Source organism: Equus quagga, chromosome 14 (genome assembly GCF_021613505.1).
Source record: "Equus quagga isolate Etosha38 chromosome 14, UCLA_HA_Equagga_1.0, whole genome shotgun sequence".
Lineage (NCBI taxonomy): Eukaryota > Metazoa > Chordata > Mammalia > Perissodactyla > Equidae > Equus > Equus quagga.
Window position 1 is genome coordinate 77,816,142 of NC_060280.1, and position 144,179 is coordinate 77,960,320.

Sequence of the window (144,179 nt, forward strand, 5' to 3'; positions counted from 1 at the left end):
CCTGTTGTTCCTAACCTTCATATGCTACTAACGTCCATCCCCACTGGAAGCAAATTCTTTATGGTAATTGATTTTACATAGCGCATCCTTTAGCACTCGAGTGGACGAAGCTCGTCAATACCTTTTTGCCTTCACTTGGGAAGGAAAAAAATTCACCTGGAAAGTAATGCCTCAGGGTTTTACTGAGAGCCCTCCTTATTTCTCACAAATCCTCAAGGCTGAGCTGGCTGATATAAAGCTCCCTAGGGCTTCTATTTTGTTGCCATATGTGGAAGATTTGATTCTTTCCTCCTTCTCCTGTCTCCCCAGAGGAAGACGGCAACCACTTGCTAAAGCTTTTAACCGTAAAGGGACATAAAGTCACTGAGGAGAAACTGCAGTTTGCCCAAACTCAAGTTCGGTATTTAGGGCATCCGATATCAGAACAAGGGCTACAGCAAGACCCAGATGAGCTTCATGGTGTCCTAAGTTTCCCAAAACCCAAAACTAAGTGTCAATTGCAGACTTTTCTTGAACTTGTTGCTTACAGCTGAAAATGGATTGCAAATTTCTATTATGGCCAAACCTCTGTATGTTTTATTAAAGAACAACAACCCCAACCTGATTTTATGGGAAGAACTGAATGACATAGCCTTTAAGATCTTAAGGGAAAGTTAGATGAGCCCACCTGCCCTTGGACATCTCAATTAACAGATTCCCTTTTGCCATTTGTATATAAAAAGGAAAGAAATGCCCTTGGGGTACTCACCCCAAAACATGGGAAACACCATCCACGTATAGGGTATTATAACCAACATCTGGACCCTGTAGCACAGGAATACCCCTCTTGTCTTAGAGCCGTTACTGACACTGCCCTTTTGGTTAAGGCCACTGAGAAAAGCATTGTGGGGTCCTCTTTAGCCATTTTTATACCTTATGCAGTAGAAGCCCTCCTGAATTCTCATGATACTCATCGTGTTTCAGCCAGCTGCTTCACCTCTTACGAAATCCTTTGGTCCACTACTCCTCATATAATTTGTTTACACTGTAATGACCTTAACCCTGCCACTCTTTCTCCCTCCATTCCTGATAAAGCCCCTCATGACTGCTTCATGCTGGTGGATGACCTCCCGACTCGTCATGATGACCTACATGAAACCCCTCTGGGTAATGCTGACTTCTCATCGTTCACTGATGCTTCTTATTTAAAAGGTGACCATGGCAATTATTTTGCTGGGTATGCTATTGCAGTTCCTTTTGATATTGTTGAGGCAGCACCTTTACTCATGGCTACTTCAGCCCAACTTTCACTTCTGGCTACTTTGGCCCCATATGCTCTTACATGGGGTTGTACTTTAGCCAAGGGAAAAACTGCCAACATTTATACTGATAGTAGATCTGCCTTCAGAGTAGCTCATGATTTTGGAATGTTGTTTAAGCAATGTGGCTTCCTTACTTCCAGTGGAAATAAAATTAAAAATGGCCCCTATGTTCAGAAATTATTGGATGCTATACTTTTACCTTCTACTTTAGCTATTATTAAGATCCCAGAGCATTCTAAACTTGACTTTCTGGAAGCAGAGGGAAATCACCTTGCTGACACTTCTGCAAGGAATACTACCCTGACAGGAACCAACAGCAGCTAAATCTCTGTCATGGTCCAAAGGGATATTTCCCTAAATGATAACTTAGAAAAACTGGCAAGAAAAGCCAAACAGTTGGCCTTCGAAAAAGAAAAGCAAGAGTGGAAATTCAACAATTGTTGGTTTGACAAAAAGAGAAAGCTCTAGTTTGGACCGAATAACAATCCCATCCTGCCAGAGACTCTAAAATTCCCACTCCAAACCACTATATACACATTTAACCATTGGTCTACTGACAAAATGATGCATTCATGAATCAATATTGGTGGGGAAATATTAACAAGGCTGCAAAAAATGCCTACCTCACTTGTCACACTTGTCCAAGATACAATCCAGGGGATCCTGTTCTTACTGCTCCCGGCCATGTTAAACTGCCTACTGGACCATTCAAGTTTTGGCAAGTGGGTTTCATAAAACTTCCCCCATCTCATGGATGTAAATATGTTTTAGTTGTGGTCTGAATGTTTTCTCACTGCACTGAAGCCTTCCCTTGCAGACAGGTTGCTGCCTCTTCTGTGACTAAAGTCTTTTTGGAAAGGATTATCCCATCCGGGGAACTCCTTTCAAACTTCATAGTGATTGAGGAACCCGTTCTACTGGTCAGGCACTTGGACAACTCTGCATTCTTGGGCTGGTTTTACAACGCTTTCCCTGCGCTTACCCTCCTCAATCCTCTGGTATAGTCAAATGCACTACTGACATTATTAAGACTCAATTGGCAAAATTTGTAGATACCCTACAAACACCTTGGCCAAAAGCATTGCCACTGGTCCTTCTAAATCTCAGATCCACCCCCTTTGGAACTCATAAACTCTCACCTTTGAGATAGTCACAGGACACCCAATACCCTTGGCTCCTATCTTTTTTTTAAAAAAAATCAGTTTAGCATTTTATTTTATTTTAAAAATCGGCACCTGAGCTAAGCTAACATCTATTACCAATCTTCTTTTTTTTCTTCTTCTCCCCAAAGCGCCTCCAGTACATGGTTGCATATTCTAGCTGTAGGTCCTTCTGGCTCTGCCATGTGGGACGCTTCCTCAGCATGGCTTGATGAGTAGTACTAGGTCAGGTACTAGCACCCGTGATCCAAACCAGTGAAACCCTAGGCCACCGAAGCGGAGTGTGAGAACTTAACCACTTGGCCATGAGGTGAGCCCCAGCTCCTGCTTTTTTTTTTTTTTTTTTTTTGACCTGAAACTGATACAAGGAGATAAACTCCAATATTGTAAAGGCCTATTTGCTTTTATTAAAAACACTCATATTTTGGTAGAGCAGTCTTCCACAGTGTGCTCCAGGAAGACGAAGACCTTAAGCATCACACTTTGCGACCTGGAGATTTCATCTGCTGGAAAGGACACCTCCAGAAGGACTCTGTTCAGCCTTGCTGGGAAGGCCCCTGTGAGGTGCTGTTAACTAACCCTTGTGCCACCACAGTCCGGGGAAGGGACTGGTGGATTCAGGCGATATACTTGAAGACAACGTTAAACCCTGACTGGACCTGCACATCATCTGGTGACCTGAAAGTAAACATTTCCTGGAATTAAAATAGACGACATCTGATGAGACAGCTTTTCCAAGATGTTCAGGCCAGGCCTGTTGGAATTTTGTCTGCTCAACCTGTGATGATGCCGTAACACTCCAGATGATCTTGAATGCTTATGATCTTGATAACGTATGAACCTTAGAAAAGAGAAATGCCTGAGAGTTCTCCCTTCTACCCTTCCTTGTTACTCAAATGTGACCTCAATAGATTTCCAGTCTGTTCACTTTCCCCCCAATGTGGGACACAACGCCCAGGAAAGGTCCTTCCTGGCCTCAAGGGACAAAAGGCCAATGAAACCAGAAAAACCTGACTCTTAATCAGTGATGCTTTCAGAGAAGGAGCTTGGTGAAAAAGAGAAAATGTGAAAATTAATAATTAAAAGCTTCATTTTAAATGGAGTTGGGAGGCTGGAAGGGGAGGTCTCATTCCCTACGATGATTCTAGAGCCCAACAGGATGAGGGGAGACTTCCTCTTCCTGCCAACAACAGCCTAGCCAACGAGAAACCGTCACAACTCGGCCAGTGAAAAGTCACTATACTTCCAACTCTCAGTCCCGCCGACGGACTCTTTGTTCAGAACAGCCCTCCCAACATGCTTTCCCTTCTGTGAGTTTCTTCTCTCCTTGTTGACAGGGACTTGCATGTGGCTCACCGTGATTGCAGACCCTGAATTGCAGTTCTTTGTTGATCTCTAATAAACCTCTTTTTTTCTAGAGAAATAACTGTCTATTTGTTTAAGTTCAACAGTATGTGTTGGCGACTATTATTATTATTACAGACAAGTACATCACGTGCTATATAGGCACAGAGGAAAGAGCAGATGACTCTCTCTGGGGAGGCTGGGAAGATTTTGTGGAGGAGGTGACATTTGAGTTGAGCCTTGATCTAGTTGTTTGCCAGGCAGTAATAGGACAGGAGTGGGTGTGGGAGAGTGTAACCTGTGCAGAGAGAGTATCACACACATGGACAAGGACTCTTGAAAGAGGATGGGGTGAATGGAAAAGCAACAGTAGACTGATTATTTGTAGGCTCCTTAAACACATTTTTTTCTTTCAAAGATGCAATAAAGGAAGAAATTACCAACTTACATGGAGAAAATATATTCTTATTGTGTTTTGTTCTGATATTGTCCTGAAAGCACTGAGTGCATGTGTATATGTGGAAAGTGGCCTCTATAAGTTGATGAAGCTGGTTTTATATATACCAGAGTATATAGAAATGCCTATGTGCATACACTTGTTGATTTCCACGCACAGACAATTGTCTTTTGTGGCTGGTTTGGAAATCATCCTGCTCCTGGTCTTGCAAAATCCAAACTTGAATTGACTATAGTGATCCTAGGCTTCTGGACCACAGACATAACATAATCCAACAAGCTCATTTTATAGCCAATAGGCCTGAGGCCCAGAGAGTGACTTGCTTAGGGTTACTGCAGTGCCTAGTTTGTTGGGAGGACCAGAATGAGAATTTGGGTGTTATTATAGTCTGAGCTGTATATCCCCAAAATTCGTATATTGAAGTCCTAGCCCCCAGTACCTCAAAATGTGGCCATATTTGAAGATAGGGTCTTTAAAGAGGTAATAAATTTAAAATGAGGTCATCAGGGTGGGCCCTAGTCCAATCTGACCGATGTCTTTACATGAAGAGGAGATTAGACATGGACACCTACAGAAGGAAGACCACGTGAAAACATAGGGGGAAGATGGACATCTCTAAGCCAAGTAGAGAGGTCTCAGAAGAAATCAACATGCTGACACCTTGGTCTTGGACTTCCAGCCTCCAGAGTTGTGAGAAAATAAGTTTCTGTTGCTTGAGTCATCCAGCCTGTGGTAGGTACTGGCAGCAGCCCTGGCGAAATAATACAGGTGTCCCAACTGCAGCAGGTCAGTAGCTGCGGCTGTGACGCCAGGCAGGCGTTCTCTGCAGGTCTGCAGCTGCGGAGGGAAGGCCTAGGCCTGCGCTTGGCACAGGGCGAGGCCTCTGACACCAGGGCGCTTCTCCAGCCCTGGACTACCCTTGGAATGAATATTATCCCGAGCCATGCCTACACAACTTACCACCTCACCCAAGGAATTCATTTCCATCCACAAGACTCAGAAGAAGTTTCACCAAGTCAGCTCAATGAAAATTTGATATGAATCTAATTTTGTAATTGATAATGATGATGATAATTTAATTTGTATACAGTGACTATCAATAAATATTACTGGTTAATTTGAATGTCTTAACTATCTTGATGGTAGTCTTATTGTGGACAAGGACTATAATAAAGGACTCATTTTGGTATTCTTTACTGTTGATAAAAAAAATCCTTGTTAGATAGTGAGAAGACAAATTATTAACAATAATCCAAACAAACAGTGCCCCAGTTCTGGCACCAGCACAAGGTCATTTAATCTGGGCTTCTTAGAAACACGCCTTCCGACTCCCCGTTGACATACTGCCATCTGGTGGAGCGGGGCCTGCGGCTCCACTTTCACAGTCTGATGGTGCCTGTGTCTTGACATATGTTTGTTCCCGCTTCCTGCTGATTTTCCTGACAGCTGTCCAAATTCAGGGACGAGAATCACACAGGCCCAGGTCTTTGCAAAATACTGCAGGAAGTAGAAATTGTCTTTGATTTCCTCCTGCTTTGCTTTTCAATGATGCCAGCAGCCTGGCATTCCCCCTCCGCTGGATGAAATCTTGACTTCCATTCACCAAATTAATGTCTTTCTCCGTCCCCCCGATTTTTTCATTTGCGTAGAACTGACAGTTTATAAATTACTTCTGAAACCGCTATCTCATTTGACTCTTGAGCAACTTTTGGGGGTAGGCTAGTCTAGAATATTAACCTCATTCAATGAAAGTTTGAGTATTGGTTGTGCTCATGCTGTGGGCTAGGGATACAAAAATGGAGAGACCAGGGCCAACGTAATCACAGGGTGCAGAAGGCCTGGGGCTAGGAGTCCACGATAGTTTCAGGGGCCCATGAAACTGCTTTAATTTCTCTTAAAATCATAAGAAAAAAATGAACTTTTAGGTGGAAAAGATGTTTTATTCTAAAACTAACATATTCATCTTTATACCAATGTAAATTTTTAACATAATTTTGAAATCTTTAAAATGTAATTTTTAGTATTTTTAAGGAGGAAGAAGTCCACAAAGGTGAAACTGCCTAAGACCCATGACAATCATAATACAGCCTGGAAAAGACAGGAATAAAATTAGATAATCAGTTATGCAAATAAAAGTAATATGAGTAGGGGGATTTTAGTTTGTATCTAAATGGGATTGAAACCTGTTTGACTGAACGCATCAGGAAAGCCAGAAGATGATTTGTATGTGGATGTAGGAAAGTCCTGGGAGGGAACCGGAGCTATGGCTAGTGCTGGGGTTCAAATGTGCTGAGCATCTGGTAAACTGGTTTTAAGGCCAAACAGAACTTCAGTACTCCAGGGGTAGCATGCAGGGGAGTTATAAGGGGTTTCCTGGGAGGGAAATCATCCTGAGAAAGAAGAAAACAGCCACAATGTTCTTGACTCCACAAGAAAATCCCACTCACCCTCATGAGCGGAGAAATTATTTCTAGGCTGCCCGTCACTTGGATTTATCGCCTGCCCAGCTCTGTGGAGAGCATTAGAGTGACCAGTTTATTTGTGAGCACTTGAGCAAGCCGTCAGAATCTCAGAAGCCCTTCGCGTAGGGGAGGCCTCGTAGAGCAGGGCTGCCACCCTGGAGGCTGTGAAGTGGCATCTCATCATGGTTCAACTTCCGCTTCCCTGATGACCACTGAAGTGGAGCACCTCTTCCTGTGCTTTTGTTGTTTGTGTATCTTCCTTGGAGAAATGTCCAGTCAGATCCTTTGCCAAGGCTTTTTATTTTCTATTTTTGCTTCAGCTTCATTGGAGGTGTAACTGACCCGTAAAGCTGTAAGATATTTAAAGAGTACACCATGGTGATTTAATATTTGTACATACTGTGAAGAGATTTTTCCCTATCTAGCTAATTAACACATCCATCACCTCACATATCTATCTGTCTATATATTTTTGATGAGAACATTTAGGTTCTACTCTGCTAGAAAGTTTCAGGTATACAATATAGTGTTAACAATTATACTCATCATGTCATACATTAGATCCTCAGGACTTATTCATCCAATAGCTGAAAGTTTGTACGCTTTGACCAACCTCTCCCAATTTCCCCAACCTCCCAGGCCCTGGCAACCACCTTTTACTCTCTGTTTCTATAAATTTGACATTTATTTTTAGATTCCACATATGAATGATACCATGCAGAATTTGTCTTTCTCTGTCTGGCTTACTTCACTTAGTACAATGCCCTCAAGGTCCATATATATTGTCACAAACAACAGGATTTCCTGCTTTCTCCTGGCTGAATAAAATTCCATTGTGTGTATATATATATTACGTACATCTACATATGTATATAATATCTTCTTTATCCATTCTTCCATTGATGGACACTAAGGATGTTTCCATGTCTTGGCTATTATGAATGATGCTGCAATGAACATGGGACTGCAAATATCTCTTCAATACCCTGTTTTCATTTGCTTTGTATATATACCAAGAAGTAGAATTGCTTGATCATATGGTAGTTCTTTTTTTTGGTGAGGAATTCTCCTGTATTTTTGTCTGTGGGACACCACCACAGCAGGACTTAATGTGTATAGGTCTGTGCCCAGGACCCAAACCCACAAACCCTGGGCCACCAAAGTGGAACACACGAACTTAACCACTGCACCACCAGGCTCGCCTTGGTAGTTCTATTTTTAATATTTTGGGGAACCTCCATACTGTTCTCTATAGTGACTGCACCAATTTACACTCGCACCAACAGTGCACAAGAGTTTCTTTTTCTCCACATCCCGTCAACACTTGTTATGCTTGTCTTTTTGATGATAGCCGTTCTAAAAGATGTGAAGTGAAATCTCATTGTGGTTTTGATTTGCATTTCCTTTATGGTTATTGACGTTGAGAACCTTTTCATTGGCTTCTCTGGTAAAATGTCCAGTTCCTCCACCCGTTTTTAAATAGAATTGTTTGTATTTTTGCTATTGAATTATGCATGTTTTTATATATTTTGCATATTAACCCCTTATCAGATGTATGATTTGCAAAAATTTTCTACCATTCCATGGGTCGCCTTTTCATTTTGTTGATGGTTTCTTTGTTGTGCAGAGCTTTTTTGTTGACGTAGTCCCATTTGTTTATTTTTGCTTTCACTGTCAACTCCGAACATCATTGACAAAACTGATGTCGAGGAGCTTACAACCTACATTTTCTTCTAGGAGTTTTATGGTTTGGGATCTTATGTTCAAGTCTTCAATCCATTTTGAGTTGATTTTTGTCTATAGTGTAAGATAGGGGTCTAGTTTCATTCTTTTGCATGAGGCTGTCCAGTTTTCCCAACATCATTTATTGAAGATATTATCCTTTCCCCATTGTGTATTCTTGGCTCCTGTGTCATAAATTAATTGACCATATATGTATGGGTTTATTTCTGGGCTCTCTATTCTGTTCCATTTATCTGTGTGTCTATTTTTATACCAATACCATACTGTTTTGATTACTATAACTTTGAAATCAGGAATTGTGATGTCTCTAGCTTTGTTCTTCCTCAAGATTGCTTTATCTCTTTGGGGTCTTTTGTGGTTCTATCCAAATTTTAGGATTATTTTCTATTTCTGTAATAAATGCCATTGGAATTTAGATAGAGATTGCATTGACCCTGTAGATTGCTTTGGGTAGTATAGGCATTTTCTTTTCATAAATATGCAATTTAATTTGATGTTTTCAGGGGAAACAGGCATTAAACTGTAAGCTTATAAAATATGGATACCTAAAAAATTATAAAAGTATAAATATCCCCTTAGAAAATTTTAGTGATGGGTATTTTAAGAATATTAATTCTTCTGATCCATGAGCACAGACTATATTTCCATTTATTTGTGTCTTCTTCAATTTCTTTCATGGATGTCTTATAGTTTTCAATGTAAAGATCTTTAAACTCTGTTAAATTTATTCCTAGGTATCTTATACTTTTTGATGTAATTGTAAATGGGACTGTTATTTTAATTTCTCTTTCCGATAGTTCATTTTAGTATATAGAAATGCAACTAATTTTTATATATTGATTTTGTATCCTGAAACTTTACTGTATTTGTTTTTTAGTTCTAACAGTTTTTCTGGTGGAGTTCTTAGGGTTTTCTATATATAAGATCATGTCATCTGCAAACAAAGATAAATTTACTTTATTCTTTTGGATATGGATGCCTTAATTTCTTTTTCTTGCCTAATTGCTCTTGCTTGGACTTCCACTACTATGTTGAATAAAAGTGCAAGTGTGGACCTCCTTGTCTTCTTCCTGACCTTAGAGAAAATGCTTTCAGCTTTTCACCATTCAATATGATGTTAGCTCCAGGCTTGTCAGATTTGGCCTTTATTATGTTGAGGTATGTTCCCTCCATACCCAGTTTGTTGAGAGTTTTTTAGCATGAATGTATGTTGAATTTTGTCAAATATTTTTTCTAAATTATTGAGACAACCCTCAATCATTTCTATCCTTCATTTTTGAAATGTGATGTGTCACATGGATTGATTTGCAGATGTTAAACTATTCTTGCATCCCTGAAATAAATTCCATTTGATCATGATATAATCCTTTTAATGTGCTGTTGTAATCAGTTGTTAATATTTTGTTGAGGATTTTGCATCTATGTTCGTTAGCGATGTTGGCCTTTAATTTTCTTTTCTTGTAGTATTCTTGTCTGATTTTGCTATCAGGGTAATGCTGAACTTGTAAAATGAGTTTGGAAGTGTTCCCTCCTCTCTTATTTCTTGAAATAATTTCAGAAAGATTGACATTAATTCTTCTTTAAATGTTTGCTAAAATTTACCAGTAAAACCATCTGGCCTTGGACTCTTGTTTGTCAGGAGGCTTTTGATTACTGATTCAATCTCCTTACTAGTAATTGATCTGTTCAGATTTTCTATTTCTTCATGATTCAGTCTTGTTAGATTGTATGTTTCTAAGAATGTATTCCTTTATTAATTTAATTTAAAAGAAATGGATACATTCTTAGAATCATACAACCTTCCAAAACTGGACCAAGAAGAAGTAGAGGATTTGAATAAACCAATCACCAGTAAGATCGAAACAGTAATCAAAAACCTCCCCCCCAAAAAAACTCCAGGACCAGATGGCTTCCCTGGTGAATTCTACTAAACATTAAAAGAAGACTTAATGTCTATGTTTCTCAAACTCTTCCAAAATATTAAAGAGGAAGAGAGGCTTCCCAACTCATTCTATGAAGCCAACATTATCCTGATACCAAAACCAGACAAGGACAACACAAAAAAAGAAAATTACAACCCAATATCACTGATGAACATCAATGCAAAAATCCTCAACAAAATACTAGCAAATTGAATACAATGCATTAAAAAGATCATACATCATGATCAAGTGGGTTTCAATCCAGGGATGCAGGGATGGTTCAAGATCCACAAATCAATCAATGTGATACACCACACTAACAAAATGAAGAATCAAAATCACATGATCATCTCAGTAGATGCAGAGAAAGCATTTGACAAGATACAGCATCCATTTATGATAAAAACTCTAAATAAAATGGGTATAGAAGAAAAATACCTCAACATAATAAAAGCCATATATGACAAACCCACAGCTAATATTATTCTCAGTGGAGAAAAACTGAAAGCTATCCCTCTATTAACAGGAACCAGACAAGGATGCCCACTTTCACCATTCTTGTTTAACATAGTATTGGAAGTCCTAGCCAGAGCAATCAGGCAGGAAAAGGAAATAAGTGGGATCCAAACTGGAAAACAAGAAGTGAAACTGTCACTGTTTGCAGATGACATGATTTAATATACAGAAAACCCTAAAGATTCCACTAAAAACTTTTAGAACTAACAATTGAATATAGTCAAGTCACAGGATACAAAATCAACATACATATATCAGTTGCATTTCTATACACTAACAACGAAGTAGCAGAAATATAAATTAAGAATACAATCCCGTTTACAATTGCAACAAAAAGAATAAAATACCTAGGAATAAACTTAACCAAAGCACTGAAAGATCTGTACACCAAAAACTGTAAAACGTTGTTGAAATAAATTAAAGAAGACACAAAGAAATGGAAAGATATTCCATGCTCTTGGATTGGAAGAATTAACATAGTTTAAATTTCCATAATTCTTAGAGCAATCCATAGATTCAATGCAATCCCTATCAGAGCTCCAACAACACTTTTCCCAGAAATAGAACAAAGAATCCTAAAATTTATATGGAACAACAAAAGACCCTGAATAGCCAAAGGAATCCTGAGGAAAAAGAACGAAGCTGGAGGTATCGCACTCCCTGATTTCAAAATATACTACACAGCTGTAGTAACCAAAACAGCATGGTACTGGCACAAAAACAGACGCACAGATCAATGGAACAGAATTGAGAGCCCAGAAACAAACCCATACATATATGAACAGCTAATATTCGACAAGGGAGCCAAGAGCATACAATGGAGAAAGGAGAGTCTCTTCAATAAATCGTATTGGGAAAACTGGACAGCCAGATGCAAAAGAATGAAAGCAGACCATTATCTTACACCATGCACAAAAACCAACTAAAAATGGATTAAAGATTTCAATGTAAGACCTGAAACCATGAAACTGGTAGAAGAAAACGTAAGCAGTATGTTCTTCAACATGGGTATTAGCAGCATATTTTCAAGTACCATGCCTGACCGGGCAAGGGAAACAATAGAAAAAATAAACAAATGGGACTACATCAAACTAAAAGTCTTCTGCACAGCAAAGGAAAGCATCAACAAAACAAAAAGACAATCTAACAATTGGGAGAAGATGTTTGCAACCCATATATCAGATAAGAGATTAATATCCAAATATACAAAGAACTCCTACAGCTCAGCAACAAAAAGCCTACAACCCAATTAAAAAATGGGCAAAAGATCTGAACAGACATTTCTCCAAAGAAGATATGTAGATGGCCAACAGGCACATGAAAAGATGCTCAACATCATTAGCTATCAGGGAAATGCAAATCAAAACCACAATGAGGTATCACCTCACTCTGGTCAGAATGGGTATAATTCACAAGTAAACAAGTGTTGGAGAGGATGTAGACAGAAGGGAACCCTCGTACACTGCTGGTGGGAGTGCAAACTGGTGCAGCCACTGTGGAAAGCAGTATGGAGAGTCCTCAGAGAATTAAGAATGGATCTACCATATGATCTAGCTATTCCACTGCTCGTTATTTATCCAAAGAACTTGAAACACAAATGCATAAAGATATATGCACCCCTATGTTCATCACAGCCTTATTTGCAATAGCCAAGACTTGGAAGCAACCTAGGGTGAAGAAGGTGTGATATATATACACAATGGAATCCTACTCAGCCATAAGAAACTATGAAATCCAGCCATTTGTGACAGCATGGATGGACCTTGAGGGTGATATACTAAGTGAAATAAGTCAGAGGGAGAAAGTCAAATACCATATGATCTCACTCATAAGTAGAAGATAAAAACAATGACAAACAAACACCGTAGAAACAGAGATTGGATTGGTGATTACCAGAGGGGAACAGGGGAGGGAGGAGGGTGAAAGGGGTGATGAGGCACGTGTGTGTGGTGATGGATGGTAATTAGTCTTTGGGTGGGGAACACGATGTCATCCAAACAGAATTCAAAATATATTATGATGTCCACCTGAAAGTTATAATCCAATGTTACCGCAAAAAAAATTAATTAATAAAGAATGTATCCATTTCTTTTAGGTTGTCCAGTTTGTGGCTGTAGTCTTTTATGATCCTTTGTATTTATGTGGTACCAGTTACAATGTCTCCTCTTTCATTTCTAATATTATTTATTTGAATCCTCTCTTTTTTTTCTCTTGGTGAGTCTAACTAAAGGTTTGTCTGTTCTGTTTATCTTTTCAAAGAACCAGTTCTTAATTTCATTGATCTTTTCTATCATCTTTTCAGTCTCTATTTAATTTCTTTCCATTCTGATGTTTATTTCCTTCCCTCTACTAACTTCAGGATTAGTTGGGTTTTTTTAATTCCATTGAGGTGTAAAGTTAAGATATTTATTTGAGATCTTTGTTTTTCTTAATGTAGGCATTTATTGCTATAAATTTCCCTCTTAGAACTACTTTTCCTGCATCACATAAGTTTGGGTATGCTGTATTTCCAATTTCATTTGTCTCAAGATAGTTTTGATTTCTTCTTTGAACCCTTCTTTGAACAACCCGTTGGTTGTTTAGTAGCAAGCTGTTTAATCTCCACATATTTGTGAATTTCCTAGTTTTCTTCTTGTAATTGATTTCTAGTTTCATGTCACTGTGGTCAGAAAATATGCTTGACATGATTTCAGTCTTCTTAAATTTATTAAGACCTGTTTTGTGGTCTAACATATGATCTATCCTGGAGAATGTTCCATGTGTGCTTGGGAAGAATACACATTCTGCTGCTCTTTCGTGGAATATTCTGTAAGTATCTGTTAAGTCCATCTGGTCTGACATGTGAAGTCCACTGTTTCCTTACTTATTTACCATGTGGATAATCTATCCATTCTTGAAACTGGGGTATTGAAGTCCCCAACTATTGCTGCATTGCTGTCTATTTCTCCCTTCAGGTCTGTTAATATTTGCTTTATATATTTCCATCCTCCTATTTTTGGTACATTAATATTTACAAATGTTGTATTCTCTTGTTGGGTTGACCCCTTTATCATATATAATGGCCTTTGTTTCTTAATACAGTCTTTTGTTTTAAAGTCTATTTTGTCTGATATAAACATAGCTACCCCTGCTTTCTTTTGGTTTCCAATTGCATGGAATATCTTTTTCCATTCCTTCACTTTTAGTCTGTGTGTGCCCTTAAAGCTGAGGTGAGTCTCTTGTAGGCAACATATAGATGGTCTTCTTTTTTTTTTTTTTTTTATCCATTCAGCCAGTCTATGCCTTTTGATTGGGAAATTTAGTCCACTTACGTTTAAAGTAATTATTGATGAGTGTGGATGTACTATTGCCATTTTTAAAATTTTTTTCTGGCTGTTGTGTAATTCCTTTGTTGTTTTCTTCTTCTCTTGCTCTCTTCCTTTGTGATTTGATGATTTCTGTAGTGGCATGCTTAGATTCCTGTCTCTCTAACTTGTGTGTTTCTACTGAGGGTTTGTATTTTGTTGTTACCATAAGGCTTACATAAAACATCTTATTTTATAACAGTCTATTTTAAACTGAAAACAACTTAACTTTGAACACATAGTAAAACTCTACATTTTTACTCCCCCCTCCATTTTATGTTTTTGATGTCACAGTATGCATCTTTTTACCCCACATCTGTTAACAAATTATTGTAGTTATAGTTATTTTTAATACTTTTGTCTTTTAACCTTCATTCTAGATTGATAAGTGATTTACCCAACACCATTACAACATTACAGCATTGTGGATTTAATTATATATTTACCTTTACCAGTGAGATTTATACTTGCAGATGTTTTCCTGCTATGAATTAGCTTCCTTTTGTTTCAACCTGGTAAAGTCTCTTTAACATTTCTTGTAATGCTGGCCCAGTGGTACTGAACTCCTTCAGCTTTTGCTTGTCTAAAAACTCTTGATCTCTTTTTCAATTTTGAAGGACAACTTTGCTAGGTAGAGCATTCTTGGTTGGAAGTTTTTTTCTTTCAGTGCTTTCAATATATCGTGTCACTCCCTTCAGGCCTGAAAAGTTTTTGCTGAAAAATCTGCTGATAGTTTTATGGGGGGGAGGGGTCCCTTGTTTATAATAAGTAGTTTTTCTCTTGCTGCATTTAAGATTCTCTTCTTGTCTTTAAATTTTGACAGTTTAATTATAATGTGTATCAATGTGGAGTTTTTTAGATTCATGTTATTTGGAATTCTCTGGGTCTCTGGATATGGATGTCTGTTTCTTTCCCCAGGTTAGGGAAGTTTTCAGCCATTCTTTCTTCAAATAATCTTTCTGCTCCTGTTTATCTTCTCCTTCTGGGGCCATATAATGCAAATGTTGGTCTTCTTTATAGTGCCCCATAAATCTCTTAACCTATCTTTACTCTTTTTTGGTTTTTTTTTTCTTTTTGCTCCTCTGATGGTGTGAATTCCATTGCCTTGTCTTTGAGTTCACTACTCCTTTCTTCTGCTTCATCCAGTCTGCTGTTGAGCTCCTCTATTGAATTTTTCTGTTCAGTTATTATATTTTTCAGCCCTATGATTTCTGTTTGGTACTTTCTTATATTTTTCTATCTCTTTGTGGAAATTCTGACTTTATTCATGCATTGTTCTTCTGAGATCTGTGAGCACCTAATGACCATATTTTGGAATTTTTTTCAGGTAAATCACTTATCTTTGTTTTATTAAGGTTTTTTTCTGATGCTTTATTTTATTCTTATATTGAAACATATCCCTTTGTTTCTTAATTTTCCTTGACTCTCTGTGTTGGTTTCTGTGCATCAGATAATACAGTCACTTTTCTCAGTCTTGATGGAGTGGTCTCATGTAGGAGATACACTTTGTCATTCAGGTTGGCCCAAGCTCTTTGTTGTCTCTCAACTTTTGTGATTGTCCAAGCGGCCCTCTTTGTTCTTAGTGGCTTCCAGTAGTTGAGGGGATGCCACGACCTTTCAGTGTGCCAAAGGGAGGATCTCAGTCAGCACCCAGATGCAGGCTGATTGAAGCTGCACCCTCAGGCAGCAGCTTTTAAAGTCTGCAAATAGACCTCTTTCAGAGAAAGACTGAGAGATGGGCATTTACGTCTGCTTCTTCTGTGCTGAGCCCTGGAGCCCTGTACTGAGTATCCAGTTAAGAACTGTTTCTTTGTCTGCTAAAGTCCTGTGGGGCTCTGAATACAAGCCCTGATGGCCACAAGAGCCAAGTGATCAAGCAGTGCATCCCCTGGGCAGGAGCCCCAAAAGCTGGGACACCAGATATGTGCACAAGTTCCTTCCAGGGAGACACCAGCATGCTGGAGCAGGACAGAGGAAGAATGCAGTGATGGTGCACAGTCCTCAGGGAAGATCACAGACAACTTCTAGATGTGTCCTAAATTAGAAGCCTGATTCTCAGGCAGCAGCTTTTAAAGTATGTAAATAGGCCTCGTTTAGGGAAAGACTGAGAGATGGGTGTTTTGGTCTGCCTCCTCTATGCTGAGCCCTGTGGGGACAGTCATATTAGTCCTCATAAACCCATTAAGAATTGTTTCTTCATTTTCTATAATCTTGTGATTCTTGTGGACACAAGCCCCATTGACTTTCAGAGCTTGGTGTTTCAGGGGTCTGTACCTCAGATGGAAGTCTTAAAAGTTGGGGAACTGGACACTTGGCCCAAACCCTTTGCTCCTCAAGTAGAATCTGGGAATTGAGAGTATGTATTGTACATTGCTGTGCTGGGGATCGGGTTTATGGCTAGAGTATGTCTTTAGCCCTTCCTTGCCATATTGATGTGAGTATTTTCTTGTTCACCCAATGTGTAAGGGTTGTTAAGAGAGTTTCTGGATTTCCTTCAGGTGGAATTGCTCCACGCGTAGCAGTAAATTTTGTATGTCTGTGGGAAGAGGTAAATTCAGGTGCCTCCTGTGTCATGAAGTTGGACTGGACTTTTTGCCTGTTGACAAATAAAAATAGCAAGCAATAGGATATATTGGAGTATATGAGGAAGCCATTTGGTGTAAACCTAATTCGGCCTGACTTTGTTTTTCCAAAAGGGCCTGACTGTGGCCATTGAGCATGCATTGTATATCTGCTTAGACATTTTGAGATAAAGGTGCAACTTCCCTCCCCCTCCCAATGTTGGCATCTCCTTAAAGATTAAGCATCTTTCTTTAGGCTGGGAACTGATTGCAGCACTCAACTGTGACCTCCCAGCTGGAGGCAACGGATCTGCCACCCTGCGGGGTTCACTGAGACAGCAGGCCTATCTGCTGTTTCCATCAATCGCTGTGCTGACAGAGCAGCCTCGTGACTATTGTAAAAGGGACATTTCAATCATATGTGAAACATACTCTTTGAGGGTATATAACCACCCTGTATACCCCCACTTCTTTGGAGTGCTCTGTTCCTCTGTGGAAAGACTCTCCTGGGTTATAATCCTCAGATTTAAGCTCAGAATAAACTCACCCAACTTTTCATTTATAGATTGGTTATGGATTATTTTCGTCGACACTATGTTTTGAGTTCTTTGTCTTATTATTATTGAGTTTTAAGAGTTCTTTATATATTCTAATACAAGTCCCTTATATGATTTGAAAATATTTGATTCCATTCTTTGGATTGTCTCATTTTCTTGATGGTGTCTTTTGAAGCACAAAAGTTTTCAATTTTGATGAAATTCACTTTATTTATTTTCCTTTTGTTGCTGTGTTATTGGTGTCCTGGCTAAGAATCTTTTGCCAAATTCAAGGTCATGAAGATTTATTCCTCTGTTTTCTTCTAAGAAATCTGTGGTTTTAGCTCTAAAATTTAAGACTTTGATCTATTTTGAGTTAATTTTTATATATAGTGTGATATAATATAAATATCCAGTTGTCCCAGCATCATTTTCCCCACTCAACACCATTTTTTGAAAAGATAATTCTTTTGCCATTGGATGGTGCTGGCACCTTTGTTGAAAATCAGCAGATCACAGACATGTGAATTTATTTCTGTATTCTCAGTTGTATTCCATTTATCTATACGTTTATACTTGTGCCAGTATCACACTGTCTTGATTATTGTTGCCTCATAGTAAGTTATGAAATTAGGAAGTCTAGGATCTCGTGCTTTTCTCTTTTTCAGGATTTTGGCTATTCTGAGTTTCTTGCAATTTCGTATGAATTTTAGAATTGCTTGTCAATTGATACAAAGAAATTAGCTGGAATTCTGTGGGAGATTGCATTGAACGGAAGATCAATTTGGGCATATTGCTGTTTTAACAACATTCCAAGTTTTCAGATCTATGAAAATGGGACGTTTGTTCAATTATTTAGATCTTTACTTTATTTCAGAAATGTTTTGTAGTTTTCAGAGTATAGGTTTTGTGTTTCATTTGTTAAATGTATTCCTAAGTATTTTATTATTTTAAATATTATTATAAATGGAACTGTTTTCTTAATTTAATTTTCAGATTATTCATTGCAAATGTTTATAAATATAATTGATTTCTGTATATGTACTTTGAATACTAAAGTCTTGCTGAACTCATTTATTAGTTCTAAATTTTTTAGATGTATTTCTTAGAGTTATTTGTTCTTTTTTTTTTTGAGGAAGGTTAGCCCTGAGCTATCATCTACCACCTATCCTCCTCTTTTTGCTGAGGAAGGCTGACCCTGAGCTAACATCTGTGCCCATCTTCCTCTACTTTATACTTGAGATGCCTGCCACAGCATTCCTTGACAAGCGGTGCATATGTCCACACCCGGAATCCAAACTGGCAAACTTGGGGCCACCAAAGCAGAACCTGTAAACTTAACTGCTGCACCACCAGGCCAACCCCTTTATTATTCTTATTCTTAGAATTAATTAATTAATTTTTATTGAGGTAAAATTGGATTGTAACATTATAGATAATTTTGAGTGTACGTGGTTATATTTGGATTTCTGTTTAGATCACATTGTGTTCACCACATAAAGACTAATTAAAATCTGTCACCACACACATGTGCCTAATCACCCCTTTTCTCTCTCCTCCCTCCTCCCTTCCCCTCTGGTAACCACCAATCTATTCTCTGTTGCTATTGTGTTTGTTTGTCATTGTTTTTATGTTCTACTTATGAGTGGGATCATACAGTATTTCACTTTCTCCCTCTGACTTATCTCACTTAGCATAATACACTCAGGGTTCATCCATGTTGTCACAAATGGCTGAATGTCATCATTTCTTATGGCTAAGTAGTCGTCCATTGTGTATAAATACCACGTCTTCTGTATACATTTGTCTCTTGATGGGCACCTAGGTTGCCTCCAAGTCTTGTCTATTGTGAAAAGTGCTGTGATGAACATAGGGGTGCATGTATCTTTATGCATTCATGTTTTCACGTTCTTTGGATAAATACCCAGCAGTGGAGTAGCTGGATCATATGGTAGATGTATTGTTAATTTTTTGAGAAATCTCTATACTGTTTTCCGTAGTGGCTACACCACTTTGCACTCCCACCAAAAGTGTAAGAGAGTGCCCTTCTCTCCACATCCTCTCCAACACCTGTTCCCTGTCTTGTTAATTTTAGCCATTCTGACCAGAGTGAGGTGATAGCTCATTGTAGTTTTGATTTGCATTTCCCTTGATAGTTAATCATGTTGAGCATCTTTTCATGTGCCTTTTGGCCACCTGAATATCTTCTTTGGAGAAATCTCTGTTCAAATCTTTTGTCCATTTTTTAATTGGATTGTCAGTTTTTTTGTTGTTGAAATGTATGAGTTATTTTTATAATTTGGATATTAACCACTTATCCGATAAATGGTTTGCAAATATCTTCCCCCAATTGTTAGGTTGTCTTTTCGTTTTGTTGATGGTTTCTTTTGCCGTGCAGAGGCTTTTTAGTTTGATGTAGTACCATTTGTTTATTTTTTCTTTTCTTTCCCTTGCCCAATCAGACGTGGTATTGGAAAATATGCTGCTAAGATCGGTGTCAAAGAGTGTTCTGCCTATGTTTTCCCCTAGAAGTTTCATGGTTTAGGTCTTACATTGAAGTTTTTAATCCATTTTGAGTCAATTTTTGTGCATAGTGTAAGATAACGGTCTACTTTCATTCTTTTGCATCTGGCTGTCCAGTTTTCACAACACCATTTATTGAAGACATTTTCCGTTCTCCATTGTATGTTCTAGGCTCCCTTGTCAAAAATTAGCTGTCCATAGATGTGTGAGTTTATTTTGGGGCTCTTGATTCTGTTCCACTGATTTGTGTGTCTGTTCTCATGCCAGTACCATGCTATTTTGGTTACTATAGCTTTGTGGTATATTTTGAATCAGGGAGTGTGATACCTCCATCTTTGTTCTATTTTCTCAGGATTCCTTTGGCTATTTGGGATATTTTGCTATTCCACATAAATTTTAGGATTCTTTGTTCTATATCTGTGAAAAATGTTGTTGGAACTTTGGTAAGGATTGCACTGAATCTGTATATATCTTTAGGAATTATGGAAATTTAAACTATGTTAATTCTTCCAATCTAAGATCATGGAATATCTTTCAATATCTTTGTGTCTTCTTCAATTTCTTTCAACAATATTTTATAGTTTTCAATGTACAGATCTTTCACTTCTCTGGTTAAGTTTATTCCTAGGTATTTTATTCTTTTTGTTGCAATTGTAAATGGATTGTATTCTTAATTTCTCTTTCTGCTACTTCATTTTTGATGTATAGAAATGCAACTGATTTTCGTATGTTGATTTTGTATCCTGCAACTTTACCGTATTCATTTATTAGTTCTAAAAGTTTCTTAGCGGATTCTTTAGGGGTTTTGATATACAAAATCATGTCATCTGTAAATAGTGACAATTTCACTTCTTCCTTTCAATTTGGATTCCTTTTATAACCTTTTCTTGCCTAATCACTCTGGCTAAGACTTCCAGTACTGTGTTAAATAAGAGTGGTGAAAGTGGGCATCCTTGTCTGGTTCCTATTCTAGCTTTCACTTTTTCTCCATTGAGAATGATATTAGCTGTAGGTTTTTCATACATGGCCTTTATTATGTTGAAGTTTTTTTCCTTCTATACCCATTTTATTCACGGTTTTTATCATAAATGATTGTTGTATCTTGTCAAACGCTTTGCGTCTATTGAGATGATCATGTGATTTTTATTTTTCATTTTGTTAATGTGGTGCATCAGGTTATCGATTTGCAGATGTTGAACCATGCCTACATCCCTGAAATAAATCCCTCTTGATCATGGTATCTGATCTTTTTAATGTATCGCTGTATTCAATTTGATGGTATTTTGCTGAGGATTTTGAATTAAAATTCATCGGTTATATTGGCCTGTAATTTCTTTTTTTGCCTTGTCCTTCTCTTGTTTTGGTATCAGGGTACTATTGGCTTCATAGAATGAGTTAGGAAGCTTCCCCTCCTCTTCAATTTTTTGGAGGAGTTGAAGAAGAATAGGTATTAAGTCTTCTTTGAATGTTTGGTAGAATTCATGAGGGAAACTGTCTGGTCCGGGGCTTTTATTTTTTGGGAGGTTTTGATTACTCCAATCTCCTTATTGGTGATTGCTCTATTAAAATTCTCTATTTCTTCTTAATCCAGTTTTAGAAGGTTGTATGAGTCTAAGAATTTATCCATTTATTCCAAATCATCCAATTTGTTGATGTATAGCTTTTCGTAGTATTCTTTTATAATCTTTTGTATTTCTGAAGTGCCCATTGTAATTTCTCCTCTTTCATTTCTGATTTTATTTATTTAAGGCTTCTCTCTTTTTTCTTGGTGAGTCTAGCTAAGGGTTTGAAAATTTTGTTTATCTTTTCCAGGAACAAGCTCTTGATTTCATTGACTTTTTCTGTTTTTTCTTTTTTAGTATTTCATTTATTTTTGCTCTGATTTTTATTATGTGCTTCCTTCGTCTGATTTTGGTCTTTCTTTACTCTTCTTTTTCCAGTTCCTTTTGGTGCACCATTAGATTGTTTATTTGGGATTTTCCTTGTTTGTTGAGGTGGGCCTGTAGTGCTATAAGCTTCCCACTTGCGGGATACTTTTGCTGTATCCCGTAAATTTTGGCATGTTCTAGTTTCATTTTCATTTGTCTCCAGGTACTTTTTGATTTCTGGTTTGATTTCTTCATTGACCAAATTGTTGTTCAGTAGCATTTTGTTTAATCTCAACATATTTTTGGCTTTCAGATTTTCTTCCTGTAGTTGATTTCTTGTTTCCCACTGTTGTGGTCAGAAAAGATGGTTGGGATTATTTCAATCTTCTTAAACTTATTGAGACTTATTTTGTGCCCTAATATGTGATCTATCCTGGAGAATGTTCCATGTGCATTTGAAAAGAATGTATATTCTGTGGTTTTTGCATGGAATGTTCTATATATCTACTAAGTCCATCTGGTCTAGTGTGTCATTTAAGGCCAATCTTTCCTTATTGATCTTCTGTTTGGATGATCTACACATTCGTGTAAGTGGAGTGTTAAAGTCCTCTACTATTATTGTGTTACTATTTATTTCTCCTTTTATGTCTGTTAGTAATTGCTTTATATATTTGGGTGCTTCTGTGTTGGGTGCATAGATAGTTACAAGTGTTATATCCTCTTGTAGGATTCTTCCCTTTATCATTATGTAGTGCCCTTCTTTGTGTCTTGTTACAGTTTTCTCTTAAAGTCTGTTTTGTCTGATATAAGTATTGCTAACCCAGATTTATTTTCCTTGCCATTTGCATGGAGTATCTTTTCCATCACTTCAATTTCAGTTTGTGAGTGTCCTTATATCTGAAGTGTTTCTCTTGAATGCAACATATATATGGGTCTTGCTTTTTTACCTAATTGGTGATACTATGCCTTTTGATTGGAGCATTTAGCCCATTGACATTTAAAGTAGCTATTGATAAATATGTACTTATTGCCATTTTGTTACTTTTTTCTGGGTGTTTTAGTAGTTCTACTCTGTTCCTTTCTTATTCTCTTGCTCTCTTCCCCTGTGGTTTGATGGCTTTCTGTAGTATTATGTTTGGGTTCCTTTCTCTTAATTTTTTGTGTATTTATTATAGATTTCTGGTTTGCAATTACCATGAGGTTCATATATAATAACCATATATATAGGTATAGCCATCTATATTAAGTTGATGGTCTCTTTAGTTTGACGTATTACTAAAAGCTCTACTCTTTTATTTTCCTCCTTCCACATTTTATGTTTTTGATATCATATCTAACCTCTTTTTAAATTAAAAAAAAATTTTAAGATTGGTACCTGAGCTAACAACTGTTCCCAATCTTCTTTTTTTCCTGCTTTTTCTCCCCAAGTCTCCCCAGTGCATAGTTGTATATTTTAGTTGTGGGTCCTTCTAGTTGTGGTATTTGGCATGCTGCCTCAACATGGCCTGATGAGCAGTACCATGTCCACACCCAGGACCCAAATCAGTGAAACCCTGGGCTGCCAAAGTGGAGCACGTTGAACTTAACCACTTGGCCATGGGGATGGCCCTAACCTCGTTTTTTGTGCCTGTGTATCTGTTACCCTCTTATCATGGAAATAGGTAATTTTAATACTTTTGTCTTTTGACCTTCATATCTTCATGGGTGGTTGACCTGCTACATTTGCTGAATATTTGCCTTTATCAGTGATTTTATTGCTTTTACTGATGATAATTTTCTTATTCCTATTTGTGGTCTTCTCTTTCCCACTTAAATAAGTCCATTTTGCAATTCTTGTAAGGCTCCTTTCTTGATGATAAACTCCATTAGTTTTTGCTTCTCTTGGAAACTCTTTATCTCTCCTTCCATTCTGAATGATAACCTTGCCAGGTAGAGTATCTTGGCTGTAGGTTTTTTCCTTTTAGCATTTTAAATATATTATGTCACTCCCTGTTAGCCTGTATGGTTTCTGCTGAGAAGTCAGCTGATAGCCTTATGGAGTTTCCCTTGTATGTCACTTGTTGCCTTTCTCTTGCGGCTTTTAGGATTCTCTCTTTATCTTGCATTTTGGCCATTTTAATTATAATGTGTTTTAGTCTGGGCCTCTTTGGGTTTATCTTGTTTGGCGCTCTCTGTGCTTCCGATAACTGGATGTCTGTTTCTTTCCTTAGGTTAGGAACGTTTTCAGCTATTATTTCTTCAAATAGATTCTCTGCCCCTTTGTCTCTCTCTTCTCCTTCTGGGACACCTATAATAAAGTTGTTAGTGCGCTTGATGTTATTCAGAGGTCCCTTAGACTGTCTTCATTCTTTTTAAATTCTTTTTTCTTTTATCTGTTCTCCTTGGGTGATTTCCTCTTGTCTTTCATCCTGCTCGCTAATCCATGCTTCTGTATCATTTACTCTGCTATTGATTCCCTCTAGTGAATTTTTCATTTCCAGTATTGCATTCTTCATTTCTGATTGGTTCTTTTTTATATTTTCCAGTTCTTTGTTCTCACTGAGCTTGTCCATTCTTCTTTCAAGATCAGTGAGCATCTTTATGATTTTTTTTTTAACTCTTTGTCAGGTAGATTGTTTATTTCTGTTTTGTTTAGTTCTTTTTCTGGAGTTTTGTCCTGTTCCCTTGTTTGGAACCCATTCCTTTGTCTCCTCATTTTGTCTCTTTCTTTGCGGTTATATCTATGTATTACGTAGGTCAGCTACATCTCCTGATCTTGGAGAGCTGGCCTTAAGTAAATGCCTTATGAGGCCCAGCAGTCTAGTTACCTCTTGTCACCAGTTCCAAATGTTCCAGGAGTGTTCCCTGAGTGGGCTACATGTGTCCTTCTGTTGTGGCTGGGCTGCTCTTGCTGCAGGCTCCCAGGGAGACTAGGCTGTCCCCCTAACTGGCTGGCTGTAATGGTCAGCTGTGTGTGGCTGCTATGGACACTTCAGACACTTTATTGGGAATGGGGAGCCCCAGCACAGTTGGCTGCACATTCCTCTTGCAGTTTTTCTGTTAAGTGAGTTGGCCCCCAGCGTGGATGGTTGTTAGGCTCAGGGGCTTACAATTGCTGTTGGCCTCTGTCCTGCAAGGCTGTTGTCAACTCTCTCAGGATTGCAGCTGAGTAGTGCTGGCTCTAGGCATTGGAGCACCCAATTGTTTCAGGCTTTGCAAGGTGGGGCTGATCCCCTTTATGGCTGTTTGAGAAGCACAAATCTGCTGCAGCTGACAAGCCCCCCGCCCCCACCTGCAGAGCCACACATCCTGTCAGCACAGTCTTGCCCCATGCATGCACCCCAGCCCACTGAAGCAGACTTAGCTGCCCCATTTCAGAGGCCCCACACACTCCACCAATGCAGGCCCACCCCTTGTGCATGCCCTGCCCCACAATGGCAGACCCATTCACCTGACTGCAGAGGCTCTAGGCAACCCACCTATGTGGGCCCACAAGTTTCCTGAAGGCTTGCTTTTTGGTGGGGCCAGTCCCTAGGGTGGGCTGCCTGCCCTGGATGAACTGGATTAAATCAGTGCTCTAGTGGATGGGGCAGAACCCTGTGTTAACAGGCTGAGGAAAGAACTCCAATGGCTTCCACCAGCATCTGTGTCAGCACGCCTGCACTAGGTCACACTAATGGCTGCTGCCAGCGTCTCAGTCCCTGGAGAAGTCTCATGTCTCACTGAGATGCGCCCAGAGCCTATCAAGTGAGTCTTTTTCACCAAAGAACTGTGCACCTTTCTCTCTGGTGATTTTAAGTTGCTTTCTGAAATGGATGAATTTGTGTGTGGGCCCTTTAAGAGTTGGAGTTTTTCCCCTTATGTCCAATAGCTTTTTCGGAGGTATCCCCCATTGTTGTTAGGAGCCAGCAAAGCCGGATATTATGACCCTTGTCTTGGTTGTGCTGAGTCCAAAAGCTGCTTATTGTGGTAATGCTCTCCTGCTCAGATTCCCCACTCCTCTAGGGAAGGCTTCATATCTTAAGATTGCTCCCTGCCAGCCACGAGACATTGCGGCTCATGAAGGCAGCTGTTTTTCTCTCCAGAAAGGAATGTCTTCCTCTTCCACCTCAGTCAGCAGTGTCCCTTGTTGTGGGGGTACTTTTTATCCAGTTTTCAGTTCTCTCTCGGGATAATTCTTCAAGAGTTGTTGTAAATGTGTTGTGCTCATGGAGGAGGTGAGTTCTGAGTCTGCCTATGCCACCATCTTGACACCAGCTTGTATTTTTTTTTTGAAGAAATGAATACTCAAATCCTTTGCCCTTTTAAAAAATAAGGTTGCCTTTTTGTTGTTGAGTTCTACAATCACATTTAAATATTTTATAAAATATTGTATGTCAACTATACTTCAATAAAAATATTCTAATGCACTTCTCTCAATACTAGAATAAGAAAACAGAAAAAATGATAAGGCTATAGAAAATTTGAACAATACAACTAAAACCTAAATATCTTGATCTAGTTGACTAGGTGGAATAGAGTTTGGAAAACTATTTCTGTAAAGGACCAAATAGTAAATATTTTACACCTAGCAGGCCATGAATAGTTTCTGTCACACATTTTTCCCAATTAATGTATGAATTTTATAACTTTTAACTCCATCTTTCCTTTTCTTCCTTATGTTCTATTGTCCTATATTATTTTTACTTCTGCCTGTATTTTCAACCTACAACACATTACTATTATTGATTTAATTGCTTCAAATTTATTTAAGCTAACAGTATAAATATATTTCCAGTACTATTGCATCTTTTTGAGTTTCTGTCTTTCTCCTTTGATCATTCTCCTCCTCCCTGAAGAACTGGCTTTAATACTTGTTTCAGTACAAGTGGGTTGACAGTGAATCCTGTTGGCTTTGTTTTACAGAAAACGTCCTTATGTTGCTTTCATTTTTTGAAGACTATTTTTGTAGGATAAATTCTAGGTTAACATTTGTTTTCTTCCAGCACGTTAAAGATGTCATTCCAGAACATTTGGCCTTCCATTGTTTCTAGTGAAAAGTCAGCCTCGTCTCTTCTTATTTGGAAGTTTGTTTTCTCTCCTATTATTGGTTATTTGAAAGTAATATGTCTTTTTTTATCTGACTGCTTTTAACATTTCTCTTTATCTTTAGTGTTATCATAGTGTTTACTATGGTGTGCCTACTTGTGGTTCTTTGTTTTATCTTCCTTGGAGTTCACAGAGCTTCTTGAATCTGTGGTATCATGTATTTCATCAGTTTTGGAAAATTATTAGCCAGTATTTTTTCATATAATGTGTCCCTTGACTTGAATATTTGCTTTTAAAGCCTTAATTCTAACTCTAAAAGATACTTTATCCTTTGTTCCAGGGATTTCAAGCATCAAGGAGAAGAAAAGGGAGAGATTTTTAGATTAAAGAGCATTTTCCCCCTTTTCCTTTAAGTTGCAACTAATACTGACCTGTCCACTTGTTCTTCTGTCTCTCTCCCTTTCTGCAAACTGGTTAGGTTTTTTGGATACATATAGCAGAGTTTTTCTGAAGGCTTCAAACCCAAGGTTTCCCTTATTCTAATTTGAAATAATTTGGACTTTAGGTATGAAGACAAGAGGCAAGAATAAACTTTCTTTTTACTTAAATCTTCTCTGTAGTTAGTTTTCTTTCTTTAAATATAAAGGAAATGGTTATCTACAGTGGTAGCAGGTGTGAAAAAGGTCACACTTTCACCCTTACAATGTGTCCTTTCTTTAAACTGCTTTGCTTCCTATCTTAGCCCTCATGCTTCTTTGCGGATGTCTCTGCCTGCCCACTCCTTAAATATCAATAAACCTTGGGATTCTTTCCTTGATTCTTTTATCTCTTCATTTTCATATTTCCTAGACTTTATCCTCAGGGATTTAATTACCAATATATGCTGATGGCTTCTGAATTGTACCTCTAATTCAGATTTCTTTTGCAAATTTCAGAACCATATATTCAACTGTATACCATACATTTCATTTGTATGTCTGGTGGACATCTCAAATTCAGCATATTCAAAATTGAGCTTACTATTTCGCACTCAAACTGCTTACTTTCCCCTCTGATCTTAATGAATAGCAGCTCCATCAACTCACTTGCCCAAGTTAGAAATCTGGGTCTCATTCTTTTTTTGTTTGTTTTAACAGCTTTGTTGAGGTATAATTCACATTCCATGCAATTCACATATTTAAGGTGTACAATTCAATTTTTTTGTATATTACATTATTTTTAAAAATTATAGTAAAATATATATAATAAAAATTTGCCATTTAAACCATTTTAAGCATACAATTCAGTGCCATTAACTACATTCACAATGTTGTGCAACCATCACCACTATTTCCAAAACTTTTAATCACCCCAAACGGAAATTCTGTAACCATTAAACAATAACTCTGTATTCCTCCTGCCCCACCAGCCCTTGGTAATCTCTAACTTACTTTCTGTCTCTATGAATTTACCTATTCTAGGTATTTCATATAAGTGGAATCATACAATATTTGTCCTTTTGTGTCTGGCTTTTTCACTTAACATAACATTTTCAAAATTCATCCATGTTGTAGCATGTATCAGAACTTCATTCATGTTTACGGCTAAGTAATATTTGAATTATATATATATACCACATTTTGTTTATCCAATTTTCTGTTGAACATTTGAGTTTCTTCCATCTTTTGGCTATTGTAAATAAGGCCACAATGAACATTTGCATATACATATCTGTTTGAATCCCTATTTTGAATTATTTTGGGTATCTACCTAGGAGCTGAACTGCTGGGCCATAAGGCAACTCTGTGTTTAGCTTTTCAAAGAACTGCTTTCCACAACAGTGGTACCATTTTACATTCTCACCAGTAATGTACAAGTGTTCCAATTTCTCCACATCCTTGCCAACATTTATTTTCCGTTTTCTTTTATTATAGCCATTCTAGTAGGTGTGAAGTGGTGTCTCATTGTGGTTTAAATTGGCATTTTCCTAATGACTAATATTGTTGGGCATCTTTTCATGTGCTTATTAGCCATTTGTATATCTTGTTTGGAGAAATAGCTACTCAAGACTATAGCCCACTTTTTAATTGGGTCATTTATCTTTTTGTTGTTGGAGTTCTTTTTATTCCGGATATATTTACTTTAACTTCTTTATTTTCCCAGATTAAAATAATCCTTGAATCTCAAGGATCCTATTTTCTTAAAACAATTTCAGTCTATCCTATTTTTTTTTTTTATCCCCATTACTTCTTTTGAAAGACCACTACCTCTCAGTTGGATTAATGTAGTAACTTCTTACCTGTTTTTCCTGCCTTCATTCCCGCTCTCTTCTGATCTGTACTCTATAAACATTGTGGCCAGGGTTTTCAGGAGCACAAATTTGATTACATCATTCTCCTGCTATAAACCATTCAGTGTTTCTATTGTTTTTGAAATAAAATGTAAATCAATAACATAGCTTAAAAGATCCTTGACGATCTGGCCCTACCTTTCTCTCTCTCTCTCTCTCTCTTAACACTTTCCCCTCCAAATCTATATTTCAGTCACACTCAACTACTGCGCATTCTAGCACACAACACACTTTCACCTGGTTCTAGGCCTTGAATGCTCTTCCTATTCTTTTATCCCTTGCTAACTCATACTCTTCCTTCAGAGCTTAGCTTAGATGGGAGTCCCTCTTGAAATCCTTCCCTGATCCCTCTCAGGACTGCCCCTCTTTTGTGCTCCCGTAGTTCCCAGTATATAATCTTGGGTATCACTGCCTGTTGACCAGTCTGTCTCCACTACTCAACTATTACTTGGAGGATAGACAGTGTGTATTGTGCACCACTATATTTCTTTGAACCATCACAGTGCATGGGGAAAAGCAGGTGCTCAATAAATATTTGTAGGATAAATGATCCCTGTATAGGTTTCCCCACTATCTGAAAGTTCACTTTATGTCACTTTGCTTTTACGAAAGACCTACGTTAGTACTTGTTTTCGCTAACCGAAAGAAACCTGAAGAGGATTTTTACTTTTACGAAAAAAGGTAAAAAGCAAAAATAGTGTTCAGTGTTTGTTTTGCATCAAGCTATTGTAGAGACTAAGCAGTCAAGCGTACTGTCATAGTTCAAGCCTTCCATATCAGTCACATCAGCCACAGCAGACGATGAACCTTGGCCTTGGACATCAAGGCAGGCGGACATAGAAGAAGGTGGAGATGCCAGTGACCTGCCTACCTTGATGGATTCAGATGAAAATGAGATGTTAATAGACGACCCTCTTCCTCTCTCTCTTCCATCCCAGTCTCCTATACCTCCCACTGCCCCAACCTCCTATGACTCAGCCTAACACCATCATCACTACTGCTACCTCTCAGCCTTCCAGTGTGCTCACTGTCTTCCCAATTCTGGTGAGTGAAACCACACTGTATATATATTATTTCTATTCTATACAGGCTGTGTATTTATCATATCATTCCTGCTCTTACTATACATTACTGTTATTTTAGGTTTTATGGATTTGGTATGATTTGATAGGTGAATTTTTGGGGATAGGAACATTCCAAAATTTTTCCTATATAAATTAATAATAATTCCTTCTTTGCTTTATGTCATTTTGGCTTATGAAAGGTTTTATAGGAATACTCTACTTTTTAATGTTTTTATTTTTTAAAGGATTTTATTGAGGTCATAGTAGTTTATAATACTGTGAAATTTCAGTTGTACATTATTATTTGTCAGTCACCATATAAGAATGCCCTTTCAACTCTTGTGCCCAACCCTCCACCCCTTTGCCCTCTGGTAACCACTAATCTGATCTCTTTGTCTGTATGTTAGCTAATCTTCCACATATGAGTGAAATCGTATGGTGTTTGTCTTTCTCTGTCTGGCTTATTTTGGCTAACATGATACCCTCAAGGTCCATCCGTGTTGTTGTGAATGGGATGACTTTGTCTTTTTTATGGCTGAGTAGCATTCCATTGTATATATATACCACATCTTTTTTATCTATTCATCAGTTGGGCACTTGGGTTGCTTCCACTTCTTGGCTATAGTGAATAATGCTGCAATGAACATAGGGGTGCATAAGTCTCTGAATTGTTGGTTTCAAGTTCTTTGGAAAAATACCCAGTAGTGGGATAGCTGGGCTGTATAATATTTTTATTTTTAACTTTTTGAGAAATTTCCATGCTGTTTTCTATATTGGCTGCACCAATTTGCATTCCCACCAGCAGTGTATGAGGGTTCTCTTTTCTCCACATCCTCTCCAACATTTATTATTTTTTTGTCTTGGTGATCACAGCCATTCTAACAGGTGTAAGGTGACATCTTAGTGTAGTTTTGATTTGCACTTCCCTGATTAGTGATGTTGAACATCTTTTCATGTGCCTATTGGCCATCTATATATCTTCTTTAGAAAAAATGTCTGTTCATATCCTCTGCCCATTTTTTGATCAGGTTGCTTGTTTTTTGGTGGTGTTGAGTTGTGTGACTCCTTTATATATTTTGGAGATTAACCCCTTGTCAGATATATGATTTGCAAATATTTTCTCCCAGTTGATGGGTTGTCTTATTGTTTTGTTCCTGGTTGCCTTTGCCTTGCAGAAGGTCTTTAGTCTGTTGAAGTCCCACTTGTTTATTTTTTCCTTTTGTTTCTCTTGTCAGAGTTGACAGGGTATTCAAAAAGATCCTTCTAAGAACAAAGTCAAAGTGTGTATTGCCTATATTTTCTTCTGGGAGTTTTATGGTTTCAGGTCCTACCTTCAAGTGTTTGATCCATTTTGAGTTAATTTTTGTGTATGGCAAAAGATAATGGTCTACTTTCATTTTTTTGCATATGGCTGTCCAGTTTTCCCAACACCATTTATTGAAGAGACTTTCCTTTCTCCATTGTATGTTCTGAGGTCCTTTATTGAAGATTAGCTGCCTGTAGATGTGTGGTTTTATTTCTGGGCTTTCATTTCTGTTCCATTGATTTGTGTATCTGTTTTTGTGCTAGTAGCATGCGGTTTTGATTACTATACCTTTGTAGTATATCTTGAAATCATGGATTGTGAGGCGTCCTGCTTTGTTCTTTTTCTCAGGATTGCTTTAGTTATTTGGGGTCTTTTCTTGCCCCACAAGAATTTTAGGATTCTTTGTTCTATTTCCATGAAGAATGTCATTGGGATTCTGATTGTGATGGCATTGAATCTGTAGACTGCTTTGGGCAGTGTGGACATTTTAACTATATTTATTCTTCCAATCCAAATGCATGGACTATCTTTCCATTTCTTTATGTCATCATCAATTTCTTTCAATAATGTCATGTAGTTTTCATTGTATAGGTCTTTCACCTCCTTTGTTAAATTTAGTCCTAGATATTTTATCCTTTTTGTTGAGATTGTAAATGGAATTGTATTCTTGAGTTCTCTTTCTGTTAGTTACTAGAGTATAGAAATGCAAGTGATTTTTGTGAGTGGATTTTGTACCTTGCAACTTTGCTGTAGTTGTTGATTATTTCTAATAGTTTTCTGATGGATTCTTTAGGGGTTTCCATATATAAAACCATGTTGTCTGCAAACAGTGAGAGTTTCATTTCTTCCTTTCCAGTTTGGAACCATTTTATTCCTTTTTCTTGCCTAATTGCTCTGGCCCAAACTTCCAGTACTATGTTGAATAGGAGTGGCAAGAGTGGGCACCTATGTCCTGATTCTGTTCTCACAGGGATGGCTTTCAGTTTTTCCTTGTTGAGTATGTTGGCTGTTGGTTTGTCATATCTGGCCTTTATTATTTTGAGGTTCTTTTCTTCTATACCCATTTTATTGAGAGTTTTTACCATAAATGTGTGTTTGGTCTTGTCAAATGCTTTCTCTGCGTCTATTGATGTGATCATGTGGTTTTTATTCCTTATTTTGTTAATGTGGTGTATCGCATTGATTGACTTGCGCATTGTGAACCATCCCTGTGTCCCTGGTATAAATCCCATTCGATCATGGTGTATGATCTTTTTAAGGTAATGAATTTGATTTTCCAATATTTTCTTGAGAATTTTTGCATCCATGTTCATCAGCAATATTGGCCTTTAATTTTCCTTCTTTGTGTTGTCCTTCTCTGGCTTTGGGATCAGGGTGATGTTGGCCTTGTAAAATGTGTTAGGAAGTGAGGAACACTCTACTTTTGTATAGTGGGGGAAATGTGTTTAATTTGTATATATTTACCTCCATCACAAAATTGCAATGCTCTACCACAATTAAGGCAATACAAGGCAACACAAAAAAGAAAATGCTGCCAGTTAAGAACATAGTATTTAATACCCTGAAATATAACAATATCCTGTCCCCAAACTCAGTTATCTGATGGCTAAGCAGTCATCAGGAATACAGCACCTCAGTCAGCTTCTTAATCAGTGTCCATAGTTTCATGGTAGTTTCAGCAAGTCATGTGGATTGAAGTTTTGTTTTGAAAATTTCTTTGGAGGGGGTTGCTGTAGTTATGTTCTAACTTGTTTTTCATACTGGCAAGACTGATTTACTCTGGATGATCCACTGGAAGAAGACAGTGCATAAGGAAATAGGTCTTTAATGAGAAAATAGCCAAGTCACTGGCAGTTTTGAATTTAGAATTTATAGGATCAGGGCTTTCTTTCCTGGTAGGAAAAATTGAGTTCTTTCTAGTTCTCTTCTTTTCTGTTCATCATGTTATTAACATTTTCCCTTCAAAATGTTCCTTTTTCAGTCAGACTCTCAAATTTTGTTTTTCAAGAGGGTTTACAACCACAGTTAAAGTAGACCAGGTGTCACGGATAAATCCAGAGTGCTACACAGGTACCCAATCCATAAAAGTTGGCTGTATTAAAATATAGTCTAACGTAGGGAAACATGTGTAACTAAAATCTAAAAGTATGCACACATTGCTGAGTATATGAGAGGTCTACCCCCGTAAGCTACTCAGATCTCTGAGACAAACTGACTCGGAAAGTGGGCCTTTTACTTCTGTGTGAGATCCACAAACCTGGGCTGGACTAGGGCTGCATTCTCTCTTAAACCGTGTTTTGGGGTCACAGTCCTGGATCTTGTTTGCGTGTCGTAGACTTCCGACTTGTGTTATGTGCTGCTCTCAGGTCCTCCCACATTAAACTAAGTAGAAGAATTAAGTTGTATAAAATTATCTTAAATGGAGAATTCAAATCCTCGATAGTGAGAATATTAGGAGTAAAACTAGAGATTATGGTCAGAAAAGATAGAGGCATTCCTTGATCTGCCAAACTATTTTAGGAAAGAATAGCGTCTAGTGACACTTCTGACAGAATGGAGGTTAAGGAGCTCTCAGAGTGAAGAGCAGAACCTGTCAGCCATTGGTGGAATCACGAAATGTCTGCATTGAATACCAATCGAATGATATCTACCGAAAACCACGTGAGCTTGTCTGTGCCTAAAAAATACTGAGACCGCGGACAGCCAGGAGCGCCCCCTCAGCGTCTCGCCGCAGCCGGTCTTCGAGGACGTCATTTTTCCTGCCAACAGAGGGCGACCTGGCTCCGCGGCACACACGCTGTGCTTGCTTTGCCTCCGGGAGAGGGCAGCGACGGCCACACCGCAACCCTGAGACGCGGCTGCTCCATTATATGCCCTCCTGATTCCGGGTAGGGGCGAAAGCCACACCCGCTTGGCCTTAAAGCTCGTCATACGCCCGGGCTTGATTGCTGGGAGGTGAAAAACTTGTGAGGACTCAGAGAAAGCTCCGTTGACAGTCACATTCTGCACAATTATCAACTCATTTTCTTTTCTCATGAAATTTCTGTTAACTTTTAACAGGTGATTGAGACTGTCTATATTTAGAGGATTGCCTAGTAACCAAAGCTGCGGGATACATGAGATGGCTAGGGTTTTTATCAGAGACGGAATTGTCATATTTCCTGATTTTAATGTTTTCATATCAGACTTCTTAATATTCAATTTATCTCAGTTTTATCAAGGGCTTACTATTTTTTTAATGGGGAGAATAAGTGAAAAATAGACATTCATAAAATAGGAATCCCATCAAAAATACATATATATAACTGGCATAAGGGAGGAAACATTGTCCAGTAGAAGGTATGGTAAACTTAGACTCCAAAGACCCAGGTTTGACACTAGGATTTGCAACTTTAGCTGTGTGCGGTGTCCTCAAGTAAATCACGTATCCTCAGTGTCTTCATCCATGAAACAGGAACGATAAGACATCTCACATTTCAATCACGGACTGTGTGAGGCTCACATGAAGAAAGGTATCTGGAAATTTTCTGTAAATGGAACTGTCACGCAAATGTACGATATTACTGAAGTATACTTTATATTTTTTAACTTACACACAATATTTTTTGGAAAAAATGATAAATGTTAATTGTAAAACATCCAAACAATACTCAAAACTGTGAAAAGGTCGGTCAGTCCCTCCAAATTCCACTATCAAGAAACGATCATTGTTAATATTTGAACATGCTTTCCAACTTCTCTGCATGCACATATATACGTATGTATATAAACAATGTTTCAAAAATTGAATTGCATTGTTCGTTCTGTCATTTAAATGCTTCCCCCCCCCACCCCCCCCCCCCCCCCCCCCCCCCCCCCCGCCCCCAACGCTGCAGTAATCATAGCTCACTGGTAATTACTCTTTAACAATGTGTCAGGCATTGGCTAGGCCGTTTAGGTGAATCTTAGTTTAATCTCACAACAATGGCATGGGCATGTACTTTTAATGTAAAAATAAGAGAACTGAGGTTCAGAGAGGTGAAATAACAGATTTTCCAATTTTCTGAAATTTTAAGGAATCTTACAACTAACATATTTCCTTCTGCTTACAGCTTTTTCCACTTTATTATTCTCTCTTTAGCACCTGTTTGTTAAACAGTAGCAAAATCAAGAGGGCTGCTCGTTTAAAAAGGTCAGTTCTCACACCTACTAATCTCTAGGGGAAGAGACGTAGGAATTGGGAGTTTTAGACAAGCTCTTCCAGGAGATTATGTACACAGTCATGTCTGAGAACCATAACCTTAGTTTGAATTCCTAGATTGGGATTGCTGGATCGACTTTGCGTCTGAGACGTGGTGCCAAACTGCCCTCCAGAAACATCCTACTGTTATATTCCCACAAACAGTGTGTGACTGATTTAGGCTCTTTGTTTGGGTCTCTCTGTATTCCAAAATATTACCTTGTAAATCACTCCTTCGTTTGTCATCAGGACAGTAACTTACTAGCAGGATATTTAGCTTGTGTGTGTTTGTGTGTGCATGTGCATGTATGTGTATGTGTATGTTAAAGTTTGAATTTGAGGTTGAGCACTTTTCTTCAAGCATGTTATCATTTTGAGGTTCTCAGGAACCTATCTGCTTGTTCTGTTCAATGATACCCCCTCTCTTTCGTCTCTTCAACCCCCCCCCCCCCCCCCCCCCCCCCTTCTGGTCTCCAAACCATTGTCTTCAGGGCTGAAAAACATACTTTTCTAAAATTACACTGGATAAATGAAGTTATAGATTCTGCATAACTAGTCCTAACAGATGGAAAACAGATTCTAGTTCTTTCTACCAGAAGTCAACTATGATTTACCCTCCACCTCCCTATCTGATCGCCTTGTTTATGCTATTCTCAGTCCAGAGTCCTTCTGCCTAATTCTCCAGAAAGTCTTGGTCCTCCCAGCTTCCAATCTCCCGTGTCAAAACTAAAACCCTCCCTCTTGGCCATGTGAACATTATTCCTTTACTGTATCCCAGATTTTACCCTTAGCCTGGTTGAGCTATTAGTTATAATTTCTAGTTTTTCATAAAGCAAGAGTCTCCTCATACTGAAGTTTTAAACAAAACTCTCTTTCAACAATTATCTTCCTCCTCCCTAGAAAACTGGATTTCTTTTAATTTCTCCATCCTTGAAGTAAACAGCTATTTTCCCATCTAAAGGAGACAGACTTTTTTACTAATTCATTAACAATTAACCCTTAACAATAAAGCTATAGACGTTTAACAAGTTACACACAGACATCGGCCTAAGAGATCATGTACTCTGGAATTATTCAGTAGGAGGGTGAGTCATCATCTCAGACCTTAATAGAAAGCTTATATTATTCAGTTGCAACAATATGTCTTACTATCTAAGGCTTTAAAAAAAAAAAAAAAAACTTCAAATCTATGCACAGAGAACAAAGCCTTATAAAATTAGACATGTGTAGGTTACCTGTACCAATGTTGCCTCAAATGACTATAAAAATGTTTTCCTCTTCCAGTGCATTTATTCAAGTAAGAGCTTGCGTTCCAATACAGGTTTCTGAACCAAAGCGTTTTATAGAATGTTTCAGAGCAAAGGATTTTTAGTCCATGAGTGAGAACGTTAATGTGAAAGGAAAATGGGGTAATATGAGTAGAATGTTGGACTGGGATCCTGAAACCCTCCCTCCCCTTTTCTGAACATTTGTTTCTCCTTGGGGCTGTCTCTACGTGATCCATATAGATAATGATTTGAAATTGCAAATATCCATTGAAGCCACCATATAAGAGACAGGAGAAATAAAAGGATTATATTGTTTTGACTTTATAGACAAGCATTTTGCGCAAGAACAGTTCAGATGAAAAGCTGTATTCACCTATATTTGGTAATTCAAACCATGTGTCAGGCTTCCTTACAGGGAGGACACATGCACACAGGAATGCCATTAAGTTCTGGGGAAATAAACGCGCTCTGTGATTTCCAGTACTGCTACTTTTATTTTTTGATGTTTAGCAAACACCTGTCTGGCTTAATTCTGGCTTGGTCCCAACCTTGAGAACATAGAATTCAAATGAGCACAGAATTGTCTCAGAGATGTGGCTAAGTCATCTTCATACCCATGACATTTTTGAATGAAGATCTGTCAGAACACCTCCCAAACATTAACTGATAAAAATCACAGCCTCCTTCAGAACTATGAACTGTATTCTGATTTCAAAAGAGAAAACTAAAACCTTTTGAGCTATATCCACTTACTGTCTACTCTGAGAAAACAACCGACTGTTCTGCCTATTTAAATGACTAATTTGACTAATTTCCCCCCCTGGCTTGGCAGTATGTTTTATTGAACTGATTGAAATGACCAGATGTTTTGGCAACTTATGTAGACATAATCTAAGAGACTCAATAATTGACTTAAGTAGACGTATCAGGATGTGGACTGGCAGTAGAATTAGGGATTCTCTGTTCTGTGATGACTTCAAATCCCATTTAAAAGGGCGGGCTGCTTGTGTAATTGAAATGCGTAGAGATTGGCACCGTCTCATTCATTTACTTTGGTAACATATAGCCTATTTGGATCTGAGTATCCCTGCAACTTTTGAAAGTAAGCAAGGAAAAGCTCTGGCATTAGAGTCTATAAAAATTGTGCTTGAGGCTGTCTGCTCAAAGTGAAATGAAAGATTTTTCTGCGTAAAAATCCCCAGATGAAAAAATTTAAGCAAAATTTCATTTGACTCTATCCAGAAATTTTATTTGCCATTTTTCCTAAGTTTTTGAGTATTTCATATAAGAATGCTTAATACCAGGATTTTCCATGTTATCTTTTGATTCTCCATTTCGCTCTGAGCACATTTGCTGTGTTGTAATCTCTCTTGATGATAAAAATATTCATTATAAATAGCTCACAGAAGTCAAGTTTCTCTTAAAAGCCTATCACCATGAGAAATACTTCAAATTGTGGTTTATTTCTTAGAAAAGGAAACAGTCTACATTTCTGTCCATGCATGACAGCCTGCTGCCCTCAGCTGAGCATGGGATGGAAAGATGGTACAAACGTGAGACTCTGGGCTGGATGACTCACTTAGCTCCGTTTTCTTTTTCCCCCTCTAAGATTCAGGATTTCTCTTGAATTTGTCTAGTAAGGAAGATTTTCACATGCCTCTCCTCTACCTTGTTTTCCATTCCCTTTTCCTACCACCTCTTCACTCCCCTAAAAAAAACAAGAGTTTACAGAGCATGGGCCCAGGCGCACACGTGCACACGCACAAACACACACACACACCCCCTACACTTAGACCAAAGTAGGTGATTAATGCCTGTGTCCTGGAGTTTGTGCAAACTTCCTTTTTCTTAAGAACCTGGAGAGCAGAGTCCAGTATGCTCTCTGATTGGCATACTGTACCCAGTGCTCTTGGTAAATATTACTCTGTATTAGCATACCAACAATTACGCCAGCAAATTTCTTTAATCATTCAAAGTTCTCTGCGAGTGTTGTTTTTCCTTCATGTGTTCAGAAGGCAGACTGGCTCCACAAGTCTTTCCCTGCGCTGGCTGACACAGGAACCTGCTTGTCCTTGATAACAGGCGATGCGAATGACCGACTGACCGCTTGTTCTCTTTGAAATCCTGCCTTACTGGGTGGCTGACTGGCCCTGTATTAGGGAAGATTGCAGAGAATTCACATGAAACCTAACCACGGGCTGCCTGAGGCAAAGGAGAGAATAAAAATATTCAATGTGATGATTTGGATGAGAAGTCACCCAGTGGGTGCAGGATCATGGTGCGGTTTTTTTTTTTTGCAGACAAAAAACATAACAACTATAAATGAGCTAGTCTCTTTGGAAGTGCTGGTTAGAATGATTGACACCTGCAGATGTGCTGAGTCTGTGGCTCTAGGTGCCAGATGTTAAGTAGCACTTAGGGACTCTTGGTGGCCACGGCCATTTCCTTTAGTTAACGACAGCCCAGCACTTCTACGCCTGCTCCTCCCACTCCTTAGTTCTTCATTGATCCTGGGCTGTGAACATTGAGCAAAAACCAACTCCAAACACACATAAAACAGAAGAAGCTCTGGTGCTTTTTAAAATGCAGTTTTATTTTGTGATGATTTTTGAGAGTGAATTGCTTATTTTATTGAAGTCAAAGCAAAGGTGGTGGGAAGACTGGCATTTCATGGGTTGGTGCCGTGCACGCAATGCTCCATGGAATCCTCCAGCACACCTCTGAGTTGGCCATCACCGCCCACATGTTATGGTTAAAGACCAGCGGTCAGCGAAATTACTGAGTGAGTGGGCTGGGAATGGAACCCAGGTTTGCCTGATTCAAGGTTCTTTCCAGTTACCCCTGACAGCCAGGGCACCGCTCCACTGTGTATTTGCAAGTGATTCTTTTCTCTTATTGCAGCTTTCTCATTCATGGTGGGATATCATACAGAAAAAAGAATCTCAAAACCAATGATGCTCCAAACTTCCATATCTATTTTCACAACATTTTGACAAAGCTAGAACTGACTAAATTTTATTTTCCTGGCTATGTCAGTCGGGATAACTGAGCCACACAAGCTCTGGGCAGAAAAGAGCTGTTTGACGTCAGGGCAGCACCTTTAGAAGAGGGATGCAATCAATAAAATAAACGGTTTTAATCTGTATACCAAGCTTCTGAAAATTTGGAAACATTTGGATGATTTACTGCACTCCTCATGTAAATGTCCGGCGCTCTGTCGATACAGCCATTGTCTAATTTCTTTGCAGTTTAAACTTTTCCTTCAGAAAGATGTTTTGAGAAAGGATGGAAGGACCTATTCAGACCTTTCCAAGCCTATTTGTCAAGTGGGTTGCATTTGTGCCCTCTTTTAAAAAGATGCTTTACAACGTATGAGAGCAGTTTTTGTAAATTAATATCATCATTAAAAATAAGTTGACCTCCCTGCACAACTTCTTGTGACGTGAGGCTGCCATGCTGGGCTCCACAGACAGCAGTTTTGGCATGGCCCTGGGGCCCAGGGGAATATTAACTTACAAGGCTTTCCATACTTTGCTTTTACATGTCTGAAACTATTTCAAAACTTAGCGACTGAAATGCAAGTTATTAAATACACTTTACTAGAATGTAGGAAGGGCTTTTCTTCCCCCCTCCTTTCTTGGTGGAAAAGATGTTTGGGAATGAATGAAGGGACTTACAAGACTTCTGTCCTGACTTCTTCTGTATATCTACATCGACACAAAGCCCAAGATTATAAAAGGAGAGTTAAACTAAAAATCAAGCTGAGTTCATCTAGGGTTTGATCTTAGGTGCAATTTGAATGTCACCCTAGGATTTTTTAAAAACCATTTTGTTCTATTAAATGTCATGAGTTCCGGTTGAGTGGAGACACTGGACGTGAGCTGAAACAGGAAAGAGGGATTCTTTGGCTTCTGGTTGTCAGAGCCTCCTAACTTTGCAAAAGTGTTCTTGTCCCTGTCTTTCTGGCCAGGCCCTATCCCCAGGAATGAGGTCCTAGATGGGGGGGGGGGGGGGGTGTGACACGTGGGGAGGTGCACTGATCTCCTGAGGCTTCCTGGAGGGTGTGAATTTTTCTCCCTTTCCATGCCCTCCTAAGGCAGCTCAGTGCAGATGAGTTTGTCCCTCTCGGGGAGTGTTCCTCCCAGGAAAAGGCAGACACTGACTGGCTACAGTCACAGGAGGCTGGCAAGTGTGTGTGGGTCTCCAGCAGCTGGAAAAGGTTTGAGTCTCTTTGGCAGATGTTTGCTGTTCCAGGCACTTCATTAATATTGGAAACTAAACCCCTGACTACTCCTGACCAAAGTCTTACTTCTTGATTGACAGCTGGGGTGTGCTTCCTCCCACAGAAGCCCTTAACAGCCTGAGAGCAAGAGAAAGAGAGTGAAAAGAGGACGACAAGCAAAATGGGAAGTGGGCTAATGTCACTGCTAAAAAATAAAGCATGGAGGAAGGAGAGAGGGAGAGACTGACTCATTCAAGGAGAAAGACAAATTCAGTACGAATAGTTAAGAGTTGAAGTCCCACCATGGGCTTGCGTCTTTCACACAGATTATATAATTATCCCAACTGTCACGCATTCATTTATTCATGACGCATTTACTCAGAACCTACTAATATACTGGTATTGGTGACACTAGCTGAATAATAACACACAGGGCCATCAGTTCATTGTCCAGTGGGTGAAATAAACATGCAAAAGACAACAGCACAGTAAAGGAACCCCTAAGATCCAGGTAGAAGAGCCGCGGAGGACAGCCTTGGGGAGTGGGGAAACTGCAGAGAGGAGGTGACATTTGAGGTGGGTCTTGAACTCGTTTTTCAGGCAGAGAAGGAGGGAGGGGACAGGGTGTGGAGGGCATTCCCACAAAGGGAACAGCTTGTGTAAAGGCATGGATTATGAAAGGCCAACCTTGTGAAGTTGGTATTCTGATGACTATTTACAAATGAAAAACCCGAGGCTCAGCTTTGTTTATAAGCAACAGAGAACTCAAGGCCCCAGACTCCAAGATCCGGAATCTCTCTCTTCACTACACCTGGGGACTCCGGCCCTCAGACCCTCTCTGAGACTTCCTGCCTCTGTAGTAGAAAATAGTAAAGATGGAAAATCCAAGGAGTTTAATCGAACTGTTTTTTTACTTCTTTAGCTATTTAAAACACTGCAGACTTCAAATCAAAGGACAGTCTGCAGAAGAGTCTGAGCGAATTTTGTATGTGGTCGAATGAAAGCCGGCAGGAGTGAGGAGTGAGGGGGCTGCAGGGCGCTGCGCGCAGAGGCGAGGCCGATTCCGGCCGGGCGGCTGGGGCTTTGGCGCTGTCCCCGCCTGTGAGCTGCCTGCAGCTTTCTGTGTGGCAGCGCCGCGACACGGGGGCACAAGAGCGCGGCTCCAGAGCGGGTCTGTAGAGAGGGAAGGAGGAGAAAGAAGGAAAGAAAGAGAAGGGAAGAAAGAAAAAGAGAAACTCGGATGGAATATGGGGAGAAGAAAAGGGAGGACAGAAGAGAGAAAAAAGAGAAGGGGGGAAGTTCGACAAAGGAGAGAAGGCCGAAAGGGCCGGGAACAGTGGGGGGAAGGGAGAGATGGGAGGGAGAAGAGGAAAGGAGTTAGTGGCGGGGAAAGGACTGGGAAGCCTGAGAGGAGAAAAGAAGACTGGAGGAGGAGAAAAGAGGTTGAGGAAAAGGAGGGCAGAGCAAAGACAGGGCCCCGAATAGTGACCGAGAGCGCGCGCATTTTGTGAGAGCACGGCAAGGCCTGACAGAGTCCAAAAGGGTAACACTCAGGGTCGCCCGGTGTAACGGAGAGGCTGTCGCTCAGGCTCTGGGCCGCAAGCGCTCGAGAACGCCTCGAAGTCCGCGCTGCCCGTGGAGTCGCGCCCACATCGCGCCATTCTCGAATGCCGCCAAACACTCCGTTTCTCGGCGGCTACCAATAGCTCCGCACTTGCCAGGGGAAAAATATGACTCCCCACCCAAGATTGTCCTTGGCGCGAACACTGCGCCCCTGGGACCCGTCCCCGGCTTGCTGCGTGGAACAGGCTCGTCGCCCACGCCCGGGAGAAGCCCTGGGTCGAGGCGCCGGGCGGCCGTGCTGCGGCCGAGACTGGCGCGGTCCTCCGGCCCGCGCGGGACAGCGGACAGACCGCCGGGGCCGTTCACCAGAGGCGGGGGCGCGCCCGGGTCACCCAGCCGCAGTTCTCGCGGGCCCCCGAGCTGCCACTGCATGGAGAAGGAGAATAAATGAAAACAATGCTAAAAGGAGAGGACGGGAGGAGAGGGGAGCCAGAGCACACACAAACCCTTCGGTAATGAAGATCCTCCAAGATGCATTGGGGGCCATGTCTAATACTGGGCTCAGATTCGGTTATTACTGCCTATTTTCTCTAAGTGCCTAATTATTAGTTCTCCAGGTGTGCCCCTTCCCTCTGAGCTGAACCCCCGGCCCAGGCGCACGCATCGACTTGCTTCCGCGCGACTCAGGCTCCGGGGCAAGCGGCTCCGCAGCAATCCCGCCGCGACTCCAGGAGGCTTCCAGATTTTGAGCGAGATGTCGCCAGCCCCAAAATCGGTCTCGGAGAAATCCGCGTCTATAGTTCTCAACCTCCCTATCGTGCATTTTCCTTCCGGCCCCATGTACACGAATTCGGAGACAAAATCGTGGGAAACCGGCGCCACGGGGCGATTTCTGCCGACCGCGGGGCGCTGTGGCAGGACGCAGGCACCGCGAGCCGCCCCGGGAGCAGAGGCTGGCTGGGGGTACCCCTCGTCCACCAATTCCAGTTGAAAACAAAAGTTGGTGCAGATATTGAGTGGAATAGGCTCGGAGGTTAGGAGCCCAGAAGGAGGAAGGCAAATCACCTAATAAACACGTGCCTTCGTGGTTCCCCAAATCCTACGTGTCGGGAAGGACTCGGAGAACGAAAGCCGCGCTGCCGGGAGTCTCCGGCGCTGGGAGCAGCCGCGAAGGGGACCGACTGCCCGAGGGCCCACTGGCACCTTGGATTGCGCTGCGCTTGGCCTTCTGGCGACGAAAAAGTTTATGAACAGAGTTTAAAGATAAAAAAGAACGCTCACTTTTGTTGATTACTTTTTTCAAAAAAAAAAAAACCAGTTTATTATTGGGATAACGGACAAGGAAAGGGTCATTTACGGTTTGGGATCTCCGTGCTGCAGTCAAGTTTGCAAGCTCGGCGCAAGCGCCCCATGCTCGGAGCGCGCGGGCTCGGCTCGCAGGGGACGAGACGGGAGGCCGTGGGGCTCGGGAGATGGCCCTTGGGGGTCCACGCGGGGAAGGAGAAAGGCACATTGTCCTGGGAGGGCGCCGGCTCTGTGGTTCGCAGTCTTGGGGGCCTCGGCGAGGACTCGACTTCTCTCTAGTAGGAGACCTGGACGTGCCCGCCTGCCAGGTTGCCTGCGGCGGGAGTGAGGCGCGGCAGTGGCAACACCCGCATGAAGGAGGTGCGCTGGGGACGCGGCCCGGAGCAGCCGTCCGCCAGGACCTGGCCCGCAGGCGGGGGCGGTGCGCGCTCCCCGCACCGCGCGCACACAGGAGCGCGCACACTCTGCACACACACCTGGAGCTTGTCCCAGGAGGGGGGCGGGGAGGAAAGCCAAAGCGAGTGTCTTAAAATAGAGAGGCAGGCAGAGGAGCGCGAGACACTGAGAGGCGGGACGAGGCGAGCGAGAGCGGCGGGCACGAGGCGCCGCAGGTCCGCGCCCCGGTTGCACAGGCGGGCAGAGCGGGGTGGGCGCCGACGCCCCTCGGCGGCCGGCGCTCGGCGCGACTCAGCACAGGGCCCTGCAGGAAGCGCGCGCTGATTGACAGCTGCGCTGTCCCAAAAAGGCTCCGCGAAGATGCTGATCTGCGGGTGGGTCTAGACGCGCGGCCGGCACGCCCGGTGTCCGCTCCCCTCCGCGCGCCTCCCGAGCCCCGCTGCCTCCCCGGCTGCCCAGGAGCCGGGCTGAGGCTCCCGCGGACGCCAGCCCCTGCGGCCCCGGCCGGCCGGGCACTCGCAGCCGCGCTCGGGCCGGCGGGCGCTCGCCCCGGCTCACCATGCACTGCCACGCGGAGCTGAGGCTGAGCTCGCCCGGCCAGCTCAAAGCAGCCAGGCGGCGCTACAAGACTTTCATGATCGACGAGATTCTCTCCAAGGAGACCTGTGACTACTTTGAGAAACTTTCCCTCTACTCTGTGTGCCCGTCGCTGGTCGTGCGACCCAAGCCCCTGCATTCCTGTACCGGTAAGACGCCCTGCATTCCTGTACCGAGGGATTAGTGGGGTGCAGTGGCTTTCCCGTCCGTTTCGGGCGTTTCACCGCCTCTGTCCTCGCACCCGAGGGCGAGAGGAAGGGGCCCGGGGATTCTTTTCCTGTGCCCATGCAAAGGGACTAGATTCGTCAGCAGCGGGATTGCAAAGGCGTTTGCAACCTGGGAAGGGCCAGGCTTGGTGTCCAAGGCAAGGGTGGAAATGAAGTGAAGGCGGCGAGCCCCTAAGAGTGGGCCGCTGGTGCAACGCCTGCTGATCTTGCTCGCCGGAGACCGCTTCCTCCTTCCCAGCGCCGAAGTGGTTCAGTCCAAAAGTTCAAACACGACCAGGGCCAGCGCCTAAATCATTGTTTCAGGAAGTAGCGTTGCTTCTCACCTTGAGTTAACTTGTCCGACCTCCTCCGGGCTCCACGGGGAATTTTATAAGTAAATCAGTATCCTAAAGCTCTCACAAACTCCTGAATTCACTGAACTTTACTTAGAAGGCTCTCCCTCTGGAGAAGTAGTTCTGGAATACGTCGCCTTGTGGTGCAAGCTGAGGAGGTCAACCCCCGTTTTTTTTTTAAGTGACTAAAATACAACAGTGATAAAAACATTCCTCAAATCTGGTTTCCTTTATCCACAAGAGATGAGGCCAATAATAAAGATAAAGTGCACTTAATAAATATATTGAAAAAACCCTAGGTTTATGCAGAAAATAAATCCAAAGATATTTTTTAAACGTTGACTATATTAAGAGAAGCTACAAATTTCAAAGTGTCCTGGCATTCTAAGGATTTATCAAAATGTAGGTATAGCAAAAATAGAAGTTGAGGCAATTTTTATCAAAAAAGTTATTGACTATGCTTTCAACTAAAGGAGACATTTAGTATTTCCAAACCAAAAGAACCTTTGAGGTTATGTTTGTTGCATGGGTGGCATGAAGTAAATTAATTTAATTATACTTACATTGAAAAAATAAAGTGAAGAACTAGCAGTGTTTTTTTTTAAACTTTTTATTGAGGTCATATTGGCTTACAACATTGTGTAAATTTCAGGTGTACATCACTATATTTCAGTTTCTGTATAGATGCTAGGCAGTATCTTTGAAAGACATTTTTGGAACATTCAGGCCAAAAGCTTCTAGTGCACGTGCACGATGCTTGGAATCCTGTATTTTCTGTTGGTTCTGTTGATAGTCCCTATAGGACAATCAGTGAATATGTATGTAAACACATACAGTAAAGTTCTTTTAAAAAACCAAGATGTTTCTACATGTATTTGGTTATAAAAATACTGTATTCAGTTGCACCTTTGTAAAATAAGTTTTGTCTATAAGGTGTAATTAGGCCTGCTCGCTCGTAACAAGACTCGTAATACTGAATTTTAAAAACCAAGAAATATACAAAACAAGAAACAAACAAGAAGTTTTAGAAACAAGATCGATATCCTTAACATTGATATTTTACGTTTAGTTGTGTCTGCTATGTGTAGACCTTGGATGAGTAGTCTGCATTTATATTGGAAAGGGGAGGCAGGCTGAATCTTGTTTTGAGCGTAAGTAAGTATTTGCTACAATAATTCGAATCCCTTTGAGGAAAAAGAGAAGATCCCCTTTAATCACAAATCTCAATGCACCCTGCTCAGACATTGCCTACTTGGAGGTTCCCTGGACAGAAGAGAACAACTTCTCCTGAACGCACAGGTGCAGAGGAGTGCTGGCAGAAGTTCTAGTGCCTTTTGCCCTGCTTTGACTGATTTGTGGCCGCTTCTCCTGGCTTTGAGCAGTCACAGAATTGGATCATAGAAGAAAACATACTGGAAAAAGAGTAATAAATAGCCTCAGAAAACAGTGATCCAGTCATCAGTCGAGGCTGAGTAAGTTCAGTGTTTAATTGAACCTTGTGTGGGAAATAAATCAGAGGAAAATAACATCATTCATATGTAGTTGTGTGAGTGTTAACGGTGAATTGCACATATGTCACAAACTAGAAGTCTTGCTTGATCTTGAGCTTTTGAAATTCATCGATGGTTTGTGGGAGGGCGTGGTTCTTGGCGATGATTTTCTTGCCCCATCGTTCCAGTGCTTGCTTTCTTGAGATTGTTTTTTTGCAAATGTGTTGTGATTTTGCTCTAGTTGAGATTTAAAACATAGAAAGTGGGATTTTCCAGTGGAATTAAACCCATAAAAACTGGCTACAATAGTCCCTGCTTTCAGATCATAAGCCTTCAGTGGGTTTACGGTTACAGTTCGAGCCTTACACGTATCAGATCATGGGAATCCCATTAGTGACTCCTCAAGGGTTTTGCAAATACCATACTTTCAAAGCATTTTTGTTGTTTTTAACAGTTATGTTCAAGATAAAAAATCTTGGATTGGGTGAACGTAGTATTTTTTTTATTAATTAAAAACCAGCAAGAAGTTGCTGGCATCCATAATGAAACTACATAGATATTTTTTGCCTGGTAGAGATAAATATTTAGCACTTTTGGTGGAACCAGTGCATAAAAAGTTCCAATCAAGTGAAAGGCATAAATTGAAACTAAAATTCCTGAGCTTTCTCGTCCTTTGGTTTGCAGTTTTAAGATTTAAATAACTAATAGAAGTGAACTTTGTCAGGTAAAATAATGAAAACTAAGATAAAAGTTACCACGCTGCACAGTAAGTACGTAAAATTGGGGTGGAAGGAAAGCTAGGGCGTTTAAAAAGCCTCTACATAATTAAAGTATCCATGTTGTTTAGATTTAGCAGTCTCAGTGTCAATGTGTGATACCAAATCTCCTCAGGCAGGAGAGCATGTATTCAAGTAAACTGAGAAATGGAAACATTTTTCATCAGGCAAATAATCACCTGAGCAGTAATTTATTATTAGACACTCTAACCTTGATGGAATTCTCATCTTCAAAACAATTGCTCATGTTGACAGGCCCTTTCTTATTATAAATGCAGTACTTTTAATCTACAAAGCTGTCTCTAAATTTATTTGTTTCTCAATAGATCTCCTACATTATGTAACAGACATTGAGAACAGGAATCCTTTCCTTTTAAGCCAAACTAAAGGAATGTTTGCCATTAAATTTAAAATAAAATTTAAAAAACTAACCCTGAAGAGAGTCTCCATTTGAAAACAGTTTTGTTATTCAGACCATTAATGAGATGTGGAATATGCTTAGAATTAATTTAGTAGTAACATGTTGGTCTTTTTTAAAAATCTGAGAACAGTAATCCTCATTCAGAATGGAAATATATTGCCATTTAGAAATCAGTAACAATCTCTCATAAACACTGGAACATTGACAGTGATTGAGGGCCAGAAATACAGCACAGTTTATGGTATCGTAAATACCATTTGCCTCTCAAGTGCATTGTTTTATTTTTCTGGTTGCGATTAATGTTTCTTGGTAGAAGAGTCACTTGAAAAACCTGGCTTCTCAGGACAGAATAAATTGCAGATGTATCGGCACGGTCATTTTTGAAGGATCTTTCTTTCAGTTTGATCTTTAGAAACAGGCAGTTTCTAAATTTGAGAGGTATTTGGAAAAAATGAGTAACTTGCTTCACAAAAACAAGGATGTAACAATTTACCTAACCTGGGGTAATTAATTACAACCTGGAATCACCCGGGCCTTGCACATACACGTAGGGAAGGCGATTGTAGATATTTGGACATTTTACAGCCTGTGGCCAGCACTCGCCTTTTATTTACTCCACTAAAACCTGTAGTCTGGTTCCTCTCCCCTTCTCTGGCAGAGTGGTTCTGCCGAATCTCTTGGTGACCTTCGGTGGCCAGTCTTCCAGAGCTGACTGTTGAGATACAGAGCTGGAAGGGAGCACAGAGATTATAGACGACTCTCCCCAAGTAGAAGATACCTTTTTTGCTAAGTGCTCGAGTCACGTCAATGCCTGAACATAGTTTCAGTCCACGCTCTACACCACTGTCCTTCTTGTGAGGGTGCTCAGAACTCAGGAGGACTTTTCCAACTGGGTTGCACACCTGGGAGACAAGTGTATAGTCACACCCAAGGGATAATCAACCAGGCAATTAAAAGGGGCATTTGGAGAAGGATGTTTATCTTAGGAGGTGGCATTGAGAACATTTTATCCTTTGGTGGGTCCACAAGAAACTAGTTCTTTGGGGTGGTGTCCTTGGGTTCATTTTTATCACAAAGATTGGGCATCCTCCCAGTGACAAATGGAACGAGGTGTGGACCTATATAGTGGCTTCTTTGGGAGTCAGGGAGCCGGCTGCCGCTGCATGGAGTGGGCTCCAGGGAGTTCCCAAATCTCGGCTCGCAAGGTCTTTTGTGGGAGCCTGAAACCTGTAGGATCTTAGGAACCTCGGAGTTGGGCCTGGAATGTTGAAGGAGAAATGTAAACTGGGGTTTGGGAAAATGATCGTTATCAACAAGCATTTGTATTTCTGCCAGAGGCAAATAGGCTTTTGTTACAATTACTCATAACAGCTTCTGTTCCCATTCGAAGGGTAAATACATCGAGGGATGCACAGGATACGGGACTCAGCTAGGATTAAAATATGTTTGGAGCTGAGCTCTTTTGGGATCCCCAGCTGTTGTCTCATCGCCTCTTAAATTGTATAACTCCTTTGGTAAATAGAGAGGCTGAGGGATTCCCTAGGAGTCAGTTTTAACGAGTGAATAGTTCATTAGTAGTTTCTTCTCTGGCTCTGATTTTTCTAACAGTAAATGAGAAAATGACTAGAAATTTAGTTCACAAGTTAAAGTGCCTCTCCAAGTGTCTATAATCTTCAGCATCATTTCATTCAATAATTTCATTCAACAAATATTTACACTTGCTTGGTGATGGCATTGTTATTGTGTCTATTATTTTTAAGTTTATTCTGAATCTTGACTAACAGTTGGGATATTTAAAAAATTTCTCTAAACTGTAGAACCACTCACAAGCCTGTCTTTGTCGTTCGCTGGAGCCCACGACAGGCACTTTGGAATTGGGATGCGGAACACTGTGACAACTTGATACTTTTGCTCACCGTACGGAGTTTTCTCTTCAAAATCCACACAAAGGGTGTAAAACCAGCAAAATTGTCATGTTCACCTCCCTAAGTACAACTCAAATGAAATTGTATATATAGGAACTCTTTTATGAAGCCAGTTTCCTACAGATATGCTAGTGTCCTTGTCGCTTGTACCTGTGGATTGAAAACTGAATTTGCGATACAAGCTTGGATGGTATGAAGTTGCTCATTTTAACACATCTCAGGAATCTAAGTGAAAAGATGGTTGAGTTTAATATATCCCAGGAATCCATATGAAAAGCAGCAAGGACTGTAACGTGTTGTTTAAATTGTAAAGACAGATTAAAATGAAAAGAAGGAAAGAATAGGGAAAAAGAAAAAGAGTGGGTTTCTTTGAAACTCTCAAAGCCGCTCGATTCAGCTTGTACGTAGCCCGGTGGCCCTCAGCGTGGCTGTGGGCAGAACAAAGGTGCCTTCTGAACGTCTGCGGTCAGGGCACAGAGAGTGAAAACGCTGCTTTTACTTGGACACATGCTGGGGCCCCTTAAGGGAAGAGACCCAGAGCCTGGCCCTGCCCAGCACTTAGCATTCACTGTGGAGGACTGAATAAATGTAAGCCAGAAGCATTTTTAGCTGTTATTCACACTTTCTTTTGAGCTCAGGGAGGAAGAGGCACAGAGATGAATGCTAGGTGGGTCACATGGTCCCAGGCTCCCCGTTTGTATGAAGCCTGTGAACTTGTGTGGGTTGTGGCGCCTGCCCCGCCATACCCGCGCCTTGTCCTGCTCCAGAGTGACGTTAAATTGGGCCCTGTAGCTAAGTCTGTTGACAAACTCTTATCTGGAATACGGTTAGAGGGCTGAGAGGATTTGGATGAGATGTTTAGAATCAAGCCTCGTTTTACGTTCTCTTTTGGGGAATACTTCTTTACCTTCCTGTCTCGTGGAGCTGGTGTTTTTCGTGTGGCACCAGAGGTGAACCCCACACCCACGGCCGGGTTGGCCTTCTTCTAACTGAGAGCTTCCTGGAGCCCACGGGCGCTCACAGAACTGTCGCGAGCGGCCCTGCTGCCAGCGGCACACTTCTCTTGGAAGCAGCAGGACAAAGAGAAAACAAGAAGAGAAGACTGAGGATATTCAGGGGAAAACTCTCCATGTGTGGTGAAGCCCCTCTGTCCTGCCTGGCCGGGACCTGCTTCTGTTTTAGCTACCTGTGAGGGTGGAAAGGTTGTTTCCTCCTCCACAGCATGGACGACAAGATTAGAATTGGCATTAGAACGTATTAATAGTGGGGTTCAGATCAGGACCTTGTGCAAAGTTGGTGGTATTAACAAAATAAATACAATGGTTCCAGGAAGACAGGGTTGTTGTTTGTTTGTTTGTTTTTTTACCCAGAAAACCTTTGCAAACCCTCAGGATTCCATTTATTTTTATTGCAGTTTAATAACAGTTAGAAAAAGAAATGTCTTGTTAAAATTAATGCTCTAAATAAAAACACAGTTAATTTTCCATTACAGTGTCTAATTACTCATCATCACCGCGGCATTTTTATATGGCAGTTTAACTTCTTGAAAGTGGAAACTTGGCACACATTTAGGGAAGAATCCTGTGCACCCCGATACACATCAGAAGATGGTTTAATTGTATTTGGGCTGGAGTCGACTCTTATACATTATTGCTCTGAAGAAGTCAGGAGGATAGAGGGCGTCTTTCTTTAGTTGCTAAGGCTAATCTCTGGTTTCTTTTGTGCCAGTTGAAATTAAATATGGAGGGAGATAATTCTGAATGTTAGATGATATACAAGTACATCTGAAAAGGGACCCTGCCAGTCACCAGTTGAAGCTGAGGCAGGACTACTTGATAGGCCTGGGGGACAGCTATATATGTTTTCTGACTCCACTGGCAGAGTTCATAAAGATGACCATGGGCTTTCTCCAAGAAAAGGTTAGGATGCAACTGAATAGAAGCCAGTCTGGGAGGATCTCAACACCAGACCAAATATGTTAAGGGTCCAAGTAGAGAAGCTTATGCGGTTCCTTTTTGTTGCATCTCTCTAGCTTACCAACATGTCCTTGGGAGTGTGTTCTTCTGGATATTGGGGGTAGATAAGTATTTTCACAGTGTACATGAAATAGGATTGGCTTCACTTGGGTGGTGTCAGTGGACTTTTGGCCATTATTAAGAAAAACAACTTCTGTGTGTGAAAAGTGGTTTGATGATTGTCATTTTGCTTTTCTTACTCAAGGATCGCTTATGACATGTGGGGAAATGGAATGGTCTTGGGCCTGGTGGAATCTCGCAAAGTCATGGCTCTGCTTCCCTCGCAGGAACGCCCGCCAGCGCCCTAATGCTGACGCACCTGCCATCTCCACCATCCACCTCCCGCTCCCTGCAGTTCTTTTCACTCTGTAACTTAACCATTGTTGAAATTCAGGATCTTGGTCATTTCACAGACGAGGTGACAGCCACCTGTGGATTGAAGGAAGTGCATCTTCAATGTTTAGTTTAAGCAATATCTAGGGGAATCAGTTTTCCACTTTTCCTCATGGTAGCTTAAAACAATGGAGTCTGAATATTATGTCTCTGTATTGTGGGGAAATAGCCTGGCCAAGGAGAGTTGCTGAGACTCCTCAACCTGAAACCTGCATGCTTATCCCAAAGGGAGCTACAAATTTGGCAGAAATGCTAGAAATACTTTACACCCTGAAATTTCTTATTCTTATACCTAACAATAATAGAAAGAGTGACTATTTTTTTGAGTGCCTACCGTGTAATAGGCTCTGGTCTAAGTCTTTATGATCAGCTTTGAATCATCCCTAAAGAGACAGGTATTATTAGCTCTGCTTTACTGATGGGAAGCTGAGAAGTTAAGTAACTCTCCCAAAGTCACAGACTATATAAAGATCTCTTACAAAGCAATGAGGAAAAAGGCAAGTAGAAAAACTGGCAGTTCATAGAAATGAAGATCTAGATGGCCACTAAACCTGAAGGGATGTCCTGCCTCACTGGTAATCGGGAAAATGCAAATTAAAATGAGATAACCATTTCACACCCATCAGATAGACAAAAGTGAAAGAATGGCAGAGGAGGGTTGATTGATGACAAGGATGTGGAGCAACAGACATTCTCACACACTGATGGTGGGAGGAGTATTTGACGCAGTTACCTTGGAGAGCCGTGTGGCAACACCAGTCAAGCTGCAGATACACACGTACCCTGCACCTCAGTGCTTCCAGCTCTGTGTTTGTGCCTTGAGAAGTCATTTTATATGTGCAAAAAGGACACGTATAAGAATGCTCATTTCTGTGTTATGATAGCGAAAGATCTAAAACAATCTAACTGCCTTTCAGAAGGAAAAAAGATAAAATCATATGTGCTATATTCATGCAATGAAATTCGATGTGGTGATGAAAAGAAATGAGCCAAATCTACTTGTATTGATATGGTTTTTAGAAATATAGTTTTAGAACTATAAAAAGTTTTAGAAATATAAGTATCAAGTTGTAGATTGATACTTATAGTCTGATACCATTTATGTAAATGCTTGAAAACATGCAAACTAATACTATATATTGTTTAAGGAGGAAAGGGCATGGGATGGGGATGGCTACCCACAGGTGTTTATTTTCCTGTGTAATAATTCATTTATTAAGGAAAAGAAAAATCCTGATGTAAATATGGCCAAGCATTAAGAGTTGACAAAGCTTGGTCATGGGTTCACAGTTGTTCGTTACATTATTCTTTGTACTTTTCTGTATGTTTGAAATTTTTTGTAATATAAACATTGAGAAATGATAGTATGGGAGACCCCACATATCTATTAAACTCTTAATCTTGTGGAACTTTTGATGGCTTTCTTAATAGCTTTCCTATCCAAAACAGAAGCTTTTAAATACAGAGCTGCTTGTACACAGTCTCACAGTGGGGAAGTAAGAACACTTTATAATTAGACACGTGTACAACTCACACTAAAACAATACTGTGCCTTCTGAGATTGGCTCTTGGCCCACACATCCCTCCCTGGCTGGGTGGGGATATTATTTATCACCAAGATGACTGCTCTTCTCCCAAGTAATGCTTTGGCGCATGAGTAAACAGTGTCTGAGCTAGAAGGAATTGCTGGTGAAGTGTGTGTTTGTTTGTTTTTCCAAATATACGTCAATAATCATACAAGCAAGAGTCATTAGGTTTTTTTCCCTTCTTAACGAATTTTAACATCACAATAAATTGCCCTTGGTTGCATCTTTCTTTCATCTGCATTTGCTGAGGTGCTGTATCACCCGTGGCCTTTGACCAGTGATCCATTGTTATTGACAATTTAACTTAAAAAAATTGTCTAGGAGCAGCTGTGAATACCAAAGAATCTAAAAATGTTAAAATGTAGCTTCTTCGCAGGGAAGAAGAATGTTGATATTGGCATCTAAGCTGGCTGAGTTCTGTTTATATTCTGTAACCATGATTTGATTTTAGACTTTATTGGGTGTGTGTTATCAGGATTGTTAGGGAGGGATGGAACCGTTACCATAGTGACCGCACAGAGAGCTGTCTGTGTGGGATAATAAATGGTCATCCTGTGGTTTGGAGCAGTTAACCTGGACCACGTGATTCTACAATGACAACTGGGGTGGCAGATGCTTTGTTCAGCCTCTCTTTACAGCCAAGACTTTTTTTTTCTTTGCAACATAGTTCCGATTTAGAAATATTGCTTTAAGACATTTTGACAAAAATGTAGCCCTCTGGGAGCTCTGTCTTTCTGTGTCCCTTCGGAAAGAAAGTGCTCCTTAGTTTGTACCGTCAAGTTTGCTGGAGCCTTTCCCCTCCTAGAGCACACCTGTCTGCCTGAATGCGTACACGAGCAGAGAAGGGAATACATCAGAGCCGCCTAGGGCTCACGCCCACCCAGACCATCTAGAGCGAGTGTTGTACTTCTTTGGTGCTTGGCAGTGCAGCCACAGTCAGCAGGAATTAATGACCACATCTAGAGGATTGTGGCCAAGTGGACATGACTGAAAGGACGGTGGCTCTATCAGATTTGTTGCCAGTGAGCACACTGTCACGGGTTGCAGGAGCAACTCCTTCTGCGTCTTATCTTCCCAGAGAGATGCACGAGCTGGCTGGGGTGAATCACACGGGCGGAAACTTTCGCTTGTGTCTTACTGTGTCGGCCTCCTGGATCTCTTCGGTGAAATCTGACTCCTCATAAAATGGACCAGCTATGCTCGAGGCTGTGAATGGAGGAAACATCATCAAGAAAGACGTTCTGAAGAGCTGTTGTGCGACTGTATAAGTAAGATAAAACGCAGAAGGACTTGCTCCTGCGACCTGTGACAGTCTGTTCACTGGCAACAAATCTGACGGATCCCCGTTGGATCTTCTCTTTGGGAAAAGACAAGTGAGGGTTTAGGATATTTATGGTAACTTTTAGCAAGTTTCACTGAGGGAGAGAGGGGAATATATTTTAATGAAGTTCCCATTCAAGTCCTTTCTTTTTCAGGACTGAAAATTTTACTGAAGTATTTGGTAAATCACCCGAGGGGAGATTTTTTGGGAGGATGTTGTTGATTTTGTTATCCCTGGATATCATGGCAACTCATTATTGCTCTTAGCACGTTAGACAGCTGTGTATCTTGGAAGCATGTTTCAATCCGCAGTTTAGAGCACAGCATAGGGAAACGTCCTATTGGAGTGCTGATTGTTGGTGTTTGTTTTTTTTTTACTGGGACATTGAGCCTTGGCAGTTAGAACAATTAGCTGCATAAACAATGTGTTTCACTTTTTCAAGAGCTGCAAAATAGAAATAACAATACTTATAAATGGTAACTGTGCCAGGCACAAGATACTTGTCTGCATTAAGGCATTTAAACTAAATGGAGACCCTATATGAAATACTTATTATTATCACTGCTTTTCAGGTGAGGAAAGTGAAACTCAGGGAGGTTAAGAAATAGCAACAAAATCATATGAATAAGTGGCAGAGTTGAGACTGGAACTCAGGTCTGTCTCTTTCAACATGAAGATCCGTACTATATATAGTCATATGAAAGTGTGTAGACGAGAAGTCGAATCTGTCCCTTTCCATGCAGGCTCCATGCTGTATCTAAAGCAAGGTCCAGTGAATATGCCAGCTCAGTAGGAATTTATTCTGAACCTATTCCTCCTTTACACATATTTATAATCATTTAATGTGTGCCGGTCCGTCTGTCGTTTCCTGTGCTGTTTGGGTTTCTGAATGATTCCAGACCAATCCTAAGGGTCTGTGCTGTCTTTGGAGGAAGTGAGGTAGCTGGGAAACTGTGGACCTGCTGCCTCTAGCTGTGCGACGCTGAATTCGTCTCATTGCCTCTGGATGTCAGGGTCCTTAACTGTGTGACATTCCCAAGGCTTCTTTGGTCAGGTAGTTCCATGACCTGTGGTTCTCAGAATAAAGCTTTTCTATGGGAGTCAAGGACGGAATTCCCATTCATTCATTCATTCATTTATTATTGTGAACCAGAGAGAAAATGCTTAATAACTCAGTGTCAGTCAATTGCCGTGAGAGTTAAAACTTGGAATATTTTTCATGAAATATTATTAAGTTTAGTGAAAAAAAGTTAGCCATTTGTTTGGCATCACTTAAACGAAAGAATGAGAGTAATTTTTTCACATTATATCTAGTCGGGCTGGGCTGGGTTCTGAGAATCTCTGTGTTTAAAAAGCAATTATAATGATTATAATGAGAAGTCAAGTTTGGGAACCACTAAAGTGTAGATAGCTTAAATATGAGATTGATGTAATTTACGCCCTATGACAAATATATGGAGCCATTTAGTGGAGAGATCCTAGTGTATGGATTTTGAGTCAGATAATCCTGGGTTTATTTGCATTCTATTGTCTGTGTGACCTTAGGCAAGTCATTTAACCTCTGTGACACTCAATTTCCTCATCTATAAAAGGAAGATAATAATGACTACCTAATAGGGTTAGTCATGGAGGTTAAATGAGATAATGTTTATAAAGCTCTTAGCATGGTTCCTGGCACGTAAGTGCTCAGTAATTGATAGCTTCTATTAAAAATAATTATCTTATAATAATAACCTCATCTGGGTTGACTGAAGCACAGCTCTTTAGAGAAAGATCATTATTCTTGGTGAATTAAACTCAAGAAAAATTAAGTAACTTTAAAAAACCACTTCTCTCTGGGGCGTGCCGTGGGTTATGTCATTGGACTAGCTGCCTCGTAAGGCCTCTTGCAACCTGGGTGGTCTGGGAGCTGTTGAAGTTCAAGTCTTCATGAATTGGTGTGTTTCATTGCCCCCACCTTTCTGTTTTTTAATGTGAATTCAGAATTTTGTAAATTTATAAATGAGTGACACAAACAGGTCAGTGCTACAGCATCACAAAATGTGCTTTGTTTATTTATTTTTTACAAGAGTTGCACAGGATTAATTACCCCTAGGAAATGTCTCATCATGCAGCTGTGTATCTCAGGAACTGTTTTAGAAAAGTGGTAGAATTTCTCAACAAGTTTAATTTCTTTTCTTCTTTGAAGAGTAGAGTTAAGAATAATCTTTTTTTTAGAAAGAGAATATTCTTATTCTCTTATTTCAGAGTACTGAGAGAGAAAAATAATTCAATGGAAACCTTTTCTTGTTGGGAGTGTGGGACAATTATTTGTTTGGGGGACAATCATCGTCCTAGGATATTATTGGGTCTGTGATTCAGAGGGAGTTGCTGATGAAGCCCGTTTAACAGCTGTTAGATTGCTGGTGGGGCTCATTCACAGTTGTGTTCTCAGTGGTGCTGATGCCCATCGTGAAGAAGGGGCTGCGTGGACAGGAGTTCTGCATGAATGTTTCCTGGAATTGTGTTTCAGCAGTCACTGGTGTCTTAGGAAGTCAAGTATCTGCTGATGAAATACTTTAATTGGGGAATCCCCTCCACAGTGTGAGGAAAATTCTCTTGATGAGTCGTCCCCTTCCCTGGTGAGCAGGAAGCCCCAGTGAACAGGGTGGTACCTCTGTCCCACCATTGGTAATGAAGGTTCTTGCTAGCAATCTCTAGTGATGTTATCCGAGTTCGGTGGGTGAGGGCCAGGTGGAAGCAGGTGGGGCAGGGCATGTGGTTGGGTCATCGTGGCTGCTGTGGAGCTGTGCTGATTGGTGTAGAGAGGATTGACTTGGTCGCCTGGGTTCCTCAGAACTATTGTTGAAGTAGGACTCAGTTGAAGATATGGATCTTTGGCAGCTTTTTGAGAATATTCTGTCCAACCAATGAATTGAGAGAAGCAAGGTGCACATGTTATATTCCTGTAGGAGGGGGAGTAGGCAGGAATGAGGGGGACGTGGCGACGGGGAAGGAGCGCTGGCGAGTTGGGAAGAAGAGTCAGGGTAAGGACACAAGTTATTCGACTGAAGTGTGGGTCCTTACATGCTTGTTCGGCATTTGTTGTCCCATTAGGAAAGCAAATTTAAAAATGAGAATGGAATATTTCATTTTGGAAATTGCCCTGTGAGTACGTGCTTATAATCAGAGGCGTTCCTCATAACTGACAGCAGTCGATAACTTCTGATTGGGCAATGGCCTGCCCAGTTGCCTAATTATCATATGTATTAATGACGCATTAAAGAATTTCATCATGTTGGGTCGCAAGAGATCATTATTGTTAAAGCACAGTGATGGTATTCATGCAGTGCCTGCAGGACCTTGCCTGCGCTTGATGTCAGGAGGCAGTGTGGAGCAGAGTTCAAATTGGAAATCCTGTCAGAAAACCTCTCTCTTGGGCCCTCCACTGACTCGTTCTGTGACATTTCAGTGCCTCAGTTTCTGCTATTGAGAAAACAGACCTACCTCCCCAGTGTGTTGGGGAAGAGTGATTACTCAAGGAATATTAATTTAATGCTTTGAAAAGATAAAATAAGGTGAACATGCAAAGACAATGTGAGGGAAGCTGTGTCGTATCAGGGGAATTACATATATTGCTGTGTTTTTCTAGACAGCTAGACCAGAGGCAGGCCAAATTGGGCCTACCACCTGTTTTTCTACTGCCATGAGCTAAGAATGGGTTTTACACTTGTAAATGGGAGAAAAGAAATCAAAAGAAGAATAATATTTCTTGACATGTGAAAATTATATGCAGTCCAGCTACTGGTGTCCTTAGGTTTATTGGAGCGCAGCCATGCTGTTTGATCACATGCTGTCTTTGGTGACTTTCGTGCTTCAACAGCAGAGGTGACTAGTTTCAACAGAGACAGTATGGCCCACAAAACCTAAAATACTTACTCTCTGGCCATTTATAGGAAAAGTGCGCAAACCCTTGAACTAGACTCTTGGAAGCAGGTTGTGAAATAAGGTTATTGCTGATCCACAACATATGATGTCATTCTAGGCCGCAAAAATACCACCTTTGATTCATCACAGACCAGGGTTCTGCTGTCATCGTGTGATGTGTGAAAGGCCTGAAAGTGGGGGGTTAGTGGGGAATTTTGCAAGGACGCTCTTAAATTGAGATCAGGCTCTTGGATAAATTTCTAAACCTGTCTAGAATTAACACAAGATTTTTCTGCACTAAGAGAAGGATCAAAAATATTTACAATAGGGGGCCGGCCAGGTGGTGTTTTGGTTAAGTTCATGCACTCCACGTTGGCAGCCCAAAGTTCATGGTTTCAGATCCCGGGCATGGATATACACACTGTTCATCAAGCCATGCTTTGGTGGCATCCCACATACTAAGTAGAGGAAGATTGGCACAGACGATCTTCCTCACCAATATATATATATGTATAATAACCTGATATATGTTTATAATAACATGATTGGGATTCAACTGAATTTTGGGGACTTTACTTTGCTGTTCCAACCCTCATTGGTTTTCCCAGAGGAAATCCAAGGATGACAATTTATGAGAGGCTGGGAGTATCAAAATTACTGACATTTTTCAGTTTGAGGTTTGGGTGATATTTTATATGCTTCTTACTTGACTTTAATTTGTTGCCCATCCCTTGAAATAATAGTAATAAAAATAAAAGTTAGTCACATTACACAGCCCCACCCAGAAGGGTTTGCATAGAGGGTAAAGCACTTAATTGCAGTCATACATTCTGCTGTGGAAATGCACATCTATATGTACCTGCTGGAATTTTCAGCCCTTCAGGGTCATGTCTATATGTACCTGCTGGAATTTTCATCTATTCAGGGTCGGGCTACCAGACCTTTCAGGAAGGATGAAGCATCGTTCACTCAGTGCCTCAGTTGCTCTCTTTTTTTCATTTAGGTGCTTGGGTTATTAGGGTGAGGCTTCAAGTGTCCCAGGCAGCCTTTGAGCTTATGAAGGCATTAGGAAGTGGGAGAGGTCGAGTTCATTGGCTATAACTTCTATCCATTGTTGGGTTTGCCACTAGGCTGAGAACCCTTTGGGTTTAGCCCTTCACACTAAAATGGGCTTGGAGAGGTGTGTGCCCAAGTGGAAGGGAGATTAACTTCAGAGGAAGAAATTACTGATGTTGCTAGATAAAATTCTACCTCAAAGAGAAGTGTATGTGGTACATGCTACATCTGATTTTCTTAATCGGAGATGAAGTTCACAAAATGCCAAGAATAGTAAAATAAATATAAAAACAAAAATAAATATAATCGCAAACACTTATGTAATACTTACTGCATACCAGGCACTGCTCTGAATTGCTTACGTGAATTAATTTATCTAATTCCTCAGTCATGTGAGATGCTATTATTCGTCTCATTCAACAGACTGAGGAAGCAGATGGGAGAGGAGAGAGGCCCCCTGGGGGGGATGGTACGGAAGAGGAGAGGAGACGGAAATAACATTCTAGGTCGTATAGAGATTAACTACATTAAAGAATAATCTCTGATTTCGACAATGGTAACATAGAAAAAAAAAAAGCCTACTCAAAACATATGGGTGGAGGAGCAGAAGAGAAATCCAGACCTTGTCACACAGAGGCAACTCTGTTGCCTAATCTGGGGCTGAGATTCCTGAGAATTTCTTGTTTTTAAACCTGTGGTCCTGGGTACAGAGTAGATCTCTGGCAATATTTAAAATTTTTTTCTGATTTTCTTTTATTATGACTCATTTGATTTTCCTTACCTAGTTCTGTATTTCTAGGCTGTAAAACTACCCCTTGAATGATTAGGACATATTTTTTCCCAAGGAGCAGTGAAGTGCTTCCATAGCTGAAGTCCCTAGAATGTGTTAGTGTGCAAATTTGTAAAGTGAGTTAATGATGGATGCAGTTCAATATTTCGTCCGTTATGCTTTACTGCCTTAGGTACTGTTCCAGAATGGGTAGGGTTTAAATAAACTTTATCATATTGTTAATATTTTAAAGATCAAATGTTGGTAGCTAAAAATATTTATAAAATATATGTAGGATACAAAGAATCGCAATACAGTAAACACCTGTGCACCCACCACTCAGTTTAAGAAAAAGAACATTTCTTCAGAGATGCCCACTGCCCCTCCCTGACTCTGCCCACTTCTTCTCCCCCATTAGAGGTAGCCCAGGATCTCAGTTCTCTGTACCCTGCTTCTCTCTAGCTTTACCATGTGTTTGCATCCCTAAATCATATATTTAGCTGTGCCCATTTTTGAACTCTATATAAATGTACTCACCCTGCATGCACTTTTTGTGACTTGTGTTTTCACGTAGTATTGCATTTCCAAGATCCATCTATGTTCTGGGTAGCTGTGGTTCACTCAGTGTTTCATTGCTGTATAGTATCCAGTGTATAAATATAACACAATATATTACACTTTCTGTTGATAGACTTTCTGGATGTTTCCGATTTTTATTATAGATATTGCTGCTTTGAACATTCTTGTTAAATTCCTTTTTTAAAAACCAGTCATTAGAAGGACTCATTTAAATAGTTTTTCTATGAAAAGGATGGTCTTACAGTTTAATGAAAATATATCTATGCCTTGCACAGATAAATGGTAGTTTTTATTTTGGAACATGTACTACATATTAAATAGGTTTATTTTTAATTGCTTTTGGGGTTAATTTTTTCCAGAGTTGACTATGATTTGTGTATTTTATTTTCTAAACAAATCAAAACATTTATTGTAAAAAATCACTGGAAAATAAGTCTGCCCAATTTACAGTAAAAGTTTTATAAGTATTTTAATTAAATGTTTGAAAATGCTAAATAATTTAAATTAGAATATAAAATATTTTCATCTCTAAATTAAACATTAAATAAGCTTTTGTCATCCAGAGCAAAAAACAAAAAATATTGGTTATATGGGTAAGATGGTCTTTGCCCCACTCTTGTTTATTTGTAGACTAGAAAAGAAATTTTTATTTTTACTATTTTTCAACTTAAAAAGTAGATGTTAAAAACTTTTTGAAGTAATTTGTAGAGCCAGGCAAAGGCACAGAGGGTTAAAGCAGGTAAGAATCTATAGTCCACTCTGATTTTTTTCCTGGAAAGAAAACCAAAGCCCAGAATAATTACATGACTTGAGAGAGGTCACAGTGAGGCCTGTATGCCTTTTAAATACAGCTTCTCTGAAACAGCTGTAGGAATCTCTAGTTCCATTTCTGGATTAGAAGCCACAAGCTTCTTTTCGTAATAATATTTTTTACTTCAGTGCATCTTAAATTATTTAGTGTCATTTAAAAAATAAAATCATTAATGAAATCTATCATGACAGTTTGAGGTTTGATTATTAAAACTGCTTTTCTCCACCTGTCGACTGGGCTGGCCCTAGAGAGATTTTATTTCGTTCCCATAGCCTGGTTTCTGGCATTGACAATATTTCCATTGTGGTGTTCGAAGACAGGCACTAAGCTTGAAGGATCCTGCGGTAATGTCAACAAACAATGGCACAGGCCTCTCTTCCACAGCTCGTCCACAAACTGTCCTGGGGCTTTCCCTCCTAAGGACGCAGCAGCTTTGCAAGAGAGATCTTAATGAGGTCATTTGGATTAGACTGGGTTAGTGGGCAGTGAGTTCCATGCATTTAGGGTTGGGTGTGAGGCTTTTAATGTTCTTGGAATCTCCCGGCCCTCCTGTCACACCCCTGCAGCCCTGTCCCTCTGCCCCATCCTGAAATAGCCATGGTTCAGCATGGAAGAAATTTACTCCTCTAATCCTCATGAGCTGGTGAGCTCTGCATTTGCCAGGGGGGGTGGGTTTTGACTTTCTTCTTAAGCAGAACCTCTAAAAGCTTAAAATCGGTTTTGAGAAGGTGATAGGAACACACCAGCACTTGGAGCCACACCACAAAGGTCAAGTTTCCGGCTCTGCTGCTGGCGTGGTGACTTTGGGCGTTTCTCCGCCTCTTTCCTCCACTGGGAAATAAGTATAATAATACCAGTGCTCCTGGGTTTGCTGTAGATACTGCATGAGCTAAATCTCCTGAATCTTACATGGACAAAGGATTTCACCTCGGAGATTAATATATCTATCTATTTATCTATCTATCTATCTATCTATCTATCTATCTATCTATCTATCTAATCTATCTATCTTCAACATGTTTCTTATGTTTCTTCGTCAGAAAGCCAGGGAACACAGCCGCAGAAGCAGAGGTAATAGTGACGGCTGGACTTGTAGCATGCCCCACCACTGTCACACGCCAGCTGCCTGCTTCCCCTGTGCCCCAGCAGCACCAGCTTAGTCGATATACTGTACTGAAGTTTCTCGTTTATTTCACTGTCTCCCCTGTGGGACTCTGAGCTTCCATGAGGCAAGAATTGTGCCTTATTCATCTTTGTGTCCCTAGTATCCAGCATATCATTTGTACATAGTAGGTACTAAAAACAATGTCGTTTTAAAATTTTTTTAATTTTTATTATTTTTTTTCCTTTTTCTCCCCAAAGCCCCCTGGTACATAGTTGTGTATTTTTAGTTGTAGGCCCTTCTAGTCGTGGCATGTGGGATGCCGCCTCAGCATGGCTTAATGAGTGGTGCCATGTATGCGCCCAGGATTCAAACCAGCGAAACCCTGGGCCGCCGAAGCAGAGCGCGCGAACTTCACCACTCAGCCACAGGGCCGGCCCCAACAGTGTGATTTTGACTTTACTAAACTGTTGAGATTTGTCTCTGCGCGGTATTTCTTTACGGTGACTTTCTCACGGTAGGCAGTATAGTATTCTCTTGCTCAACTTCCCCCTGCTTTCTCCACACAATTGAACTTTCTCCTGTCTATCCTGCAGTTTTCAGATGTTGCTGCTTCTGTCCCTCCCTTGCCCCACTTTTTTTGTCTAAGAATTTATAATATGCAGCTTGTCACACTTGGCTAACAGACTTTCTTATCTGGAATGGTCTGCTCCAGCGTGCAGACCCTTACATTTGAGGCCTTACTTATCTATATTAAAGTGTCTGCTGTTTTTTAATTCTCTAAGTTCATATAATTGTACTTCACCATGAGGGATAATGGTTCATTTCAAGTTAATCTGCAAGATTAAAGTGTAACCTATTTGGGTGGAGGACAGGAGTTAAATGGCAGCTGTTAAACAGTACATAGCAACTCCTCACAACGGCTTAAACATGAAAAAGGACTGGAAGTAATAGAATATGCTGGAATTTGATGAGGACACTGAGTGCTACAGGACATGGGGTTTGAACTTGCAGTTGTAGACAATGACTCTGCCTCCGACGACCAGAGCCCCTGAACCCTTAGCCGGCAATGCCCCAGAAGGAAGGCTGGGGGAGCTAGCAGCAAGCTTCACGCTCTGTTATCACACGCCATCCCTTCCTCCCGATCTTCCTCAAACTTCTGGAGAATAGAGACATATAGTTCTTGCCACCTTCATGTCCCGTAACGTTGATGATCAAAATAATTGCAAAACCTTTTAGCATTGGACATGAGAATTCCTAAGAAACTGAAAGAATTAAGTCACCTAATGCATATAACGGGTATTAAATATGTTTTCATGAAAGAATCTGGCCTATGCTAGCAGATACTGGAAACTGCCCTAAAAATGATTATAGCCTCATTTAAGAGTGTTGACCTATTTGGAAATAAAATTGTTAAGAAACTCACTTACCTCTTTTGGTGCACAGGAAATTGTATAGATGACTGTGACTTTTTGGATTTTATACAAAATCAGATTCTAAACAAGTTTATCAGAATTTACAATGTCTACATTAAAAACCTTATTCATTAAATTTAACCCTGAAGTGATGGAGTGATCCACACTAAACTTTCTGATTAAAACCAAGAAAAATAACAGCCCTTACTGTTTCAACTAGTTTGTTAATAAAAAATGTATTGAGGGGCTGGTCCAGTGGTGTAGTGGTTAAGTTTGCATGCTCCACTTCAGGGGCCTGGAGTTCATGGGTTCAGATCTTGAGTGTGGACCTACACACCATTCATCAAGCCACGCTGTGGCGGCATCCCACATATAAAATAGAAGAAGATTGGCACAGGTGTTAGCTCAAGGCTAATCTTCCTCACCCCCGCCCAAAAAAAATTATTGACCATTTGTCTCCCAGGTATTGTGCTAGGAATGAGATATGATGATGACAAAGTGTCAAAGTTCCTGCCCTCATTCTTGTGGGAGATGCAGATAAGTAATACTAAGTCACCAGTACAACATCGTATGGCAAATTCCATGATGGGGGAAGCTCAGTGTGCTGAGGAGCACCTCACCTAGACCTGGGACGTGGGGTAGCAGTGAGGGAAGGACCTGGAAGGCAGCCTCTATGCTGAGACCCGCAGGATGAACAGGCAGGCTGAGAGGAAGCTCTAGCAGAGGCAGAACGTAAATGCTATAATGAATATAATTGAATATTTTCTTGATGGTTGAAGATCTCATGACCATCAGGTTAATAATTTTTATCACCAGTATTCATATGGTGTTATAAATATCATTGTATAAAATCTTAGAATATTAATGATAGTACTATCTGAAAGGCATCCTTAGAAGTTGTGTTTTAAAAATAAACCTGTGTAAACACAACCTAATACTTGTATAGTAGAAGGACAATGTACACCATTAGGGTGAATTGGGCGTTTTTGAATCATAACTTATTGTCGCTTCATGAATCCATTATTTTCCCCCCTTTTCATCATTGCTACCTTGGAGGGTCAGGATATCATCCATGTCTCTTGATGAAATTAGGGCTTTGTGTTTTACCAGGAGTGGAGGCTCATTTGATATACTGAGTTTACTTTTAATTTTGTAATGAGCCCCTTGAGTGACATGAGTAAGTTATTTCACTTCTTTTGAACTCTTTTTCAGGAGAGATCATGCTCATTGGTGAAGTACTTGGAGATTCTTAAATATTAGATAGGAAACCTGGGAAAACACAAAATATGATTGTGTACACATTGAGCAGATGCTCAATATATGTTTGCTGAAGTAAATTTAATTGAGAATTTAACCATTCACAGTTCACTGTAAAGTGTTAGAATTCTAGTTACAACAGGTAAGTATAAAAAAATATATCATTGCTGCTCCTATTGCAGTTTCAGAGCTTCGTGTGTGAGTATTTTTGATTCTGGTTCATTCATCATTTGGTTAACTGTGTTCATGAGAATCTGCATGAGAACTCAGGAAATGTGTTAGTTCACTCGTACAGGACACAGTTCAGCACCATTGGCAAAATCTGAGTTTGATTTCAGTTCTGATACTTGGCTTATGACACCTCAAGAGAGCCAGGTGATTGTGGTAGGGTTTGTGAGAGAAGAGGCCTATGTAGTTGTGAGTTTTCTTGTCCTCAGGAGGCTTGGGAGAACTCTGTTTTGTTCCTTCATAAGAGAGTGGCTCAGAGAAATCATGCTAGACTACTCTACCTACTTAACCTGCCATTTTGGTAGTTCAACTGCAGGGATATTTTCAGGAAGAGAAAAAGCATAAGCACTTTTGTCAATAGCTGTTCAAGGAACATCATGAGAGACTACCTCTATGATGGGCAATGTATGTAGACGATGGGCCCCGGGTCAGCTCTGCCTCCCAGTAGATTAGCCCAACATTATTGCATTTGGGACACATAGAGCACTGTAGGCTCTCCTGGAGTGTAGTTAAGTAGGCAGCTTATCGTTTGGATTACTCTTCTCATGGGAAGACTTTCTGATTGACTCAGAGGGCAAAATGGGAGGACAAGTGGTTCTGGAGAGCCAAGAGAGCAAGTTCAACTTTCAGGCAGCTGCTGCTTCTCTTGAATCTAGAGAGCTGGTTCTTTGATTAGAACCATCAGGCTTTAGAAGCGAAGGGTACTGGTGGCTGCTCATCTAGTAAGCACCTTCATTTGGCAGAGGAGAAATAGAGGTTGAAGTTGGTTCAGAAAACTTTCCTTGAGTGCCTGCTCTTTGCCAGGTTGAGGGAGCAGCTACAAGGGTGAATTATCCCCTCAAAGAACTCACAGAATAGTAAAGGGCTGCGAACATATTAAGTCAACTTAAACACTGTGGGGAGCACTGGAAAGGTGAGCGTGGAGGCACTGCAGGAGCACAGACAAAGGGATTTAGCTCAGTCCGTGTAGGAGGCAGCAGGAAAAGGCTGGGAAAGGTTTTATGGATGAGAAAACCTGAGCTGAGCTGAATGTGAAAGGACGAATAAGAATTAGCCAGGAGAATGAGGCCCCTGGGAGTGAGGCTGGGGCATTCTTGGAAGAGGGGAAAATAAGGCCAAAGATCAAGTGGCTTGAGACAGCAAAGGACATGCCTGGGAACTGCGGGCAGGTCGATAGTAGCAGAATGTGAAGTGTAAAGAGAAAGTGCTGAGCAGTGAGGTTGGAAAGGAAGGGGACCCACGCCGCGGAGGTTTTATTCTGTAGGCTCTGGAGAATCACTGCTTGGGTCTAAGCAAGGGAATAACAGTTGGATTTGGGCTCGGGGAGAATCATTTGGAGGATGATTTTTGACAGGGACAAGACTGAAGGGAGGAGAACCAGTTAGGAGGCTCTTGCCATCATCCAGGAAAAAGATGATGAAACAGGGCAATGGGAGGAGTCGGCCAAGGATGGAGCCTTGGGAGTCCCAGGATTAAAGGACAGGAAAGAATCAGGAACCTAAGCAAAACCCCAGTGAGAGAGATGAAAGAAAAAAAGAGGTAAAAGAAAAGATAAAAGAGCGTCAAGAAGAGAATTTCAAAAGGAATAAGAGACCAGCAGTGTTAAATGCAGCTGAGGGATCCAACTGACTAAAGACTGAAGTGTCCACAGCAGCACTACTCAAAGTGTGGCGCGTGGGCCAGCAGCACCAGCAACACCAGCAACACAGGGAGCTTGTTAGGAATGCACAGCCATGATCTCCACTTCAGAGACCCAGTCTGGGTGTGGAAATGGTTGTTGATGACCTTGACCTATCACGTTCATTGGAATGGTCGGGACAGAATCAACATTGCAGCAAATCTGGGAGTTAATGTGAAATGAGAAAGTGGAGATAATATAGTCTTGCAAGCAACTTGGCCAACAGTGTAAAGAGAGAAATTGTTAGGCACAGACGTAAGTCAAGAAAACACATGTTTAGCATGGCAGAGACTCGAGCACCTGAGTTTTGGCTTAAAGGAAAGTAGAAGGATTGAAGTTTATGGTAGGGAAGGTGAATGAAGAGAAGACAAATATGCAGAAGACATGAATATCCTTACATAGAAGAGCTTGGGCACATGCAAGTTGCTGTAGTGTGGGACGAAGTGAAGGGATTGGTGCCCTGGAGTCACGAGGCTTCGCCCTCAGTTCAAGCTCTATGTTTCAAGGTGTCTTCGAGAGGCATCATTGTGTATTCACAATAGTCTACAGCTTTTTAAGGCACAAAGGAGACTTGAATTCTGAGATCCCCTCCATTAAGTGTGAAAATTTGGGCATATTATTTAGACGCTCTGAGCATTTGTTTCCTCATCTCTAAAACAGGCATATTAATACCACTACACAGGATCGTTATGGAGACAAAATGAGAAAGTGTGTATGTAAAGCCTTGGCTGTCTCATACTAGTACAGACATGATAAGCACTCAACAACTGTCTGAATGAATGATTAAGTGAGTTAGTATAAAAATCAGTGCATGACTAGGCAGGCCGTTTAATATTGGAATGTTGCAATTTCCCCATCTGCGAAAAAGGGCTAATAATAGTGACCTCTCATTTATAGGATTTTATAAAGAGAAAAATGAGCTATTTATGAAACACTTGTATGAAATTTAATGTTTCAGAAGTTGAAGGAAACATTTCATAGTATTGTAAATACTGAAATTTTAGTGGTCAGAGAATTAACTGGTTAGTTAACTCCTTTTGTAACAGTTTCCTAGTAGATCCGCTAAAGGAGAAAATAAATCGTTTAGTGAGTCAGTCAACAACTGCTAATTGAATGTCTAAAGTATGGAAGATAACATTTTAGACGCTGAGGGAGATCCCAAACAAGCAAACACCACCACCAAAAATCCATGAGGAGCTTAAAGTCTATCAAAAGATAAGACATTCCAGGAAGGACGTGATTTGGGCCAAGAGGGGAGCTCAAACGGTGTGCAGCAAAGAAATTGTTCAGAGGAGGAGGATAGCATTTTGTAAATCACTTCTTTATGCAAATGCACAACATTTGGAGAAATTGGCATATACCAAGACCAGTGGTGGACTGCTAAAGGTGTCCTTGGGAAAAGTTGTTGCCATCCCTGAGTTAAGTGGCCTCGCCTGCAGCTCCGCTGCTTTATGGAGCTCTGAGCTCCAGTGGCTTTCTCAGCCTCTTTAGGCTTCTTAGGAGTTAGCTGTTTGGCATGGTAGTCACTGTCAGTCGTTTACTTGTAGATTGCTTCTTCCTTTCTACTACTTCTTGCCTACAGAGGAGGTGGTGGAAGAAATAGAAGTGGATATAGCAGGGCAGTGTTGCAAACTTATTTTTTATCATGGACATTGGGTGATTTCTGCATTGTCTTCTCGGAAGGAGCTATATTTAAAGGCTGTGTGAAATCTGGATCTGCCTTTGGATGTTCCCAGTTCATCCATAAGGCTGCTACTGGTTTCTCAACCTTCTGCCTTCCAATGGCAGCCTCCATTCTTGGACCACCATTTCCTAACATGCCCTACTGCCAATGGCCACAATGCTCACTCAACAGAAGTGTTTTCCAAGCTGGTGCTGGTTTTGCAGGGTATATCCCTGCTACCACACACAACTGTCCTTGTTATGTTTACCATATAACTGAGCAGCATGTCCTGCTGTAGATTTGATGTGGAATTGTAGGTGCCTGGACATGAAAGCAGCAACTTAGTCCCCACCCTTTTTCTCGCTGAGGTAGTCTTTGATTGCTTCCACTGCAAGTGGATTTTGGATCAAAAGGCAATTGTACTTTTCTGAAGACACAGAAAGGTCAGTAGGGTAAGGATAACACCAGCACAAAGTTAAGGTGCTGAACCAGGAACCCATTCTAAATAATGATATGATGAAAGCTTCCATGAGACAATCTAGTATCCATTTCACCCTGAAATTTCCCAGGGGAACTATTGAGAACCATCGCCACACATGCTGACACACAGCCATTTTTGTTACAGTTCTGACTGCTCTTGCCACATCCTGAAGTAAAAACCCCAGTGAGATTGGAGAGGACAGCATGGGAGGCCACAGGCTGATGTGGTGAACAATGCCCCATTCACAGGTTACAGGGGCGGGCCCGTCTCATGTGCCAACTAAAATGGTGCTGGGAATAGATGTCACTCTGTAGTCTTGCTTCAGGTGATTAGAACCAATTAAGAGGGTGACACATAGTAGAGACAAGGAAAAATAACAGAGAGGGTGTCAGTTTTTTCCCCTTGGCCCAAGAGAGAAAGCAAGTCTGGCATCTGCCTGCTTCCCAAGTCTACTTATAAACTGCTGGATAACTTAAGTCTGCCAGTTGACCTTTCTGCCTCTTCTCCCCCTTGGTTTATAAAACAACAATGTTGCTACCTGCTCTGTGAGAGTAGTGTTGTCTTAATAAATCTGGTGGGAAATGCTTTGTTCTTGGGAGAGCCTAGCTGTTATTTCATGTTTCAGTCCCAGGAAAACACAAAGCCTGTCCATTTGGTGTGAGCAGTGAAAGGAGGATTCCAACAGGTGCCATTGTAAGCTTTCTGGTGGAGGAGCCATCGGAGGGCACCAGGCTTGTTTTGATCTTTGCTCACATGGAGGCTTTAGCAGAATACCCTCTCAGGCCGGGAGGGGGACTCTTTGATCTCCCTTTGCCTAATAGGCAGAGCTCTCTTCTCTGTTTCCTCTAAGGACAAAAATAAACAGAGAAGCTGAGTTTGTGAACAGCTGCATAAACAATGCAATTTGGAAGTATGCAAAAAATATGTGGGTTATATATACGTTCATGCATATATCCTCTTGATCCATGTTTTGCATCCTTGTGACCATCGCTTGATCTGAGTGAGATTTCCAGTGGATGCAGTGATATCCACTCCCTTAATGCTCCAAGGGGTTTAAGGCCTCAGAGCATTTGGGCAGAAGCATTTCTTTCCCTTCTACATGGAGCGGTTCTGAGACATTCCAACTATAATAATTGCAAGTGTAATAAAACATCCCTCCTTCATATGCCAAGACGCGGCCCCTCACACTCTGGAGGGCAGGTAGCTTGAGTTGATTGTCTAGTAGAGGTGATGAATTTACACTTGGTCGATAGAGTCTGCAAGTCTGAAACCAAATTCATCTTCTTTCCTGTGCCCCTCCCTCCCAAGGAGGTCTCTGACATCTGTCATTTGTTAATGGGGTCACCATTTGCCTGCTCACAGGCATGAAGCTCTGGAGCACCCTCGATTTGTCGCCTTTAATGCCCACTCTGATCGGTCTCCATAAACTGTGTAGTTTTTCTTCTTTGTCTGTCTCTTCACTGACACTCTGAGTTTAGGCCATTAACACCAGGACTATTTTAAGAATTTCCTAATTGATAATATAAGTTTACATTTAAAGATGGTAAATAAAATCATTTTGGTAATGCGTGTGATAAAATGGAAAGCTCAGATATACCCTTTAGGCTCTTGGAAGAAGATAGATGAAACAATGACTTTCAAAAGCCAATAGAGGTTAAAAGATTAGAACCTCTGTTACACATTCTACTGCTAGCCTCTAGTTATGTTCCATGACTTTTTCTCCCTAACCTGCCTTGCATGTGTTGGCCTTTATACGTTTGTTATGATCTTCCGCTGCCTAGAATGCCTGCACTCCTGCTGCAGATGGAAATCCTCTCTGTTATTCATGGCGTAGCTCATTGCCATCTCCTTCCCTGAACATTCCAGGCAGTTTTCACTCTCTCTACTGAATTTCTAGAACCCTTATATTCTTTATTCCACATTTAATTGAATGCTTTCCTTTATAGACACCTATGTATATTACTTATCTATCTACTTATACATTATGAATTCTTGGACAAAAGAGGTTTTTTTGCTTAAACATATTTGTAACCTACAGGGTGTAGCATAGTGCCTTGCATATGGTAACTCCTGAGTGAATCTTTTAGAAAACAAGTGGGTGGTACTAAACCATGATAACGGCGCGTGCATCCATCTAGTAGCCGCTTGCCCACTATTTTCCCCGGCTTTATTGAGGTACAGTTGACAAATAAAATTGCAAGAGATTTAAAGTGTACAACATGATGACTTCATGTACGTACACGTTGTGTAAGGGTTCCCCCATCAACTTAATTAGCACATCCTCACCTTGCGTGTTTACTTCTATTTTTCTGGTGAGAACATTTTCTACTTTCTTAACAAATTTCAATTATACAATACAGTGTTATCAACTATAGTCACCATATTATTCACTAACTGTTCAACCTTATTCGTCTTATGACTGGGAGTTTGTACCCTTTACCAGCCTCTCCCTATTTCCCGTACCCCCCAGGCCCTGGCAACCACTTTTCTGCTCTCTGCTTCTATGAGTTCAACTTTTTTTAAAGATTCCACATATAAGTGATACCATGCAGTATTTGTCTTTCTCTGTCTTTGTGCCCATTATTTTAAACAAATGTTTAAGGAGCTCTTCATTAAGAAAAATTGCAAAAAATGTCATTTAATTCTCACAATAATCCTATGGCATAATTATTACTTTTGTCCTTGTTTCACAGTTTAGAAAAATGGGGCACAAAGAAATTAAATAATTCAGTACAAGTCTGCTCCAAAATAGGCGTTGGTGTTCCTGGGCTGTCTTGTCCCTCAGGTGTCCTGTCTGGAGACGCAGGGTGAAGAAGCACAGGTCCGGCTTCCCAGGGGCTCTCAGGCTGAGCGGGGGACGTATATCCCATGGCTGCATTGCCGTGAGATAGCTCCTGGAGGAGGGGCCTGTTGTGAAAGCAGGTGGGGGCACGGAGGAGGGGCCCTGGCAAGGGCACCCCACAGGGACATCTGGGCTGTGTCTGAGAGGGACTGCGGAGAGAATGGACGCCCGGCTGCGCTGTGTGCCTGGTGAACCAGCCTCGGCAGAGATGGAATCTACAGCTGTTCCTTCTTAAGGTCTTACTTCAGGTTAGCCTGCACTTCATGGTAAACACAGCATTTACCTAAGTTCTTGGATTTGTATGTCTTCAGAGGTGATAGGTAAGTCTGTAAAATACATAAAATAGATGATGAGAGAGAGAGAGAGAGAGGTAGAGAGACTATTGGAGAGGCTGAAGATGTACTAATGTCTATGAGAACTTTCTAAAAATCAGGTAAAAAAAATGCAGCTGTGTGTTTCTGTTGTTTTCAAGTATCTAAGCTGTGGAGAAAACCTAAGGAAGCAGTGAGAGGGCATCTAACGAGAAAAACTGACAGCGGTGTACCAAAATGATATTCTAGGATTTTCCTGGGCACCCCACACCTCTGTTCTTTCTGCTGTTCAAGTATAGACTCTCCAAGTGCTCAATCTTGTTGGATGGGACCTGAGAAGCCACTTGGCTTAACCTCCCACACGCTGTAGGGCCTTCCTCCCCAGAATCCGAGTGGTGGTCAGTGGTCGCAGCCTCTGCTACCACGTCCCGTGGGGGAGGGCGCTCGCTGCTCTGCCCAGCAGCCGGTCCCTTTGTGGGTGCTCAGGAAGTCCCGGCTGCCTACTCAGTCTTCCTGTCCCAGTCTGGGCCTGCACGGTCTACATCTAGCTCTCCAGGTGAGGGCCCTCAGGTATTTGAAGACTGCTTCTCATACCCTGGCAAAGTCACATTGGACCAAACATCTCATATCTTCATTTAACACAGTCGGGGAACCTAAATGGAGCACCAGTTTTGTGTATAATGGTATTGGGATGGATACAAAGATGAATCAGACAGAGGTTTCCCCTCCAGGAGGTCACAGCCTAGTTCTGTTAGAAATCCCCCAGGCAACATTGTTTCTATTTACCCTCTGCTCCTCACTCTCTCCTGGAGTCACAGCAGCTTTCAACAATTGGACCCACTTATGCACAGTCCCTGTTCTGCACTTGTGTTAAGGAAGCCTTGGCTTGGCTCTTTTTGAACAGTGATCAACTCAGGTCCTGCCTTTCGCCCATCCCCCTCCACAAACAGCTGTTAAATCAGGTGTTTTCCATGTTATCTTTATTTAATTTGTTTACTCATTTAATAAACCTTGGTTATTTACTAAATATTCAGCACTCTGCTAGATACTGTTTCTAAGATACAGTTCTGGACTAAGATGCAGTTTTGGAATGAAGCTCAGCCTAGTAGGAAAGACATAAATAAACAGAAATTACTGATATAGTGTGCTAAGTGCTGTGATAGAAATGTACACAAGATGCTGTCGGATCACAAAGGGGGCGTTTAACCCTCTCTTGGAATTCGAGCTGGGGGGAGGGCAAGAGAAGGCTTCCTGGAGGATTTGGTACCACTGTCAAAGCTTGGAGCACAAATAAAAGATGACCAGGTGAAGAAGGGGAACCGGGCACAGGGAACAACATTTGTGGGGGGTTGGGGGGTGGACAGGCTGGGGGTATTTGGAGGACTGACTTGGATGATTGGTTCCATGATGAGTGAGGAAGCTGGAGAGGTGGGCAGGGCTTTGCATGCCGTGTGAAAGACGTTGGATTATGTCCTGAAAGCCGTCGAAGGATATATTCATATCTGTTGATTTTAGCCCATTCCAAGCTTTAAAAATCCTGATTATGTCCTGCAACATATTACTTTTCTGTGACATGAGAGGATTTGGTAAGAATACATTTTCCATTTGTAGACAAATTTTGGATGAAAATGTTGTAAGAAGAATAATAAAACAGAGACTGAGGACCCTAACGTGCCCTGGAAGGGAGCCATTAAACGACACTGAACCAGGACAGTCAGCAAGCAGTGCGTGCGTGGTCTCACGAAGCCTGCTCCACCCTGCCCGGCCTGGCCCCCGCCTGTCTCTGCAGACTCCTGTTGTGCCTCATCCACATGCTCTTTGCTGTTCCTGGAACATGCTAAGGTTTTCCTTGTTGCTGGTCTTTTGCGTATGCTGTGCTGCCACCTGAAACACTCTTTTTACGAGTGGTTTTTCTCAACCTTCAGATTTCTTCTAAAAGTTCTCCTCTTTAGAGACTCTCTCTCTCTCTCAGCCTCCCCACCCACCAGACCTCACCTAGATATTATCTGTCACTCACCCTGTTTATTTCTTTCATAGTAGTTATCACAAATTGTGACAATATATTTGTTTGTTTATATTATTTGTTTATTTACACTCTTTCTAGATTATAAGCTCTCTGAGAGGAGAGACCATGTCTATTTTGTCTACTATAGGTGCTTAGTAAATGTTTAGGTGCTATTCAATGCGAAGGTTTCTATGTGCACACCTATTGAATGTAGTTCAACATGAACCCTAAGAGATGGGCGGTGACCTTTGTTGCCCTCAGGCTAACCAAAGGGGAGTCTAATTTACTCTCCAGAATCCACAGTGGTGGCCACGTTATAGACCAGCCTGAATTATAACAAGATTCTTTCCAGGTACGTTTTTGGATAGGCCTGTAATAGAGCAGCTTTCACAGGCTCTCTGGTTGTGCTCTGGTGCTCTCCATGTTGAGCTGAGAGTCTGCAAAGAATAGAGAGAGTGGACATAAATGACAATAATATGGGCACGATGAAGTTATGCTCAGCCAATAGCCCTTTAAGTCTTTGGGGAGCTGTGCTTACATGGAAATTCTGTAACTGAATTGTGGGCCAGTGGGCTGGAGAACTCTAAGAATTGGGATGCGGCTCATGTAAGGCAAAGTTCGGAGAAAATGGGTTTATTGGCTTAGAGACAGGCAGAGCGGGAGGCTTTATTATAGTCCACAAGCATGTCAATCAGTAAATCAACAAGAATTTGTTGGCTTGTAGTTTGCACTTGGTGATGAGTTACTTCTCCACCACAGGTCAGTTAAGTTAGAACCTTTGGGGGCGGGGCCTGGGAATTGATGTTTTTTAAAAGCTCTCAAGGTCATTGTAACTTGCAACTGGCATTGAGACTCATAGGCATGGACTCTCTGTTGAAGATAATCAGATGTATGATAGGAGTCCTGTCCTTAAAGGGCTTGATTGAAGCTTGAAATTCAATGCTGAAAACTTAAGTAGTAGTATAAGGTGTGCCAGATAAGCAGTTTAGAAAATATATGTCGACGAGCGTGGAATAGGGGATGTTTCTGTGCTTGGGATATTAGGGACACCTAACTAAGTGACAGTTGTGCGCCCAGTCATGAAATCAGTTCTGAAGGAGATACGAGGAGACTGACACCCAGGAAACTTCTGTTTTAGACAGAGGAAAACACAAATGACAAGCTTGAAAACAGCAGTTATTTTCTGCTAAATTATGATGGCAAATTTACGTGCACTAAGTTTGAAGAGGTGTCCTTGGATATATTTGAAAAAAGCTTCTAGTTGCAGGTGGAATTTGAGTTTTGCCTTAAAGAATAGCAAAGAATTAATTTAATTTTATAATTTAAAAGCTAAACAGTGGGGACCTACTTCTTCCCAGGCACCATGCTGAGCACTTTGCATGGATTATCTCATTTAATTCTCAGTATGCTTACGAGCTCTGGGTTATTATTATCTCTGTTTTGCAGGTAGAAAAACCAAGGCTTGTTGTGGTTGAAGAAATTTGTTAAAGGTCACACAAGTTATTAAGTGGTGGAGTTAAACTCAAAACCAGGCTGTGTGGCTCTTGAGCTGGGCTTGTAAGCAGCATCTGTAGGAGCAGTGTGAGCAGGAGAGGGGGCCAGAGCGGGCTAAGCGTGTGTCTTGTACGTTGGGGAAGTAGCAGGTTAGGTTGAGTAGATATTTGATTGGAAAGGTGAGTTGGGGCCTGGTTCAGTTTATCAGGAGTTTTGATTGCCATCTCATGAAATCTAACTTCTGAACACTGGGGAGTCCTTGGGGGTTTTTGAAGCAGGAAGTGCAGTGATGACAAGTATTTGTCAGGAAGACATCGAAACCAGTTAAAAAGATCTCAGCCATCCAGGCTCAAGGTTCTGAACAAGGTCAGTGATGGTAGAACAGGAAAGGGTGGGAAAGGTGTAGGACCCTTTGAGAAGAAAGACTGTTCTTTATGTCCAGAGATAGCAGGGCATGTGAGCGTGGACAATAAATACCTCAGGAGTTATTTAGGTTTGATATTAGTTTGAATTTCCTTACATTACAGTTGGGTGGGGAGTTGAGAATGTATGTATATCCTTTTAAGAAAAAGGCAAATGGCGATTTTTATGAAATTAAGTTCTATCTAAATTAGTTCTAGGCTTGTCAGGATTGTATGACCTTCAATTCAGTTCAGTTCTGGATATTATTTAATTTAGGCCCTGTGACTAAGCTATTTTATGTGGCTTATCTAAGAGCTGCTGAGATAAAGGAATTACATAAGTGCAATCTTTGATCCTACCGTAGGGCCCTGGTAATATTTCTCAGCATGCCAATAAACCTTCTTTCTCGTTCTCCTGCTCTCTTTTCTTCAGTGTTCATTACAGCTACAAGGTTGGGGACGGATCTTCTTTAACAACCTGAGGTCTCTCCCTCCTGAAGGAGTCCTTCTCCAAGTCTTGGACGGGAAACTTCCACATATCCTTTTCCTGGGCTTCCATAATGCTGCCTTGACACCTGTGTCTCAAGTCATGTGTTAGCGCTCCCTGGGAATGACCGAGGTAGGGAGGAATGGGGATGAATCAGAGCCTGCTTGTCGCTCTGTTGAGGTGGTTGTCCTGTGCTAGCTTAAGAAAGACCCTGTGCCTTGATGACGAGCATCCTAGGTATGTGAAGATGCTACCTGACCTAGGGTGAGAAATTCAAATACTTTATTACTAATGATTTTCATGATGACTAAACAGTTTAGGCCAAAAATAATTAGGGTGAACAACAGAGCTGTCAACAAAGTTCCCAAATAATGAGAGCAATTAATGAATGGGCTCATTGTTCTTTTTGGCTCTAGGGCATTAAGCATTTCATTTTAAGTCATGATAAGTAGGAAAATGTTGTTCATTTATACCTTTATTTAATACTGCTATTTTAATTTTATTTTACTTTTAATTTAATATTACATCTTTTATCTTAATTTAAAATTAGATGATTGCCTCCCTGCCCCATTATAAACCTTATGAGCAAGTGTGTTTCTGGTGCTTTGTAACTTGCTCAGTTCACTCCCTATGATAGGCCCCATAATTAGGTTCTTAATAAATGTTTTGATGGTGTTAATGATGATAATGACAAGTTTTAGGTGTGCTAGCATTGCCTAAGAAGTGAGACTCTTGGATGCTTTCTGTGACTGCATTGCGTGGGGCTAGCCTGGCCACTTCTTCTCCTCATGGCCTTTTCCCCTTTTAGACCTAGAAGCATCAGAAAAGCCTTTCACCTTGTCTTATTAGCAAAGCCTGCAGGAGGTCATGGGAAATGCTCCCCCAGAACTATTCCAGGCAGCAAGCTTTTCTTCCTACAGCTGTCCAGAGATTTCAGGGAAGCATATTGTTGCTCTACTGAGCCCATTTGTTAAAACCTGTATATTAAATGCGTCTCCTGTCACCATTAGCATCTCTTCCTTCTCCCCAAGAAAGACCAGATGCTTGAAAACCATTTCCCAGATCACAGAGCATTGGGTTCTGGAACCTTTTGGCCCCTTATGACTAAATTGTTCAGAGTCTTAAGCTGAGGAATGAACGTATCCTTCATTGTGCGAGATATATTTAGATGAGACATTTGTCAAGACTTGGTTTAATAAATTCTTCTCCTCTTTCCCCCTGAAGAAAAGATGCCAACACACCATCTTAAGTCCTGTCTGAAGCCATAGATGACCCTAGATGTTCTTGAAATAAATGGGTGGCTTAAGACCCACTAATTTCCCTGAATCTTCCAGTGATGCTGTTCCTCGAGACTTCTTATTATGGGATCTGGTCTTAAGCACCTGTCATAGGCTTCTCAGGGTCCATGCCCAAAAAGACTAATTCAGTGTCAGAGATGCGGATTTTTCAGAAGTCCCCGTCTCTTGTTTTTTTGGGGTTTTTTTGCTGAGGAAGATTCACCCTGAGCTAACACCCACTGCCAATCTTCCTCTTTTTATATGTGAGCCACTGCCACAGTGTGGCCACTGACAGACCGAGTGGTGTAGGTCGATGCCCAGAAACCAAACCTGAGCTGCCAAAGCGGAGCAGGCCGAACTTCACATGTAGGCCACTGGGGTTGGCCCCCCCTTGTTTTATCTTTGTCTTTTAAGGGAAGGATTGGATTGGCTGTTCTCTATGTGGGCGCTTGAAATGCAAGGCCTGCCATTTGGTCTGCAGGTGGCTTCAGGGCCAGGGCCTGGTACGGAGGATAAGGGTGAGTGTACTATTTAAGTCTTCATGCTGTGAGTCTGTGAGTTCTGCCACTTCACCTCTCAGTGTTTGGGAATCATGCCTGTGTCTGGGTCCTGGGTTGTTTGCCCAGCCTTGACAGATGGGTGACGCTCAGTGGTGGCTGTGGGGAGAATAGGGTGTGGTTGGGGTGGAGGTGGGAATGTTGCTTAAGAAAGACTAGCAAATGTTAGTGTGTCGACAAGTGGGAGGACTAGTGCTGGGATGTGGAGAAATTTGGCAGGACAGCCTCTTTCTACAGAAACTTTCTCAGAAATTACTCAAGAGAAATAAGTTGGCTCAGTGCTGCTGATTGATTATCTTTGGCTATAGTGCCCAAAGAATTTTGAAACTAAGAATAATAGGAAATTGTAGACTCTATCAACTCTACTTGGAGTTGATATGTTGGGGTTGATTATTTCCCTCTCAAACTCTGACCAGGCAGAAGCCCTGATCAGTAAGTGAGTAGGTTAACAAGTTGTCACCACTGGTTTATATTTAATTGCCACCTTAGAAAGGTAACACCTTGAACTTTACTCTTGTAACTTCATTATAGGCCTAAAAATGTAAAAGACCAACTATGGTTCTTCCTCTCCTCTGTGAATGGATGGTTTCCACTGAGATTTTGGTATGGTATAATATGGCTGCTGTCTGAGGCTACTTTTGGAGGATTTTGGAGTATCTTAGAAGTATATCTATCCAATTTCTTTATTTGTACTGTAAAAGACATTACAACACTCCTGCCTTCTGCCAGTCCTTGGCTGAGTTGTGTGGTAATAATGTGGACACAGCCAGATCAGAGAGGGACACTGCTGTGCTCGGACTTACTCTCAGCCCCATTCTCCAGGACAGGGAAGACACTTCTGTTGGAGTGGCTCTCGTCTCATGCTCTTAGATGTGTGGTGAGAAAGGGAAGGCAGGATCTGGCCTGAAAGGACGAGAGTGGGGAGGTGGATGGAGAGCCTGCTGGATTGGGCCACTAGAAGAGAGCCATGGCCCAATTAAAGGGGCATGTGCCTACAGGGCAAACAGCATGTTTAAGCTGTTCTCTTTTGGGGCCTGAGTTGCTTTTGTCAAAAATACTCTCTTCTGTGCTTAATCTGAACAGCAGAGATGAATACACATTACAGTTGTTGGAGGGATGTGGGCCTATTGCAGAATCACATTGAGTCTCCGTTATACTTGGTGTGGGAATTGGGTTCTGTAAGGTGGACAGCGAGAAGGAAGAGGTTCTGGGAAGCACTGGGCTAGCCCAGAGATCCCATGTCAGATGATCATGACAGCCTACAGTTGTTGCCCTTTTCAGTTTATAATAGTACATATAAAGTGAAATATATTGATTATTACATTATTTTCCTAATTTTCCATTTTCTGATTAAATTTCAAAACCTTGTTCTGATATCCATCTTATTAAGTAGGCAGAAGAGATCCTAAATTTTAAAAATATACTTATTTTAAAAATCTGTCCTTTGAAAGCAGTCTTGGTAAAATTCTACACTGTAATTTATTGACCTTACATTTTTTTCTTTTGATAGAATGACAGTTTTTGACTCTGTAATCCTGAGCTCAGAATCAAGTGAGGAGAGGCAGTGTTTATTTGTTTCTGTGCTTACTTTTCTACAGCATTTGCTAACTTGTTGCCAGCTGGGGAAATAAATTTCACTAATTAAGGGAAACCCAAAGCAATGTTGATGTATCTCTAGGAATAATGGTTGCAAGTTCTATAAAAATGCCTCTCTACTTCTCACATGGTCAGTGGGAAAATGGCTCATGGAAAATGAGAAAATACCTGGGCATCTGGCTACGAATCTGAGTTCTTTGCTTTTGTGTGTATGGCTTGGCTCAGCTCTTTGGTCTTGGTAATAGGGTCATTATTTCTGTGTTAGATGGATTTCAGAATGTTATATGTTGTTTCAACTCAAGCTGTTCTCCAGGAAACACAACTGTTTATCCTCTTTTTCTTGCCTAGACTGAAACCATGGTGCCATCTTTCTTCCAGGCAGAGCAGAGCCTCTCCAAATAAGACCTCCTTGATCTTTCAGAAATCTTTGAACTTTGCTCTTTTTTCTGTATGTGGGAATATACACAACTGTTTTTGCTTTCTATATATCTGTAGATTTAAATTTTCTACATTGAAACATATTGCTTTCTACTGGGAAAAATTTAGATCGTTTAAGAAGAAACAAAAATATGTCCTTTGCCTGCCTTTTTCTTTTGAGAATTGGGCACTGTGTCATGAAAATTAAGGGGCCTTGAGATAAGTATTAACTATTCTTAGGCAATATGAGCCAACCCAGTGCATAACTCATTAGCATAACCTGGAAGAAGCAGAAGGTTTTATCTACGTATGAATGTGCACTGACTATCTGGAACACTAGAATATCAGAAAGGAAGTGTCTGGTAAATTGTATTTTAGAATTTTGGAAGGTAGCATGATGTAATTTAAAGAGCATGGCCATGAATCAAACAGATTGCTGTTCAGATTCCAGATACATGCCCTAGTCATTGGATAATTTTTGTGAGGAGTAAAAGAGATGTGTATGTGCAAAGTCTAGACTGTGGTAATTCTCAATAAGTTTCCTTCCTTTGTCCCTCTGTCTGTCCATTGCCTTGAAATTATGGGTGGAATTTAAGAGATATGAGATTGATTTAGTGGCTTGTCAAACTTCTCTTCTTTTGGAGAGAGGGACCCTTTCTAGGGCCCTTACCACAGGGTGAGTTATTATTTTTTTTAATGAACAAATTAATGCCAATGTTCCTGGCCATCAAGTTATAATATAATCAGAGATCTACCCTTACTTTCCTCCTCTCTTCCTAAGCATGTATTAGCCTGAATTAGGAGAAATTTCCAAGCAGAAGTCTTTCAAATTGTCTGCTAATATATGAGATTGTTAGCCATTAATCTCTAATATACTCAAGTTTCCTAAAAAATGGACCACATGACTATAGATGTTACAGAAAACAGTATGAAAGTTCCTCAAAAAGTTAAAAATAGAACTACCATATGATCCAGCAGCTCAACTTCTGGGTACCTATCTAAAGGAATTAAATCACCATCTCAAAGAGAGAGCTGCACTCTCATGCTCACTTCAACATTATTGCCAATAGCCAAGACATGGAAACAACAGAAGTGTCCATTCACAGATGAATGGATAGCAAAAACGTGATACTATATATATATATATATATATATATATACAATATTCCCTTGTATATGGGATATACATATACAGTCATGCATCACATAATGACATTTTGGTCATTGACGGATGCCATATATGATCATGGTCCCGTAAGATTAGTACCATATAGCCTAGGTGTGTAGTAGGCTATACCATCTAGAATTGTGTAAGTACATTCTATCATGTCCACACAATGACAAAATCGCTTAGTGACACATTTTTAAGAATATATCCCCGTTGTTAAGTGACACATGACTGTATATTCCATATACAATGGAGTATTATTCAGCCTTAAAAACGAAGTAAATCCTGCCATTTGTGATGACATGGATGAACTCACATATGTTAAGTGAAATAAGTCAAACACAGAAAGAGGAATACTGCATGCACTCACTTATATGTGCAGTCTAAAACAGTTGAACTCATACAAACAGAGAGTAGAACAATGATGACGGGGTGCTGATGGGTGGAGGAAATGGAGAGATGTTGGTCGAAGGCACAAACTTTCAGTTATAGGATGAATATGTTCTGGAGACCTAGTGGTCAGGATGGTGACTATAGTTAATAACAATATCATGTATACTTGAAATTTGCTAAGAGAGTAGATCTTACATGTTCTTACCACACACACACACACACACACACACTCACAAAGGCAATTATGTTAAGGTAATGGTTATGTTAGTTAGCTTGATTGTGATAATCATTTCACAGTGTATACGTGTATCAAATCATCATGTTGTAGACCTTATGTATATACAATTTTTATTGGTCAATCATGCTCCAATAAAGCTGGAGAAAAAAAAAAAGAAAGTGCAAAAGCTCAGAAGCTTTCAAGGTCATATTTATCATGTCTTCTCAGATTATTACAATCATGATACTTTTAAAACTCAATTGCAGAATAAAAGAGTTAACCAAAAAAAAAAAAACACATGAAGGAGGAAAATAAGTGTCTGAGGCCAGACAGTACTCACCATTTTGGTGGCTCTTGCCTAGAAAGGCAATATAGTGACTTGAACAGAACATTTGTCCTTACCCCTGGAGATCTGAGCTCTGGTCCTAGTTCAGACATCAACTTCCTGTGTGACGTTGTTTAGTATCATCTGCCTCCTCCCTCAAAGGCTGGGTTAGAAAAAAAAAAATCATCTCTGTGTGTTGTTATTGCATGTGCCATTCACTATAAATCACATAACCTAGAGTCTTACTTGTGCATGGCGAGATTTATGCAAAGATAGTCTTTTGCCTTTAGCAGTTATGATCTGGATCACTTCTGGGGATTTCAGATGAGTCGTTTATCACTCTACTTCCTTGTGAACCGAGAAGATGAGTGGTTCTGGAGAAGTTTATGTGCATGCATTAATACTCTTGTTCTTAGCACACTCGTGTAATTCAGCTAATCTTTGTTCCGTGGATGTCCTGTGCAAAGTATGGGAAGTGCACTGTGGGAGATAGAAGTATGAGGCCAAGGCTCTACAATCGAGTTGAGAAATGTCAGAGACACACTGTCTTTGAGTGTGATATTGCTCATAAAATTATTGCATCTTGGTACCAAAAAGGGACCTTAGAAACCATCTGACTCCCTGATTTACAGATGAGGAAAATTCAGAGAAAGAGAGACCTCGCTGTGGACTGGAGGGTAAGCAAGCTTAGTGGATTGTTGCGGGAAGAGCTGGATCTTGAGCGACACATTTGCCTCAGTGCAGGGAAGGGGAAGGCCTTCTTGCTGTTGGGAGCCACTGTCTTTGGTTCTAGTTGGCCAAGTGGGTATCCATGGTCCACGTGGTTCACGTTAATTGTGTTGCAGAATCTTATTGCTGTGATTCCTACTATTATCCCTTATTACTGCTATCCTTTATTGCCCGTAAGAGCAAGACTCAAACATGAGTAAATACTGAAGTCTGCTATATAATTTCCCCACTACTCTTTGGGGATACACTGGCTGCTGTTGGGTCTTAATAGCTTGAGTAAAAGAGAAAGACAGAGGAGCTCTTTCATTCCATCCAACGAGATCCTTCCACCAAGTACAGAGCTTCTCTTGCCTCCTCTCTTCAGTGGGGCCGATTTCTCCAGAGTTTGAGTCCTTTTTGCAACAGAGTTCTATGTCTTCTGAGTGCATTAGCTGCATAACCTTTAAGGGTACACTTTTACCAGAAAATAAGGGGATACCAGGAAGAGGAGAGTTAACCATAGAAATGTTATAACTGTGTGATGCCGAGACATCCTGATGAAAATGCCTGATTCTGCCAGTCGTCACAGCAAAGGGAAATATTCTGATCACTGACTATATTTTGGGGCCTTACCAGACACTGGTTTGTCTGAGAGTGCTGCAGTTTAATGACTTGCCTTCCTGTTCTCACTTTCCCCACTCAGCAGAACCGGTGTCGACATCAGAAGTTCTTTACTCTTCAGTAAGGCCCAAATGCCATTTCATCTGTTTTCTCTACTCCTGTGTTTTTTCTTTTGCTCTGAAAGAAAAATTTTTTCTTTACAGTTAGTATTTGGTAAATTTGTATACTTTTATCTGTTCTTTTTAATCTCTCTTTGTCTCCGATTGGAATCTCAGCTAACCTCATCCTTCAAATCTCAGTTTAACTGACACTCTTTCAAGGGGGAGGCTGACCACCTCCACTTGGTTTCATCCGTTTGCTGAATGCTCTCTTGCACCCTGAACTGCTTCTTTCCTACCTGTCTGCCATCCTTGCCAGACTGTAAGCTGGGTGAGGACCCAGTCTGTCTTAGGTACTGTTTTATCCCCAGTTCTTGGAAAGTATCTACGTTAGGTATTCCATAGTTTGTTAAATTGAATTGAATTTTATTTTTTTTTTTATCCCACTTTGTTTCTAATTCTTTGCAACTAACGGCAAGCTATAGAGAAGATATTTAAGCCAGGATTAGAATTCTTAGGGAGAAGAAGGAAATTAAATTGGATTTAGAAAATTATATCTTGGCATAAGATGTTTTAAATTTGGTAGATGACTCTCCTGGGCAATCAACAGCTTGTGTGTGGACGCACAGGGCCACTTGCAGAAAGGTAATCACTTTCTTTTTCTAGAAACTTTGCCCAGCGCCCTGGCATTATGCACATTTTCTCAGCCTGCCTGGTGGAGATTCTTATACCATGAAGACAGGTCCAGAAGTGTCAGAGAAGGGGGGACGTTTCAAAGCTTACGTCAAAAGATTTGCCGGTGAGTAAGCTTGCTGAAGCTTACCGCTGTTGCCGTTCTCTTGGGCATTTCCGTTGACCCCGTACTGTTTCACTTTGCTGCTGCTTCTTAGGCTACAGCGTCTATCTCCTTTGTTGATTCCATGTCCTTTTCCAGCCCTGTTGAGAGGGATGTACTCCAAGGCCCGGTGCTTCATCCTCTGTTGTTCTTAAGTCTTTTTTCTGGGGAGACGAATTCTGCTTTCAATCCTTCAACTCTAGTTCTGTGTAAAATCTACGTATCCATCTCGGAACCCTGCTGGGGAGCTCCAGTTCTTGACTCTCTCTGCCTACTAGGTATCAAGGTGTCATCACTTGGGTGTCTGATTGCTACCTCAGACTAAGGAAGCCTCTATAACATAGCCTTGTCTTTTCTCCCAGAACATTCTCACATGGCAGACATCAGATTTCTGCCGGTGGTGCTGCAATTCCAGCAGTTACCACTAGAGTCTTGGAGTCTTCCTACGCCTTCTGCCCTTCCTCTCTCGCCCCAATCCAGTAGTTTCCCAGATCCTGTTGGTTCTTCCTTGGTGGTGCATCTGGAATCTGTTCCTTCCCGTCACCTCATAACGCAGCCCCTCCTCTTTCCACGACAAGGCACTGCATTCTCTAGAGGACAGCAATACGTCCTGAATTCCTGCCATTCTTATGCCACGCAGCATTTGCCACAGGTTTCCTTGTTTTCTTACTTACCTTTTATTTTAATGTCTCATTTCTGCAATTAGATGATTAGCTTCTTGAGGCCAAAGATGAGGAATTGAAGTTTCTCTTCGTGTCTCTAGCAGTTCACACAGAGCTGAGTAGCTGTTTGGTAGAGTTCCCTGCTGATGGTGACAGTGGACTGGAGGATTCCTCCTGGTCAGCCTTGTGTGGACTCTGTCCCTGTGACACCAGGACCTTAACTAGATACTGTGAAACACAAGGTTTCGAGGCAAAGGGATGGATTAGGTTAGCACAAGAAAGCAGTATTATGACTCCTTAGTGAAGAGAGGCATATCTAAAATATGGAAAATTAGTGCTTTTTGGCTGTTTGAAAAAATTACTGCCATGTTCGATATAGTTCTTCATTGTTTAAAAATATTTTTTATATTCATTATCCAATGTTATCCTTCAACAGGTTTGCGGAGAAATATTATTATTGCTATTTTATAGCAGAGAAAACGGAAGCTTAGAAGTGTGGTTGACCAAAGCCATAGAGCCCAAAGGTGCCAGAACCACCTCTCCAGGCCTCATCTTCTGATTCTAGATTAAGAGTAGTTCAAGGTAAGGCATGTAGTTAGTTAAACACTAGGAAGATTCACTTTTTGATTTTGTCCTAAAGAAGTTTGCAATCTAGTGAGAAATAGATGGGTAAACAAATTAACTCTTACTCCAAGGTTTGAATTAAGTAAGATGAATAAGGACACAAACAAAATGCTGGGGATGCATGAAGGTAGGAGTGATTAATTCGGTCTTTGTCCTAAACAACAGCTGCTCTGGGAAACTTTCCACCAGGGAGTGATTATGAGGTATGGATGAAAGCAGGTGTGGGTGTATGTAGAAAATAGAATGGCCAGGAGGAGAAAGACATTGCCATTTCCAGTGTGTTCTTTGGCTGAAGGAGATAAGGAGTGGTGATGGCTGGAGGGTGCATGGTGACCACATCTGGGTGGTGTGACATTTTAGGCAGGATAGGAAGGTCCATAAACCTGTCTGCCAGGATAGCTTAATTGATTTCACTTAGCTCCCAGCATAGCCCAGCACTTTTGTGGGCGTCCACAGTTCTGATGACATTGCAGGTTGAATGTGATAAGACTGAGCCTGTCTCTTTGCAAAATCAAGAATCTGAAAAGATGGTGTGATGCAGTCAGCCTACTAGGTTTGCTCTGATGTCCCCTGCTTATTGCCAGACTTTCTTCATTTTTGCAGATCCACAAATTGTTTTCTTCCCACTCCATCTGTTTATTTTTATTTTTCAACCTCTATGAAACTTCTTAAGTTTTTAATTTAGCTAGATGCCTATTCCAGAGACTACATTATGGCAGGCTCTTATGGATTTTGGAATAAGTTTATTCCATATGTTTCTAATTCATTTACACTTAACTCATCAAAATGCCCCTCCCCCTTTTAATAAGGTAGTTAATGGCTGAGACATTGTATCAGCCTTTGAGTTGGCCTCTTAAAACATTTTCTCTTTTCTTTAGCCATACAGAGCCATAACCTGTAAAGGGTGGATCTATTTCATCAACTCTTGCTGGGCTAGAAACTTAGTGTATCACAAAGTTAAAAGGCCGCTCAGAGCCTCTTTCTAGTTCCTTTCCTCCCTCTGTGCCCTTCTTTTGCATGCTTACAGATTATCCATATAGACAAAGGATTACTGAACTTTCATGTCTGGTTACCACCTGCCCTCAGCTCAGTCCTTCCTTAGCCCACTTTCAGCATAACACAGGGTGAAGTCATTTTAACCACCTCATGTCTGTTTTCCCTGCGGTTTTCAGAAGTTGACTTTGGTCCTGTCTTGTGTCTCGCCAGCTTCATCGTTCTTTGCCTATGACTGACCTGGGAAAGGGCTAGGCTTTGGGACTCTTAAGCTGTTTTGTGAATTTTTTATACAGTTCTGCAAATCCAAAGTAGTTATTTCTGGAGTCTTGATAGTTTTAGAGGGATGTCTGGCCAGCTTAGCTGTTTCACTGATTTCCTTTAGCTCTCTTGTTGCTGTCAGTCTCAGTACATAGCTGAAGGCATTTGAAAACCTCCATTTGGCACACAGAAACTGTTAGACTTTGGGTTCACTGAACCTTGCTTTGCATATGAATGCACATATAGTAAGAAGATATACATGCCTATTTCACAAGTAGGTCTGCTTTCTTGATAAGAAAATTCACACATTTTAATTTGGCTCACTCACAGAGAAGAGCATCAACCAACTAAAGTGAAAGGAGGAAAGGAAGGGGACTAATAGCAGTTAAATGCCCACTGGACACTTCACGTATGTTAATACATTTAATCCTCACAATGATCTGTAAGGGAGAACTGTTATTAGCCTGACTTTATGGAAGAGGAAATTGAAATTAAGAAAGTTGTGGTAAGCTGCTCAAGGTCACTCCACAAGTCAACGGTAGAGGTCCTATTCTTTCCACTACCCAAAATTACCAGCCAATTTGTAGGTATGTGAGCCTATGGGAATAATTCGGTGTGGGTGGTTTTATGATTTTTCCCAGGAAATTCAGCCAGAGCTACCCAGTTGTTCCACTGAGTCTCTCTTTCAGGTTAGCTGGACACGTCTGTATTCATGTCTTTGTGTGTGGTGCTCGTGTCCCTCTGAAGCTTTCTGCGGATATATGGGTCACACATTCCTGGAACGTAAATCAGTCAGGCAGGCAGCTTAGAGATTCTTATCCACTCAGACCTTTGACCCTTGCTTGTGTCAACCGGAAATGTGGCTGTGGAGAGTCAATTTGGGGACTGGTATGTTGGAGGAATGGAAGAGAAGCCCACAGATGTGTAGGAGCAAAGACTGTCCTTTGAGGGTTCTGCGCTTAAGTTTCTGGTACAGCTGGAGCTGGAGGGGGACTGGCTTCTGCCATGAAGGAGGACTTACATTGAGAGATGTGCCTGGAATCAGCAACCCTGGACCATGCCTGTGCTTGGCCCAAGCATGTTCACATGCATGAGCCTACAGACAGTTTTCAGAATCAGTGTGGTGGAAGAATACTCTGTTTAGCCTGCAAATGTTCCATATCTCCCCAAGCTCTCTGGGATGTCCCTCCATATCAGCCTACCCCTCATGTACTCAGATTTTCCAATTCAAAAACAGATTCTCAAAGTGGCCAAACATTTGGCAGGGAACTATTTCTAAGTATACAATACGCACAGTTATGTGATATCCATCCTACAGCAAAACATTGGTGCGGGGGATTGGCTGAAGAGAAACAACTATTAGAAAATGCATTCATTATGGTCATGTTTATACTTCTTTTATCAATTAAAGTCTGTTTGTTTAAACAATGTCTTTGGTTTATTGCAGTCATTACTCCCTCTCAGTAGCAGATAATGTGCTTGAATTTCACAAGTGTATGTAAATGATCCAGGGTACAGGCCAGCTGTCTTCAGTCAACATTTTCACATAGTGATAATTCTCAGGAAAAGAGAAAGACATACTTAATACATAGTGTTATACATTATCTGCCTTCTCAGTAACCAAAGTGCTCCCTAATGTATGTGCTAATTTATGTTTTCCCCTATTTTTAAAACCTTAATTTGATTTTTAGCCAAAATATAAATATTTGGCTAGACTATCTCACGTTACTTTTGTGAAATTATGAAATGGTTGTGTGCAAGTGCTTTGTGAAATTAAAGCTCTGGGCCAATGTTATTTTGTTGAAAATCAGGTCATATATTAAAACAAGAAAAGACAGCAAGCAGCTGGCTAAAGTATATTTTGTCTCACTTCTCTACTCCCCGTTGTGTTGCCTTTGCAGCACACACATTACCCGCCCTGGCTCTTATTCCACCCGTGCTTGTTCCTTCCCAACCAGAGACACACATCAACTACCAAAAACTCAACACAGTGCTTCGCTGCAATTATGTTTATTTATCGTGGCGATCCTCCTGACACCCGCCAACATTTATCAGCATCACAGTGGCCTTGCGTGTGAGCTTCCAACACAAGAAGGTGCCCTCAGCCAGCAGTGGAGAGTGCAGTTTGTCACCAGAACACTGGAGCAGGATTCCTGAACTATAGACTTCGGTGACTAGGATGCTGCCTTAAATCACTACCATTTTTCAGAAGTTTTTTGTTTTTGTTTTTGTTTTAAATGAAGGTTTTCATTAGGTTTAAGCTTTATAGAACCAAGTTGCATAAATCTCCAACAACCGTTTTTAAATAACAGCAATTGCTTTCAACCTACCAGAGGACAGAATCATCAAAAAAGAATCTCATCTTTCCCTAAATTACTCTATAAGGTTCGTATAATTCTAATAAACTTTCAGTGGGATTTGATTTTTAGAGACTAACAGGTTGATTCTAAAATTCAACTGGAAAAATAAATTAGTGATACTAGCCAAGAAAATTTTGTAAAAAGAATAAAGAGAGATTTGTTCTACTAGATAATAAACTCCCTAAAAAGCCCAATAATTACAGTGGAATGGTCCTGTAATAGGATCATATATTAGTTCAGTGGAACAGAACAGAGTGCAGAAACAGACACAGGTATACATAATATAACCCAACTATTTCTAGGGCTCCATATGGCTCAGTGTATGTATAGAATTATATTCAAAGACAACAAAGAAAATCTGACTACAGAAACCTTGAACATGACGATCTTTAGTTTTTCTTAAAGAAGTCTATTCTTGGATTTTACACAGTATACCCCCTAAAATGTTTTTCAGAAATCCTCTCTAAAGAGCCTTCACTCTCCCCGAAGTTGCAGGCTCATGGCAGCCTCTGAAAATCTGCCCTCCCCTGATCGGCATGGTTCCCCAACTCTCAGCCCCTACTCCCCCTGCACACCCACTGCCTTCACGTAGCAGCGCACTGTTGTTCCATACTTGTGACCACCTCCACAGAGGGCGGCCCTCGGGGGGCACTTCTTTGCTTGGCTGCTTTTCTAGAGAACAGGGGATTCTCAGAATGCTGGTGACCAAAATTGCCCAGCCAACTCCCAGAATTCTAATGAACAACAAATCCCAACTTCACTTCTTTGCGAACTTAAAGTATCTTAAAGCTGGCATTTTAAGTCACTGGACTAGTCAATATATGGTTTGGGGATTTTTGGCTATCCATTTAGAAAAAATAAAGAGATATTTATATTTTACAAAATGAACATTTTGTAACTGTGTATGTATCAATAGATTAGCACACATCTTACTAGATTTGGAACATATGTATGTTTGTATAGACATAGGAATAATTGTGGGAGTTTGTCTCTAAGATTTGGGGTTGAAAGCTGTGAGGGGAGACCTCTACTTTATGGACTTCTGAATTGTTTTAAATTTCTTTTATAAGAAATTGTGTTACTTTGGTGATAAAAACAAAATAGCAGTTAAAATTTTTATTGACAAAAAACTTATTTGTAATTTATGTTCAGTACAAATTCACTATTGTAGTGTTTGGTTATGAGTTTTGACAAATGCGTAAAGTTGTGAAAACACTACCACAGTCAAGATACAAAACTGTCCCATTATCACTGCCCCGATTTCCTTGTGTCAGCCCTTTGTAGTCAAATTCTTCCCCTCCCCTTCACCTCTGACACCGCTGATCTGCCCTCCATCCCTAGTTTTGCCTTTTCCAGAATGTCATATAAATGGAATTATACGGCCTTTGGAGTCTGGCTTCTTTGACTTACCATAATGCATTCAAGACTCATCCATGAGGTAGCATGTATCAATAGTTTGCTCCTTTTTTATTCCTGAATAGTATTCCGTGTGTGTATGTACCACAGTTTACTTATCTTTCCCCAGTTGAAGGATATTTGGATTGTTTCCAGTTTTTGGTAATTACTAATAGTACCACTATAAACATTTGCATATAGGTTTCTATGTTTTCTTTTCACTTGGATTAATACCTAGAGGAGGGAGATTGCGGGGTTATATGGTATCTGTATGTTTAACTTTACCAGAAACTGCCAAACTGCTTTCCACAGAGGCTGTCCCCTTTCGCGTGCCCACCAGCAGTGTATGCGGGTTCCAGTTGCCCTGCCTCCTCGTCAGCACTCAGTACTGTCAGCTTATAAAAAATTTCAGACCATTCTAACGGATGTGTAGTGGTGTATCTCATTGTAGTTTTAATTTACATTTCTCTAATGACTAACCATGTTAAGCATCTTTTTCATGTGATATCTTTTTTGGTGAAGTGTCTGTTCAGAACTTTTGCTCAATTTTTTTTTAAAAGACTTTATTTTTCCTTTTTCTCCCGAAAGCCCCCCAGTACATAGTTGTGCATTTTTAGTTGTGGGTCCTTCTAGTTGTGGCATGTGGGATGCCTCCTCAGCATGGCTTGATGAGCGGTGCCATGTCCGTGCTGAAGCAGAGCACGCAAACTTAACCATTCAGCTACGGGGCCAGCCCCCTTGCTCATTTTTTATTGTTATTTTTTAATTGTTGAACATTGAGAGTTCTTTATGTATTCTGGATACAAATCATTTGTCTGGTGTGCAATTTGCAAATATTTTCTTCCATCCTGTAGCTTATCTTTTCATTTTCTTAAAAGTATCTTTTTTTTTAAAGATTGGCACCTGAGCTAACGTCTGTTGCCAATGTTCTTTCTTCTTCTTCTTCTTCTTCTTCTCCCCAAAGCCCCCCAGTGCATAGTTGTATATTCTAGTTGTAGGTCCCTCTGGTCATGCTCTGTAGGACGCTGCCTCAGCATGGCACGATGAGCGGTGCCAGGTCCACGCCCAGGATCCAAACTGGTGAAACCCTGAAGCAGAGTGCGTGACCTTTACCACTCGGCCACGGGGCCAGCCCCTTAAAAGTATCTTTTGCAGAGCAAAAGTTGTTAATTTTGATGAAGACCAGTTTTTCACCTCGTTCTTTTATGTGTCATGCTTTTGGTGTCATAGCTAAGAATTCTCTGCCTAACCCAAAGATTTTCTCCTGTGTTTTCTGTAAAAATTCATAGGTTATGTTTACATTTGGATCTATGATCCATTTTGACTTGATTTTTTAAATAAGTTTATGAGGCATAGGTCAGGTTCTTCTCTCTTTTTTTTTTGGCGTATGGCTATCCAGTTGTTCAAGCACCACTTATTAAAAAGGCTACCTTTCTCCATATTGAACAGTTTTTATTTTAAAAGAAAGAATATGATTCTATCTAGCATGAGCACTCAAACATCTTCTATCACAAAGGGAGAAAATTCCTTAGACCCTTTGGTTCAGAGGTGATTGAGAGAGAGTCCCCTCTGCTCGGGAGAATACCCACAGTGTTTGTCTTACTAGCAGCATCATAAAAGCAAACATATTTGATATTGCATTGCTGGGATTTCTGGGTTGCCCAGTTTTTTTAGAAGAATTTTTAACTATTCATGAGTTCAAGGGTCAATAAATCATAATTCTTTTCTGAAAATTTGAACATATATTAAAACTTTAGAATGAGAGCAAAACTTAAAGCTTATTTAGTCCAACTCTTACTTTTTAAATTACAAAAATGACACATGCTTGTAGTGAAACGTTAAGTACCACGGAAGCTTTGTCTAGGTGTTGGGCTGCCGTGGGAGAGTGGTTTCCTCTCCTTCCCCATCCCATCCCCTCTTCCCCATCCTCTCGGCTTCCCCTCCTCTTTATGACTGTAGACGTCAGTGTGCCCCAGGGCTCAGTCCTTGGATCTGTTTCTTTCTTTATTCCACTCACTCTCTGGGTGACCTCTTGCAATCCTATAGTCTAAAGCCGCATGTACTTCCATGAGTCAAGGTTGTGTCTCCAACCCAACCTCATCTTGAACTCCAGACTGGTCTATCCCATACCTCTTCAACACATCCACCATGTCTGAACAGAAATCTTGGTTTTCCCACCTAATCTTGCTCTGCGCCCAGTCTTTCCCATCGTAGTAAATGACATTGTCATTCCTCTACTTGCTAAGGCCCCAAACCCAGGCATCACATGGCAGCTCTCTTTCTCTCAGACCCGACATCCAGTCCTTTACAAGTTCTTTGAACCCTAGGTGTAAAGTCCGCCCCAACCCCTGACCACCTCTCGCTCCTGCGGCTGCTGCCTCTCTGCCCCTGTGCCATGGTTGCCTCTGGTCTAGAATATTGCCTTACTTCCTGACTTATTTCTCTGCTTCCATGCACGTCCTGCAGTCTGCCCTCCACACAGTCACCATAGGGATTTTAAAGACATAGGTCAGATCATATCCTTCCCCAGCTCGAGTCTGGTCGGGGGTTTTATCACATTCTGAATAAAATCCAAGTTATTTGCTTTGGCCTCCGAGACCCCCTATGATCTGACTGCAGCAGAGTGTGACTCCCCCCTGCTCACCCTGCCTCTTTGCTGTTCTTTGAGCACAAGCTCATTCCCACTTTAGGGCTTTGCATGAGCTGGTTCTCTGCCTGGGGTGCTCTTCCTTTCTCCTCTCAAAGCTTTCCTCTCCATTGAGTCACTTCCCTGCTGAAGCATCGCCCTTTCTGTAGAGGCCTTCCCTTGACTCCCCTGTCTGAATACCTGCCCTCCTCCTTACCTGCCCCATCTTCACAATCTGCTATATTTCTCTTCGTAGAATTTATCTCTACCTGACATCATATATTTATTTGCTTATTTGTTTGCAGTCTGCCTCCCTGACTGAAATGTAAGCTCCATGAAGGTGGGACTTCATATTATTCAGTCCTGTATTCCCAGCTCCTAGAGCAGAGTACAGCCCATAGTAGATGCTCAATAAACATTTATAGCAAGGTTGAACACAGGATTAGATTAATACATGTAGGTTCCTTTTCACGCCCACTCCTCCAGAGGTAATCACTTAATAGCTTGGTGACTAACTTCCTGGACTTCTTTTTGAAATGCGTTTATAAATGCAGACACACATATTTTTTTATGATAGTGCAAATTGTTCTATACCTTAATTTTCTCTCAGTAATACATTTTAGATATTTTTCATGTTAACTTATATGTCGTTTGTCTATTAGTTTATGTAGAGAGTTCTCACTAGCAGTTACACTGTAGATGAACCACAGTTTATTTAACCCTTTTCCTATGATAGGTATATGGATTATTTCCTGTTTTTCATTATTATAAACAAATCTGCAGTGAATATGCTTATACATATATCTTTGTGCACATAGGCAAATGGGTCTCGCATTGTGGAATTGCTGGTCAATAATTTCATAGATACTGCTTAGTTTGTCCTTCAAAAAGATTATGCTGTCTTACACTCTCACCAATGATATATGAGTGCCCATTTCCTCATCTCCTTGCCAACACTAGATGTTACCACCCTTCCAAAATATTATTCAATGTTAAGCAAAAGAATATTTGACTCTCTTTCAAAAGAGAAAGCTCAAACTCTGGTGATTAAAAGCCTTACTTATGGTTAGGTAACTGGTCACTTCCTATATTGATAAGTGTCTTGGTTTCTAGAGTATAAGTTAGCCTGCTGACTAAAGAAAGACTTTTTTTTTTTTTAAAGAAATGGCAGAATTAAAGGAGTAAAGCAACGTGAAATGAGAAATATCTTATGCCTGTATGAGAAGCTTTCAGATACTTTTTTTCAAGAAGTAGCATTTCATAATGTCTGCTGGGGGAGCCAGAACCACTGGCCCAGGTGTCCTAAGTTTTCTTGCTATAAAATATCATTCCAAGATCTTTTCTTTTTTTTTTTTCATAAAAAGAATCCACAACACAAAACCTCAAGCATTAGCATTGGCTGGAGAGTTCATGGAAGTCATAGCACTTGGTGATTTATTATTTAGCAACTTTGTGGTTTCTACTGGGCTTTTCTAGAAGTATAGTCAAAGAACAAGAGAAGTTACCTGTTCTAATTAATAACTATGACAGAAGTATGGGACTGAACAAGAGGAGAAATGCCAACCCAGAGGAGAGAGCTAGAACACAAGTAGCACCTGGGGCTTCTCTGATGTTGGTCAGTTCTCACCGAGAACCGGTGTGAGTGCTGGTTGCCTCGCCCTTGTAGTGAGCTGTCAGGGCTGGACTGAGTCCCAGAGGGCAGCCCTTGAGTCTTCTCTCTTTTCATCCGATATCAAGATGGGTTTGGGATGAGAGGTACTTTTGTGGCCTCAGTATTTTAGAGTTTGAAGGATTCTTCAAAATTATCTATTTTACTCACTATATGAATGACAAAACTGAGGCCCAGAGAGAGAAAATGATTTCATAGATGATGATCATGACATTTTAAACCTGATACTATTGAATAATGAAAGAGAAGAGCTCTTTTATTTGAACTTTAAAGACATAACAGATTCTCGGACAGAAAAGTACTCTTGCTTTGAAATTCTTCAAGCAGGAGTGGCACGTAACTAGTGTGTATGCCACCATACCCCTTTCCCTTCTGCGTGCCATGGCAGACATTGTTAATCGACCACAGCTCTCTTTCCTCAGCCAGGCTCTGGCCCAGCCTCAGATTCCTCTTTAACAGAGTGCTGGAGCAGCTAGTCATACTGGATCTGAGTTTTCATGTGGGTTAAAATCCTTTTGCCCCCTCTTCTACATGATGTATTCATGTGGCTCATGATGTGAGAAGAGCCCTGGGCTTCAAGCCGGAAGAACTTCCTCGGACTCCTGAATCTGCTTGCTCCTAGTCTGTGATCTTAGGCAAGTCCCTTAACCGTCCTGGGACTGTTTCCTTGTCTCTGGCATGAGGGTGCTGAATTAAATAACCTTTAAGCATCCTTCCAGTTCTGAAAAATGTTATGATTTCAAGGTCTATAGACTTCTCAGGAAGAATTTATAGTTGCAACCATGTATTTTTATGAAGATCATAGGTGGTTCTGAGGCACTTTGTATATTACAAATCTATTTTGGATTTCTTATGTGTTACTAGCTTTATCTGACTACCTCTTTTTATCTGATCAATCCCATTGACCCATATCTCTGAAACCAGAATTTCGGGGCTCAAAAGGGAGAGATGGGGAAAGATTCACTTACAGCCAGAGGAATTGCAGGAACCTGTCTGGCAGTGGAGGACTTGAATGTTCTCCCACACCAGGCTGAGCACGTCTGCCTGTTTCCTGCCCACCCAGCCGTTATAGGCCTTGAGTTGCCTCTTATTCTCCTTCTTCGCGTTGCACCTCCTGAGATCAGGAGCCCCTGCCAGTCAGACAGGTCTCAGAAAGTGGTCCTCCGAGGGCCGCCAGCCTCCTTCCACCCCTGCTCCTTGTGTGACCTGCCTCCCTGTTTGTCTTCCAGGCCCCGCTTCCCTTCGGGCATATCCTCTCCTCTCAGTGATCACCCGACAGCCCACGGTCATCTCCCACCTGGTCCCTGCCACCCCGGGAATCGCCCAGGCATTGTCCTGTCAGCCAGTGGCCACCAAGGCTGCCTCTGCTGAGGCCCTGGGCGGCGAGGCTGCGGGCAGCAGCGAGTCGGAGACAGAGCAGCCCACGCCCCGGCAGAAGAAACCCCGCCGGAGTCGCACCATCTTCACTGAGCTGCAGCTCATGGGCCTAGAGAAGAAGTTCCAGAAGCAGAAGTACTTGTCCACCCCAGACAGGTGAGGACACGGGGAGGGAACCGTCCACAGGTGAGGCCCTTGGGCAGAAGAGATTCCTTTGGCTCTCGCTGTGGGATGTATAGCCACCAGGACAGTGGGAGAGATGCAGGAATCTATCCCTTGGCCCACGTAAGCTCAGCCTTGGTGTAACAGAACCCAGCCCTCACCACTTCATCGCATGGCGCTCCAGGAGCCTGCCTGTTGCTGAGCTTAGACTCCTCTCTGATTCTCCCTAATTTAATTTAACTACTCCAGTCTAACAAGCAAGGTAAAGGTCAGCAAATGGCTGCCCAGGCTCTCAGCTGGGAAACGAGTTTGGTTTTTAAAGCCACTTACACTTAGGAGCAGATGCAGTGGGACTAGGTCTGGAGTTGAGCCCCACGATCTTCTCAGTCTTCTCGCTACCCTCCAGCTCCCAGCCGGCTCAGTCTGCCGGCCTGGCTCCTGCCTGAAAGGGCTGGGTTGATCAGGTTGAGGAGCTGTCAGATGTCCTGTGAATTTGATGGGTCTCAAGTCAGAACCATTTGGCTGAGATCAAGGAGGACCTGGATGAGAGTCCCTTCTTTAAACCCTTTTGAGATCCAGATGAGGGCGGCTGTGACCCCTGCTTTACTCACAGGCCTCAATTCAAGACCTTCTTTCTTTAATTTAGTATCTTAACTGCAAAATATGCAAGAGCGTGTGTCTTACCTTCTTCCTTCAGACTCGCTTTGGAGATGGCTGAGGAATGTATGATCTCTTTATTAGGAGGGTCTTGCAGGTACTTTTCCTCTTCTTTTGCTCACTGCCTTGTCTACATCAGGTTTGACCCCGGCCCTATTAAACAAGAAGGAACGGAAACTCAGACACATCTCTTCCACTTTTTATTAGCTGTTTGATAAAAATTTAAGTGAGAGGAGCCTGCAAATCACTGACTAAACGGGAATTTGTTTGCTGATTTGATTAATTAAACACTCATCAGCTGTTGGCTGAGGGTCTCTGCGTGCCGGGCACTGTGGCAGGGATTATGGGTCTGGAAAGTACAGACAAGAGTCCTGCTCTACAGGAGACCATGGGGAAGGCGGTGACTGCAATAGCGACAGCGCGGGGAGCTGGGCACTGGGCTGGTGTGTTGCCGAGGGCTGTAGGAGCACAAAGATATTGCTGAGTGTGTCAGATGGGGTACGGGGAGGTTTCTCAGAAGAGGAAGTGTTTAAGAAGAGCTTTGATTCCAGCAGGCAGAGGGCATTCCACAGAGGGGATGGCATACAAAAGGCACAGAAGCATCCTCGCGGGGCATATGCAGGGAACTGCAGGTGGTCAGGACACCTCCAGCTTCAGGCGTGAATTGGAGTGTGGGGGGCGATGAGGCTGCAGAGGTGGGAAGGGCCTTGTATGCTTGGCTGAAGAATGTGGACTTTGTTGTTTAGGCCACCCATCAGCAGCCATTAAGAGCTGGATGCAACATGGCCAGAATTTACATTTTAGTTTCCTCGCCCTGGTGGCACCATAGAAGATTGATCAAAGAGGGAAGAAATGGAGCAGGAAAACCAGTTAGGAGAGAATCCAGCGGGAGTCATTGAAGACCTGAATTAAGATAGTGACAGTGGGAATAGAGAGGAGAGAATTCATGGGAGAACAGTTTTGAAGATGGAACGGACAGAGTTGACATTGGCATGAGGAAGAGAGAAGAGAGCTGAGAATTCTGTGGTTCTGGATTGGGCCACCAGGTGAATAGGATGCCATTAACTGAAGTTGGAAGGCTGAGGACGCAGTGGGTTTGGGGAGGAAAGAGTGAGTTCTTTTTTGAGCATTTGGGGTGCCTTCGGGTGGATAGTGGAGACAGGTCTGTGAATTGGGGATTAGTAGATGAGATCTCTAGGTATTAAACGGCTATTTTGGTGCCCTCAGCATGTAATGGAGAACCTCATGTACCTGGGCAACCAGGTGGAGTGGGCATGATTTATGAATTTTGTGGTGATATATCAAAAAGCTTCAACGTGCATGGGCAAAATTTTAAGCTTATTTTCTAGAAGTCAGAGAATTTTTTAACAGAAATGCTAGTTCCTAATAAACCTCCTGGTGCTTCCTGCTACCTGCCCAGGCACCTCTCAGGTGACCTACACAGGATTGATTCACTTGCCTGGGGAGGAGGACACCATCTGGCTGGCATGAAGCTGCTACCTTAACCCGCCCTCTCAGATGTTCCTCACCTCTGTACGTGACGAGGGCCATGAGCGCTTCCTCCTCCCACAGCTCTCTCCCTTTTCCTCTTTGTTTGTTTCTCCAGTTTCCTAGGTGACCCCATTTAAGCGAATATGCAGGGAAGTGAGAATTTGTAACGGTGGCAGGTAATGAGAGAAAGCTGATGACAGTGAAGCGTGTTTCTGTAGCCAGAGTGAGTCAAGGGTGCATTTTTCCCAAGTGAGCTCACACCATTTGCTAACACAGTGGCAGAGCTGTGAACTGAAACTTCCATTGACTAATGCACCTGATGGCCTCAGGTGAACCAGGCTTGGAAGGCACAGTGGGACCCTGGGGAGGCCCTGTCTCCAGGGAGACCTGGGAGACCAGAAGTCTGTGGGATAGCCCCCTGGGTTCTTGGTTCTTAATGAATGGCTGCTTGGGAAGAAGTACTTCGTTAGTGGGGAGAGCTAAGTGCTATTGGCGCTGGGAATTTATTAGCTTCAGTCTGTGAATCACTTTCAATAAAACTGTCAGCTCCCAGTAGCCCTTTTACTGGACAACCAGATATATGTGAATGCAGATTTAAGACAGGTTCTGAAGTCCCTTGAAGGAAGACTATTTTTATGATTATAGATTTAAATTGTGCACTCTCATCAAAGCAGGGGGCTAGCCAGCTGCACCTGGAACCTTCATTGCCTCTACCCATCGGTCTTCCTGATGGTGAGATGTTGCTCGTTTCTCGTCAGGTAGAGAAAGTTGCAGCTAAGCACTCGCACCTGCGAGTCCCCATGGCTCAGGTTTGTGACTGTGCAGGCTTGCGTGAGATATTGGACCTTAGATCCACAGATTGCGAGCCTCGGAAACCTGGGACCTTCAGTGGTGGTCACTGCTCGAGCTGTATCAAGGGTGCTTGTCCCAAGTTGCTGCTTTAGAAGTCCACACTGCTTCAGTGCCCAGGGTTGGAACCACAGGGAGGCAGCTGATGTTGGCTCAAGGAGATGGTCTTCAGTTAGTGTTCAGGTAGACCTGGGCTTCTTGGCAACATGGGTTAACACTTACAGTCTTGAGACTGAGGTTGAAGCCTGGTTCCCTTTCTCATTTCATAGGCTCCACTCAGGTTGTTTGCTACTCCTTGTCATGTAGCATCGTGCATTTTCTCCATGAAAGCCTGAGCAGGAGCTTCCCTTGGACAGATCTAACTTGTTCAAAAATGTGGTAGGTGGAGGTGAGCTCCTATACAGGAGGGAGGCGAACAAGTCAGATGTAAGTGGATTTGAATCCTGGCTCCACCTCTTACTGTAGGATCATCTCCAGGCGTCAACAAAGTTTTTCTGCACAGGGCCAGACAGTAAACCTTTTATGCTTTGTGGGCCGTATGCTCTCGGTCCCAACTACTCAACTCTGAGGTTGTAGCATGAAAGCAACCATGGACGTATGTAAACGAATGAGTGTGTCTTGGTAAAACTTTATTTACCAAAACACGTAGTAGACAGGATTTGGCCTTGGTTGTTGAGAGAGCTAATTTCTCTGACCTTCAGATCTCTCATCTGTAAGATGGGAATAATTACACCTCCTTCACAGCATTGTGAAAGGCGTAAAGAAGAGAGCAGCCATCAGGGACCTAGCACATAGCCTGGGAGGCTGTGCTGCTCAGGAAAAGGTTACCGTGTTGTTGGAATTACCTCCAACTGCACACTTGCCAGGAATGGCTTTGACATTCAGGACTTTTCAGAGGCTACAGAGAAATGCAGAACTATAGTTAGCAGTAGAATGGGAAGCAGGAGGGGCCCCAGATTTAATGTTTCTTCTGGAACCCAGCATTATAATAATTTAGGGCAGCGACAATGAATGAGTCAATCCATCAAAATGTTTTTTTAGTCCTCGTTCTGGATTTAGAACGTGATAGGCACTTTTGTGATTATAAAAGAGGCACAAGACATACTCTGCTCTTACATTTGAGTTAGGGAGGCATAAATAACTCATGTGAAGCAATGAGACCAGTTGAGAACATGGAGGCAGCCGGGTGATGGCTGACCCGTGGGAGGGTGTGAGGAGACAATCTCTGTGAGCTGGGGGAGCCCAAGAGGCTCACCCGCAAGAAATGGGACTTGAGCTGGATCTGGAGTGATGAGTGAGATTCCAGTAAGGAAAATATGGCTTTGCTTGTCCTTCTCAGCTTGGATTTTGGGTCAGAGTCTTCATTTTGTACAGGATCAGAGTGAGGACTGTCAGGACAGGAAAAGGATTTTGCAGTGCAGGCTCAGAAATCTTTTGCAGGTCCAATGTAGACAGTCCTTGGGCGTGCATATCTGTTTCTTAGCTTCCCAGAGTTTCATCCATGGGATTCTTGGAAGGAAAGCAAAGCTCTTGGGGGTAGAATTGGTTTAACGAGGGGGGCCCAAGCTGTAGCAGCAGTGCCTGGAGCTAGTCAGCAGGACCCCTCCCTCCTGCCCTTTCCCTTCCTCCTCATCCTTCCTCTGTATCTCATGCCTTCTAGGTTGGACTTGGCCCAGTCTCTGGGACTCACTCAACTGCAGGTGAAGACTTGGTATCAGAACCGCAGGATGAAATGGAAGAAAATGGTAAGAAAGAGGAGAGTGAGTCTATCCACGTGCCCATCATGACGGCAAAAGAATTCTTACAGGGCTGGGAAGAAGGCAGGAAGGACCGTGTGGTGGTTTGGGCTCCAGAGACTGGAAGGCCTCTTAAGATGCTGTCTGGGAGGGAGGCTGAGCAGAAGGATAAGCCGTTCCTCCTGACCTGGATTTCCTGACCAGAAGGATATTCTTTTTCAGTTTCCTTAGAAATAAAAGAAAAAGAAAGCCCACAAGCTTCTCAGTTGCTAGCTTTAATCCCACCTGCTAGCCTTTTCAAAGCACTTCCTTCGCCCTCCCACGACAGCTAAGAATAGAAGTCAGTCCTCTGTTTATAATGGCATGTAGGGCGCATCTGTTCTTGTAGTTGTGTGTCCGCTAATGCAGTGATTCTCAAACTGTGTGCGCATCAGAGTAATCTGCCTAGCAGGTAAGATGCAGAACTCTAGGCCCCTCCCGGGATTCCAATTCTCTGTCACAGGACGGGGCTGGGAACGTGTGTGTCAGCAAGCACCCCGGTCCCTCTGAGGCACGTAGTATAATGACTGCAGTCTCCCTAACGCTGCTCTAGGGCCTGGCTCATGACCATTCTATCCTTGGTTTTTAAAGGAACTTATTAGAATAAATATCTCTAAAAAAAAGAACCAGAATAAACATCTCTACATTTTGAGGAACTCAGCTTCGTAATAGTTCACCCCCCTTTTTTATAAAAAGTACTGTTAAATCTAAATTTTCCAAAGTAGTTGAGTGTTTCATTTCCAGTTTTGTAAACCACAAGGGGCAAGAAAGACAAAGAGGAGGGGCGGGATGAGGGTGGGAGGGAGCCCTGCTCTGTTCTTTAGAGACCAGCCTCACCACAGCCTCTGACGTGGGCCCTTCGCACAGCCCCACTGAATCATCCTGACCCGCTCGTCTCTCATTTGGACCAGGTGGGCCAGGCCTGCCTGGATGACATTTTAATTTGCTAACCCATCTGGTCACAAGCCACATTTCTTGGTGTGATTTCAAGGGCTGGAATATGAAGTTTTTCATAATTACCAAATGGAACTAAGTTTTCAGAAAAAAAAAAAAGTTGGTAGATAATTTTTAATAGATATTGAGACATTTTCTCAATTTTGTATTTTTGTCCAATAATCTTTTTCTTAGAACTTTAGTTCTTGCTATTGCCTGCTAACAGTGAGAAAGATAAATAAGTGAATTGCCGATGAATATTAGTGGGAAAGTTAGAAAAAAACTCAAGTCAGCGTTTATTATATTCCCAGAAAGGAATTTGTGGGCAAATCTCATCATTTCCTCTGGGGTGATCTGACCCTGAGATGGAAGGATTTTTAGGTGGAGGTGGCTTGGCTCCTGAAGTGCCCTCGAAGTGAGGTGGAGATGCCAGTTGCGTATACAAACACACATATGCTGCATGACTCAACCAGGATATAGTTAGTGTCTCTTGTGAGCTATGTCTTGTCCTAGGCACTGTAGGAAGTAATGAAATAAAATAGAACCCTGCCTTCATGGAATTTATGATCTAGCTGGAGAATCAAGGCCCAGGAAGCAGGTAGGGAGCACATTATAACTAAGTCCTGATCATTGATTTATAGATTTGGAACCCCATAAGAGTTCAGGGGAGACGTAATAGGGAAGGTTACAGGGAGTAGTTGAAATTGAAGGGTAGATGGGATTCAATTACACATATACTCACTCCAAAACCTCTAGAATGCTAAGACCCCCATGAAACTTATGCTGGAAACCTTTTGTGGGGTTGATCTCTAAAAGAACCAGATTTGAGAGTTAGAAACGCTGGACCACATTCCCATGCTTGCCCCTCCCTGGCTGATTTTGGGCAAGTCCCTTCATTGCTTTCTGTGCAAGTTCCACCACCCACCTCCTTCCTCGTCAGTCATCATCATCGAGATCAATGTCTCCTGAGTGACAGAGGCATTGTTTAAATTGGTTATCAGCAATCTTCTCGTGAGTCAGATGATTAAGGAATTGACAGCCTGCCATCGCTGTCAGCACCGCCCAATGCCTGGGCGGTGCGTGTGCCTTTGCCTCTGATGTCACTTGTTTTTCACCAGCCACTGTGCTGCTGGCACAATGGTGGACTGCTTATTGATGGTTATCAACATCGTATAAAACAAAATAGAAGTAACTTAGCAGATTTAACCTCAGAGAGCATTCCAAAAGCCAACCAAATTCAGGTCCCTTCAGGAAACAAGAGTGCCAGGCTTTCAGCTCACGTTAGCCGTCATTGATTGGGCACTTACCTTCACCGGGCGGTGGAGATGCAAAGACAAGACATGAACCTGTCCATTAAAAATAAAAATTTAAAAAGGCACTCAGTCAAGTGGGGGAGACAGACCTCTAAACTAGTCATTATACAGAGTGATCAGGGCAACAACAGGGCACAGAATCAGTATAGAGAAGGGAGCCATTCTCAGAAGAGGTGCCATCTAAAGTGGTTTCAGTGGATGAGTAGAAATGTGCCAGTGAAGACGGGAAGTATGTCACAGTGGAAGGAAGGGAGAGAAGTACTTGGGGCGCTTGAAGTGCTTCAGAATGTCTGGAGCTAAAATGTGAGCATGCTGTTCAGTTGTGGATCTGAATTCTGCCTCCCCCAGCACAGAAAGACATTCCTGGGATCCTGATTGCTTCACTGTATTTCCCTGGTACTACTCTTTGAAGGCTATCTCCTCAGGTACTGAGGACGAAGAAAAAAAGATAATTGGGTAATAAAGATGTCTCAAGGCTAGTAACCTAATTGGAACTGGAAAAAGATTAGCACTTGATTCACAGAGTTATTCACACGGCTGCCAAGGAAAGCGCTGCCAAAACCAAGATAGCATCTCTGACTAGTTTTTACCCGTCAGCATTTGTAACCTATAGCGGGTTGGGTAAATTTAATGTTGCACATTAGATGAGACACTCACCCTCCATTCCATTTCTATTTGGCTTTCGTTCCAGTAGGACCCACAGTGTTGTCCAGCAGGCTGAAAGTGCCTCATTATCCAGAGGTCTTTTTCAGCTCTCTAAATACAGGTCTGTTCTGGGAGAGGGTCCACATGGAGACCACCTTCTCTCCAGGTCACAGAATTGGGTGGGTCACACACCACACGCCATCGTCTTTCACACTGAAAGTCTCCAGATAATCAGCAATTCTGTCAAATTGCTACTAGTCTGTGTAACCTTGGGCAGGTTACTTAACCTCAGTGTGCCTGTTTCCACATCATACATGCCTGATACATCCCTCACAGGGTTGTGGTATTAACTGGGCTTATCCCTGTAAAGCTTAGAACAGTGCCTGCTGCATGGTATAGGGCCAAGCAATGCTAGCTGCTGTTCTTCTTCTTCTTATTATTTTAATTACTTACCTATCCCCAAAATTCATGTCTCTAGAGAATCCAGGCTTTCGGAGGCCAGGAGAGAGAAGCTGAAAATGAATTCTTCAGGTTTCTGGGACTCTGGTTAAGAGCAGTCCTGGCTGTTTGTCCCTCCTTGCTCCCCATTGGCCAGCCTTCCCCCGTCAGTGCCTTAGCATTTGGGCTTGTGGTCTAGAAGGACATCCCATCTTCGGGTGGAGAAAGTCTGCCAAACAGTGTGCTGGGAAGAGATTCATGCCGGCGAATCCAAACTTGCTTCTCAGCTTCGTGGAAGCGGCCGTCAGTGGTATGGCGCTCATTGTTCCACAGAGCGGCAGATAAAGATAGAGAAAAAGGGTAAAAAACACTCCAGTTAACGAGTCTATGACGTAGGGTTTGCTGGGAGACTGGGTAATTGCAGATAAATATTGGAATCAGAAATAAAGCGGCACATTTTACGAACCCCTCGCACACGATGCACAATGGCATGCTGGGAAGTGTTAGATTTGAACGGTCAGGGATTTTGTGTTAAAGCCCAGCTCTGCCCTTGGCTTGCTCATGACCAGGACGGACCACTTCTGCCTGCTCAGTTTCCTCTCTGAAAAAATGGGGGAGGCAGAATGTTCCTCTGTGCGCTGACGGGCCGGGCTCTCCAGTCTAACTGCCTGTCCTCCTGAGCAGCTCGGGAAGGAAGCAGAGGCCTCGTCCTGACGTCCTCAGCAGTAGGACACTGGAGTATCTAGTTTGAGAGTTTGGAAGAGGGCTGCCAGCAGGCATGGCTAATAAAGGTCGACGGTGTGCTGGCTGTTTTTCCAAGAGGCATGTGACCTTGCATGCAATGGGTTGTCTGGCCTCCCAGGACCAAGGGGACTAAGTTGGCCCTAGGAATAATTGAGGAGGAGGGGTCCCGGGAGAAGGGCCACAGGGTGCATGCGAATGGGCAGCTCCTGGTGTGGGGTAGCTGTGAGATAATTGCATGTCTCAGGTGTGCTGGAAGGCAGGGGCCAGAGGTCGAGTGCGGAAGGCAGCCAAGAGTGTAGTTATCTCCTAATTATTGCTTGGCTGGAATGTTTTATTCCATTTAGAAAATGGTCTGATTGTTTTGAGTTTTTTTCCTGCTGTAGGAAAACAGCCAGGTGGGGTCTATCCAAGCTGTGTGGGTGGTGTTCTCTAATTGCTGGGCTGGACTTTCTTTTGCCAATTAGGCGGCTTCCTTATACCTGCCCTTTTCTAACTTGATTACTACATGGGGCAACTCAGTTTGTATAACCTCTTTCATACCGAGTGGAGCTGCTTTCAACATATAAATTCCATCTTGGCACATTTGGGTGCTTTCAACAGCCTGAGTGAAATCAAAATTTCAAAATTTGACTGAAATCAAAATCAGATATACTGATTTATGTGAAAAGGAATACAGGGACGTCTTCTCCCCAGAGCTAGATTCTGTCAGCATCCATACCTTGTTTGAGGTCCCCTTCATGTCTGTTGTCAGCTTTTGAATTGAAACCACAGTGGCTGAGCAGATTCCCAGCTAAAAGGAGGTGTTTATTGAAAACTTAGGGTTTACTCACACCATACACAAAAATTAATATGAATCATAGACCTTAATGTAAAAGCTAAAATTATAAAACTCATAGAAGAAAATGTAAGAGTAATATTCATGATCTCGGATTAGAAAAACATTAGATATGACACCAAAAGCACAAGCAACAAAAGGAAAAATAAATTAGACTTCCTCAAAATTAAAAACTTTTGTGCTGTGAAGGACATCATCAAGAAAGTGAAAAGAAGGGCCTGGCTCCATAGCCTAGTGGTGAAGTTCAGTGTGCCCTGCTTTGGTGGCCTAGGTTCAGTTCCTGGGTGCAGACCTACACCACTCATTGGCAGCCATGCTGTGGCAGTGACCCACATACAAAATAGAAGAAGATTGGTACAGACATTAGCTCAGGGCAAATCTTCCTCAGCAAAAACTGAAAGAAAGAACGAAAGAAAGTGAACAGAGAACACACAGAATGGAGAACATATTTGCAAATCTTATATTTGATAAGGGACTTGTATCCAGAATTTATAAAGAACTCTTACAACTCAATAATAAAAAGACAACCACATTTAAAAATGTACAAAGGATTTGAATAGACATATCCCCGAGAAGATATACAACTGGTTACTAAGCGCATGAAAAGATGCTCAACTTCATTAGTCATCAGGAAGGACAAATCAAAGACACATTGGGATACCACTTCACACCCACTAGGATGGCTGTAATCAAAAAGATATAATAAGAAGTGTTGGCGAGGATGTGAAGAACTGGAACCTTCATATACTGCTGATTGCAATGTAACATGGTGCAGCTGCTTTGAAAAACAGTCTGAGGGGCCAGCCCCATGGCATATGGGTTAGGTCTGGTGCCCTCTGCTTCAACAGCCGAGGTTTGCAGGTTCAGATCCCAGGAGTAGACCTACACCACTCGTCAGCCATGCTGAGGGAATGACCCACATATAAAGTGGAGGAAGATTGGCACAGATGTTAGCTCAGAGCTGATCCTCCTCAAGCAAAAAAACCCAAACAAACAGTCTGGAAGTTCCTCAAAATGTTGAACATGGAGTTACCATATGACCCAGCAATTCCACTTCTGGGCATATACCCTAAAGAAGTGAAGCGGGGACTTGAACAAATATTTGCATACCCATGTTCATAGCAGCATTATTCACAATAGCCAAAAGGTAGAAGCAACCTAAGTCTCCATCAGGTGATGAATGGATAAAAAGAATGTGGCGTATCCATATGATGGCTATTTTGGCCATAAAAAGGAATGAAGTACTGATACGTGCTACAATATGGATGAAGCTTGAAAACACTGCTAAGTGAAAGAAGCCAGTCACAAAAGACGACATATTGTATGATTCCATTCATGTGACATGTCCAGAATAGGCAAATCTGTAGAGACAGAAAGCAGATTAATGGCTGCCTAGAGTTGGGGGCCAGGAGAGAAATGGGGAGTAGCTGCTAATGGATATGAGGGTTCTTTTTGGGGGTGATGAAAATCTTCTAAAATTGCATTCCAACATACCACAGCTAGAAGAACCCACAACTGAAAATATACAGCTATGTACCAGAGGATTTTGGGGAGAAAAAGGAAAAAATAAAATCTTTAAAAAAAAATTGCATCCTGGTACAGTTACACAATTCTCTGACTATAACTAAAAATCACTAAATTGTGCACTATAAATGGATGAAATGTATGGTATGTGAATTCTATCTTGATAAAGTTGTTTAAATAAAGAACTTATGGTTTATTGAATTACTTCATTCATTCTTACAGTTTAGCTCCTGGAGGTTCTCTGTTGCTCTTAAAGGAAGGAGATGGAGTCAATAAATGTTTAGCAACTGCATATAAAGTTAGTTGGAAGTTAAATGACTGGAGCAAAAAAGCAAGGGATAGATGCAGGATTTACCTTCAAGGAGCTTGTGTTCAAATGGGGAAAATAATATTAAGCTAGGTATGTAAGCAGCAAAAATATATCCCACTCTTAATTATCTGTGCTAATCTGAGTCGTCCTGAAGCCCTTCTCACCAGCTGCCCAGAAAACCAACAAGTACACCAAGCCAGGGTTCAGAGCCAATGGAGGAGTGTCTGTTATATTGCAAAGCAACATGTAAATATTTTAAAAATTATCCCTGCCTACCTCATGGGATTCTTGTCTAAGTCACAAAGTGGGACAATAAATGTGCAATGCCCTTGAAATCAGCAAAGGCCACTTGGGGTCCTATTATTTTGCTTGCTTTATATCTTTCTTCAATTCTGTGGAAAGGCATGTTGAGAAAGGTTACGTCACTTGCTCAAGGTTGGTGAATGCCTGGTCTGTGCCAGGGACTGAGTGGGAGGGACAGGCATGTAAACGTGCAGTGACGACCTTCCATGAAAAGTGCTCTGATGGAGAGAGGATAGTGTGCTCACAGGGCACGTGTGGAGGGCAATTAACTTAGACTTGGGCGACCAGGGGAGGCTCCCGGGAGAAGCACTGTCCACGCTGACGTAACCAGGTGAGAGGGCTGGGAGGCTTGTTCTGGGTAGAAGAAATCTGCCATTCAGGAACAGTTCTGGCCCTTTCATATAAATTAGCTGTTGGTGAGCTAAGGTATTATTATCCCCATTTTACAGATTAGGAAACTGAGGCTCAGAGTCTTTATAGGACTCTCCCAAAGACAAAGCTGATAGGTAGCAGAGTTAGGGTTTAATCCAGTTACTCTGCTTTCCGAGCTGCAACACTTTCTCCTATGCTCTACGGCTTCTTCGAACAATACAAGACTATATGTTTTGTAGCATCTTTTTTTCTGATTACAGAAATACTCATACATGATCACTGTTGAAAAATTAGAAAATACAGAAAAAACATAAGGAAAAATGCTTAGAACTTATCCGAGATCCTGATACTGCAAACAGGGCTGTGTTTAGTCGTCTAGACTCCAGATGGAATTAAGCTGGTTTATAACCTGTTTTTCACAAAAACACATTAATAATAGTTCCTATGTCATTAAACATTCTCCTCTATAGTAATTGCAATGGTTATCAAGTATTTTCTCTTTGGCATATGTGATAATTATCTACCCAATCATATGGCAGAAACTTTAGGGTGTTTTTCCCCAGTGTTTGCTGTTTTAACCAGTTTTGTGATGAACACATTTGCAGATCAGCCATGGTCTCAGTCTATGATGACTTCCTTAGGCTAAATTATGTAGAATTTCTGTGTCGAAGAGTATGTACATTTTAAGACTTTTTGATTTGAATTCTCAGATTGTCTTTTGAAAAGGTTTTGCCAATTACGTTTTCTCACTAGAGTCTGAGTGCTTATTTTCCAGCTTGCTACAAATACTGTCTTTTTCTTTTAACTTGTCAACTGGATATCGCATTCATATTTTAATTTTCATTTCTTTCCTTATTGTTGAAGTTGGATTTTCTATGTGTTTATGATCATTTTATTTACTGACAGTGTGTGTGATATGGACTCAAAGTGCTTTGAGCCTTCAAAGAATGAGAGCGTCTTGGTCGACTGGAGCTGACTGGTCGGGAATACTTTTCGCCAAAACCCGTGACTTCGCTGTTGGGAAAGAATGGCTTATATGCTGTGTGAGCAGCAAAGTGGAGGGAGGGAGTTATTTCCTAGATTTAATGACCGTTTTTTTCCCCACATAGGTTCTTAAAGGTGGACAGGAAGCGCCCACAAAACCCAAAGGTCGTCCCAAGAAGAACTCCATCCCCACATCGGAAGAGATTGAAGCTGAAGAGAAGATGAACAGCCAGGCCCAGAGGCAGGAGCACCTGGAGCCCTTCCAGGGAGAGGAGCTCTGTGACACACAGGAACCAAAAGCATGCCACGTCCCCTTAGAGGCAGCAGAGCCCCCAGGCCAGCCCCAGGAGTTGCCAGTAGCCTCTACGGAACCCCCGCCATCAAGCTAAAATACAACTCTTTTGGGGGAAGGGGGAGACTGGGAAGGAGGGAAAGAGAGAAGGCAGGGAGAATAGGGAGAGAGAAGCTTCCCAAAGCCTGCTCAACTGGGAGAGAAGAGATCCACCGTTCCCCTGCCTCCCACAGGTCTCACTGGCCTTTTCCTCACAAGCATTTGAGGAAGACTTGCCTGCCTTAGGCCTTTCTCTTCCTGAAAGGCTGCTTTAGCCACGGGATGCCCTCGAGGAAGGGAGACAGTGCCTTGGAATTGCCTGCCCCAGCTAGGGTGATGGCTGCGGGGCTGGGTACAAGAAGCCCGTCCATGTCATAAGGCCCACCGTGGCGCGGTGGAGGATCACTCTGGCTCTCTCCCTGCCAGCCTCTGGGCCACCAGTCCTCAAAGCAGAGAGAGGCAGAGCATCTTGGGCAGCACGCCCAGGTTCCTTGCTGACTCAGCACTTATTTCTATAGTTTTAAAAGAGAATTTAATGTTTTGGTTGTTGTTTTGTTGGGGGGGGAGTGAGGGTGGGCAAAAAGGAGTTGGGAGAAGGGAGTTCTGAGTGATTAGAATTGTTTCTGAATAAGGTTGGTTTGTTTGAAGACGTGTGCCTTTGTCCCCATTATAAGATGGTCAGGTGACCCAAGAACTGATAAGCCTCGTTTTTCTTGCTTCATTAAGTTGCCATCCCTGAAGCTGCCATGCAGATATGTTAAGATAACTTTTATTTTTTAATTAAAAATAAATCTTTCAAAAGGATTTGGTGTATTAATTCATCTGGGGAGGGTATTAAGCTCTTCCTGAATATGTCCTATGGAGAGAGAGCCGGGCTCCCTGCACTTTAATTTCCCCAGCTAGAAAATTGTCGACGAAAATAATCCATAACTAATCTATAAATGAAAATTTGAGTGAGTTTATTCTGAGCTAAAATGTGAGGACCATGGCCCGGGGCCTTTCTTCCCGAAGGAAGGAAGGGCACCAAAGAAGTAGGGTATACAGAGTGGTTATATACGCCCAAAGAGGGTGTTTCACATATGATTGAAATGTCCTTTTCACAATATCACAAGACTGCTCTGTCGGCACAGTGATTGATGGAAACAGCAGGTAGGTCTGCTCTCTTGGTGAACACAGCAGGGTGGCAGGTCTGCTCTCTTGAGCTGGGTGGTCACAGGTGAGCTGGGTGGTCACAGGTGAGCACAGCAGTCAGTTCTTAGTCTAAGGAAAGATGCTTATCCTTAAGGAAATGCCAATGTGGGGGAAAGTTGCACCTTTATCTTAAGGGCCTTTGTTCTGACCATAGGAAATGTTTAAAGCAGATATGCAATGCGTGCTCAATGGCCAGGGTCAGGCCCTTTTGGGAAAAACAAAATCAGGCCGAATTAGGTTTACACCAAATGGCTTCCTCATATACTCCAATATATCCTATTGCTGGCCATTTCTATTTGTTAAAATGAAAGATGGGGCCAAGCCGTTGGTGTCCAAACGCGGAGAGCCAAAGGAAGCAGCACTGAGAAGGTTTAGGGTGAGGGAGGAGCGGCGTAGCTGGGTTCTGCCCATCACCACTCCCGCCGCCTTCTCCCCCCACAGCTCCACTGTCAGCCTTTGTACACTGTGGGCTTCCAGCTTTAAAAATCTTTTCACTTTTTTGAAGAAAGAATGAATTTATATGTTTGAAAACTCAAACTATATAGAAAGAAGTCTTGCCCCCACCCCTGGGACCCCCTCCAAACTCCCATCCCTATAGGTAACCATTGTTACTGGTTTTGTTTGTTTTTTATTAAGTAGCCATTTGGATGATGGGCTCTGTAACTTTTAATAAAAGAAAATTTGAGAACTACTTGGCTAAATGTGCTCCGTGATTTTAAATTTAAAATGCTGTCCCACTTTTAATAAGACCAGGAAAGAGGTGGGCGCCCGAGTTCCTAAAGTGAGAACTGGGCCCCGGTTTCTTGTCTGATGGTCGTGTGGACTGGCCCCGAGGCCTCCTCCTACGGCTAGTCTTCGTCACATTTCCCTCGCACGTTTGCTTGAGGCGTCCTCCAGGGCAGAGGCCCCTCTGGTGCATGTGGACTGTCAATGATCAAGTCCACAGTCACTCTGCCCAGTTGTGGGCTAGTGTGATATAAACTGACTCTTACAATGGCCTCAGCTAGGAAGTAGAACCTGTTACTAGGTCTGTAAAAACAAATCATACAATTCTTTTCAAAGTTAAACAGGAATGGCCTGCATGGTTTTAATAATGCGGCTGCCTGTTTCCCCTTCGTTAACACAGTCAAAGTGACTGCAGCTTTGACTTTGCCAAGGCAGTGTCTTTGTTCCTTTTGCCTTTGAGATCCGCACTGAGAATGCAGTCTTTTTGTTAACCTTGTGAACAAAGGAGGCAAGGACTCGCCTCCAAGAACCAGTTTGTGCAGACCACACCCAGCCGTCTGTGGAGATTTCCTGAGTGCATGTAGAAAGCTGTCTCCTTCACCTGTAGCCCGCCCCACGTACAGTTTTATGATCTGCCTGCCAGGTGGCGTCACAATGAGCCAAAGAGTGTACGAAGTGGCCAAAGTAAGCAGGTGTTTCTGTGCCAATTTAGTTTCACTCCTGAGGAACCGTTCTGTCCTATTCATCTGCCCTAGAAAGGCCTTTCATTCGGATGCTGCTTTCCTGTGATGGATTTCCATCTCTTGCCCTGGGCTTTCAAGAATATTGTCTTTTTCTGAGGTGTCTGATGGTGACTATCATCTCACAGATACATGTGCCCGCATGCGTGCACACATATACATGCACATCACGTGTGGATTTCCTGAGCCCGGGTTCCAGGCCGTCTCTGACTCCCAGCCCTGACCAGCCCTGAGGTTTTGGTCTGTCATCTTTGGCATTGTTTCTAGGAGTTGAAGGTATTTCAGTGGAGGATTTAAGACCTTGAATAATCTTTTCCCTGGTTTTGAAAGCCCCAAGCCCAAGGTCACCTCCGCTTACATGCCCTGGGCCTGTCCTCCGGCCTCAGCTCTGTGTAGCTTTGCCCTGAGACTTACAGAAGGGTCAGGGCTGGGCCTTTTGCATGCAGTGGGCATTAATCAGAGCCAAGACCTGCTCTCCCTCCACCTCCATCTTTTCCTTTCCCTCTAGTGCTGGAGACTCGGGACAGGCATCCAGAAACCGCCTCTGCACGTTTTCTGTGGATTGTGGTGACTAGGAGGTCGCTCTGTTCCCCAGTGATCCGACGCCCAGGGTTTCTCTCCATGGCGCGCTGTTTCCTCACTCACTTAGCTTCTTTCTTGGAGGCCTTGGGACTGTCCTTCACCTGTGGCCATCCACCTTTGTGGGCCTTGCTAAACAAAAGCATTCTTTGACATTCAGGATGGTGACCCTTGAGCAGTCAGGGTCTTATTTTAGGATCTGCTCACCTGCTGCTGCTTGAAGTTTTCCAGAAGAAGGGAGAGGGCCGAGGCCGACTGACCACATAATGAAGCTGACCACACGGAGGCTCTGGCACTCCTCTCTTTTGCAACATCTCTCCTCTGTGAGGATTGGAGCACTTTTAGCTGATACCGCCCCCTCAGGCTATGAAATGAGCTGTTTCTTCCAGTTTTACAGGAAGCCCATTAATCAGAGAGAGGTTAAGTGTCTTTCCCTGGATCACGAAGCTGGTCAGGAGCCACACTGAGAGCCAGGCCCAGGGGCTGGGTGCCCTGCGGAGGGCCTTTCTCATTAGCTTGCCTTCTCTCCTGCCCTGGAAACAAGTCTGCGTCTTTCAGGGGGGTGGTCACTGGTGGTGGAAAATCTTTCAGCAGCAATCTGCTCCCTGCACGTCAGCTCTGTCCTCCTGCAGGGATGTCGGGGGGGCGAGGGCTTCCCTGCGGACACAAAGTGAGGCCACCAGGAGCAGCTGTGTCTGCTCCTGCGTCCTTTGTGTTAGAAGGTGAAGGATTTCTGGAGCAGGTCCTGGACTGCTCACTCAGGAAATGTCCAGGTGTGCCTGCCTAACAATGGGCTCGTGTTCTGGGTCACTGTGCCCTCTGACTTGCTTCTACATAGTCTCCAAATGTTTCCTGAGACACACACTCAGACCTAGCTTGACTCGGTCACCTAATGGATCTCATGCTGCGAGCCCGTAGCCCTCAAATGAGCCTGAGCAGCTCTATCGGGAACCAGCCTGAGTTAGGCTGGTTGCAAGTTTTTCTCAGAGACTGGTCAGTTCTAGAACTGTCTCAGAGAGGGGGTGTGGGGACGTCCGTGACCCCCCTTCCCCTCCACAGGTGTTTAGAGTTCCCCTGCCCCTCTCACGACCTTTCACCTTTGTTCCACCCAGGCTTCCTCACACCCAGGGCCGGGCTGGGCTGGAGCTGCGCTGGAAGCTAGGAAGCTCTTTCCTCCACTGAGTGTGCTTTGCTGCCTGGTCGCGTGTTGTCGCTCAGCAGAAAAGGAGCAGGGACTTCGCAGGACTGGGTTACAGACAGTCCCCAGGGGTTCTCCCTGGGGTCTCCTGCCTGGGTCAGCCGCTAGGTGACTGCCTGGTCCTCTGGCAGTTTTGTGTGGATGCCGCCTAGGTCTTGTCCTCACCCCATCTGAAGGAGCCTTTGATGCGCGGGAGCGTTGGGGTTAGAGAGCTGCACTGTGCTGTACACACACACAACTTGCTTCTCAGGATTTCTGTGCGCTGAGTTGCCTGTGTTTGCCTGAAGGCTGAGGAGCGCCTGTTGCTCTTCCTCGGGGTAACTAAGCCCCTGCAGAACTCCTCCCCACTGTCTGCACGGTTGCCCTTGCCAAGTGTCATCTCTGTTGCAGCCGCAGAGGCTTCTCCCTCCTCTCTTGGTTCTTCCAGTCCCACTCTGCGAGCCTGCACCCAGCCTGCTCTGTGTCCAGGAGACAACGTCCCTTTGCGACCTGCCTTGGCTCCCCATCCTTTACCCTTCTCGGCATAAGAGCTTGCCGCCACCTGTGCCCGTTCCTCAATTACCTCCCCTCTTCTCCGGGCCAGCCTCTTAACTCCTCTCACCTCCTCCTCTTCATGCACCTTTTGTCATGATCACTGTGGTCCTGCTGTGTTTCCAGAGAGGAAATGGATTTATTTTGTTTCCCTGTTAGAGTGTAGATTTCTTGAGGCTGTTTTTCAGTTTACATGTTCTGAGCTCCTTTTTCTGTGCTCATAGCTCCAAAGGTCTGTAGACGGGCAATTAGAGGGATGCTCCTGGTCTCCTGCTGGCATCTTTCTTAGGCGTCCAGAGGTTTTGAGTTCTCAGAAGTGTGGCGGGTACAGCTTACTGTCACGAAGCCTTGAGGCCCGAAATCATGAAGCAACTCTCCTGGTCGTTGACCTTTGTTAGAACCACACTCCTTGGCTACTGGGCTTAGGGTTGCCAGCACTTTTCAGAGGTAAGAGGGAAGGCAGAGCAAAATAGCTTTGTCATCTGTGGAAACGTTCCCAACACCCGAGGGAAGCACTGCTGGGCCCGTTTCCCCAGGGACAAGGAGAGCAAAGGGTGATGGGGAGCCCATACTTGAAGGCTCTGGTGGCCAAGGGTCAATTTTCCCCCATTTTGCTAATTCCTTTTGGGAAAAGGTATTAACAGGGCTCCGAAGAAGATGTCCTCAGAAGATTTTCCCTCAAGGACATCACAGGCAATGTTGCAATGGGCAGCCTGGGAGGAAGACCATTCCTACTGAGGCATTTGTCTAAAACAAAAACTAAAATCCTATCCAAGCCAAAATCTTATTTGGTGGCTAGTGGTGTGCTGATGAGGCTGTTTGGCCTGGTTCCTGAGGTGATGTTAGGAGGTGGCTGAAGGGAGATGAGTTCATCCCTTCATGGCTGGGATGAATGGCTGGGAGGGCAATGGTGGGAAGCTCATAGTCATACCTGGGGGCTCAGCTTTGTGGGTGGAAGGCAAATCTAAAACCTTGGGATGGGCAGTAGCCAAAGACATCCTTCCCACTTGCAGAGTGGGACACTGGGAAAGATGACAGTGACTTGAGAGAGGGCCCCAAGCCAGGCAGGGTCAGAAGCCAGTGCAGTCCTCTGCCCTTGGAAAGCAGAGTCCTTGGGACTTCTACCACCATGAGCAGTGTTAGCCACAGTTCAAGTCAACACGTATTTCCCCAACATCTGTCTGTGACTAGCACTGTGCTAGTGCTGGGGGAGGGGTGGCGGGGAGTAATATGTCCCCACCCTCACAAAATCTTGTTGAAGAAACTGACACTTCAGCGAGTTTGGGAGCTAGGTTTCTCTAGTCCTTACGCTTGCCCTTGCCTTGTGAGATGGCGTTCTTTCAGGGCAAGGAAGTTGAGTCATGGCAGATACATCCCTAAGCCTGTCCCCACCAGGCTCGGCTGCTAAGACAGGGTTAATGTCTTAGGTAGGCCCCTTGTGCCCCTGGAAGGAAGATTAGCACTGGGACAACAGGTGTTTGCTAGATTCACTTGAATATGCCTCTAATCCCAGATTGTCACCCAAATCCTGGGTGGAGGGTGGTTTGGGGAGGGCAGAAAGATCCTGGTCATACCATTCGTAATCTGGGTGTGGATCCTGAAGGGCAGCGGCTCCAGCCTGTTTCTACCTCCGTGCTTCAGGGTTGGGCAGAGGATGTGGTGGCCTTCCCTGCCTCCTCTCCCCCCACCCGCCTAAGCCCATCCAGCTGTGCCCTGGAGCCACTGCTACCTGGCTGCTCTGCTGTTGCCTCTGGTATCTCCAGGTCGGCAGCGACCAGAAGGAGAGGGGGCAGACTCTGCCTGCTGAGGGGGCCGTGGTAAATCACCGTGACAGGCTCCTTTCATACCTGACCTCCATTCTTTCCCGAACCCTCTTCCCTTCTGTTTATTTTTGTTGCAGATTTATTAGACACACAGTTAAGTGCCCGTTTAGCTCTGCGAACTGTCATCACGCCTGCTTTATGAATAAGATCATTCACTGACAAAACCCTTTAAACATTTTTTAAAAAGAAGGTAAGGAGGAATTGGGGAGAGGAGAGGAGGAGGAAATAGTGCCCCAGGTCAGTGAGGAGGCCAAGAACAACCGAAACCCAAGCAGCGGCCTCTCCCACAGCTCAAGAATGTAACAAGGGCCTTCAGAGTTGCCTTGAATTCACTGTGTTCGTCAAGACTTGTGTCATCTCTCCTGCAGGACCGTGGGGTCTAGAGTTCATTGCTTTGTCTCAGTTGCTGACAGCATACCGCTTGGGGCAGGCTGAGCGGCGGCCGTGCACCTGCTCAAAATGGTTGCCAAGAACTTGAAGGCATGTCGGGCTGCTGAGTCCTTGCCCCTTTGGGATCCTCGCTTAGCATCCTTGATCTGAACCATCCTGGTTCTGCCAGGGCTTCCCTTCTTCAGGTGGCATTTCTTCCTAAGCACCCGGCTCCTTAAACACACACATCGCTCTGCTGAAGGCAGCAAGACCTAGTTCGGTGTCTTTTTATGCACTCTGACCATACACCAGACCTTGTAATAAAGACTATTTACATCATCATATTTAATCATCCCAGCAGTTCTAGGAAGTAGGCACTATTACCATCTCCACTGCAGAGATGGGGAAGCTGAGAGAATGTGGTGAAGTAACTCAGTTAACTAACATGGCTGGGAATACATCTCCTCCCCAAACTGGGCCTGTGCTTACTTAGAAGAAGGCTGAGTTGACTTAGCCGGATCTGAAGGTAGGCAGGCCCCTGGGTCCCTCAAATTCCGTGCAGATGCCCTTGCCCCTGCTCCCACACAGCTGAAACTGGGGTATCTTTCACAGCATGCCCTCACAGTGTGGGGTGCAGATGATAGACCTCAGTGTACCCCTCGAGTGTGAATTTTCAAGCCCTCCATCTACCCACTCATGCCAGCAACAAGTTCCAGTCCCCCTCCCACCTTTTCTATTGTGTGTCCAGATGCTCGGGAATAGTCGGGGGTGTGGGAGACTATTATCATGTGCAGTGACCTCGGAAAGGGGTGCTAGCATCTGGAGGAGACTCAGAGGGAAGCTCATGTCTGAAGCACAGTTACAGGACAGCATCCTCACTATGGAGTGGCAAGCAGTGCTAGGGGACACTGGCTTCCACCCTAGAGTGAGAGGGGCACAAAGCAAAGTTGGTTGACCCCTGGTCGAAGCTGCCTGGAAGGCGGAGTCCTCTGATCTAGCCCTGAACATGGATGCTGCTGTTTTTCAGCAGTTCTCAGAGTGACCTCTGAAGTCTAAGCCAGCCTTGGAGCGCTGGCTTGGCATCCAGAACATCTTACTGGCGCCCCTCAGAGACCCCAGAGCTAGTCTTCCTTTTCCCGCTCTTCTCCCTCCTCGTCTTCCCCTTGGTTTCTCTTCCAGCCATTTATTTCTTTTTATTTACAGTTTGTGTTCAATGCAAATAAATTCCATAATATGAGAAAGTCACTGTGAATCAGAGCACAGATACAATGTACAATCAAAACAGATGTTCAGCATGCAGCTATGAAGCAAGGAGTATTCATTCACACATACCAAAGCTTGAGATGTGTTGAAGCTGGTTGCTTTGTATTGCTTTCTAAGGATGGCAAACATTTACTTTTGTTATCAAGGCTGCTATGCCCTTCTGGACTCCAGAACACCTTTGTGTGGTCATGGCAATCAAAGAATGCAATGAGTGCATATTTCTAAAAAAGGCTTCTGCACAGAGACAGCTATACAAGACTTACTTTCCAGAATCCAGCCTGTTTTAGACTGAGTGTCAGGTTCTAACTGTTTAAAACACCAGCTGATACAAAGTGTGCTCCAAAGGCAGATAGTTTTATTCAGAAAGGTGAAACAAATGTATTTATAGAAATAGCATAAGAAAATTTTCGTGAGTTTCCAATGTTCAATTTATCTTATTTTTGACTTTTTTCAAGATTTGCAAATATGTGCTCAAAATGGATCTTTCAAATTTTTACATATTATTTTACATATGCTGAAATAAACAGCACCAATTTAAAGTTATTTGCGGTCACATTCTCATAGCTAAGAGAATCTGACTCTCTTTCGGTGAATGGGAACACATGAAGAGAAATGCCCAGCTTTTAACCTTTTTAGCGTTTAAGCAAGATTTAATAATTATCCTTGGAATTTGGGTAATTTCCAATCCATCATTACCCCGGCACGTGTCAGTTACTTTCAGCAAGTCAAGTGCAAAACCATGGAGAAAACAATTTAGTTCTCAAGAGAACAGTGAAGGCTCAGCAATGGAAAACTTGATTTCGAGTACATCACACTAAATTACTGCTGCTGAAACAGTAGGCAGAGGATTGACAGCAGAACAGTAGTTCCTTCCACCGTACACGTAAATGGAAACGTGGAAGCTTTTCATACTATCTAATAATTTCATAGCCTTTTAGATTTAATGAACCAAAGTGAAAACTGAGTCTCCATTCCACATTCTATTTTTTTAAATTCTAGATCAGGGTGAAATCTTTTCTTTTTATTTCCAAGGTGGAGTTTTGGGTGTCCATGTCTCCTAAGCCATGCTTGATAAATTTACACCTCTCTTCGGTCTTCCGCTTGCCAGGTTCAGCGTTGGCCTTCCGCATCCAGTTAAATCTCTCCGGTGTTCTTCAAACCAGTCTCACTTGTGATTCTCAATATTTTCTGTATCATATTTGTGTCAATAAAATTAAGGAGTGAAATTTAGTAGGTTTGGTAAGTATATTTTGATTCTTAATTTCTTGTATTGACCTTCTCGACTTTAAGAAGCAGCCATCTCGGTTCTGGAAGACCAGGTAGGGAAGTGTTGCTGTTTTTTCGCTGAAACCAAGGCATTAAGTCTGAGCTTAAAAACTGGTAAAACCACTAAGTCTCTTTTTATCTAGAGGTTTACCTTCCATCTCTTTTCTCACTTGCAATTTATTTGTAAATTGACATATTATTTCCTGAACGTTAAAGTGATTGGCATCAGTATGAATTCATGATGTATTCTACCTTAAAAAAAAAAAAAGTGTTTCCTAGCTCTGCGTTTGGAAAAGACCAAGAAACAATGGTTAACCCTACGGCAGAGAAAACTGTGGGCACCTAGATGATGGTCTCTAAATTCTCTTTCCCACTAAAAGGAACCAGGACACTTTGGAAATGGCTCGTTCCTGGTCTGGGGCAGGAGCTGCCTAAGTTTGGCTTGGATTGTCTTGTCGAGCCAGAAAGCAGTGAAACTATCAAACACCACAAGATCGTGTCAAAGAACGTAGGGGACATGGGAGCTGACGTGAAGGGGCTTCCACTGAATAAAATGGGACAATGTGAATTACAGTAAGAATAATAATTGCAGTGGATCAAAGCACGTCAAATATGTATAAATCCGTGTGTTCAGAATTTTAAAAATATAACTAATCCATCACCTTTGGAGGGTTACTGGAAAACTAACTCACAATTTAAAAAACTGATCAAGAGAAAACATCAAACATTTATCTTATATGAACTGTGCTCCAGGTAACTGAATAATTGATGAGGGATGTTTCTCTTTGTAGAAGATAGTAAATAGACAACAAATCAATTGATTAGAATGTCACCATTCAGAACCTCATCGAATTAATGGATCTGGGTGAAGATCACCAATATATGCCAGTATCACAGAAAGAGACACAGTCAGATATTATATATGTCTTGATAAAATACACATCCCTACCTATGAAAGAGTCTTGCAAAAGAAAAAAGAAATCAAACCAGAATCCGATCAAGGTTCTACATCAGGTTATCAATGTACAGGAAATAAAGAGACAGAGAACACGTTAAATGATGCTCCAGCTATGCAATCAGCAAAATCCAGACAATCTTCCCAGTAACACACCAGGTGGACTTTTCTTAACTTCCACCCCAAGTCACCCTCAGTGTCCTGCCTCAACAGTCACACCATGAACCTTGTCACTGTCCAAAACATACCTACCTTGAAAATGACTAATTCAAGAATTTTACTTTCTGGCCTTCTGATCACAGCTTTAAACTCTTCACACTCTTAATTCAACTATGTCCCCTACAACTATTCTCAGATGCCATCAGAACCTCCATTCCATAGGTTTATTTTCTCAGAAAATATTAGCTTTCTCCTTTCTTCCTTTCACTCTTTATTCACCTTAGATTTCATGCTCCATTACCCTGAACTTCCTCCCTATTTATCTTTCTGCCATTGCTGTCTAGCAAAATCTCTAGCCCCGTGTGAACTTATTAACTATTTACTTCCTCCATTTCTGCATGAGGGCATCAGATTGCTGCTGGAGGAAATCCCATGGAAGGTCAGAGGGGTACCACTATTCGTTTATGCTGAGTGACCATAGCGATGTCCTCAACACTTTCTGGAAACCACTCTTCCTTTTCCTAGACACATTGTTTTCATCTACAGTGACTATTTAGAACCATCTCCACCCCACTCTCAGAAGATGATTTTGCCTCCAACTTTCCATTAAAAAAGAAGCCATCAGATGGGACACCCCCAACACCCTGCTACCAAACATACACATCTATGTCCCCAGCCTCGTTTTTTCCTCCTGTTACTGAAGAAGGATCCCCACCCCGGTGCAAAATTACTTCCTGGACCTGTGTTTTGGACGCCCCGCCTCCAGCTTTCAGATACTTATCATATAGATTATACCTTCTCTTTCCCTCCTCTGCAATCTCTGCATCTGTCACATATTATTTTAAATAGCTTCATTGAGGCATAATTGACATAGAATAAACTTCACATATTTAAAGTGTATAATTTGACAAGTTTTGACATGCATATATACATATAAAACCATTACCACAATCAAGATGGTAAACATGTCCATCACCCCAAAAGGTTTCCTCACACCCCTTTCTAATCCTGTCCTCCAGCCCCTCCCTGCCCCTCTCCCCCAGGCAACCGCTGTTCTGCCTTCTGTCCCTGGAGATTAGTTTGTGTTTTCTAAAGATTATACAGATGGTACCATACAGTATGCACTCTGCTTTTGTCTGGCTTTCACTCAGCATTATTATTTTGAGATTCATCCATGTTGTGTATACATTCTCTCGTATTGCTGAGCAGTATTCTAATGTGTGTAAAACCCAAAATTTGTTTATCCATTCACCAACTGGTGGACAACCAATTTGGGTTGTTTTGAGTTTTTGGCTATTACAAATAAAGGTGGTAAGAATATTAATGTACAAGTCTTTGTGTGGCCTTCTGCTTTCTTTTCTTATGAGTGAATAGCTAGGAAAGGCTGGATCATAGGGTAAGCTTATGTTTAATTTTTCAGGAAACCACTAAACTGTTTTCCAAAGTGGTTGTAACATTTTATATTTCCACAAGCAGTGTGAGAGTTCCAGTTCCTCCACATCCTCACCAACACTTGCGATGGTCACTCTTTTCGCTTTTAGTCATTCTAATACGTGTGTTGTGGTTTCTCACTGTGGTTTTAATATGCATTTCCCTAGTGACTAATGATGCTGAGCATCTTTTCGTGTGCTTATTTGGTATCTGTATATCTTCTTTTGTGGAATGTCCGTTCAAACCTTTTGCCCATTTTGAATTGGGTTGTTTGTTTTCTTATTATGGAGGGGTTTTTTTTTTTTTAGTTCTTTTCATATTCTACAAACAAGACCATTATCGGATATATTCTTTGCAAATGTTTTTACCCACTCTGTGCCTTGTCCTTTCATTCTCTAACAGTGTCTTTTAATAAGCAGAAGCTTTTAATTTTGACAGTGTCAAATTTATCAATTTGTTCTTTTATAGATTGTGCTTTTTGTGTCATATCTAAGAAAATTTTGCCTAATCTAAGGTCACAAAGATTTTCTCCTATGTTTTCTTCTAGAAATTTTGTAGTTTAAGATTTTACATTTAGGTCTATGAGCCATTTTTGAGTTAATTTTTGTATAAATGTGAAGAATGGATCAAAGTTCTTTGTCATTTCTTTAATCTTTCTTTCTCTCTCTCTCTTTTTTACATATGGATATCCAATTATTTTATAGCCATTTATTGAAAACATTTTCCTTATTCCACTGAAGTGCCTTTACATTTTTTGTCAAAAATCAGTTGTCCATATATATCCAGATGAATATCTACACTCATTACTCTGTTTCATTGATCCATTTTCTATCTTTATGCCAATATCAAACTGTTTTAATTACTGCAGCTTTATAATGAGTCTTGAAATCAGAGAGCATTTGCTCCCCAACTTTTTTCTTCTTTTGCAAAATCTTATTGCTATTTTGAGTCCTTTGCAATTCCATATGAATCTTAAAATCACTTTGTTAATTTCAAAAGAAAAATCTGCTGAGATTTTATTGGAAATGCATTTAATCTATAGAGCAATTTAGGTAGAAATGACATCTTAACAATATTGAGTCTCCCCACCCATGAGCAAGGTATATCTCACCATTTATTTAGGTCTTCTTTAACTTATTTCAGCAATATTTTATAATTTTTAGCGTCCAAGTCTTTCATATTGTTGGTCAGATTTATCCCTAAATAGTTCATAATTCTGATACTGTTGTAAATAATCAGTATTCTACTGAACACCCAAGGGGGAAGACTGCAGCTTCCTGAAGTTCTCCCTCCGGACAGCATTCTCTTTTTTAGTACTCTGTCGTGCCAGCTCTAGCTGCCTTGTTTCTCCTGAATCTCTGCTTTGTCTCTTCAACTTAGGGAGTCCACCTGATGGTGCCTGAATTCCCCATCCCTGAACCACGGCCTGGAAACTCTCTCCAGGCCATAAACTGGAGCAGTCATATGGCTCACCTCATTTGTTTTCCATCTCTCCGGGCTCTCTGTCCTTGTTTCCTATATTTTGTTGTTATATATTTTCCCTTATATTTTTGTCATACATTTTGTTGTTGTTTCAGGCGGGAGAGTAAATTTGGTCAGTTACTCCATCTTGGGCAGAGACAGAAACCTATCTCGTAAGTATTTAAATATCAATTCTCTCATTTTAAGAAACCAGCAGCCTTTCTGAATAGACCTTTATCTTCAGCTGTTGACCATTTTCCTTCCCCAGCCATATTTCCTGGAAGAGTGGTCTGTATTCACAGCTTCCATTACCTTCCTTCCCACTCATTGCTCAGTTAACTCCAATCTGGCTTCTACTCCACCACTTGATTGAAGCAGTTTTCATTAAGGCTGGCAATGACTTTTATGTCTCTAAAGCCTGTGGACAACTCTCAGTCCTCATCTTACCTGACCTTTCCACGTATTTGACCATTCTCTCATTCCTGAGTCCTCTCTCTTTGGATTTGATGACACCACACTCTCCCACTCTCCCTCTGTGTCGTCTTATTCCTGGGTGCCTTTGCAGACTTATCCTCATCTACCAAGACCATTAAATTCTTGCATCTCTCTAGGTTCTACATACACTCTCTATTTTCTCTATAATCTATATTGACTCCCTGATCCATCTCATAAAAATCCATAACTTCAAATATAATCCACTTGTCTACTCAATATCTACACTTAGTTACTGAAAAAAAAGTATCATAAAATCAACATATTAAAATTAAACTCACAATTTTCTCCCAAACTTGGTCTTCTTTCCTTCTTGAAAAAAAGATAATAAATGTAGGTTATGCTTTGCCCTGCGAATGGCATTATTGTCCATCTAGTTACACAGGTCAGAATCCCAGAAAGCATTCTCAACCCTTCTACACCCTACGGCTCCTTATCCCACACATGACCTCTGTCTCACATGTTCTTTCAAACTCCATTTCTCTTTGCTGCATTTCTGTGTAGCTGTGTAACCGGGCTTCTTATACCTATTTTTTTTTTCCCTTTTGCAATCTACTCTCCAAACTGCAACCCGGGTGATCACATTACTCTCTTGCTTAAAACCCTTCAGTGGTTTCCAGTTGCTCTTAGGAGAGGACATTCCTTAACATGGACTACAAAGTCTGGAGGTATTGGCTTGGCCTCCCTTTCCAGTTCCCACTTCTCCCAGCTCCCCCTTTCGCCCTGAACTCCCACAATACTGGCCTTCTCTCAGCACCTTGAAAGCATCAGGCTCCCTCACTGGGCCCTGTGCGTGCTGCTCCCTCTGCCAGGGATGCTGTTTCCCTCCTTTGCCTTCCCTGTTAAATTCTACTCTTGTTTCATATCTCAGCTCAGACTTTACTAGTCCAGGGAAACCAGCACAGACTCCCTGAACAAGATCATGTCCCCTTCTTAACTGCTCTTTTTCTTGCCTTCAAAGTGCTTAATGTGGTTTGCAATTATATTTTCATTTGTGTATTTGCTTAATCTCTGTCTCCCATCAGACTGTAAGAAATCCTGCCTGGTTTTGCTTACCATTGTATCCTCAAAACCCAGAATGGTCCCTGACACATACTGGGCTCTTAATAATGTTTTATTGAATGAATGAACGAATGAATGAATGCATGAATGACTAAGAGTTTAGGGCCTATCTTTAATGATGAGAGCCAAATAGTAATGATAGCCCTAGTTCCAGTTTAGAGATGGAGTTTACTATGCCGATGGTGAAAAAAAGTTTTGCATTGCACAAAGTTTCCCAAGTTAAAAAGATCCCGAAGAGTGTCCCCAAGTGTAACAACAGTTCAGAGTGGAAATAAAGTGCCACATCTGTTCTCAGAGCGTGGGTGCTCAGGCCTCCCACCCATCTATCAGTAATACCAGGAAGTACGAAACCAGCCTCCTCCCCATTACGGGGCCCAAGACAGGGCTTCTGAGACTTATTCATTCTGCTTAAAGCAAGCATTGTATTTGAATCCCAATCTGGTCCCTTTGTCTAGTTTCCAAAATTGATTTTAACTGATGGGCGATGAGAGGCAATTAATAAGGCACCATGGAGATTTCCAAAAGTGAACACAAACACAGCGTGACCACTGGGATCATGCAGCGGTATCCATTCACAAGCTACACCCAGGCGATCATCAAAATGAAAATCATCTAAACAAAAGCACAGAATGAAAACTATGTTACTATAATCGTATCTAACTTGCATCTCAGTGTGATTGACTTAAAAATGATATCTAAATTATATCTCAATAAAGTTGATAAAAAGTATTCGAGAGTCAGTTTCTCCAGAAAATGTATCTGAGGAACGCTTCTGTGGGGCTCACCAGGGTTTCTAGTTGTTTCGAGCAGGTTGTCTCCTGCAGCAGAAACTAACCAGGACTAGTCATGTCTGCTGCCCCAAGACAGGTCAGGCATCAGACCTGCACAAGAGGGAAGGTGTGAGGATGTTTTGTCTCAGGAGTAGCCTGGGTAGGAGTACACTGGTGGCCTAGAAGACATCGGGAGAGGCAGTCCCAGAGCGAGACCATGGGTCTGAGTCCTCAATTCCAGCTGTTGATCTGGGCTCTGAAATGCTGTGCTGGAGCATAAAGCACTTACTTCAGAGACTCAAACCTGGACTTCCCCAGTCTTCCCTCTGAGCAAAGACATCTTTTTTCTTTAAGCTCTTGAAATAAGAAGGGTCTCCTTCTGCTTTCCTCGGATAATGAGACCAGTCTTCCTTCACCCACCCATCTGAGGTCCCTTCAGCCACTCCATGAGGCTTTTGCCTTTTTAAGGGGGACAGGGAGGTCCCACCACACCTTTTCCCCCCGAAAAATGGGGCCATTTCCTGTGTATCCATTATTCTGTGTGTAGTGACTGTTGGTTATTTCAGGTGCTCCACCCTCCTCCAGGAAAAGCTAACATCAGAGGGTCCCAGATGTTTCATGGGAGCTTTTCTGGCCAAAAAAGAGGAACAAATAAAACATGTAATCTCTGGCAGGTCACTCTGCTATTGATCTCCTATTCCAAATCAAACCTGATTCCCCAGGAATGGTCCCATTAGCTAATTTGTATTGACACATAACTGAAGAGACTAATTTTGCTATCTCTCCCAGAGGATGTTTGTTTTCATGTGGTTTGAATATAATATAACAAGAAATAACCTAAGTGTCCATCAATGGATGAATGGATAAAGAAGCTGTATGAGAGAGATATATATATATGTCTGTATATGTGTGTGTATATATATTTATATTTATATCATACACACACACAATGGAATATTATTCAGGTGTAAAAAAGGATAAAGTCTTGCCATTTGCAACAACATGGATGGGCCTTGAGGGCACTATGCTAAATGAAATAAGTCAGACAGAGAAAGACAAATACTGTATGATCTAACTTATATATGGAATCAAAGAAAAAAAACAAAAAACAAACTCAAAGATAAAGAGAATAGCAGGTTGGTGGGACGGGGAGTGGGCATAATGAGTCAAGGGTGTCAAAAGGTATAAGCTTCCAGCCATAAAATAAGTCGTGGGGATGTAAGGTACAGCGTGGTAACTATAGTTAATAATATTGTCTTATAAATGTGAAAGTTGCTAAGACAGGAGATCTTAAAAGTCCTCCTCACAAGAAAAAAATTTTTTTAACTATGTATGGGGATGAATGTTAACTAGACTTATTGTGATGATCACTTTGCAATATATACAAATATCAAATCATGTGTTGTACACCTGAAACTAATATAATGTTATTTGTCAATTGTACCTCAATAAAACAAAAACACTTAGGAAAATAGAGAAGTTGGAAAATCAATATTAACTCAACCACTTAGGACAAAATAACTCTACCATTTTGTCTACTCCCTTGATAACTGCTTTTTTGTTCTTTCTCCCCCAAGCCCCAGTGATGGTTGTATATCCTACTTGTAAGTCCTTCTAGTTCTTCTGTGTGAGCTGCCACCGCAGCATGGCTACTGACAGAGAGGTGGTGTGGTTCCACGACCAGAAAGTGAACCCCAGGCTGTTGAAGCAGTGAGCCCCGAACTTTAACCACTAGGCCATCAGGGCTGGCTCAGGTAATTGCTTTTAATATTGACTTATTCTCAAATTTTTGTTTACCTTTGTAAAAAATTGACTTCATTTTTTAGAGCAGTTTTAGGTTCACAGCAAAATTGAGTGGAAACTACAGAGAGTCCCCATGCACTGCCTGCCCCTCACACACACACAGCCTCCCCCACTCTCGCCAGAGTGCTATATTTGTTACAATTGGTGAATCAACGTTGACACATCGTTTGTTACAATTGGTGAATCAACGTTGACACGTCGTTATCACCCAAAGCCCATAGTTTACATTAAGGTTCACGTCTTCTCTTGATGCTGCACAGCCTATGGTTTTGGCAAATGTCTAATGACATGCATCCACCGTTACAGTATCATACAGAGTATTTTCACTGTCATAAAGGTCCTCTCTGCTCCACCCTATTTATCCCTCCCCCCGCCCCCAACCCCTGGGAACCACTGATGTTTTTACTGTCTCCATAGCTTTGCCTTTTCCAGAACGTCATATAGCTGGAATCATACAGTATGTAGCTTTTTCAGATTGGCTTCTTCCACTTAGTAGTATGCGTTAAAGGCTCCTTCATGTTTTTTCATGGCTTGATAGCTCATTTCTTTTTATTGCTGAATAATATTCCATTATATGGATGTACCACAGTTTATTTATCCATTCACCTACTGAAGGACATCTTGGTTGCTTCCAAGTTTTGGCAATTATGAAAAAGCTGCTATAAACATTCACATGCAAGTTTTTGTGTAGACAAGTTTTCAGCTCCTATGGGTAAATATCAAGGAGTGTGATTGCTGACAGTACGATAAGAGTGTATTTAGTTTTGTTGGAAACTGCCAAACTGTCTTCCTAGGTGGCTGTACCATTTTGCATTTCCACCAGTAATGAATGAGAGTTTCTGTTGCCCCACATCCTTGCCAGCATATCACGTCATAAGTATTTTGGATTTTTGCCATTGTAATATCTAATGAGATAGTGGTATCTCAATCTTGTTTTAATTTGCAATTCTTTAATGACATATTGAGCATCTTCTCATATGTCTATTTGCCATCTGCAAGTCTTCTTTGGTGAGGTGTCTGTTCAGATCTTTTGCCCATTTTTAATCGAGCTGTTTATTTTCTTTTTGTTGAATTTTAAGAGTTTGTTGTATATTTTGAATAACAGTCTTTTGTGAGAGATGTTTTGCAAATATTTTCTCGTGATCCGTGGCTTGTCTTCTCGTTCTCTTGGCAATATCTTTCATAGAGCAGAAGTTTTTAAACGTAATGAAGTCCAGCTTATCAATTATTTTTTTTATGAATCATGCCTTTGGTTTTGTATCTAAAAAGGCATCGCCAAACCCAAGGTCACCTAGATTTTCACTTATGTTATCTTCTAAGAGTTTTATAGTTTTGCACTTTCGTTTTCTCATCCATGTTGAGCTAAATTTTTGGAAGAGTAATGTCTGTGTCTCGATTCATTTTTTTTGCATGTGGGTATCCAGTTGTTCCAGCACCACTTGTTGAAAAGGACTGTCTTTTCTTCATTGTATTGCCTTCACTCCTTTGTCCAAAATTGATTGAATATATTTGCGTGGGTCTATTTCTGGGCTCTCTATTTGGTTCCATTGATCTATTTGTCTATTCTTTTGCTAATACCATATTGTCTCGATTACTGTAGCTTTATAGTAAGTCTTCATATCATTAGGTATCAGTCCTCTGAGTTTGTTCTTCTCTTTCAATATTGTGTTAGCCATTCTGGGTCTTTTGACTATCCATATAAACTTTAGAATCAGTTTGTTGATATCTACAAAATAACTTGCTGGGATTTTGACTGGGAGTTCTTTGGATCCGTAGATCAAACTAGAGTAATTTCTTTTTAAAAGAAGGTAAAGATCAAATTTTAAATGGGAATTTCAAACATTGTCTGTTGGGAAGTTTTTAAGGGATACTACTAGCCTTTCAGAGACCTGTGACGTTCCATTACATTTGATGATGGGAGCCACAATTGTCTTTATCATTAGTTAAGTGTCTGTGATTTGGGGAAATGCAGATCTTAGGGCAATTTTTCTGGGACAGAGCATGGGTTTGCTTTAAGAGATACTTGTTAACACAGCCTGTACACTCCTCTGGCTAGTGTTCTTATTTCTCCTTTTAATGGCTGAGTTCCTTGACTTGTCTAGACTCTCTATCTTCACTTCTCACCCCTCCAAAATCTGCTGCATTTGGTCTTCTGCTCCCAACACCTCAGTGTCAGAGTTCTCTCTGAGGTTCTGAGTGACTTTATTCTTCTTCTTTGGCCTCTCAGCTGTGCACAACATCATGACTACCTCCTCTTTCCTGAAACTTCTTCTTTGTGGCCTCCATGACCCGTGCTGTCCTAGTTCTTCTCTTCACTCTCTAGCAACAGCTTCTTAGTCTCCTCCTTAAATTCTCTCCTGCTATCAGCACATTAAATATTGACATTCTCTAGGATTCAGCCTCAGTCCTCTCTCTACTGGATAGTCTCATTCTCCATGGCTTAAGTTATCGTCTTTGTTACAAGGTTCTCAAATCAGCGTCTTCAGTCAGGATCACTCTCTTGAGAGACTCTCTGATATCAATGGCATATCATCACCTGTATGTCCCACAGGTGTCTCAAGCTTGAAGTCAATTTTTTTCCTTCCTCATTCCTACTCCTGAATCTGTCCTCCCTTCTGTGCTTTCTGGTGATTAAGACCAAAATCCACTCATCCACCCATCAAAATCCTGGGAGCTATCCAAACTCCTCTCTCCCTATTATGCTTCCACATCCAAATTCGTACCAAGTTCTTCAGTTGTTCTTAAATATATCTTCAGTTGCTGGTTGTCACATCCACCCTGATCCAGGCCCTTATCATCTTTCACTATTGCAGTAGCCTGTTAATCTATTTCCTGGCCTCCTGTCTCACTTCCTTCCCTTTCATTCTTTACTCTGCCCCCAAAGTAATCTTTGTAAAATACATATCTGGACGTGTAATTCCAGAGCTTAAATACCTTTAAGGCTCCTGATATCCTGCAAGATAATGTCTAGATTCCTATGCATGCTCCACAAGGCCTTTGTAATCTGTCCTCTTCCCGTTCCCAGGTTTACATCTGCTCCCACCCCGTCCGCTCCTCAGGAAGCCCATTCTGCAGCCACACAAAACTACTTGCAGTTCCTGGAACACTCCCTGTAGTTTCAGGCCTAAGTTGTTTCTCAATTTCTGGTTCTTAAGATACTTGGCTTGCCTTACATACCTGCTGGGCTCCACTGTGTTTCCTAATTATTTGTTTACATGTCTATGTCCTCCTCCTAACCTTCACCAAGACTGTAAACTGTTTATGAGTAGGAGCCATTTTTCACATTCATCTTTATTTACCAACAGCCTGTCCTGGTACCTGGAAATGTTTGTTGAATGAATGAATGAATGGGAAAAGGTGACAGTGACCCCTTCTACTAAAGAGAAAAGTAGTATTGACATAAATTAGAGATGGTCAATGATTCTGAGCAGGGGTGTGGGAAGAGCATCTGGAGAGAGCATCCCACACTTACCCAGTGCATCCTACCCTTCTAAATACAGTCACTGATGGGACAGAGTAGCAGTCAGGACACACACTGGAATTTTGGTCCTGCTTCCACCAATTACCTTCCTAAAATTGTGCTTGTCATGAACTATTTTGGGGCCTCAGATTCCTCATTTGTAAAATAAGGGGATTGAACCAGCTAATCTCTTAGTTCCCTTCCAGCTCTAAGAGTCTGTCTGTTTTTCTGTAACTGGGGATCAGAAAAATGGAAGGAACAAATGAGGCTCCGGTATGAACAGTTTAGACAGGTGAAGAAATTGGAAGGGAGAGGAAGGGGAGGAGACATACATGCATTGATAAAGTTTATTTTTTTTCTTGCAGAAGGCAAAGGCTGTTGAGGCAAGAGAAAGGCATGGTTTGAACTGAGAAAAGATGGCTTTAAGAGTAGACCTGTAAAGAAATTTGAGATTTTGAGAAAAACAGGCAATAGTAGTCACAGTAAAAGATGGAGAAAAGGTGAGAATGAGGAGATCATATGGAAGAAAAGCCAACAGTCTTGAAAGTCTAATTGGTGAGATGGAACAAAGACTTCCTTGGTGGTGTTTACTACGGAAGCAGCAAGGCTGAAGAGGAGAACAAAAAGGAGGCTCCTTCATAGCTGGTATGTTAAGTAAGTAACATGCAATAGATGTAGTGTGTCCTGCATTTGCCACTGGCTACCTTCCCTGGGGTTGTTCTTTCTGACTAATGGCCAAGAGAACACTACAGATGAAAGAATAAATGGTCAGGTCACAGGGATAACCAAATGGAGCCAGGTTCTATGACGCAGCTGGGCCATGATAAATGTCATTACCACTCATGGTTTTTACAGTAATGTAAAAGAATAAGGTAAGCTCAACACTCTGAAGTCAAGGGAAAAATAATACTTAGTTGAGAAAAAGTTGATTTGCACACAGCTCTTTAGGAAATATATCCAGGAAAGTGAGGTCACTTTTGTCTCTGGGCCTCACTTTCCACATCTGTTAAAATGAGGTCAAATGAAATAATTTTCCATGTCTGCTTTCTGTTCTATTGTTGGATGAGACTAAGAGGTGACTCTAATTAACACGTAACAGTAGAAAAGAGCAGCTGGTCACTTTCAAAGCTTGCCTCTAGAGACCCCAGTGTCAGGGTAGCTTGGGGAAAGCAGGGGGTTTAGAAACATGTAACCAGATACTTGGAAAGCAGATCAGCTTTCCTCTGCTTAGACACCAACTTCACAAGACCCTCACGCAGCTTTGTGATGGGTCATTTTACCTGGTTTGTTCAGAACCAAAAGAAAAGGGATAAGAATATAAGGACTTTCAAAGAGGCATGGAAGTTAAGTTACAGGAGGAGAAATGAAGTATTTCTAATTTAAATTCTACATTTTCTATGAATTTACTGAGACAGCCATTTCACTACTTCCCCCCGTAGTGAATTCTTTTCACATTATACCATGATACTTCTGGGCTTAAGGCAGATTTGAAATGGAGATCAAGTTGAACAGCAAAGCTGAAAGGAAAAATTGAGAACCCCATGTATTAAAATAATAGCTTTAAATCACTATATGAAGCCCACAGGAGACCAGCAGAAAGCTGGAAGAGTCCATGTGTAGACAACTGGGAGATGGGAAATCCCCTCAGCCTGGAGATGACCCTCGCACCTTAGAAATGCAACTTGCTTGGGCTAAGCCTCCCTCTCGCCTGATTACTTTTCTGAAGGTGTTTCCCTGAAGCTCCAGGTCTATTCACCAACAAAGGCCCTCCAGTTTGCTGAATACTTAAAGCACTGGTTTATCTGTCTCTCTGATAGGCTGAAAGCTCTGCAAGGCAGGGATCACGTCTGCCTTGTTCACTTTTGTGTGTCCCAAACAGAAGCTCAGAATATATTTGTGGAATGACTGAAGGAAAGAAGGACTGCCTGCTGCCATGCAACTTTTGGCATGCTCCAGAATCACTGCAGAGCACGTTAAAAACACAGGTAACAGCCAGGTACCCACACCTTCTAGGTTAAAATATTCACAGGGTGAGCCCTGGGCATGTTTTTTGCACAGACCACAAGCTTAGAGTGGCTTCAAATTTTTAAGGGATTGTAAAGAAGATGGAGAAGAAGAAGAAGGAGAAAAATATGCAACAGGGACTGTACATGGCCTACAAAGTCTAAAATATATATTACCTGGCCCTTTAGAGAAAAAAAATTGCCGACTGACACCAGTAGAGAAATCATGGTCTGAAAGTTAAGAATATGCACTCTGGACTTTTGGCAACTCCGGCTGTATAATCTTAACACTCTGTGCTTCAGTTTTGTCATCTAAAAAGTGGGCTAATGATAGTAAATATCTCCATGATTTGCTAGGAGGATTTATAAAGTGCTTAGAAAAGTGCCTAATGCAGAGTAAGTGCTGTATAAGTGTTTGAGATGTGGAACATAAACAACAGTGAGAGCCCGTGATGATTAATTTTATGTGTCTACTTAGCTAAGCTCTGGTGCCCTGTTGTTGGGTCAAACACCAGTCATGATGTTGCTGTGAAGGTATCATTTAGATGTGGTTAGCATTTAGGATCAGTAGACTTTGAGGAAAACAGATCATCCTCCATAATTTGGGTAGACCTCATCCAATCAGTTGCAAGCTTTAAGAAAAAAGCTGAGGTCCCCACAAAGGAAGAAATTCTGCCTCCAGATTGCTTTCAGATTCAAGACTGCAATATCAACTCCTGCTGGAATTCCAGCCTGCCAGCCTGCCTTGCAGATTTAGGACTTGCCAGCCCCACACTTGGATGAACCAGTATATATGTATATGGGAGATGTATAGATATAACTTATTGGTTCCATTTCTCTGGAGAACCCTGAGTAATACAGACCCCAAGTCCCATGCACAGCTCCCAGTTCACTGGCTGCCAGGGGAAGAGCTTATTTTTTCCTCCTGCATTGTCTCTTTTCTTCTGCCTTCTTTTCTTTGTTTGGTTTGTCTCTATTTTTCATGTTGGAGACTTTCCTCAAATATCCATAATCCTTGCCTTTCTATATAAATGATGCACTAGGTAGTTGATTGGAAACTGTGGGTAAGATTATCAGCTGGTGGACTTTATGTATTGTAGGGTTTTCAGGCATGGACCTGGCCTTGTTACTGACGAATGTATATTTGTAAGTCTTTGGAGTAAAGGAATTTATCAAAGAGATAATATGAGAATAGTTCCAAGAATTAAGGACGTTAATTTCTAGATTAAGAAAGTCTACTATAGACCTAGCACATGAATGAAAAAAGACCCATATCAAGGCAATTGTCATGAAAGTTTAGACACTGAGAATCTAGAAAAGATGCTTGTATATATGTCTCCTGGAGCATGTTTGCGAGTATCTCTAGAGCAGACACCCAGAGCTGCTAGTGTCTGCTCGTATCCATATCTTTCACTTAATAGACATTGCCAGTCTGCTCTCCATAGTGTACCAATTGACAGCAGTGAATGAGAGTCTTATCAGCCTTAATGTTTTGCAATCTAATTGCTGTGAACTGGTATTTAACTGTCATTTTAATTTGCATTTTTTTGTTTATTAGTGAGGTGGGGCATATTTTCACATATTTATTGTTCAGATTTATTTCTCTGTGAATTGTTTGTAAATATCCTTTGTTCGTCTTTCTTACCAACTTAAATAGTTCTTTATGTGTTATGGATATTAATCTTTTTTTAGTTATAATGTGTTGTAAAAATCTTTTCCCATTTTTTGGCTTTTCCTTTCACTTTGTGTTTTTAATGTTCTCTATACTTTCTTCTACAGGTTTTAAATGTTTCTTTTCAAAACATTAACATCTCTGGATGGTACTTTTTTGTGCCTCATATAAGGCAGGGATACAGTTTTCCTTCCCTCTGGATAGGCATCATTCATTGAGTAGCCATTTTTCACTGATTGTAACGATGCCTCCATCATATACCAAGCTTCTCTATATGTGTAGATCTGTGGCTGGGCTCTCTGTCTCTTCATTTGTCTATTGTCTATCCTTGTGACAATATCATGCTCATTTAATCATCTGACTTTCTAGTGAGTCTATCTGGTAAGATTAATTCTTTATAATCTCTTTATCTACAAAAGTGTTTTAGACATTTTTAAATATTAAATTTAGAATTAGACGAAAAATCATGTGAGAAAAAATCTATTGGTAATTTATTGATTTTGTACATTAATTTGGGGGATATATAGTCTTTATATAAAAGTTCTTTAAATTTATCTAAATTCTTTTCAGTAATTGTTTAAATAATTTTCTCCACAAATGTCTTGTACATTGTTGTTAGAATTATTCCTAGGTAATTTATAGTTTTTGTTGATGATGCAAGTGGTATCTATTTTAAAAATTATATTTCCCATTTTTTAATTATTGGTTTATAAGAACACTGATGATTTTTATATATTGATTTTATATACAACTTTGCTAAAATTCTCTTATTAGTACTAATATCAGGGTTGTAGACACTCTCAGGTATTTTAGAGAGACGACTGTATCCTTGGTGAGCAATGACAGTTCTGTTTTATCCTTTCCAATCTCTTTCCTCCCCTTCCTCTCTCCCTCTGTCTCCCTCTCTCTCTCTCTGTCTCTTGAGTGGGATTTCTGTGTAATACAGTATTAAAGTCATGATAGTGGACAGTGTCAAGATGGCAGCATAGGTGGACTCTGAACTCACCTCCTCCCATGGGCGCAACAAATTTACAACTACTCTTGGAACAGTTACTCCTGAGAGAGAACTGAAAACCAGGTAAAAAGTGCCCTCACAACAAGGGACGGGGCTGGCTGAGGTGGAAGAGGCAGAATTTCCTTTCTGGAGAGAAAAAAGCCACCCCCAAGCTGCGGTACTTCACGGCTGGCCATGAGCAATCCTAAGGTATGAAGCCTTCCCTGGAGCAGTGGGGGACCTGAGTTGGGGAGCATTATCACAATAAGCAGTTTTTGAACTCAGCACAACTGAGACAAGTGTCATAATACCTGGTTTTGCTGGCTATTAAGAACAATGAGAAGGGCTGACCTGGTGCCTCAGTGGTGAAGCTCGTGTGTTCCACTTTGGCAGCCTGGGGTTTGCTGGTTTGGATCCCAGGTGCAGACCTATGTGCCACTTGGCAAGCCATGCTGTGACAGGCATCCCACATATAAAGTAGAGTAAGATGGGCACAGATGTTAGCTCAGGGCCAGTCTTCCTCAGCAAAAAAGAGGAAGATTGGCAGCAAATGTTAGCTCAGGGCTAATCTTCCTCAAAAAGAAAAAAAGGGACAATGAGAAATACCCCCAGAAAAGCTATTGAACATAAGGAGAAAAAAAGCCTGCTTTGAAATGCCCCAGGCACAAATTCACCCATTTTGGAAAGCAACCTAATATCACCAGAGAGAAAGGTGTACAGTCCTTTGTTGAAAAGAGACTCACTTGATAGGCTCTGAGTGCATCTTGGTGAGAGGTGAGTCCTCCCCAGGGCTGAGACATTGGTGGCAGCCATTATTGTGACCTAGTGCAAGCATGCTGACACAGATGCTGGTAGACTCCATTGGATTTCTTCACCTGGTCTGTTAGCCCAGGGTCTGCCCCACCCACTAGAGCACTGATTTATTCCAGCTCAGCCAGGGCAGGCAGCCTGCCTAGGAACAGTACAACATGCAACAGCAAGCCCTCAGGAAACTTGTGGACCCACATAGGTGAGGTGTCTGGAACCTCTGAAGCTGGGCCAATGGGTCTGCCTCTGCAGGGCAGGGTGTGGGTGAGGCATGGGACTTTGATGGTGGAGTGTGTGGGGCCTCCGCAGTGGGGCAACTGAGTCCTCTTCAGTGGGTCAGGCAACATGCATGGAACAGGACTGTGTTGACAGCGTATGTGGCCTTGTGGGTGGTAGGGTTTGTCAGCTGCAGCAGACTTGTGCTTCACAAACAGCCACATAGGGATTTGGCCCCACCTTCCAAAGCCTGAAACAATTGGGTACCTCCATGCCAGGGGCCAGCCCCACTCAGCTGCAATCCTGAAAGAGCTGATGACAGCCTTGCAGGCAAGAGGCCAACAGCAATTGTAAGCCCCTGGGCCTAGCAACCAGCCATGCTGCAGGCCTATTCACTTAACAGAAAAGCTTCAACAGGAATGTGCTATTAGACCTCACAGCCAACTGTGCTGGGGCTTCTCAAACCCAATAAAGAATCTGAAGGGTCCAGAGCAACTACACGCAGCTGAGCATTACAACCAGCTGCCTAGGGGGATGGCCTAACCTCCCTGGGCACCTGCAGCAAAAGCAACCCTGCCACAACAGAAGGACACGTGTAGCCCACAGAGGGGACTCTCCTGGAATATTTGGAACTGGTGACAAAAGGGAAGCAGACTGCTGGGCCTCATAAGATATCTCTTACATAAGGCCACATCTCTAAGATCAGAAGACATAGCTGATACACATAATACACAGATATAAGCACAGAGAAAGAGGCAAAATGAGGAGGCAAAGGAATATGTTCCAAGTAAGGGAACAGGACAAAACCTCAGAAAAAGAACTAAACTAAACAGAGATAAATAATCTACCTGACAAGAGTTCAAACAAAAAGTCATAAGGATGCTCACTGATCTTGGGAGAAGAAGGGATGAACTCAGTGAGAACTGCAACAAAGAAGAGGGAAATATGAAAAAGAAACAATCAGAAATGAAGAATATGATACTGGAAATGAAAAATTCACTATAGGGACTCAATAGCAGAGTAGATGATACAGAAGAACAAATCAGTAAGCTGGATGAAAGACTAGAGGAAATCACCCAAGCTGAGCAGATAAAAGAAAAAAGAACTAAAAAGAACAAAGATAGTGTAAGGGACCTCTGGGACAACATCAAGCACACTAACATTTGTATTATGGGTGTCCCAGAAGGAGAAGAGAGAGACAAAGGGCAGAGAATCCACTTGAAGGAATAATAGCTGAAAACTTTTCTAACCTAAGGAAGAAAACAGACATTCAGGTACAGGAAGCACAGAAAGGACCAAACAAGATAAACCCCAAGAGGGCCACACCAACACACATTACAATTAAAATGTCAAGAATTAAAGATAAAGAGAGAATCCTAAAAGCCGCAAAAGAAAGGCAACAAGTTAAGTACAAAGGAAACTCCATAAGGCTGTCAGCTGACTTCTCAGCAGAAACATTACAGGTTAGCAGGGAGTGACATGATATATTTAAAGTGCTGAAAGGAAAAAACCTACAGCCTGGAATACTCTACCTGGAAAGGTTATAATTCAGAATGGAAGGAGAGATAAAGAGTTTCCCAGAGAAACAAAAGTTAAAGGAATTTATTACCAACAAACCAGTCTTGCAAGAAATGCTAAAGGGACTTATTTAAGTGGGAAAGAGAAGACCACAGAAAGGAAGAAGAAAATCATCATCAAAAAAAGCAATAAAATCACTGATAAAGGCAAAAAGACAGTAAAGGTACCAGATATACCACCTACGAAGATAATATGAAGTTCAAAAGATAAAAGTACTACTGGAGTCAGCCCCATGGCCAAGTGGCTGGTTCGTGTGTTCTGCTTTGGTGGCCCAGAGTTTCGCTGGTTCAGATCCTGGGTGTGGACATGGCACTGCTCATCAAGCCATGCTGAGGCAGTGTCCCACATACCACACAGAGGACCTACAACTAAAATACACAACTACGTACTAGGGGGCTTTGGGGAGAAGAAGAAGAAAAATGATTGGCAACAGATGTTAGTTCAGGTGCCAATCTTTAAAGAAAAAGATAAAAGTACTAAATTATCTATACCCATGATCAGATGGCAACAAATACACAGACTCAGAAAAAAAGAGGTTAGATATGACATCAAAAACATAAAATGTGGGAGGAGGGAAGTAAAAGAGTAGAGCCTTTAGAAAGAGATCAAACTAAAGAGACCATCAACTTAAGATAGATTGTTCTGTATGTAGGTCATTATATATGCACCTCATGCCGATCACAAACTGGAAATGTATAATAAATACACAAATAATTAAGAGAAATGAACCCAGACATAATACTAAAGAAAGCCATCAAACCACAAGGGAAGAGAGCAAGAGAAGAAGAAAGGAACAGAGAAGAACTACTGAAACACCCAGAAAAAAGTCACAAAATGGCAATAACTACATACTTATCAATAGCTACTTTAAATGTCAATGGGCTAAATGCTCCAATCAAAAGGCATAGGGTGGCCAATTGGATAAAAATATAAGATGCACATATATGCTGCATACTAGAGACACACTTCAGACCCAAAGATACTCACAAACTGAAAGTGAAAGGATGGAAAAAGATACTCTATGCAAATGGAGAGGAAAAGAAAGCTGGAATAGCAATATTATATCAGACAAAATATACTTTAAAACAAAAACTGCAACAAGAGACAAAGAAGGGCACTACATAATGATAAAGGGAACAATCCAACAAGAGGATATAATGCTTGTAAATATCTATGCACCCAACATAAAAGCACCTAAATATATAAAGCAATTATTAACAGACATAAAAGGAGAAAGAGACAGCAACACAATAATAGTAGGAGACTTTAACACTCCACCTATGCCGATTGATAGATCATTGAAACAGAAGATCAATAAGGAAACATTGGCCTTAAACAACACATTAGACCAGAAGGACTTAGTAGGTATACACAGAACATTCCATCCAAAAACTGTAGCAAACTCATTCTTTTCAAATGCACATGGAACATTCTCCAGGATTGATCACATATTAGACCACAAAATAAGTCTCTATAAATTTAAAGGATTGAAATAATACCAAGCATCTTTTCTGACCACAAAAGTATGAAACTAGAAATCAACTACAGGAAGAAAATCAGAAAAGCCACAAATATATGGAGATTAAACAAAATGCTACTGAACAATGACTGGGTCAATGAAGAAATCAAAGGAGGAATAAAAGATTCCTGGAGACAAATGAAAATGAAAATATGACATGCCAAAATTTGTGCAATACAGAAAAGTGGTTCTAGGGGGAAGTTTAAAGCAATTCAGGCCTACCTCAACAAACAAGAAAAATCCCAAACAATCTAACAGTGCACCTAAAGGAACTGGAAAAAGAAGAGCAAACAAAGGCCAAAATCAGTAGAAGGAAGGAAATAATACAAATCAGAGCAGAAATAAATGAAATAGAGACTTAAAAAACATTAGAAAAAGATCAGTGAAACTAAGAACTGGGTCATTGAAAAGATAAACAAAATTGACAAACCTTTAGCTAGACTCACCAAGAAAAATAGATGTTCCAAATAAACAAATGAGTAAAAAGTGAAAGAGGAGAAATTACACGGGACACCTCTGAAATACAAAAGATTATAAGAGAATACTACGAAAAGCTATACACCAACAAATTGGATAATCTAGAAGAAATGGATAAATTCTTAGAATCAAACAACCTTCCAAAACTGAATCAAGAGGAAATAGAGAAGTGGAATAGAACAATCACCAGTAAGGAGTTTGAAAGAGTAATCAAAAACCTCCCAAAAAATAAAAGTCCAGGACCAGATGGCTTCCCTGGTGAATTATACCAAACACTCTAAGAAGACTTAATACTTATCCTTCACAAATTCTTCCAAAAAATTGAAGAGGAGGGGAAGCTTCCTAACTCATTCTACAAAGCCAACATTACCCTGATACCAAAACCAGACAAGGACAACACAAAAAAAGAAAGACAGGCCGATATCACTGCCGAACATCAATGCAAAAGTCCTCAACAAAATACTAGCAAGTTGAATACAACAATAAATTTAAAAGATTATTCAACATGATCAAGTGGGATTTATTCCAGGGATGCAGTGATGATTCAACATCCACAAATCAATCAACGTGATACACTACATTAACAAAATGAAGAATAAAAGTCATCTGATCATATCAATAGATGCAGAGAAAGCATTTGACAGGATACAGTATCCATTTATGATAAAAACTCTGAATAAAAGAAGGAAAGTATCTTAACATAATAAAGGCCATACATGACAAACCCACAGCTAATATCATTCTCAATGGAGAAAAACTGAAAGCTATCCCTCTAAGAACAGGAACCAGACAAGGATGCCCACTGTCATCACTCTTATTTAACATAGTATTGGAAGTCTTAGAGTAGTCAAGAAAAAGAAATAAAAGGGATCCAAATTGGAAAAGAAGAAGTGAGACGGTCACTATTTGCAGTTGACATGATTTTATATAGAGAAAATCTTACAGAATCCAACAAAAAATTTTAGAAATAATAAATGAATACAGTAAAGTTGCGGGATACAAAATCAACATATGAAAATCAGTTGCATTTCTATACACTGACAATGAAGTAGCAGAAGGAGATATTAAGAATACAATCCCGTTTACAATTGGAGCAAAAAGAATAAAATACCTAGGAATAAATTTAACCAAAGAGGTGAAAGATCTGTACACTGAAAACCATAAAACATTGTTGAAAGAGATTGAAGACAACACAAAAAAATGGAAGAATTAACATAGTTAAAATGTCCAAACTTCCTAAAGCAATCTACAGATTCAATGCAATCCCTATCAAAGTTCCAACAACATTTTTCACAGAAATAAAAGAAAGAATCCCAAAATTTATATGGAACAACAAAAGACTCCAAATAGCCAAAGTATTCCTGAGAAAAAAAAGAGCAAAACTGGAGATATCACACTCCCTGACTTCAAAATACACTACAAAGCCACAGTAACCAAAACAGCATGGTACTGGCACAAAAACAGACACACAGCACACAGATCAATGCAACAGAATCGAGAGCCCAGAAATAAACCCACACGTCTATGGACAGCTAATTTTCCACAAGGGAACCAAGAATATACAATGGAGAAAGGAAAGTCTCTTCCATAAATGGTGTTTCGAAAACTGGACAGCCAGATGTAAAAGAATGAAAGTAGACCATTATCTTATACCATACACAAAAATTTACTCAAAATAGATTAAAGACTTGAATGTAAGACCTGAAACCATGAAACTTCTAGAAGAAAACATAGGCAGTGCACTCTTCAACATTGGTCTTTTCAGCATATTTTCAAGTACGATGTCTGACTGTGTAAGGGAAACA

At 41.7% G+C, this 144,179-nt stretch overlaps 1 protein-coding gene across 1 annotated transcript; it reads left to right on the forward strand.

The window, feature by feature from the left end:
• Positions 1–44,622: 44,622 nt before the first annotated feature.
• BARX2 (BARX homeobox 2) lies at positions 44,623–112,633 on the forward strand. Its single transcript, XM_046686246.1, has 4 exons — positions 44,623–45,162; positions 98,016–98,319; positions 102,983–103,067; positions 111,624–112,633. Exons 1-4 carry the CDS (start codon positions 44,976–44,978, stop codon positions 111,885–111,887), a joined length of 840 nt encoding a protein of 279 aa, XP_046542202.1. The 5' UTR covers positions 44,623–44,975; the 3' UTR covers positions 111,888–112,633.
• The last annotated feature ends 31,546 nt before the right edge of the window (positions 112,634–144,179 follow it).

Bases quoted from the DNA above. Each gene is read 5' to 3' on its own strand.
- BARX2 (XM_046686246.1), top strand. From the start codon at position 44,976: ATGCACTGCCACGCGGAGCTGAGGCTGAGCTCGCCCGGCCAGCTCAAA. The intron at 45,163-98,015 runs GTAAGACGCCCT...TTTGTCTTCCAG, and splicing joins GCCCCTGCATTCCTGTACCG to GCCCCGCTTCCCTTCGGGCA. The intron at 103,068-111,623 runs GTAAGAAAGAGG...TTCCCCACATAG, and splicing joins GGATGAAATGGAAGAAAATG to GTTCTTAAAGGTGGACAGGA.